Here is a 144179-nt window from a genome sequence, read left to right as displayed (position 1 = left end):
CACATTCAAAGGGACCTGATAGTTTGGCTTGCAGGGGGTGAAGGGGTGTGGATAACAAGATTGATCCTGGGACTCACAATGCCTAACGCACCCTGCATCACCCTTAATGCTATCTCATTTCAGAGTGCACACTCCAAATGGTTATTGTCTGACATGATCAGTCGGATATCACCCAGAGTGGACAGAGTCAGTGCTTTTTATTCCGGACCACAATGTGTTGGATGGTCTGGATGTCTTTAGAAGGTCAAAAGCATCAGTCACACACTCACAGAGTACAGGATAAGTCATCTGCAATAATTACATTGTGCAAATGAAGTGCACGTAGTGGGGTATTTGGGAGGCAAATGCTGGTCACAAGTAATCTTGACCATGTCAGCAATCATTGCAGATTGAACATGGTCAGCTTTGTGAAGCAGAAGTAATCACAGCTAACCTTTAAAGAGGCACCATCAGGACAGGAAGCACAAAGCCAATGCAAGATGTCACAAACTGCAGAGGGGCACTTGATCGCTATTGATCTATAAGTATGAGAAATCGCTTATCATAGGTGATGTGGGGCCAGCAGGAGAACAGTCCAGTACTCATGCAGCACTTGTGGTGTTCAACTGTCTTTTTGCCAAATGACTGTTGGTCTTTTCATTGGAATAAGGTCTCATGTCAAAGTTCCATGTTGTGTCATTACATGATCCTCCCTGTCAGAGGGCTCCACATCTCACAGTATGGAAGATGATGCAAAGCTGTCATTGTGCATAATGCGAATGCTGACTGCCCACATTACATTCTCCCGTTCTTTATATTTCCCACAGAGATTCATTGTAAGTGTGACTGATGGATCCATCTACAGCCAGGGTGATCATACAGTTACTGCATTGCTGAGAATTCATAGGTTCATAGAATCCTTACAAAATGGAAACAGGCCCTTTGGCCCAACAAGTTCACACTGACCCTCTGAAGAGTAACCCACCCAGACCCATTCCCCTACACTATTATCCTACATTTACCCATGATTAGTGCACCTAACCTACACATCCCTAAACACTATGGGCAATTTAGCATGGCCAATTCACCTAACCTGCACATCTTTGGATTGTGGGAGGAAACTGGAGCAGCTGGAGGAAACCCACACAGATACGGGGAGAATGTGCAAACTCCACACAGACAGTACCTGAGGCTGGAATCGAACCTGCTGCTGTGAGGCAGCAGTGCTAACCACTGAGCCACTGTGTCACCCTAAGTGGAACCTTTAGCTGCTGCTGAGGAACCTGCACAATGAGAGCAGCTGAATGTCCCCTCAGAATGCAAGGAGGTACAGGAGAGCCTGAGTCTATCATCCTCAATACCATTTCCTCATTTCCACTGCGAGGTGAGATATTGGGCAGGCTGAGAATATCCGGGGACACTGTCACAGAGCAATGTTAACTGCTGCATTGGGACCTGCAACCCAAAGGGGCATGTGGCCATCCTATCCTGGTGACTATCACAATGACAGCTGCATTGAACTCATATGTGTCTGCCTTCTTTCAAAGAGCCACTGGGGACCTGTGAAGCCTCTCTCAATCCTCAGTTCACAAGTGTATGCATGCTGGTACTGATGTAATTGGTGCCTGGTCACAGCACTTTATCTCATTCCCCCATGACAAGGACCCTGCTGCAGCCTGCGCTGGAACATTTGGTACAACATAGCTGGCACCCCCCAAGGATTAGGGTGTGTTAGACTGGATACATATTATGCAGAGAGGACTAAATCTGAGCTGGTCAGTGGAAAATGCTTCCTTTCCATCAACATGCAAGTGATCTATGATCATTCGGTTGAGCTTAGAAACTTGTCCACAGTACTCTGGGAGCTGCTACAATGTCTATATCCTTGAGAGTTCTTGTGCCCCTCTGCATTTGAGGGGCCAGATGCGTTACTGGGGCCACAAGGGGTATCCATTGCAATTATGCCTGGTGACTCCATTACACAACTTCAAGCCGAGCATAGATTCAATGCGGCCCATTCTACCACCAGGGGAATATTGGGCATAAGGTTCTGCTGCTTGGTTCAGTCTGGTGAGGAACTGTGTACTACATTCTAGACAGACTGTGCCGCATAATGCTCTGCACAACTGGTACTAGCAAAAAGGACAATTGATGGAGGCCAATGAGCTGAGAGCAGTCTTCCAGGAAGGAAAAGGTCAAGACAATTGAACAGAACTAATACCACCTTCTGTAGCAATGGACACTACAAGCCAGGCAGGACTTAATTGTCACACTGAGCTGGCTGCACTGATCATTCATTAACTATAAAACTGAGATTTTGACATCAGCTAGATCATTTCTGGTCCAAGACGCAAATGCAACTTCTGATTGTTTATTTTCTTGTTACTGTTGGTGCATAAAGGTGAATGCTTCCAAGTCTTCCCTGTCGGTGATGGTCTCATATTGAACATAGATAGGATATTACGCTCCAGTGAGTATTGGGAGAGTTTTGCAGAGATTTAGAGGGTTGTAAAAGAGAATGTGGCTAAGGAAAAGTAACTTGTGTGGCTTGTTGCTTACATCAGAATAGGAGTAGGAATGGGAAAGGAAGTACTGGCTGTGCCCTTAGAAGAGTTGGTTTGTGAATACTGGGTAAAAACAAGGACTGCAGATGCTGGAAACCAGAGTCGAGATTAGAGTGGTGCTAGAAAAGCAAAGCAGATCAGGCAGCATCCGAGGAGCAGGAAAATCTATGTTTCGGGCAAAAGCCCTTCATCAGGAATAGAAGCAGGGTGCCTGCAGAGTGGAGATATAAATGAGAGGGGGGTGGGGGTGGGGAGAAAGTAACATAGAGTACAATAGGTGAATGGGGGTGGGTGTGGAGGTGATAGGTCAGAGAAGAGGGTGGGGGAATACTGTTCCACATGGAGTATAAAGGTCAACTGCAGTCTGCCAGAGTTTGACTGGTTGCGTGACTGAGGGTCAAAAATGGTACCAGCAACAAGCAATCCAAAGATATGACAGCAGTGATGAGTATTACTGCCTACAATTTATTGGAGAATTAGGCTCGCATCAAATGAAAAGGGGAGGTTAGTTGTTAATAAATCGAATTTGGGATGATCACATGAGAATACTGACTAGGCCAAAAGCGCCAATATATATTAAAATTCAGTATTGTATTTCTCTTGCCACAGATTCTGCCAGGCCTGCTGATTATTTTTAGTATTTTCTTATATTTCAAGAGATTTTATATGCGTCACAGAATCATATAATGCAGTCAATTTCAAGCAAAGCTAAACAAGAAAATTGAACCATTCACTGTATTTATAATCAGTTCACTCTGCTGTGCTGAAGTCAGTGTGTGGTTTACTGTCAGAGCTGGAGGAAACCTGCACCAGTGACATCTGTGAATAATGACTGAGAGTGCTGGTGGCCCTCAGGTTAACCCACCAGCAGTCATCTCTCCCTAATGATTGTGGTGATTGCATCTTTTTTTTTGCTTAAGATCAGGTCCAACTCAATTTGTTCACAGAGCAAATCTGATCTGACTTGGGAATATTTGATGCTAACCCAGACTGCCAGAAAAAGGGAAGGTGTTCCATTCTAAAAATGATTTGCTTCAAAGAAGGCTAAAACATCAACAATTTTAAGATAAATCAGGATAGCAAATACTTAACCATTGTGGTTTAATCTTGGAGGTGTTGGAGATAGTGCAGTATCACAGGGCACTGGAACATTAGGCCACGTCAGGCGATTGATTGGTAGGTTTATGTCTGAAATTGGCCAGATGCTCAATTTCTTATCTCAATCACTCTGTTACATCGAGATATTGAATGAAGGTCATTTTTTTTATCTGCCAGGAAAGAAAGAGTGATTTAAGAGTCAGTAATTGGCCATGTATCTCAATAACCCATTTTAGAGGGCAATGCTGGAAACCATGCTACAGGCAGCCTGCCTACATCTTCAGAGAAATACTGCATGTTGAATATTTCTTAATTTCTTGCCATTTTTCTTCAAGAAGCTGACATTTGTAAATTGCTTTAGTAGTTTATTATAATTGATGAAATTCCAGATAAAATTAGAGACCTGTCACTTACCTCCATTACAGACCCTCCCAGAATTTAGCTGAAAAGTAAAGAAAATTGGCTCATAATAATTTCATGAAATAGTGAAAACAAAGCAGACCCGGTACTGTGAAGAGTTTAATTCAGCATCAGTTAAATTTTTCATCAAGAATGAGCATGCCTGATGAAGGGCTTTTGCCCGAAGTGTCAATTCTCCTTGCTCCTCACAGGCTGCCTGATCACCTGTGCTTTTCCAGCAGCACACTCTCAATTCTGATCTCCAGCATCTGCAGTCCTCACTTTCCTATCAGTTAAAGTTTGCCTATTCTAAGGTTTAATGTACTTTTACATGCCAGGTACGGAAATCAGCATATCAATGTATTAAAAGTGTGTAATGTGAGAGTCCCAGTTATATTTAAAAAATACCCATGACTTTAATAATGCAGTTAATTGGCTGTGAATACTTCCCTCTCATGGTCATTGAAGAGACAAACCGATAACTTTCAATAAGCAAACCATAAATGTGATCATTTAAAATCAATTAGAAAGTTTAATCCCAAAGGTTATGAATAATCAGTTTGAATTTGCCCAAGAACCAAATTGATGGCATACTTACATTGTGTTGTGTTACCATAGTCCTACCAGACTAGAGGGGCTGCTCTCTCATTAGAGCAAGAAGCAACTGGTGGTGATTTAACCTGAGGGCCACCAGACCTCAGGCAAGGGGAAAGAGTGAGAAGGAGAGTCCTTCATAGCAACCTCCAACTGCTGATGGGAATTGAACCTATATTATTGGTATTATACGGCTCTATAAACCAACAATCCAGCCAACTGAGCTAAACCAGCTTCTGCATATTTAACAAAGCATCTAATTACATAGATCTTACAGGATATTCAGCTCAACTTATTAATTCTGGACCTTGAACTTGACATGAGTCTCCTGCGAGTCAAAACTTTTCCTGCTGGCCTAGCCCCACATCCTTCATTCCATGCTCCCTTCAAGTGCGTATTGGGTCTTCCCTTTAATATATGACAACTATCTGTTGCGACCATTCCACATTCTCACTATTCCATCTGTTAACAAATTTCTCCAACATTCTTTATTTGATCTGTTTGTATCATCTTGTTCACCGTCAGATGAAAACAGTTTATTTTCATAATTTTAAGTACTTTCTATTGAGTGTCTTCTTGCCTAAGTATAGTATACTCACCTTTTTTTCTGACGGTTGCACTCTAGTTCATTTTTCCTGCACTTTCTCCACAGTTCTAATATCATTTTTGTAATATTCAGACCAGCACCACACATTGTGCTCCAGGTGTGATCTAACCAAGGTTCTATCTTCCTACTTTTATAATCCATTCCTGCACAAATGAATCTATTACTTTGCCCGCATCCTTTGTGGCTCTATCAACTACAGAGTGGCATTTATTCATTTACTCTGTAAATCTGTTTGTATCTTCTTTGCTTTTGTGTCTTTCGACACATTAGGTTGACCTACAATTTGCTATAATCTGCAAATTTTAACAATATATCTCCACAATCAAGACTATTGACATGTTAGCTGAATTTGAAAGTAAATAATTGTAGTATGTTCCAACGTGTGCTGACAATACCCACCTTTCATCAAATTTTTAAACTTAAGATGGAGAAAGAATCAGGGCAGTCTTTTTCTTTAACCGTTGTTCAAAGTAGGGCTTCATGCATCAGGGCTACATCTCCAAAAACTGGAGACAAATCCCAGGTTTTTCCGTCCATTGAAATAAATCAATACAAAAATATTGGGAAGCTTGATATTAGCAGGCCAATGTCAGGGGCAATAACAATGATTGGTCCCATATCTTTTGTTGAAAGTAACTGCAAAACAAATCTGCTCAGGGCTGGATGGAAGTTACAGTGTGTAAGGGAACAGCTACTCCACATGGGTACTACTGACAGAGACAGGACCGTAGACGAGGTTCAGCACAGCTCGCATAAGGAGCTGGGCACAACATTAAGAAGCAGTACCTCAAAGCTAATAACCTCTGGGTGATAATTACCTGAGCCACATACAAATTGGCACATTGCCAATGAGAACAGAAAAATGAATATATGGCTCAAAGACTGGCTGGGTGTCACGGTGCTGCTCCCTTAACAAAGTCATGTTGTCGTTGGTCTTTCTTTTCAGGGGGCCGAAAAGACAGAGCTCATGATATGTCTAAAAAATCTACTTGAAAAAGCTTTTAGATTAAAAAAAACACTTCTACAATGAAAGGGGAGCGGCCAGTTCTCCCAGCTCAGGGTTTGGTTTGGTTTTAGCAAGCTGTTTTGATTCCAGCTGCTGGTCAAGTCTTAGCTGGGAACCCAGGGAAGCTGCTGGGAACCCAGAGAAGCTGCTGGAAACCCAGAGAAGCTGATCCTCTCTCAATCTCTCTCTCTTTCTCTCTCTCTCTCTGACACCTCTCCTGGAAGAACCTGCATTTGAATTTTCCATTTTGCCAAGTGGTATTTATGGGATGTTGCAAGTATTTGGAATAGCATCATTAAGTTGAGATGGAGTCGATCAGGTGTTCAAATAGTTATGTTATTCTAAATTTGGTTTTCTTTAGTTCATGTGTAAATAAATTCTGTTTTGTTAAAACTAAGTGGTTGGGTCAGCTGCATCACTCCAGGAAAATCCACTGTACACCTACTTCAAACAATTAGAACAGTTAGGGTCTTGGCTACTTTCTTAAACTGATTTGAGGGTGTCTGACCTGATCCATTACACGGGGTAGAAGATGGTTCCTGTTCAGGGGCACTAACACTACCACTGGGGAAATTAGAGTCTATATCATTGAGATGATCTACATTTGAATCATGCTGGAGCCATTAACAAGAAAAGGAGAGTGGGATTTAAACAAAATAGTGGGTGTAAGGAATCAAATTTGGGAAGCAATAACTAATCAAACAGTAGAGGCTACAAAATAGAGAAAAGTAATCAGGCATGATAAATTATAACAGGAAGAAATAGACAGTATGAATCCAGAAAAAGGCTAGAGTTACAAAAACACTGAAAGAGTCACAGAGAAATATAGCACAGAAACAGGCCCTTCAGCCTAACGTATCCATGCTGACTAGATTTCCTAAACTAAACTAGTCCCATTTGCCTGCATTTGGCCCATATCTCTCTAAATCTTTCCTATCCATGAGCCTAGATGAAGGGCTTATGCCCAAAACGTCGACTCTCCTGCTTCTCAGATACTGCCTGACTGGCTGTGATTTCCAGGGTCACACTTTCTAACTCTGATCTCCAGCATCTGCAGTCCTCACTTTCTTCTATTCATGCACTTGTCCAAATGTTTTTGAAATGTTGTAATTGTACCTACCTGCATCTATTATTTCCTCTGACAGCCCGTTCCATCTATGCACCACACTGTGTGGAAACATTGCCCCTCAAGTCCCTTTTAAATCTTTCCCTTCTCACCATAAACCTACACCCCATAGTTTTAAGCTGTAGGATAAAGACCTTGGCTATTCACCTTAAACCTATGCCCTCACAATTTTATAAACCTCTAAGAGGTCACCCCTAAGCATCTGCGCTCCTGCAGAAAAAGTTCTCAGCCTATCCAACCTCTCCTGAAAACACAAACATTCCAGATTCAATAATCTTGTAAATCTTTTTTGCATCCTTTCCAGTTTAATAACATCCTCCTATAGCAGGATGACCAGAATTGTACTCACTGATCCAAACGTGGCTGAATCAATTTCTTGTATGGCTGCAATATGATGTCCCAACTCCGGTAACCAATGTTATGACCGATAGAGGCAAGCATGCCATCTTCACCACCCTGTCTATCTGTGACCACTTCCAAGGAACTGTATCTGAATCTGAATAAGTTGGCATGGTGGCTCAGTGGTTAGCACTGCTGCCTCTCAGCACTAATGATCTAGGTTCAATTCCAGCCTTGGATGACTGTCTTTGTGGAGCTTGTACATTCTCCCCCTGTCTGCATTTGTTTCCTCTGGGTGCTCTGGTTTCCTCCTGCAGTTCAAAGATTTGCAGGTCAGGTGAATTAGCTATGGGAAATGCTGGATTATAGGGTATGGGAGTGCGTCTGGGTTGGAGAGTCAGTGTGGACTCGATGGGCTGATTGGCTTTCTTCCACAATACAGGGATTCTATGAAACTCCTAGGTCTCTCTGTTTGAAATCATTCCCCAGAGCCGTACCATTAACTATATATGTTCTGCACTGGTGTGTCTGCATTAAACTCCATCTGTCATTCTTTGACCCATTGGCCCAGTTGTCAAGATTCTTTAAAATTTAGGTAACCTTCTTCATTGTCCACTATATCACTAATTTTGGTGTCATTTGCAAACTTACTAACCATGCCACTTATAGAACATAGAACATAGAACATAGAAGGATACAGCGCAGTACAGGCCCTTCGGCCCTCGATGTTGCGCCGACCGAATCCTACCTAACCTATACTAGCCCAATAACTTCCAAATGCCTATCCAATGCCCGCTTAAATGACCATAAAGAAGGAGAGTTCACCACTGATACGGGCAGGGCATTCCATGAACTCACAACCCGCTGTGTGAAGAATCTACCCCTAACATCTGTCCTATACCTACCACCCCTTAATTTAAAGCTATGTCCCCTAGTAACACCTGACTCCATTAGCGGTAAAAGGTTCTTAGTATCTACCCTATCTAAACCCCTAATCATCTTATACACTTCTATCAGATCTCCCCTAAACCTTCTCTTCTCCAATGAGAACAGCCCCAAGTGCCTCAGCCTTTCCTCATAAGATTTTCCTACCATTCCAGGCAACATCCCGGTAAACCTCCTCTGCACTCGTTCTAAAGCTTCCACATCCTTCCTATAGTATGGCGACCAAAACTGCACACAATACTCCAGATGAGGCCTCACCAGAGTCTTATACAACTGCAACATGACCTCAGGACTCCGGAACGCAATTCCTCTGCCAATAAAGCCCAGTACACCATATGCCTTCCTCACAGCACTATTTACCTGGGTGGCAACTTTCAGAGATCTGTGTACATAGACACCAAGATCCCTCTGCTCATCCACACTACCAAGTAGCCTACCACTAGCCCAGTAATCCATCATCTTGTTATTCCTACCAAAGTGAACGACTTCGCACTTAGCTACATTGAATTCCATTTGCCACATTTCCGCCCAGCTTTGCAACTTATCTATATCCCACTGTAACCTACCACTTCCTTCCTCACTATCCACAACTCCACCGACTTTTGTGTCATCCGCAAACTTGCTTACCCAGCTTTCAAGTCCTTCCTCTAGATCATTTATAAAGATAACAAAAAGCAATGGTCCCAAAACAGATCCTTGTGGTACACCGCTAGTAACTGCGCTCCAAGATGAACATAATCCATCAACTACTACCCTCTGTCTCCTTCCAGCCAGCCAATTCCTAATCCAAACCTCTAATGTATCCTCAATGCCATACCTCCGAAGTTTTAGCATTAGCCTACCATGGGGAACCTTATCGAACGCCTTACTAAAATCCATATACACAACATCTACTGCTTTACCCTCATCCACTTCCTTAGTCACCTTCTCAAAGAACTCAATAAGGTTTGTGAGGCACGACCTGCCCTTCACAAAACCATGCTGGCTATCCCTGATCACGTTATTCCTACCCAGATGTTCATAAATCTTATCCCTTACCATTCTCTCTAAGACTTTGCCCACCACTGAAGTCAGACTCACTGGCCTATAGTTACTAGGGCTATCCCTACTCCCTTTCTTGAACAATGGGACCACATTCGCTATCCTCCAGTCCTCTGGTACTATTCCCGTTGACAATGACGACATAAAAATCCAGGCCAATGGCTCTGCTATCTCCTCCCTAGCTTCCCATAGGATCCTGGGGTAAATGCCATCAGGCCCAGGAGAATTATCTATATTCATCCTTTCCAATATTCCCAAAACCTCTTCCCTGCATATTTCCAGGGCATCCATTCTAATTATTTGTGATTCCATATTCACATCAGCAACAGTGTCCTGTTCCTGAGTGAATACTGATGAAAAGTACTGATTTAATGTCTCTCCAATCTCCTCCGCCTCCACACACAACTTCCCACTACTATCCTTGACTGGACCGATACCTACCCTAGTCATCCTCACCCAAATCATTTATACTAACGACGAACAGCAGTGGACCCAGCACCAATCCTTGCGGCACGCCACAGGTCACAGGCCTCCAGTCTGAAAAACAACCATCTACTGCCACTCTCTGTCTCCTACTGTCAAGCCAATTTTGTATCCAGTTGGCTATCTCTGTCTGGATCCCATGTGATCCAACCTTACTGACCAGTCTACATGTGGAACCTTGTCAAAGGCTTAGTTAAAGTCTATGTGGACAACATCTACTGCTCTGCCTTCTTCGATCTTCTTGGTCACCCCTTTCAAAAACTCAAACAAATTTGTAAGACACAATTTCCCATGCATAAAGATGGCTCAATGGTTGACACTGCTGCCTCACAGCACAAGGCACCCAGGTTTGATTCCCACCTCGGGTGACTGTCTTTGCACATTCTCCCCGTGTTTGCATGGGTTCTCTCCGGGTGCTTCAGTTTCCTCCCACATTCCAAAAATGTGCAAATCAGGTGAATTGGTCATGTTAAGTTGCCTGTAGTGTTAGGTGCATTAGTGAGGGGTAAATATAGAGTAGGGGAATGAATCATGGTGGGTTACTCTTCGGAGGGTTGGTGTGGACTTGGGCCAAAGGGCCAGTTTCCATACTTCAGAGAATACTGACTGTCCCTAATCAGTCCTTGCCTTTCCAAATGCATGTAAATCCTGTCTATCAGAATCCCTCCAACAACTTACCCACCACCAATGTTAGGCTCACTGGTTTTCCTTGCCATCTTTTTAAAATAATAGCACAACATTAACCATCCTTCAGTCTTCTGGTTCCTCACCTGTGGCTAGCGATGATACAAATATCTCTGCTAGGGCCCTACAATTTCTTCCTCTGCTTCCCACAATGTCCTGGGATAGACTTGATCAGGTCCCAGCGATTCATCTAACTTTATGCAATTTAAAACCTGCCATACCTCTTCTTCCGTAATGTAGACTCTTTTCAAGACATCACTATTTATTTCCCAAGTTCCCGAGCTTCCACGTTTTTCTCCATGGTAAATGATAACAAGAAATATTCACTTAGGATCTCACTCATGTGGTTCCACACATAGGAAAAAGTGAGGACTGTAGATTCTGGAGATCAGAGTTGGAAAGTGTGGTGCTGGAAAAGCACAGCAGGTCAGGCAGCATCTGAGGAGCAGGAGAGTCAATGTTTTGAGCATAAGCTCCTGATGAAGAGCACATGCTCAAAATGTCGACTCTCCTGCTCCTCGAATGCTGCCTGACCTGCTGTGCTTTTCCAGCACCACACTTTCCGACTCTGGTTCCACACATAGGCAGCCTCATTGATCTTTAGGGGGCCCTATTCTCTCCCTAATCATTCTTTTGTCTTTAGTATATTTGTAAATCTCTTTGGTTCTCCTTAACCTTGTCTACCAAAGCTGTCTCATATCCCTTTTTTATTTCTCCTGATTTCCATCTTAAGTGCACTCCTACATCCTCTATACTCAAGAGATTCACTTGATCCCAGATGTCTATACCTGACATATGCCTCCTTTTATCTTGACAGGAGCCTCAACACCTCTATTCATCCAGCATTCCCTAGTCCAGCCAACCTTGCCCTTCACACTGACAGGTACATGCTGGCCCTGAACTCTCGTTATCTCTCTTTTGAGAACCTCCCACTTGCCAGACATTCCTTTACATGCAAACAGCTTGGCCTTGCCTCAATTTAGAACCTTAACTTGTGCATTAGGCGTATCCTTTTCCATAACTATATAAAACTAATTAAATTATGATCACTAGTATTAAAGTGTTCCCCCACTAACACTTCAGTCACTTGCCCGGACTTACTTCTCAAGAGGAGGTCATGTTTTGACCCTTCTCTAGGTTGTCCATCTATATATTGATTAAGAAAATTTTCTTGAACACTCTTGACAAATTCCTTCCCATCCAAGCCCTTAACACTATGGCAGTCCCAGACAATGTTTGGAAAGTTAAAACATGCTACTCTTAAAACCCGATTATTCTTACAGATACCTGCAATCTCCCAACATATTTGCACATCAATTCCCTACTGACTAAGGGGGGGGGTGGGGGGAAGCAGGGGGTGGGGGAGGCAGGGGTGGTGGAAACTATAGTACAATCTCACCAAAGCGAACACCCCCTTATTATTTCTCAGTTCCACTCATATAGCCTCACTGGACAATCCCTCAGGAATATTCTCTCCAAGTACTGTCACGATATTTTCCCTCATCAAAACACCACTGCCATTCCTTTCTTGCCTCCCTTCTATCCTTCCTATAGCATCTATAACCCAGAACGTTACCCCAGATGCCTTCCTATAGCATTTCTTTTGAGTATGGTTTGTTAGCATGTATTGTCATCACAAATCAGCATCCAATGTTGCACCACCTACATCCCAGAACCTCTCTCTCTTTCCTTTAGACTGTGTACAAGTGCCGCTGCCTGCTTCCCAGTCTCATCACTCAGCCTGGTATCCCAGATTGCTCCAGTCTGGGCCTGTCTCACTTCCCAGCCTTGTCCTCTCCATTAGGTGCTACTGTTCCTGCCCATTAGACTCCAGATCTGCTCTTTCTTCCCCATAACTGTGTTCCACTCCAGATCCTAGCTGCTTTCCTAAATTCAATCTGAGGCCATAGTCTCCATCTAGTGGCATAAGTCAGTCAGTGCATGATTTGGAGATGCCAGTGTTGGACTGGGGTGTACAAAGTTAAAAGTCACACAACACCAGGTTATAATCCAACAGGTTTAATTGGAAGCACTAGTTTTCAGAGCGACGCTCCTTCATCAGGTGGTAGTGGAGGGCTCAATCCTAACACACAGAATTATAGCAAAAATTTACAATGTGATGTAACTGAAATTATGCATTGAAAAATTGATTGTTAAGCCTTTCATCTGTTAGAATACAGTGATAGTTTCACTTCTTTCATGTGCAAATCACAAAACCTTTTTTTTAAAAAGTTGCATTCTCGGGTTGGCCCCCTGTGTTCTCTGTGTATGCCATGATGTTTAGATTGATTCTAATCTAAAAAGTGAGATAACAGAGTTTTACATGAATGCATGCAGTTTTTGAGCAAAGTACAATGTAAGCCTGAAAGTACAAATTCACCCCACAAAATATATGTGAGCATGTGGGTCTTTGTCTGTGTGTGTGTGTCTGTGTGTGCTGGGGGTTGTAAGTATGAGAAAGTGTATGTGTGTGTGTAATGAGTGCAGAGTGTCTTAACTCTGTGAGGGGGTGCATGTGTAAGTGTGGGGGTGTGTGTGGGTGTCTGTGTGCGTGTCCATGTGTATGTGTGTCCGTGTGTATGTATGTATAGGAGCACCTGTGTGTGTGTGTGAGAGTCATGATTTAGAGATGCCAGTATTGGACTGGAGTGTACAAAGTTAAAAGTCACACACACCAGGTTATAGTCCAACAGGTTTAATTGGAAACACACTAGTTTTTGGAACAACGCTCCTTCATCGGGTGATAGTCCAATAAATACAACTCCCTTGCATTGAACAAAAAGATAGAATTTAATTATTTGAAATTACAGCCAGGTAACATTTCTTCTTCAATGTTCCATGCCTTTTACATTGATTCTTCTGCCAGTCTCCCAATTTACAATCACTGTGCCCTACTTTGCAACAATATCTGGAAAAAAAAGCTCTTGACCATCTTCGTTTATATTACTCACTGGCTTACTCTCATATTTTAAGCACCACATCCACCACCACACTACATGCCGTCCAGCACCCAAACCCAACCGCTCTCACCCGCCCCCACCTACGCCAACCCTGTCCGGTCTCACCCCGCCTCGCGTCCCCACCTGCCCCCAACCCCGTCACTCCCATCCCCACTCTCCCAACCCCATACCCACAGTCCAACCCCTTAAAAGTGCCCCCACATGCCCCCCCCCCACCCTGGGGCAGCCAGACTGGACACCAACAGTAAGACTGCTGCTGCCTTTGTGAGATAAGACTCCAAATAGCGCACACACACGCACATACACACATACACACACGGACACACACACAAACACACACACACATACACGCACACACATACATATACACGCACACATATAAACACACACACATACACACAAACATACACACACAAACATACACACACACATACACGCACACACATACACACACACACATACACACGTACACACATACACACACACATGCACACACACATATACACACAAACACACACACACACAAACAACATACACACAAACACATACACACACACACATACATACAAACACACATACACGTACACACACATACACATACATACAAACACACACACACATACACACATATGTACATACACACACATACGCACACATAACCTAAACACACACACACGTTCCACCTCTGCCCTGTACAGGACAATGTTGTAGAGACTATCTGAGGAAGGGGGATTTAGAGTACTCCACTGTGTAGAACTCCAGGGAACGTGTGGGGGGAGAGAGAGGACAGGAGGTCAGTCACTTGGAGATGGTGCTTGGACTGTCCAAGACTGTTTTCGGCAGCATTTCAGTGAGCCGAGTTTGTTTTTAATCATTTAAACAAAAGACGCATTCAGGATTGAAACAGCTCTTTGATGTAATGTCTCTATCGGGACCCCAAGATCTCCTTCGGATAATCCGATATTCGGATAATTGATAATCGAGGTTCCTCTGCAAATCCCTTCTAACCACTAACTATACCTGAATAAAACAACATTCTAATGGCATGCTGTTCCAATAAATGCAACTCCCACTCATATAACAAAAAGATAGAATTTAGACATTTGAAATTACAGCCATTGCTGTTTCATCGTCTTATGTCCTCGGTTTCCTTTCCAATCAACTCGAGCCAGCTCCTCCCTTGTGTTTTTTAGTTATACTTATTCCGTTGTAATGCTGTTACATCTGATTCAACTTCCTCTCTCACAAACTGCAGGATGGGGTCTATCATATTATGGTCACTACCCCTGGGAATTCCTTCATCTTTCAGCTCCCTAAACAAGTCTGCTTCATTACACATCGCTAATTCTGGAAATCTCTGTTTCCTAGTGGGTTCTACCACAAGCTGCTCCAAAGAAAATACTGCAGACATTCCACAAATTCTTTTTCTTGAGATCCATTACCTACCCAATTTTCCCATTACACCTGTATATTGAAGTTTCCCATGACCTTATGAGGAGTGCCTTTCTTACATGCCTTATCTATCGCCTGATTTATTTTCTGCTCCACATCATCATTACTGTTGTTAGGAGGCCTGTACACAACTTCCATCGGGGTCTTTTTCCTTTGTAGTTCCTCAACTCTACGCAAACAGATTCTATAACTTTTGACTCTCTATCATTTTTTGTTATCAATTTAAGTTCATTTCTTAGTAATGAGGCAACCCCACCCCCTCTACCTATCTGCCTGCCCTTCCAATAGGACATGTATCCTTGGATATTTAGTTCCCAGCCCTGAGACTTGCAGCCAAGTCTCTGTGATACCCACACCATACCTGCCAAAACAATCTATGCTACAAGCTCATTTACCTTGTTTCATATACTGTGTGCACTGAAGTACAACACCCTTAGTCCTGTGTTGACTGCTCCTCTTGCCACAGTTGTCCCCTTATCTGCTGTGCTTAAATTTAGATTCCTGACCATTTCCACACTCTCTGTCCTATTATTTGTTCTGGAAACTTTAATCGCTGCTGAGTCCTTCCCCCTCCCTGTTTTAACTTCTTCCAGTAGTTTCCAACCGAAACCCCCACCACATCACCTGTTTAATTTAAAGCACTATCTACATCCATGTTTATGCAATTTGCCAGGATTCTGGTCCCAGTGTGACTCAGGTGGAGCTTGTCCCATTGGAACAGCTCCCTCTTTCCCCAGGACTGGTGTCAATGTCCCATGAATTCAAACCTGTTTCTCCCACATAAATCTTTAGCCATGTGTTCACCTCTTTAACCTTGTTGACCCTGTGCCAGTTTATTGATGGTTCAGGTAATCCAGAGCTTATTACCTTTTAGGTTCTGCTTTTCGATTTAGTCCATAACTGCTCATATTCCCTCAGCAGAACCTCTTTCTACCTCGCAGCATTGGAAACTATGTGGACCAAGACAACTGGATCTTTCCCCTCCCACTCCAAGTTCCAGCCCAGATGAGATATCCTACACCAGGCACCAGTAGGCAGCACAGCCTCAGGACTCTATCCTGGCCACAGAGAACAGTGTCTATTCCCCTGACTATACTATCCCAGATTACAATTCCATTTCTCCTTTCTCCCCTCTTGTATGGCTCCCTGTACCACAGTGCTACGGTCAGTTTGCTCATCCTCCCTACAACCCAAACTTTCAGCCACACACGGAGCAAGAATTTCAAACCAATTGGACAAGCTCAAGGGCTAAGCCTCCTTTAGCCCTATCTCCTAGATGTCTCTACCTGCGTCACTCAACCTCACGCCCTCCTGTCCCTGACCACATTTGAGGGGGTTAATCTAAGTGATGTGACTGCCTCCTGAATTGTAGCATCCAGATAACTCTACCCTCTCCTTGATATGTCTCAGCTGTTGAAGCTCAGATTCCAGCTCATCAACTCTGAGTCAGAGTTCCTCAAGCAACCAACATTTGAACGACGATGGAGTTTATCAGCTCCCACATTATGCAGGCACAGCACATCATCTGGTCCTGCAACTCCATTTTAATTATTTAGTTCATAATTTGATTTTTAAAAATTACCTAATGGTCTTTTAGTTTGTAACCTGTACAACATTTTTCCTATTTACCTTCAGTCAAAAAGTAACCTGTAATAGAGTCCAATTAGTAACCATCACCAACTAATGAATCTATGGTTTTTCTGCAGTATTGCTGTTTTGTGCTAGGTCCCTGATCCTGGGCTTCAAGTTATCCTGTTAAAAATACAAAAAAACACTTTGCAAACCATGAGCTAGAAAAAAAAGCCAGTGAATAGCACCTCTTTCCATCTGCACCAACTTCCCAAGTTGCCTCCAAATTTCCTGTTATACCCTCACTTGGATTTCTCCTTCCTGACTGTGTGAAGTTTACTGATTCAGGTGGCTTTGTTAGTCTGTACAGCATGGGTAGGATCCTAATATTCACAAAGCAATGTGCCTTCTTAGATTTTCCCACTACAGGAAGCAGTAGCCTTTTGATGACATCTATGTTGCTGCAGACCATAGCAGCAACATATTATTTGCTTCACTTTCCAACGTTACATGTTTTATCTTTAACCATCAAAGACTGGCCTGGTAAAGCATGGTAAAACAGTCCCATTTCAGGATGCGGGTGAGACTGTTTTCTAGCCAATCATCTATCTTTATTGTCAGAGCAGCCTCATCCTCACTGTTGACTGCACAGAAGACAACGCCATGGCTTAAAATCAGTCAAGCTATTCATCATCACAGATGAACTCTTAGTAGACCAGCAACTTTGCCAGGATGATTTTCCTTCTTATAGGATTGAATGGAGATCAGAAGGTGCTTAGCACAAGCTGCCCTGAACTATATGGAGCCAACTGCTCGCATTTACTTTCTTACAGGAATATCTAATTGTCAAATTGTTCCAAGTTGTTCGTCTTTTCTTTCAAAACGGCCAACAAACTTGTTGGTAGAAGAGGCATTTGGATGGGTATATGAATAGGAAGGGTTTGGAGGGATATGGGCCGGGTGCTGGCAGGTGGGACTAGATTGGGTTGGGATATCTGGTCGGCATGGACAGATTGGACCGAAAGGTCTGTTTCCATGCTGTACATCTCTGTGACTCTATGACTTTGATGTTGCTGGCTGATCAGCATTTATTGCCCATCCCTTGTTATTCTTGAGAAAGTTATGGTGAGCTGCCTTATTGAATCACTGAAGTCTTCGTGCTGTAGTTTGACCCACAATACCTCAGAGAAAGAATTCCAGGATTTTGACTCAGGCACAGTGAAGGAATGGTGAGTCGTGATGGCTTGGAGAGGAACTTGCAAGTGGTGGAGCTCACATGTATCTGCAGTCTTTGTCCTTCTAGACGGAAGGTCGTGGGTTTGGAAAGTGCATTCTAATGATCTTTGGTGAATTACTGCAGTGCACCTTATAGATAGTACACACTATCTACAAGCTTCTGACCTGCTCTTGTAACCACTGTGTTTACTTTGCAAGTCCAGTTGTTTTTGGTCTATAGTAGCTCCCAGGATATTGATAGTAGGGGACTTAGTGATGTTAACACCTTTGAAAGTCATGGGATAGAGATTGGATTGATACTTATTGGGAATGCTCATTGCCTGACATTTGTGTGAACCTAATGCTACTTGTCACTTGTTAGCCCAAACCTGGGTATTGGTGTAATTGTCCATGGACTGCTTCAGTATCTGCGGGGCCATGGATAATGGTAAACATCATTCAATCATCAGCGAACACCCTCTCTTCTGACATCATGAGGAGGTGATGGCCGAGTGGAATTATTGCTGGACTGTTAGCCCAGAGACCCAGATCATGTTCTGGGGAACTGGGTTTGAATCCTGATATGGCACGTGGTGGAATTGAATTCAATAAAATACTGGAATTAAGGGTCTAATGATGACCATAAATCCATTGTCAATTGTCAGGAAAATCCCATCTGGTTCACTAATGTCCTTTAGGTAAGGAAACTGCTACCCTTACCTGGTCTGGTCAACAGGTCACTCCAGGCCCTCAGCAATGTGGTTGACTCTTAACTGCCCTCAGGCATTTAGGGATGGGCAGTAAATGCTACCAGGCTAGTGACATCCTTATCCTGTGATTGAATAAAAAAAAGGAGGGTAAGTCATTGATGAAGAAGCTGAAGATGGTTGGGCAAAAGGATACTACCCTGAAGAACTCCTGCAGAGATAGCCTGGAGCTGAGATGACTGACCTCCAACGAACACAAACGTCTTTCTATGTGCCAGGTATGACTTCAACCAGTGAAGATTTTGCTCCCTGATACACATTTATCTTAGCCTGCTGGACACACTTTCCTCATTCCTGATGAAGGGCTTATGCCCGAAACGTCGAATTTCCTGTTCCTTGGATGCTGCCTGACCTGCTGCGCTTTTCTAGCAACACATTTTCAGCACACATTGGTCCCAGTTTTGCTAAGACTCCTTGATGCCATACAGTTGAATGCAGCCTTGATATCAAGGGCTGTCACTCTCAGCTCACCTCTGGAATTCAGCTCTTTTGTCCAATCTGAACCCAAGGCTGTAATAAGGTCAGGAGCCAAGTGGCCCTGGCAGACCCCAAACTGGGCATCACTGAGCAGGTTATTGCTGAGCAGGTGCTGCTTGATAGTACTGTTGATGATATCTTCTATCACTTACTGATGAGCAACAGAGGACTGTTGGGACGATTAATGCCTGGGTTGGATTGTCCTGCTTTTTTGTGTATAGGACTCACTAGAATAGTTTTCGGGCAGATGCCAGTGTTGTACTCTACTGGAAGAGCTTGGCTAGGGGAGCATTAAGTTCTGGAATAGTCTTCAGTACTTTTGCCAGAATGTTGTCAGGTCCCATAGCCTGTGAAGTAGCCAACCATTTCTTGATATCACAAGGAGATGAATCAAATTTGCTGAAGACTGATATCTGTAATGCTGGGAACCACTGCAGGAGGCTGAGATGGATCATCCACTCAGCATTTCTGGCTGAAGATTGCTGCAAAAGCTTTACCCTCATCTTTTGCACTGATGTGCTAGTCTTTTCCATCATTAAGTATGCGGATATTTGTGGAGCCTCCTCCTTCAATGAGTTAATTGTCCACCATTATTCATGACTGGATGTGGCAGGACTGCACAACATAGATCTGGTCAGTTATTTTGTGGGATCGCTTAGCTATTGCCAGGATCACTTGCTGCTTATATTGTTTGGCATTCAAGTTGTCCTGTTTGAGAGTCACAGGATTAATACCTCATCTTCAGATATGCCTGATCCCCTGGCTTGATGGTAATAATTGAATGATAATAATTAACTGTAAATTATAAGTTTACAGATTGTGTAGGAATATAATTCTACTGTTATCGGTGGCCCACAGTACCTTGTGAATGTCCAGGATTGAGTTGCTAGATCTGTTCGAACTCTGTCCCATTTAGCAGTGATAGTGCCGCACAACACAGCAGAGGGACTTCATCTGCAAGGTATGTGCAGTAATCATTCTTAACGGTACTGTCATGGACAGATCCATCTTCAGCTGGCAGATAGATGAGGATGAGGTCAAATATTTATTTCCCCGCTTTGACAAAGGGTCAGTTAGACTTGAAACGTCAGCTCTTTTCTCTCCTTACAGATGCTGCCAAACCTGCTGAGATTTTCCAGCATTTTCTCTTTTTTGATTTATTTCCTCCTGTTGGTTCCCTCACCACCTACAGCAGACCTAGTCTAACAGTGATGTCCTTTCGGACCTGACCAGCTTGATTAGTAATATTGCTGCAGTCACTCTTGGTGGTGGACATTGAAATCCCATACCCAGAGAGCATTTTGCACCCTTGCCACCTTCAGTGCTTCCTCCAAGTATTAATCAACTTAGAGAAGTACAGATTCATCGGCCAAGGGAGGATGTACATGGTAATCAGCTGGGGGGTTACCTTGCCTATGAGACTTCACGTTGAAAAACACCCAGGGCAAGTCCCTCCTAACAGTATACCACAGTGCTACCACCTCTGCTGGCTCTGCCCTGCCAATAGTGATAGTGGTACCTGGGACATCATTTCAAAAGTATAATTCACAAATACATATATGCCAGGCTGTTGATTGACCTTTTTGGTAGAGAGTGCTCCCAATTTTGGCATTAGTCCCCAGATGTTGGTAGAGTCGAAAGGGCCAATTCTGCTGATGTCTATTCCGATATCTAGGTCTATCCAGTTTCATTGCTTTGTTGAGACTGTGCAATAGTTGTTACAGCTGAGAAACTTTTGGCCATTTCACTTGCAAACCAGACCGGGTGATTATGTCAGATTTCCTTCCCTGAAGGACATTAGTGAACAAGGTGGGTTTTTCTGAGAATTGACAATGATTCCATGTCATCCAGATTTTATTCTTTAAAAATGAAATTCAAACTCCAGTATCTACCATGACAGGATTCAGACCCAGGTCCCCAGAACATTACCCAAGTTTCTTGATTAATACCACTTGGATATCATCTGCCCTAAGTGAATCCCCTAGATTCATTCGGAATCATTTTGCTCCTTATTATCTGCTTTCTGCTTCATTCCATGATTTTCCACTTGCTAGATCAACTTCACCTTCTCTCTCATTGATGGTACATTTAATGTTTTCTACAGGTTTAGCCATACTGTCAGTTTTTGTATAACCTTTCACAGAGAAACCTCAATATCAAATGATGGCTGACCTAGCACTCCATGATTTTACACTTTACTGTGATTGATCAGCATGGTCATCATCACGTACAAACTTTCAGTTAATGGAGAGCTTTCTGTATCGAATTTCAGTTAATCACGGCTATCATTCTAGTAGTTTTGCTATTCTTTCAGTACGACTGGTTGACAGCCTCAACACAGCTGACATTTCATATCATGCCAATTTGATTCATTGGAATACCAGTGGGTATGACTGACCCATTTCATGTTTATGCTGAACGGTGAATCTCAGGATGGTGACGGAGAAAACTCAGAAATGGAAATGCCATTGCACGTCAAGGGAAGATTATTAGAGATGGTCATTGCATGGCATTTATGCTACTTGTCACTCCAAAGTTTGCTGGATTTGAAGACAGACTGTTTCAGTTTCTAAAGAATTACGGATAATAATTGCACTTCATCACTTCTGACCTTAGAAGGAAAGAAATTGGTGAAGCATCTGATGACATTTAGGACCACGACACTCCCCCTGAGGAGCTCCTATAGATATCCTGGAGCTGAGATGATTAACCTCATACAACCTCTGGGCCAGGTACAAATCCAACAAATGGAAAGATTTTCCCCAAATCTCATTAAGTGACGTTTTGCTTGGGCCCTTCGATGCCACATTTAGTCAAATGCTGCTTTAATGTCAACAGCAGCCACTCTCACCTTACCTCTGGAATTCATTTTTGTAACAAGGCTGGAATGAGGTTGGGTGCTGAGCAACCTTGGCAAAACTAAGTTGAGCAAATCATTATCAAGTAAGTTCCACTTGAGAACACTGCAAATGACATTTACCATCAATCTTCTGAAAATTAAGAACAGACTAATTGGAAAGTAATATTATGAGGTTAGGTGGCCAAGTTGGATTTATCCTACTGTTTGCAAAGAGCAAATTTACTTAATTCTTCACATTGCTGGGTAGATACCAGTGTTATAAATGTATTGGAACAGCTTGGCTAGGGAATTTAAGATTCTGTGGGTCTCTTTAACTTTAATTCAGAGACTGAAAGCCCAAACTAAAGCTTACCAATCCCAATTAGTTATAAAACCATTAAAAAGTAGTTTGCAGTCTAGTCATGTTGGGACTGTGTTCATTAGGTACCCATTCTTTTTGAATCTGCCAATTTCTCAGCAACAAACCCAAACAAGCAAACAAAACACGTCCAGAAACCCTAGCCACTCTCCCCTACATCAAAGACAACTCGGAAATGACACAGAAATGACAACCAGACTACTCAGACCCCTTGGCATCATGGTAACCCACAAACTCACCAACACACTAAAACTGCAACTAATGAACTTGAAAGACCCGCTACAAACAATGAGTGTCATTGTACATCATTTTGTAACGTCATTTACAAAATACTGTGCAAGGACTGTGACAAACAGTACATTGGACAAACAGGCAGAAAACTAGCCACCAGAACACCAACTAGCCACAAAAAGACATGACCCTCTCTCACTCGTATCCTCACTTACGGATGAGAAAGGACACCACTTTGACTGGGACAACACATCCATTCTAGGACAAGCCAAACAAAGACGCACATGAGAATTCCTAGATGCATGGCATTCCAACCAGAACTCTACCAGCAAACACATCAAGTTAGACCCCATCTACCACCCCCTGAGAAAAGGAACTGGAAGTGACTTCACCACAGGAAATAGCACCACCACAGGAAATGACATCACCAACCCAAAGAAACCCAAACATACAAATAGAAAGCAGGAATTTTCAGCATTGCTTCGCCTGAGGCCCACTGAAGATGATACCTAGTAAGATAATGAAACATCTGGAAATGAACCTGGCAGCTCAGCGAGCAAACCTACATCCAAAACCTCAAGCTGAGCTACAAATCTTCTCAAAACTCGCTGTCTCAAATTAACTAAAAAAATGAAAACAAATGGCTCTGTGGTTAGCACTGCTGCTTCACAGCACCAGGGACCCGGGTTCGATTCCAGCCTCAGGCGACTGTCTGTGTGGACCTTGCACATTCTCCTTGATCCTGCATGCATTTCCTCCCACAGTCTAAAAATATGCAGGTCAGGTGAATTGCCCATAGTGTTAGGTGCATTAGTCAGAGGGAAACGGGTCTGGGTGAGTTACTCTTCAGAAGTTCGGTGTGGACTTGTTGGGCCGAAGGACCTGTTTCTACACTGTAGGGAATCTAATCTAATCTAAAAACTATTACACCTATATGTATATACACAGACCCATTACTTATTTTGTCACAAAACCAATTCATTTTAAAACATAGTTGTGTTTGAGTTAGAACTGTATGCACTTCAAAAAACATTAATGCATGTTGGTGTTAAGTGTACATTAGCTTAAACCATAAAACAATAACAACACATTATTTTGGGATATATGGTTTCTTCCTCACAGGAACGGTTTTACAACTAACCATTTAACAGAATACAAGTAGGAACATATAACCAGAAGGATGCCATTTAGGCCCTCAAGCCTGTTCCACCATTCAATGAGGTTATGACTGACCTGTGGCCTGAAACCATATACCTGCCTTTCGCCCATATCTCTTAAAATCTCATACTTTGCATAATAAAAACTTAACTTTGATTTAAAATTTACAACTGTTCTAGCATCCACTATACTGTGTGTGTAGAAATGTTTCTGAACATCTCTCCTGAACAGTCTAGCCTGAATTCAGACTATGCCCACTAGTTCTCAAGTCCCCAACCAATGGAAATAATTTATCTTACCTGTCTTTTCCTGTCACCCCTTAACATTCGAAATTCTAGAGAAAATGGGTCTAATTTGTGTAATCGCTTCTCATTATTTAACCTTTGAAGTCCAGGGATCATTCTTGTGAACCTACATTGCATCCCCTTCAAGTCCAATATATCATTCCTCAGGTGTGGTGCCCAGATCTGTTCATAGTACTCCAAGTGAATTCTAATGCATGATTTGTATAGTTGCAGAAAAACCTGTGTTCTTGTAAGCCAGTGCTATAGATATAATTGCCAGTATTCCATTAGCCTTCTTAATTTTTTGCACCTGTTTGTAGCATTTTAAAGATCTATTCACCTGAATTCCCAAGTCTCTTTGGAAATCCACTGTATTTAACTTTATATCATTTAGAAAATATCCTGATCTATCCTTCTTCAGTCCATAATCTCACACTTGTTTTCATTTAACTCGATCTGCCATAGTTTTGCCCATTCACTTAGTCTATAAATATCCCTCTGTAATTTTATGCGGTCATCTACAGTCTATAATGTCATCAAGTGTGGATATGTGACTTTCTATCATTTATCCAAGTCACTAGTAAATAATGTGAATAACTGAGGCCCTAATGCATCCTTGTGGGACACCACTGGCCACATCCTGCTTATTTGAGTACCTACCATTATCCCTATGTTCTGTCACCTGCCACTCCACCAATTGTTAGTACTTTGCTCTTACTTCTGTGGGCTTCAACCTTTGTTATGTAGGATTTTATATCAAACTTCATCAAATACCTTCTGAAAGTTCACAACATTATAAACATTCCCCTGTCCACTACCTGAGTTACCTGTTTAAACAATTCAATGAGATCGTTCAGAAGGGCTCATGCCCGAAATGTCAATTCTCCTGCTCCTTGGATGCTGCCTGACCTGCTGCGCTTATCCAGCAACACATTTTCAGCAATGAGATTCGTCGGCATGGCCTGTGATGAATTTATGTCAGCTATCCCTGATTAATTTAAAATTTTCAAGGTGTTTAGTTACTCCATCCTTGATTATGGACTCCAATAATTTCCCCACCACAGATGTTAGGTTAACTGTCTGTAATTCCCACGTTTTCCTCTTTCACCCTTAAAAAGCAGAGTGATGAGTAACTTTCCATTCCAGAGGGACAACTTCTATGTCGGGAGAGCTCTGAAAGCTTATGATTAAGTATATACAATGTGCTCTCTTAGTTTCTTTACCTCTCCAGTGCCTGTTCATCGTCTACAAGGCACACATTGAGAGCGTGATGGAATACTTTTCCACATGTGTGGATGGGTGCGTTTCCAGCAACACTCAAGAACTCAGCATCATTCAGAACAAAGCAATCTACTCGATTGGCATGCTGTTCATCATCACATTCAACATTCACTACTGTCAACAATGAAAAAGAGGAGTTGCATTCTTCCAGAAGAGGGTACAGCAGGTGATAGTACAATAGGTTGCATCTCAACTGCCCATTACTATCAAAATAGTTTTAGTTTGAGTAAATGGAATAAAAAAAAGCTAAATTCAATGAAACAGCAATCATATATGCTTTACTTAAAACATTGAAGAAAATATCTGATTGCAAGAGATTCATGGACAGATGCATGTATTGGGCAAAAAATATTTTAGGGGCTACAACTGACGTTCCTCAACAAGGTGCACTGCAGTAATTCACCAAAGTCCCTCTAATCAACATCTTATAAACCTACAACCCCTACGATCTAAAAGGACAAGGGCAGCAGATGCTTGGGAATAACACCACCTTCCAGTTCTCTTCCAAACCACATACCATCTTGACTTGGAATAATATCACTGTTGTTGGGTCAAACTTACTTCTAACAGCAATGTTAATCTCATTACACCGCAAGGACTGCAGCAGTTTAAAAAAGCAAGGCTCGATCACCTTCTGGAGATCAGCTGGGTTTAGGTAATAAATGGTGGCTTAACTAACAACGCCTACAAATTTAGAAAACAATATAAACTTCAGTGAACCAAATGACAAAAGCTCCTTCCACAGAAGCTCCTAAATCTAAAACTTTGACAACCTAGAAGGAGGATTACTGCAAATATATTGGAACACCACCAACTGTAAATTCTAAGTTACACCATCCTGAGTTAGAACTGTCATTGCACTTTCACCATTATGGAGTGTATAACTACACCATAGATGTTCTGTGATAGTTCAAATAGATAGCTCGCCAACACCATGAGGACATTTGTGACTACGTGACAAATGTAAGACCAATGAGCAACATTCACACCCCAGGAATTTTCTGGAAAACTTTACACACGGTAATTGCATAAAATTTCAGAGAGCAGAAGAATGGCAGCTAGCATCAGTTTTAAACATTACAAATCCTTGCTTGACCCCTCTTGAAAAGAAATATTCAAAACAGTGTACACAAGAAACAGGCCTAGCTGGGAAATACCTACAACACCTACAAATTTAAAAAACAATATAAACTTCAGTGGACCAAATGACAAAAGCTCCTTCCACAGAAGCTCTTAAATCTGCACTTCGACAACCTAGAAAGAGGATTACAGCAAATATATTGGAACACCACCAACTGTAAATTCGAAGTTGCACCATCATGTAATCATTACATGATTAAAAAAGTTAATTTGAGGAGATTCAAGATGGCGGTGACCCAGCAGGTCTGAGTCTGGAGTGCTCTGCCTAAGATTCGGGCAAAGTGGGGCACCCGCCTTCACCACACCCTTTAAATCATTTAAAATAGCTTTTGCCCAGCATAGATAGTCATTTTACATCTAACTTGAACAGTTGGTGTTGTTTTTAAAATGACTAAGGGCAAACATTCCCACCGTTCAAAACAGGCATGGACCCCTCCCCCACCCCCTCCCACAGCAGCAGGGACTCCTCCCCTACCCCCTCCAGCAGCAGCAGGGACATCCGCCGCCACCTCAGGGGACTTAGCTGCAGAGGCGAGCCTGGTCTCCAGGATCAACAAGCTGCAGGAGAGGATCGACCCCTTCATTGAGGAGTCCAGGTCCAGGTGGGAGTCGTTCTCGGTCGTACCACAGAAGCATGACTGAGAAATCGAAAAACTTGAACAGCATGTCGGGGGTTCGGAGCAACGGACCACAGCCTCAGAGACTGTTGCCGAGTTGTCTGTGGGTCGGGTATGGGCTTTTGAGCAGCGAATCTGGATCTTGGAGGAGCACATCAACGACCTTGATAATCGGGGCCATCAAAAAAAATTCGGTTGCTGGGTCTTCCCGAACGGGAAGAGGAAGGCCAGCTTGTAGACTTTCTGGAGCAATGGCTCCCACAAATATTAAAGTTGGAGTTGGGACTGGGCCATGTGCGGGTGGAGTGGGCCCACAGGGTTGCTGTGCACGGGCCCAAGTCGGACCAGCGCCCCCGCCCGGTTCTATTCCAACTCCAAGGTTATAGAGAAAAACAACTGCTCCTGGAAGCTGCCAGAGTCCTGGGGAAAGATCCCCAGGCCATGATGCACAAGGGTTCCAGGATAATGTTATTTCAGAACTTCTCTCCAGCCGTGATCTGCAAGAGGAGGGCATTCGATGAGGTGAAAAGGCGTCTAAGAGACCTAAATATCCAATACTCCATGCGCTACTTGGCAACGCTGCGCTGCAGCCACGAAGGATCTGTATATAACTTTGGATCACTGGAAAAAGCTATTGTTTACCCTTTTTTCCTTCTTCATCTCTTTTCCATGATCTTTCCCAGGGGTGGGGGAGCACGAGGGAGCTTATTCCTTACTGTATCTTTGGTTTTTTTTTTACTGGTCGTGCGGCTTATTCGATTTGTGTTGGAGGGGGGTTTGTTTTGTTCTACCACTCTTTAGAGTGGGGGTTTCTTCTTTTGCCATTTTACTTAGTTACCTAGGGGTGGCACGGTGGCACAGTGGTTAGCACTGCTGCCTCATAGCGCCAGGGACCTGGGTTCAATTCCCACCTCAGGTGACTGACTGTGTGGAGTTTGCACATTCTCCCCGTGTCTGCCTGGGTTTACTCTGGTTTCCTCCCACAGTCCAAAGATGTGCAGGTCAGGTGAATTAGCCATGCTAAATTGCCCGTAGTGTTAGGTAAGGGGTATATGTAGGGGTATCGGTGGGTTGCGGGTCAGTGTGGACTTGTTGGGCCGAAGGGCCTGTTTCCACACTGTAAGTAATCTAATACTTGCTGGGATTGTAACTTTGTAGTTTTATATATTTATATTTTGCATTACGCTTGCTAAAAGCACCTAGGTGTTGGTGTTGGGGGGTGGGGGTCACTCACTTTTAACTTCTGTTTTATAGAATACTTGAATTTGTCTACTCCATTCTGTAACGCCTGGGCGGAGGGCAAGGCACTAGTTAGGAGAGGTTATGGTAGTCACGTCCCCAGGGAGCAAGGGGGAAACTCTCCTTTCAAATATGTATTTCTTTTTACTTTGGAATAGTTTTTAATTGTGTTGGTGTAAATGTTTTAAAGAATTTTTGCTTTTGTGAATTTTCCATGGTCTTTATTCAAGGTGTTTTGGGTGGGGTTCTTCCTCCTGGGGGGTCTTGGGCTTGCCTAGATGATTATGGCCAGCCATTCGCTTAGGTGGTGCACCTGGAATGTCAAGGGGAGTAATTATAAGACCATAAGTCCATAAGACATAGGAGTGGAAGTAAGGCCATTCGGCCCATCGAGTCCACTCTGCCATTCAATCATGGCTGATGGGCATTTCAACTCCACTTACCCGCATTCTCCCCGTAGCCCTTAATTCCCCGAGACAACAAGAATCTATCGATCTCTGCCTTGAAGACATTTAGCGTCCCGGCCTCCACTGCACTCTGCGGCAATGAATTCCACAGGCCCACTACTCTCTGGCTGAAGAAATGTCTCCGCATTTCTGTTCTGAATTTACCCCCTCTAATTTTAAGGCTGTGTCCATGGGTCCTAGTCTCCTCGCCTAACGGAAACAATTTCCTAGCCTCCACCCTTTCCAAGCCATGTATTATCTTGTACGTCTCTATTAAGTCTCCCCTTAATCTTCTAAACTCCAATGAATACAATCCCAGGATCCTCAGCCGTTACTCATATATTAGACCAACCATTCCAGGGATCATCCGTGTGAATCTCCGCTGGAAACGTTCAAGTGCCAGTATGTCCTTCCTGAGGTGTGGGGACCAAAACTGGACACAGTACTCGAAATGGTGCCTAACCAGAGCTTTATAAAGTCTCAGTAGCACAATGGTGCTTTTATATTCCAACCCTCTTGAGATAAGTGACAACATTGCATTCGCTTTCTTAATCACGGAGTCAACCTGCATGTTTACCTTTACAGAATCCTCGACTAGCACTCCCAGATCCCTTTGTACTTTGGCTTTACGAATTTTCTCACCATTTAGAAAGTAGTCTGTGCTTTTATTCTTTTTGCCAAAGTGCAAGACCTCGCATTTGCTCACATTGAATTCCATCAGCCATTTCCTGGACCACTCTCCCAAACTGTCCAGATCGTTTTGTAGCCTCCCCACTTCCTCAGTACTACCTGCCTGTCCACCTAACTTCGTATCATCAGCAAACTTCGCTAGAATGCCCCCAGTCCCTTCATCCAGATCATTAACATATAATGCGAACAGCTGTGGCCCCAACAGTGAACCCTGCGGGACACCGCTCGTCACCAGCTGCCATTCCGAAAAATAATCTTTTATCCCAACTCTCTGCCTTCTGTCAGACAGCCAATCCTCAATCCATCCCAGTAGCTTACCTCGAACACCATGGGCCCTCACCTTGCTCAGCAGCCTCCCGTGTGGCACCTTATCAAAGGCCTTTTGGAAGTCTAGATAGACCACATCCACTGGGTTTCCCTGGTCTAACCTACTTGTCACCTCTTCAAAGAATTCCAACAGGTTTGTCAGGCATGACCTCCCTTTACTAAATCCATGTTGACTTGTTCTAATCAGACTCTGCTCTTCTAAGAATTTAGAAACCTCATCCTTAATGATGGATTCTAGAATTTTACCAATAACCTAGGTTAGGCTTTCCTGATGAAGGGCTTGTGCCCAAAACATCGAATTTCCTGTTCCTTGGATGCTGCCTGACCTGCTGTGCTTTAACCAGCAACACATTTTCAGCTCTGATCTCCAGCATCTGCAGACCTCACTTTTTACTCTATAATTTTCCATCTTTTGTTTTGATCCTTTCTTGAACAAGGGGGTTACAACAGCCATCTTCCAATCATCCGGGACTTTCCCTGACTCCAGTGACTCTTGAAAGATCTCAACTAATGCCTCCGCTATTTCCTCAGCCACCTCTCTCAGAACTCTAGGATGTATCCCATCGGGGCCAGGAGATTTATCAATTTTAAGACTTTTTTAGCTTTTCTAGCACTATCTCCTTTATAATGGCAACCATACGCAACTCAGCCCCTTGACTCCCTTTAATTGTTGGGATATTACTCATGTCTTCCACTGTGAAAACTGACACAAAGTACTTGTTAAGTTCTCTGCTACTTCCTTATCTCCCATCACTAGGCTTCATGCATCAGTTTGAAGTGGCCCAATGTCTACTTTTGCCTGTCGTTTGATTCTTATGTATTGAAAGAAACTTTTACCAGCATTTCTAATATTACTGGCTAGCCTACCTTCATATTTGATCCTCTCCCTTCTTATTCCTCTCTTTGTTATCCTCTGTTTGTTTTTGTAGCCTTCCCAATCTTCTGATTTCCTACTGCTCTTGGCCACTTTATAGGATCTCTCTTTTTCTTTAATACATTTCCTGACTTCCTTTGTCATCCATGGTTGTCTAATCCCTCCCCGGATAATCTTTCTTGTCTTGGGGATGAACCTCTGTACAGTGTCCTCAATTATACCCACAAACTCCTGCTACTTTTGCTCTACTGTCTTCCCCGCTAGCCTCTGCTTCCAGTCTATTTTTGTCAGTTCCTCTCTCGTGCCCTCATAATTACCTTTATTTAACTGTAACACCATTACGTCCAATTTTGCCTTCTCTCTTTCAAACTCCAGACTGAACTCTACCATATTACGATCACTGCTTCCTAAGGGTTCCCTTATTTTAAGATCTTTTATAAAGTCTCGTTCATTGCAAAGCACTAGGTCCAGAATAGCCTGCTCCCTTGTGGGCTCCATGACAAGCTGTTCCAAAAAGCCATCCTGTAAGCATTCCATGAATTCCCTTTCTTTGAATCCACTGGCAACATTATTTACCCAGTCCACCTGCATATTGAAGTCTCCCATGATCACTGTGACCTTGCCTTTCTGACACGCCTTCTCTATTTCCCGGTACATGTTGCGTCCCTGGTCCTGACCACTGTTAGGAGGTCTGTACACAACTCCAATTATATTTTTTTTGCCTTTGTGGTTCCTCAATTCCACCCATGGAATGACGCTATGTCATTCAGTGCCATAGATTTAATTTTGTTCTTAACTAACAAGGCAACCCCACCCCCTCTGCCGACCTCCCTGTCTTTTGATTCACCAATCAAAAGGAAGAAGATATTATCAAATCTCAAAAAAGAATGGGTTGACATAGCTCTCTTACAGGAGACACATCTACTTGACAAAGAGCACTTAAAGCTACAACAGGGTGGATTTGATCAGGTTTTTTTCTCATCTTTCAGTTCAAAAAGTAGGGGAGTAGTCATTCTCATTCAGAAGAATCTTCCTTTCCAAATCTTAAGCCAGATAAAAGATGAGTCTGAACAGTATATACTGATCAAAGCCCTAATATATGGAGAGGAATATGGAATTTTGGATCTTTATTGCCCCCCCCCCCCCCCCCCCCAGTGCACCTCTTTAAATTTGTACCAGAAGCGTTCTCTAAGTTGATGGCTTTTGGGATCCGCCATACAATTATAGGAGGAGTTTTTAAACTGTATTATGGAGCCAGAAACAGATAGGATACCTAAGACTACTATGGGTATGTCTCTTACACCTAGACAACTGGCAGATCTGAATAAGGAGCGAGGGCTAGATGATGTGTGGAGGTGCCATCAGCCCCAGGGTAGAGACTTTACTTTCTACTCTAACCCACACAAGTGACATAGCAGAATTGATATGTTTTTTGCTCCCTTGACCCTTTTGAATTCCATATTTTCTTGCAAAATAGGTAATATGACTTCTCTGATCATGCTGCAGTATATATAGAAGTCAAGACTAGGGACGATGGGATAGGCCCTCGATATTGGCGTATGGATCCTTTCTTGTTGAAGGATAGCAAATTTATAAAATATTTTTCTCAGGAATTCAAAACCTTTTTGGAAATTAATTCAGGTACAGTCAGTAACCTGTTGACGAGGTGGGAGATCATTAAGGCTTATGCACGAGGTTTGGTCATCTCATATTCTGCAACCCAGAAAAGACAAAAAGGAGAAGAACAGTGTCTGCTCAAGGCTCGCTTGAAGGCAGCTGAGACAGAGTATGTTGATCGGCCCTCTATTACTCAGCTACAAAGGATCACAGCCCTTACGGCAGCCTTGAATACCGCACTTACCCAAACAGCAAAGAGGGAAATATTATTCACAGAGCAGAGATTATATGAATATGGCGACAAGCCTGTCAGATACCTAGCGTATCTTGCCAGGGAAAAAAAAGGGCTCCTCAAGTTATCACGTCCATTAGGGAAAGTGCTGGTGCACTGACTTGTGATTGTAAAAAGAGCAATACAGCCTTTAGAAAGTTCTATTTTGAACTGTATAAATAGCAGGACTGTGAGGATAGAACTAAGAAGCTGGAGTCCTTCTTTAAAAACTTGGCTTTTCCCGGTTTAACCTTGGAGCAGGTGTTGATCTTGAGTGCCCCCCCAACAATTCAGGAAGTACTCAACGCAATTAGACAGCTTCAGAGTGGCAAAGCACCTGGACCAGACGGATTCCAGATTGCTTTATAAAGAATTATTGGGGAACTGGCTGGGCCACTGAAAGACATGTATAATTGCATGGTCAGGGCTGCCTCCCGCCTTCATTGCGAGAAGCAAATATCTGTCTCATTTTTAAAAAAGGAAAGGCCCCAGAAGATTGCTCAACATATCGACCAACGTCCTTGCTAAATGTGGATTTTAAACTTCTTTCTAAAATGTTAGCATTAAGATTAGAGAGGGTCTTACCATACATCATAAAAGAAGACCAGACAGGGTTTATTAAGGGCTGCAGATCAACTAATAATATCAGAAGGGTCTTAAACATGATACAAGCCTGTCAACAGGGAAGAATACTGGGGTTAGTTGTCTCCTTGGATGCAGAGAAGGCATTTGATTGTGTAAAATGGTCATATCTTTTTTATCCACTGGAAAGGTTGTGTCAGAGTGGTATTTTCTAAATAGGTCTCAGTATTATACAATGACCCCAAAGCAGCTGTGATCATCAATGGTTTAGGTTCAGATAGCTTCAGTGTTGTTAGGGACTGTCATCAGGGATGTCCTTTTTCACCATTACTAGTAATCGAACCATTAGCGGAAGCTACACAAACTGACCCTAACATAGCGGCTCCGAGGGTTGGTTTGGGTAAACATAAAATCACTCTCTATGCAGATGATGTCCTCCTTTTCTTAAGTGATCCTTTGATATCTGTGCCCCGCCTAATTCAAGTGGTTAATCTATTTAGTATGTTCTCAGGCTATAAAATCAATTTTACAAAATCGGAGGCCATGCCGTTTTCCCTTTAGGTGGTCACTGGAAGGTTTTCTATACTTAGGTATTTTTATCACCCCAGTATTTGATCAGCTGTATAAAGTCAATTTTGTGCAGCTATGAGAGAAAATAAAGCAGGACTTTCAAAGCTGGGGCGCAGTCCCAATCTTCTGGTTCAGCAGAGTAGCCAGGGTTAAAATGAATATTCCACTTAGTCTTCTATATCCTTTGAGAATGCTCCCTCTGATGTTGCTGAGATTGGCATTGCATTAGCTCCACGGCTGGCTTGGTTCCTTTATCTGGAATCATAGACGGCCCCATATCAAATTAGAAAAACTGCAGCTTCCACAGGCAAGGGGAGGACTGGACTTCCCAGACTTTGAGTTATCAATTGAGCTCTTTATTATCTTATGCAGCTGATTGTTTGTGGGTCACAAGAGACCCAATTTGGTTAGACATTGAGACCTCCAACGCAAAGTGTCCCCTCATCAATCTTTTATTTATGGAAAAGATGAGAGCTATTATGGACTATTGCAAAAAGCCTGTTGAATTAAATATAATTAAAGCCTGGAGGATAATGCAACAAGATGAGAGTAACCTGCAAAAGACCTCCCCTTATACTCCTATAGTGGGAGCATTGGGATTTCAGCTAGGGCTGACAGATGCTACATTTAAAACTTGTAAGTCCAGAGATAGCTCTTGCTTGGGGGACCTGTTCAATGGGGAAGTTATGATGTCTTTTGAGCAGTTGCACCAGAAGTTTGGACTGCCTAACAGGGACCTTTTTCTGTATTTTCAAATGAGAGATTATGTACAGAGGAAGACCACTTTGTAGGAATTGCCTATCAATTCGGATAGGGAAAGTAGAGTGCTATGGCGATTGGGGCCACCCTCAGTCAACACTCTTTATCGCTCATTATATAGAAGTATCGAAAGACACAGAACGATTATTTAAACGTGGAACCAAGAATTGGGGTTAGAAATCTCTTTAGAAATGTGGGAGGATATCTGGGGAAATGCTAGAAAGATCTCTATTTGCAATAGAACTCAAGCTATTCAATTAAAGATACTCATTGGGCTCATATAGTACCTGAACAACTCGTAAAATTTAAGGAAGGAGCATCCGCAATGTGTCCTAAATACAAAATAGAAGTTGGCACTCTCACGCATTGTGTATGGACATGCCATAAGATTCGCAGGTATTGGGATAGAATACCAAATGCCTTGACAGAGATCTTGGGTAAGGAGATTAGATTGAATTCAGCGTCTCTACTCTTGGGCTTTTCAAATTTCCCCTGCCTGGACGTGCACAGGAGGAAACTATTTTCAATTCTCTCCTTTCGTGCGAGGAAAGCTGAAGGCCCTCCAGGACTTTAAAACTGGCACAGGTTAATCATGGAAAATATTCTCCTCGACTTCCTCACAAATATGGTGCACCAAAAAACTGAACTATTCTATAAAATATGGCAGCCATTTTTGAACTATAACGACACGGATATTGCGGCCATGTTTTCCAGGGCTTTTGGCTGGCTGTGCTAATGGCTCTGGCTGGTCCGGAGACCCCCGGGAGGAGAAAACCAGTATAAATACGGGTGTCATCATGACCTGATGTAAATCCATTTTGAGCATGTATTTAGTTATTTAATTATTCTGTTGTTTATCGCTAGTAATGCATGATATCCTATTTTATGTTTTGGTTGTTTGTAGGATAGATGAGTAGTTAGTTGGGCTTTCTCTTTTTGTTTCGGTTATTATTTATTTATTTTCTTTTTATTTATATTGGTGTTTATATTGTGTAGTACTTTTGTAATTTTGTAAAAAAAATTTTAAAAGTGTCTTTTCAATAAAAATATTTATTTAAAAAAAGCTAATTTGGTGAAAATCCTGAATTGAAAAGGAAGACTATAGCAAGTTTTATTCACCATTATTTAAACAACATGTTTCAAGTGAGCAATAAACAATATGAAACTACATATAATCTATTCAATAATTACCATATAGTCTCTGAAGTTAACTGATGTTATGTTTAGTGTGTGAGCATGAATGGGTTATATTTTTACAAAAGTACTTTTCACACTATAACATTGTCGTAACTTAAACCTTAGAATTTCACTAATTGTCAGTCAACTTCAACTTTCCCTCAGCTAAAGCAAGACGACTAGATTTACATTTGAATACTGTTCTCCCCTCCTCTCAACAAAAGGTATCCATTTGAACACATTATCGAACAAACTCAAATTTTTCAAGGACCAACTCATGTTTTTCATAGTTTTTGTACAAATCTCAGATTTGAGAGGGGAGAAAATACAATCGGGTATATCTATTAGAGGAAAAAAACAAATACTACCATATCCAGATATTTGTGGTGAATTAACCACAGGCTACTATTTCGGGTGAATAGTGTATTTTCTGACAGGACATTTTTATTTGCATTTACAAATTAATTAGGCCTCACATGTTCATGACAATTACAATCGGATGATTATATCTTATTGTCTTTAACAGACAAGAGTATTTGTACACTTAACTTAGACCAAGTTTTATGTCTGCTTCAGTTCAAAATATTCTACATGATCAAGATGATGTATATGCAGGTAGCTGGATGATGCAATACATTGCCCTATCAAAAAGGCTAAGCATAAAAGTTTTCTGCAAAAGATAAGGAAACCTTGAGCTTGACACCTCAAAATTTTAATTGAATAATCAATTAAATACAAATTTAAGGCTTTAACATTCAAAAAATTAAAAAGGGGCAGAATAGGTTAAACTCTTCCTTTTGACCTTCGATACCCATGTTTGATTTCAACCTGAAAAGGGTTGGAGTAAATATCTTTGAATACAAGCTGACTACAAATTAATTTAGATGGTCTCCATTTAGCTCATAGGTCTAGATATTGTAGGGGAAGACAGCGAGAAAGATCTGACAATCTCACACACCAATAAATGATAAAGCTCAATGCAGAAAGATCAGACTGTGCAATGTTGACCGGTCTTCCAAGCTTGGCTAAATTTAGAGGCAGCTATGGTTTGCCTCTAACCTCTGAACATGACATGAAGAAAAATATTGTTATCTCAAAATGAGGAAACCTTTACTCTCTAAAAACAGTCCTAGGGCAAACCTCTTTTTGTAAATCAGTAGAACATTACTGCTATTAGTTGGATGGCAAGATGACATGATACTACACAGGATGCATGTTATAAACACAAATAAGAGCACAGACATCCACAAGACAATTTTCAAAGAATTAAATTGGTTTTCCATCTCTCCAAGTCAAAGAGACATTGTCCACTCCCGTTCCTTGGTGTCCGCGATTCTCTGCCTTGATCCACAGGTTTCAGATGAATGCATCATTGTATTTGCTATACATTGTGCTGGGATGACTTTCTAAAAGCAGACATATCGAGATCACGGCCATTGTTGCACTGCTCCCACAAAGTCTACAAAAAATTGGGAAAAGGTTAGGATGCTATAGCATTGCTATTTTGACACTTAAAACCATGAAATCTTAGTTGTATTGATGCAAAATAAACCTTACTTTTCAACAAATAAAAGAAAATAGAAATGCAGTTTGAGTAAACAGGCAGCCCAAATTGTTTGCTGCACTTTGATAAAGTGTTAATTTTAAAGTAAACAAATTACTCCATGCAGAAGCATTGATAATTCTAATGTGACTATGCCACTTAATTACTTTATTTAAAAAGTATTGATCTGAACAAAAGAAACATGATCAGCATTTAAGAAACCATTTCTACCAATCTACAAGATAATCCCATTACTGTATAGAACTTTCCTTTTGACAATGAGCACTGTAACATGAAATACACTGTAAAACCAAATCATGGACTTAATTAGGAGTTCAAAAAAAAAGATCTAGCAACCATTAGTTAAATATACTGGTTTGTGCACTGACTTGTGGAACATAATAAACATTCAAGACTATTATCATTTAATGTTTCGGTTAAAGCAAATTTAGCAGACAAGAAATTTCAGTCAATTACAGTACTCTAAAATACCACCAGCTATGGCACATTGTGTCAAAAAATATTTTTTGTACAAACAGAAACCAAATAATTTTATGATACACTAAAACATCTCTATAAACAGAAATCTGTACAACAGATAAATTTCCTTAGCTTAGCTCAGCTGTTAGTGAAAGTGAAAAGATTATGAATTGTGACTCTCAGAATTTAAGCACATAATCTACAGTGTGGTATAGTAGTAGCGTTCCCCTATCTCTGAGCCTGGAAGCCTATATCCAAATCCCACCTGCTCCAGAAGTGTATAATAACATCTCTAAGCAGATTGATTAGGAAGAACTTCCAACTTACAAACACTTGTACTTTTGAGTCAGATTCCATATGGGGTGTCATTTTAAAGATCCGAAATACAAACATTTCCTATACTTATGAATAGCCCCTTTATATTGTCCCGCATTGTGTTCTGATTCACGTACAAATTGTTTTGTGAATGAACTTGAGAATGCAACCCATTCACAATTCAGGGATGGTCTGTATCTATAATCTGCAGGCTTACGGCTTTTGTGGCATAGCGGTAATGTCTCTACCTCTTGGCCAAATGGCCCGGGTTCAAGTCCCACCTATTCTAGAGGTATGCCAAAACTGCACACAATATTCCAGGTGTGGTCTCACCAATGCCTTGTATAATTGCAGTAAGTCATCCCTGCTCCTCACACACATGGGACACCAATTTCTCACTGCCCTCGCGCCAACCTATTCCAATTCAGATAATAATCTGTTTGCCTGTTTTTGCTACCAAAATGGATGATCTCATTTATCTACATTATACTGCTTCTGCCACATATTTGCCCACTTGCTTGTTCAACTCACAGTGAAGCTTCTCTGCCGCCTCCTGATAGCAAAACCTCCCACCCAATGTGTCACCTGCTAATTTGGAGATATGATGACATGCAGTTTCCTCATCTAAATCGTTCATATATATTATGAATAGCTGGAGTTCAAACACTGATCCCTGCAGTAACCCACCAGTCACTGCCACCCACTCAGAAAAAGGCCCATTTATTCCTATTGAATTTCTTGACTGTTCTCAATCCATTTCAGAGACACAGTCTGCAAACTTATGTGCTTTAATCTCACACGTGAATCTCTTACACAGAACCTTTTGAAAGCCTCGAGTTGAGAGGCAATTTATTTACCACAAAATTCCAAGACTCTGACCTTTTATTGTAGCCACAGTATTATGTAGCAGGTCTAGTTCAGGTTGTAAGTTTCTGATCAATGGTGGCAGGAGATTCAATCATGGCAATACTGTTAAGTGTCTCAGGAAGACAAGTTAGAATCTCTACTGTTAAGGGAGCTATACACCGCTCATACAAGTGGCTCATCACTCATGGAATTTCTGATCTGTAACTAAGCCACCTTTACATCTTGATTTTCTAAACATAGGGCAGCTCTCGTTATATTGTATTAATACAACAAAACCATCCTCCCACTTTTTCATAGTTTCCTGTCCTTTCTAAATGCCCTGTACCTTTCAATATTCAGGTCCAAATTGATGTCATCTGGTAGTTATATTTCTGTAGATGCTATCAGATATCTATTTGCACTACTAGTTCATCACTATTTTCCAATACAGTGCCTTTCATTTAGTCTTTTGTGTGCTAATAGGTTTTTTTGAAGCTTTCCTTTTGGCACTCATCAGTTGATTAACAAGAATGATGAATTCACACACAAAAGGGAAAACAATTAAATAACACGTGGTATGACAGCACTGATTAGTCGGCAAGTGGCTTCTAATTAATTAAGGCATTACCAAAAGGTACTGCATCCATTAATACCGATTGACAGTTAACTGCCAGTCTTTGTTCAAGTTACAAAACTGGGTAGATTGACTAATTAGTAGGGTATTGCCTTGAGAAATGACCAGCAAATATCTGAGACAAAAACAGAAATTGCTGGAACATCTCACTACATCTGGCAGCAACCGTAGAGAGAAAATGTTAACGTTTCAGGTCCAGTGACCGTCCTTCAGAACACAGCAAACGTCAGTCATTTGTTGAGTTCAAGCAGATGCAAAAATAAGGACCTAAATATTAACATACATAGCTTCCAGCAATAGCAAATGTGCGCCATATCAAGCCCGCATAGTAACCTAAATTGGTTGAGTGTAATTCTTTGTACATGTACTTGTATTAATGTGATACCTAATCTTATCTGATGATTTATTCTTAGAATTGTACTTGCTATTCCATCATGTCAGAGTGATCTTATAGAGGTTTATAAAGTCACGAAGAGCACGGATAGGATAAATAGGCAAGGTCTTTTCCCTGGGGTGGGAGTCCAGAACTAGAGAGCATAGGTTTAGGGTGAGGGGGAAAGATATTAAAGAGAGTTAAGGGGCAACTTTTTCACACAGTGTGGTGTGTGTATAGACTGAGCTGCCAGAGGCTGGTACAATTACAACATTTAAAAGGCATCGGGATGAGTATATGAATAGGAAGGGTTTGGAGGGATATGGGCCGGTTGCTGGCAAGTTGGACTAGATTGGGTTGGGATATCTGGTCGGCATGGAAAAGTTGCACCGAAGGGTCTGTTTCCATGCTGTACATCTCTATGACTCTATGTCACCATCACTTTATAAAAACTACCATATTAATACCCTCCTCTGTTGAGTTGCCTCTACTCTATCTGACTTCATCTCCCGAGATTTGATCCCTTCCCCTGTTTAATGAAAAACTCTCACAACTTCTCTAGTTATGTGGCTCACTAAATCACTGATCCCAGCATGGTTTGTGTAGATTATCTGAATAGTACAGCCCCGTCATTATCTCCTATATTACTGCCAATACCCTACAAGTTCAAACTACATCTACTCAATCAGCCTTTGAACTACATATTCACTTCTCTCATTGAAGTAACAACTACCTCATGTTGACAATGCAGATCTTCTTTCCTCATCTTGCCTTTGTCTTTGGTGCCCATATGGGCAATGGAGACTGGATCCTCCTAGTTCACTCTAGAAATCTCCTTAGTCCTGAGCTGGTACCCCAAAAACCTTAGCAGCTGCAGGTAAAGTGCCGATTCCTTGCACCATGCTATCACACACTACCACTAAATTCCTTTTTGCTCGCCTTACTTGAATGGCTTCCTGCATTGGGAGGATGATTTCTTGGGAGGATATCACAATGAAGGAACCAGGTTTTTTTTAAAAAAAGAGGAGGTTTCGTTCTGAAAACAGAAGTGAGGAGAACTTATTTTCTCTCGGGCCATTGAATTCTTTGCCAAAACAAGCAGTATTCTATAGATTTTTAATTGACAAGCGAGCTGGGGCATTGGGGGATGGAGGAAGCATAGGAACAAGGGATAATATGTATGGACATTGCCCATTAGATATGGCTTTGAAAACTAAAGAGAGAAAAAAATTCCAGCTGAGCAGATGTTCTTGTAGATGTTTCAAGTAATATGAAACAGTCAGGATAAAGCATTTAATAAACGAACATTTCCCCATCTACATAAAAACAGCATTTTCTAATTTAGATAAATGTTATAAAACTATTGTGTACAATCCCAAAATTGAAACAAAAGTCACTGTATGACTTACTTTAGTTGCCCTTGTGATGCTGTTTGGAGAATTCAGAGCTACCAGCTGGCTTAAGATGTGATGCATTTCTTTTCTGGATGTCTTGCTGGGTTCAACTACCACGTGAAATAAAATAGTATTCATTGTTATCTCCAACACAAACATTTTCAAACAGTTCAGCAAGATAGAGGAACACCTTTTTTAAAAAGCTACCCTCAAATACAAATTGAACTCAAATCAGGAACCAATGTTTGGGAGAAGATTTGTAGTTCGGGTGCTCGTTGTTGTGGTTCTGTTCGCCAAGCTGGGAATTTGTGTTGCACACATTTCGTCCCCTGTCTAGGTGACATCCTCAGTGCTGGGAGCCTCCTGTGAAGCGCTTCTGTGATGTTTCCTCCGGCATTTATAGTGATTTGTACCTGCCGCTTCCGGATGTCAGTTCCAGCTGTCCGCTGCAGTGGCCGGTATATTGGGTCCAGGTCAATGTGCTTATTGATTGAATCTGTGGATGAGTGCCATGCCTCTAGGAATTCCTTGGTTGTTCTCTGTTGGGCTTGTCCTAAAATAGGAGAAAGTGAGGTCTGCAGATGCTGGAGATCAGAGCTGAAAATGTGTTGCTGGAAAGGCGCAGCAGGTCAGGCAGCATCCAAGGAACAGGAGATTCGACGTTTTGGGCATAAGCCCTTCTATTATTCTAGTGTAGACAAACACTACTATTTGTCCTAAAATAGTAGTGTTGTCCCAGTCGAATTCATGTTGCTTGTCATCTGCCTATGTGGCTACTAAGGATAACTGGTCATGTCGTTTCGTGGCTAGTTGGTGTTCATGGATGCGGAACGTTAGCTGTCTTCCTGTTTGTCCTATGTAGTATTTTATGCAGTCCTTGCATGGGACTTTGTACACTACATTGGTTTTGCTCATGCTGGGTATCGGGTCCTTCGTCCTGGTGAGTTGTCCGAGAGTGGCTGTTGGTTTGTGTGCTGTTATAAGTCCTAGTGGTCGCAGTAACCTGGCTGCCAGTTCAGAAATGGTTTTGATGTATGGTAGTGTGGCTAGTCCTTTGGGGTGTGGCATGTCCTCATTCCGTTGTCTTTCCCTTAGGCATCTGTTGATGAAATTGCGGGGGTATCTGTTTTTGGCGAATACATTATATAGGTGCTCTTCTTCCTCTTTGCAGTTCTGGTGTACTGCAGTGTGTTGTGGCCCTTTTGAACAGTGTCTTGATGCAACTTCCTTTGTGTGTTGGGGTGGTTTAGTTTAGGATGTGGTCTGTGTGTGTGGCTTTCCTCTATACCTTTGTGGTGAAATCTCCGGTGTTCTCTGTACCATCACATCTAGGAATGGGAGTTGGTTGTCTTTTTCTTCCTCTCTAGTGAATCGGATTCCTCCCACGAAACGACATGACCAGCTATCCTTAGTAGCCACACACTCAGATAACAAGCAACATGATTTCGACTGGGACAACACTACTATTATAGGCAAGCCAAACAGAGAACAACCAGGGAATTCCTAGAGGCATGGCACTCATCCACAGATTCAATCAATAAGCACATCGACATGGACCCAATATACCGGCCACTGCAGCGGACAGCTGGAACTGACAACCGGAAGCGGCAGGTATGCTAAATTGCCCATGGCGTTGACTGTAGGGGAATGGATCTGGGTGGGTTGCGCTTCAGCGGGTCGGTGTGGACTTGTTGGGCCGAAGGGCCTGTTTCCACACTAAGGAATCGAATCTAAAAAAATCTAGTCTAATCTATAAATGCAGGAGGAAACATCACAGAAGTGCTTCACAGGAGGCTCCCAAGCACTGAGGATGTCACATAGACAGGGGACGAAACATCTGCAACACAAATTCCCAGCTCGGCAAACAGAACCACAACAGGAACCAATGCTAGATTTTCTCCCCAGTCATCACGTGACTCAATGTGCACACTTAAGCAGAAAAAGTATTTTTACTATTTGATACCTACACTTAAGTTTGACATAGGGATAGGTTATAGTTTTATTTTGCAATCAAATCTTAACTAATGTTTTAATTACATTTTGAATGAATATTCAGAACCAACTTTGAAATTCTCCTTTTCTCTGCAGAATCTTTCCTTCTTCAGAAATAGAATATCAGAGGGAGGTAATGGTGCAGGTGTAATGCCATTTGATGAGCAATCCAGAAGATTTTCTGTAATTTTTGCTATACCATCCAACTGAAACCTTGCAATATTATGATTCTGACTACCCAGGCATTCTCCCATATGCAATTCAATAATAAAGACAACTGTCTTGAAAACACAATCTCACCTACACTTGCCAGAATCCTCTCCTAAAAATGGTCACACTTTCAACTAGATATAGAAAATCTTAGAATTATACAGAAGGCAATTTCAGCCCCATACTTATCTCATGTCCATGCTCTTCCCCAATACCCTGAAAGACTTTTCTGCTTCAAGGATATATCTAATTCCCTTTTAAAAGTTACCACTGAATCCTCTTCTCTCAATTTTTCAGGTAGTGCTTTGCAAATCGTAACAAGTTTGCTGTGCCAAAATAACTCTAACTGTTTTTTGGTAAAATACAGCGTAAGTGTTAGCTCTAGCAAGGTTCTCAATAATCTTGAGCAGGTTTTCTTGGACTAATCTTCCAAAACTCGCTTCATTATTTAAGCACTATGTTCATGTGGGCCCTCACTCATCATTTTCTCCCATTGTCCATAGGCTGAAGTTCTGGCCTGCTGGGGGCCCTGGCAGCACTGCCATCTTTAATGCCCAGCCATGCATCCAGTCAAGTACAAAGCTGATCTGTATGGTTTATTTTAATTGCTATGTCATGTCGCTCAGAGGGTAATCGGCATGCAGTTCCTGCCTGAGCAACATGCCCCGCATTTTAATGACATAATGAAGGAGAAGGCAGCTAGCTGGAGTGATTACGTTATTTCTCACTCTGTCATGTTGGGAATCGTTGATGAATAGTTGCAATTGCACATGTATGCAAATAGGCTTCTTTCCATTCACTAGCAGGAATCGCACCTCACCATTTCAATCCTTATTTGGAAAATGACACACTTGCTCTTGATGGTAGGAAGCTATTACTGGCCTTCTCTCACAATTTTCTCAACTTTCTCATAATACCCATGTCATGCAGGGACTGAAATATTGCCATCCTTTGTTTTTTTTTCCCTTTGTCAATTATCCTAAAAACCATGACAACAGCTTACTGCAAGATTAAATGACTTACCTGCCTGTTGCTGAACTTGGAGGTGGACGTAAGGATGATCAAGCAATGCAGCGATCGAAATCCTTTCCTTCGGATTCCTTATCAAGCATTTCTATTGATATAAAACAAGTTTTGATTCATATAGATATTTAATTGTATTACATAGTTTAATATTCCAATTAAAAGTTAGACATCAAATTCAAATCGACATGGTGCAGTTTAACACCTAGTGCAGTGAATTAAAGAATGACTATAATATTTCTGTTTTGGAGATGCCGATATTGGACTGGGGTGTACAAAGTTAAAAACCCCACAACACCAGGTTATAGTCCAACAGGTTTAATTGGAAGCACTAGCTTTCGGAGCGCTGCTCCTTCATCAAGTGGTTGTGGAAAACACAATTGTAAGACACAGAATTCATAACAAAAGTTTAGTGTGATGTAACTGAAACTATACATTAAAAAATATCTTGTTTGTTAATTATCTTATCTGTTAGAATGACCATGTTAGTTTCACTTCTTTCATATGTAAATCACAAAACTTTTTCAAAAAGTTACATTCTTAGTTCCGTACCTCAACCGGGACCTTGGGTTCATGTCACACTATAGATGACCACTATTGCACTATACACGCACGCACACACGCGCACACACACACACACACACACACACACACACACACACGTGTTTGTGAGGTGAATTTGTACTTTGCTCAAAAACTGCATGAATTATTGTAAGGTTCTGTGTTTTTTTAAGATTAGAATCAGTCTAAACATTATGGTACAGACAGGGGGCTAACACCTTCAACACATCATCTGGGCTGACACCAATTCTTAAAGTTAACCTGAGAATGTAACAAAAAAGTTTTGAGATTTACATATGAAAGAAGTGAAACTAACATGGCCATTCTAACAGATGAGAGACTTAGCAATCAAGGTATTTTCAATGTACAGTTTCAGTTACATCACACTGTAAACTTTTGCTATAAATGCTGTGTCTTATAATCTTATACTCCACAACCACCCGATGAAGGAGCAGTGCTCCGAAAGCTAGTGCTTCCAATTAAACCTGTTGGACTATAACTTGGTGTTGTGTGATTTTTAACTTTCTAAATATTTTTTACTTTCTTAATTGCTTAAATTACACTATTTAAGCATGGAATTCTATTACAAAATTCAAGAATGTGCACATACTGAAGTATGAAGTCAAATTTACTTTTTCCTTTTCTCTCCAGCAAACAGGTGACAAGCAAAACCAGACAGTTGCACCTTACAGCCGTAAGTCTTTACAGCTCAGAAGCAGGCAAACTTATCCATGCTTTGGTGCTGAATCTCTATTAGATTTAAAACAAACATACCACTGCTTAGAATTTCAATAGATTTGTGTTTTCACCTACTTCAAATATTTTTTTACTTATCCTGTAAAAGATGCAACCATGTCCCTTTTAACTATTGCTAGTGGTACATCATTCCAAGCTTCACAAACAAATTGCATGATGAAATGCTTCCAAATTACATCCTTGCAGTTTGAGAATTCTCTCAAAATAGAATTTTCCTGTTCACCAGGTAAATATCTTCTACTTTAAAAAGCAATTAAATTCCCACAGTTTCTTATCGATGAATGGAAACCTCACTGTCTCCTCAACTATTCATTCCTCAGGTCTTTTAAGGGAAATCTATGCTGTAAGCTCTCAATAATTTTGGAGGTTCTTCTAATAATGAGAAATAAAATATTAAAATACTCAATCACTTTTTGTAGGAGATGGGGAAAGGAATACGATAACATAGCAAGCATATTAGGATTATTGCTACATGGTGAATAAACAATATGGATTCACTGGTCTGAATAGCCTGTCGTCACTTTGTATTTTCTCAGTGTAAGGCAAACATTTATAAAAGTTCCAAGACTTAGCACTTCAGTTACTAGTCAGAAAATAAGTTGAACTTTCCACCACTTGAGTGTAGTGTGGAGTGGACTCAATTTTCTTTTGCCTGTAAATCCAACTCTGTTAGCCATGGCGCTTTTAATTTGATGGGAAAACATGTTTGATTACATTTCTAAAGTTTCTCTGCTGTCCTGCTTCTACTTCCACACCTTTCATTATGCTTACTATGATGATGATGCTACTTTAACAAGAATATGTTGTCCTTGGGACTTTTCAGGTTGTAGAAGCACAGGTCCTGAAGTGTCTGGAGTTGAACAGTTTAAGAGCCAGTTTGATTATAGCCAACAGATACTGCAGTAGGAAAAAGGCTTTCAAGTTTCAAAAAAGACACTTGTACAATGAAAGTGGAGTGGCCAGTTATCTCAGGTCAGCTTTTCTCTGATTTTTGAGATATTTTAAAGCTAAGTGTTGTTTTAAAAAGTTGGTTGGCCAAACATTGCATACCTTCAGTACATCAAGAAGATCTGTTTCTAGAATACTGGGGAACTTTATTTCATAGTTTGGATCTGTAATAGCCTGCAGTTTGGTGATATGGTTTGTAAGGTGCTGAAATGGAGTCTTCCCGTAAGTCATATAATACAAGATACAGCCAAGGGACCATACATCACTCTTTGGACTGATCTGCAGTAAAGAAAAACACAATGAAATTTTAGGTATTATATTTTTAGATTAGACTTACAGTGTGGAAACAGGCTCTTCGGCCCAACAAGTCCACACCGACCCGCCGAAGCGCAACCCACCCATACCCCTACATTTACCCCTTACCTAACACTACGGGCAATTTAGCATGGCCAATTCACCTGACCCGCACATCTTTGGACTGTGGGAGGAAACCGGAGCACCCGGAGGAAACCCACGCAGACACGGGGAGAACGTGCAAACTCCACACAGTCAGTCGCCTGAGTACAATGCAGTGACCCAATAATTTTACTATGGCATCAATTAGAGGGGAGATTTCAGAATCAAGCACGTTTTCTGTCAAGTTTTTGGGCAAAAAGAAAGTGAGCTTAAATATTCAGTACTTTTTAAATTATTTTTAATCTTCAAGTATTGTGGCTTAAAGAATAACATAACATCCAGAATAACAGTGTAGCTTATTAACTATCTAGAAAATAACCCAACAGCTATTTCTATTCTACCTTCTGATGAAAGATCTGAAATGTTAACTTTTTCACTCCACAGATACTTGATTGATTATTTTCAGCATTTAATCCTAATTACCCACACCCTTCAACAAGCATGCTGCTCTGTATAACTTTAAGCCTCATTTCACATCTTGCACAGGTATGAAATGTTCAGAGCATTCCCATTCATTATTTAAATTTTTATCTTTACTAGATTTAAAGTGACAATGTGCAGGAAGATGGTACACAAGGCACATTAGTTGGAGTCAGGTAATTACTGAGACTTTCCTCAGGACTACTTTCACTCTGATGCAGTAATTTCAACAGGGCAAGAGGAGGTACACCTAAAACACCCAATGCTGTTACTTAATAACGACCCATAATGCATTTGCTCCAGATGTCTATTTGTCATTTCTGCTTAGCATCGCTATCTTGGCCCATACTCTCTGCTGCTTTCCATCTGCTCACATCACTTTATTTGTTACTAGATATGCCTGTGTCCCAAAAGCTGTTAACTGCCACCAAATTGATTTTGTGTTGTTACCAACTCCCATGCTCTCATATCACCAGTTTTTCTAACCCTGGCACCACTTCTTCCTTCCTTGCCCACCTCCCTTCCACCCCAGCATGTGCACTCTCTAGTTCATTAAATTCCTCCCCTTTTAACAAACCCACAAAATGCCCCATTACACTAAACTAATCCTCATTGCTTTCCGTGCATAGTTCTCAATCCACTATGACAGACTAGAGTATGCGGTCTGTCAGCATAACCTTCCAAAGGTGTCTCCTGTGATATTTCTCGACACTTATCTGTTCTTTTCTCAAATGGTAAACCAGCAATTCAATTTCAAAACATTCGGAGGACAACAGATTCTATCAGTAGTGACAATAGAGCAAAATTTCAAATAACCATTTTAACATATAATCACACTGGAGAAATAGTTCTGACCTTGGACTTCGATCTGTTTTCACCATTAGAAAATGTATCTTTAATCGTTTCAGGGGCCATGAAATTCAATGTGCCGACCTGAGAGACAAATAGGTTATTATACAGAGATTGGTACGTGGATCAAGTTTAAAAATATCAGTATATTGCTAACAAAATCTAAAAGTTAATTTTTTGACTTAGAAATTCCTTCATATAGCACTAAAAGTGAACTGCATATAACTTGTCACTAACTTCCCTCAATTTAGATTAGTTTTGATTGGAGGTAGAGCTTGTGTTTGTGGCTAAAAGATAGAGCTTGCATACTAATTACAAAAACATCCTATAACCGGATAAAAATTTGTAATGAATTAAAACAGCACAAATGCTGCTTCTAGCCTCACCAGATCAGTCTAATTTGGAGAGAAGCTCGCACTTGGTTACTATGTGTTAAAAAGGTGAAGGGCTCCCTAGAAGTCATTATGATCGATCACCATTCAAAAGCACAAATATGATAGTAGGTGAAGGCCTCCATCTTCAGATTGGCTTCTGACACAGCAATGTAAAATACTTAAGTCAATAAAACTTCATGAAAAAGCACACAACTAGTGGCAGCACACTTACTGATTGCTTTAAGGTTACAGGAGAAAAAGAAAGGGAATCAGAGGGCAACTTTTTTTTTTAAATACAGACGGCGGGTATGCATATGGAATGAGCTGCCAGCAGAAGTGGTTGAGGTGGGAAACAACATTTAGAGTCATGGAGTCATTGTTAAAAGGCATTTAGACAGATATATGAATAGGAAAGGTTTAGAAGGATATGGGCCAAGTACAGGGAAATGGGATCAGCGTGGAATGAACATTTTGGTCAGCATGGACCAGTTTAGGACAAAGAGTCCTACAGCATGGAGACGGGCTCTATGACTAAGACTTAACAAATTTTAGTCAGTCCCTCTCTTTCTATATGACTCAATAAATCTTTTGCAATTTCTACATGAAATGGAAACAAAAAAGCTCAAGGGTCATTTCTAGTGGAATGACTACAAGAATCAAGGCACACATTCTAGAAAGAAAACATATTAGCTAGATATTCTAGCTAATAGCTAGATTAGCAATACATATTCTAAAAATAAGGATGGTTTGCTATGAAGGTGTAGATTTCTTTTAAACCCTCAGATTTATTGGAAGTAGCTATTTTACACAGTTTTAATTGACACTTCACACTCTCAGATTAATTGAATTACTTTTACTATTTTTGCCAGTTCCGGTCAGATATTCACGAGAAGGGACACTTGGTATTGTGGAAGGATGTGGTCCATGGATTGCTGCTGCAGCTTAGCTGCATCAGAAGTTTCAATTCCTTGGTTAAAAGAACTTGGCAGTTATGATAAAAGAATGGAATTTTAAGGCTTGCAGAAGACTTCGTTCTCACTTATAACCAAAATAAATATTGTTGTAACCACTGGATGCATTCTAGTCAAAATAAATTACTTTTAGTGGTTAATGTAAGGTCACGAATTGTATGTCCCATACAGCCTGTATTATTTACTTAGTCTGTTTTTCTCAACAAACCAAAAATCTAACTATGGATAAAGCTTCTTTTAACATCTGAAGCTTGATCAAACTATTTAGATTTTTTCTGAAGTCAAGTATAACACAACACATCTTTCACTCACCAAAGCATCTTTACTTATACTGGTTACATCCGGCTGTATCTCATTAGCAATACCAAAATCTATCAATTTCAGCATTCCATCAACCACCAAAAAATTGGCTGGTTTCAAATCACTGTGAATAATGCCTAAGAAAGAAAAAAGATGTCCATTATGCTTTCTCATGGAATAGGAAAAAATTGCAAAGACTACATATTCCTAACATTCAATACATCTGTAATATAAGATAAATAAAATATAGCCTTGACTAAATGCAAATCAAATGATGTTGGTCATTGGTTGGTAATAATCTTCAACAAATTAATATTCATTCAGTAGTGTATTTTTTTTACAATTGAGAAATCCCCAAGTGGATTTACTTATTGTTGGAGCTATGTCTTGTTTTGCACTTGAAAGGCTCAAATTTCTTCATGGTTGTAGTCAGGAAAATATTTTTAGTTGGGTTTCTCACATCTTAGTTCAGTGGTAATGAAAATGATACAAATAGGTACACCTCATCCATGCTCAATTGCACAAAAAACACTCCTTTCAGCTCATGCATGAAAAGCAGCCATTTAGGTGTGATAACATTTTAGCATTTTCAACATTTATCAAAAGTTGATTCATTTCAATTAAAAATAGTATTAAGTACTTACCATGCTGATGAATTGTGTGAACAGCTTCCAACATGTTTTCCCAGTACAATTTGCGCTCTAGTGGCTTGATAATCTTTTTCCTTCGGAGCAGTGTGTTTAAATCTACATTTCCCAATTCCATGACCATGTAGATATAATTTTCTGTGATCTCACTGAAGAAAAATTATAGAGCCATATTATCTGAAGGCATTGCATACAAAATATTAAATGGTGTTAGCTTCACATACATACTGTCTGATTGATATATTTTCAATTTTTAATTTAAGAGGACACTTCTGGCATTTGCAGTTTTTTTAATGAGAAGGAAGTGTTTATCTTTGCTGTAAAGAGATCCTGGAGTACCAGGCTTTCTTAATAGAGAAGTAAAACATTTAGAATACTGTGTCCAGTTTTGGGCTCCTACCTCAGGAAGGCCATTCTGGCACTGGAGCACATCCAGCAGAGATTCACATGGATGATCCCTGGAGTGGTAGGCCTAACATACGAAGAACGGCTGACGATCCCGAGATTGTATTCATTAGAGTTTAGAAGGTTGAGGGGAGATCTAATAGAAACTTACAAGGCAATGCATGGCTTAGAAAGGGTGGATGTTGGGAATCTGTTTCAGTCAGGCAAGGACACTAGGACCCATGGGCACAGCCTTAGAAATAGCGGGGGTCAATTAAAAACTGAAAAGAGGAGACATTTCTTCAGCCAGAGAGTGGTGGGCATGTAGAATTCATTGCCACGGAGCGAAGTGGAGGCCAGGACATTAAATATCTATTAAGGCAGAGACTGATAAATTCTTGATCTTGCAAGAAACTAAGGGATACGGGCAGAGTGCGGGTAGGTGGTGTTGAAATGCCCATCAGCCATGATAGAATGGCGGAGTGGTCTCGATGGGTCGAATGGCCTTACTTACACACCTATATCTATGGCCTTAAACACCTCTTGATAGAATTAAGTCCGGCCAAATGTAACATGTCTATATTAGTTATGTTAAGTTAAACAATTACAAAGTTAAACAGTTGGCCAAGAATGAGAGAGAGAATTTATAGATGGGCAATGAATTCCTCAACACTAGAGCCTAGAATTCTTTTGAAACTCTCCCATTCTATGAGCTTGTCAAAGAGGAAGCAACGGTAGGAAAATGGGGTTGAGAAATGTATAGACAAGATCTAATTCCCCATGGCACAACATATAACTGGTCAAACCTATCAAAACCTATAACCCAAAACGTCAGGGAGAGGACAACTCCTGTCCCATGGCAAAACAGCTACAGAAATCTCAAAGTTATAAAAAAGACAAACTTCCTTTCCAAAGCATGCTTAAATGACACTGAAGTCAGTGGAGTAGTGGACAGTTTGGAAGAATGTTACAGGTTGCAGGGGGACTTGGATAAACTACAGAATTGGTCTGAGAGATGGCAAATGGAGTTCAATGCAGCTAAATGTGAGGTGATGCACTTTGGGAAGAATAACAGGATGGCACAGTACTTGGTCAATGGAAAGATTCTTGGTAGTGTGGATGTGTAGAAGAATCTTGGAGTCCATGTCCATGGATTCCTGAAAGTTGCCACCCAGGTTGATAGTGCTGTTAAGGCGGCATACGGTGTGTTAGGTTTCATTGGTAGAGGAATTGAGTTCCAGAGCCGCAATATCATAGCTGCACTAGCGTTTTGTGTAATTGCAGCGTAGTTGGAATATTGTGTACAGTTCTGGTCGCCAAATTCCGGGAAGGATGTGGAAGCATTGGAAAAGGTGCAGAGGAGATTTACCAGGATGTTGCCTGGTCTGGAGGAAAGGTCTTATAAGGAAATGCTGAGAGACTTGAGTCTGTTCTTATTGGAAAGAAGGCTAAGAGAGGATTTTACAGAGACATACAAGATGATCAGAGGATTAGATAGAGTAGACAGTGAAAGTCTTTTTCTTAGGATGATGATGTCAGCTTGTACGAGGGGCTATAACTACAAATTGAGGGGTGATAGATTTAAGACAAATGTCAGAGGCAGGTTCTTTACTCAGAGTGCTAAGGGCGTGGAATGCCCCACCTGCCAATGTAGTTAATTCAACCACATTAGGGAGATTTAAACTATCCTTAGATAAGCACATGCATGATGATGGGATAGTGTAGAGGGACGAGCTGAGAATGGTTCACAGGTCGGAACAACATTGAGGGCCGAAGGTCCTGTTCTGCGCTACATTGTTCTATGTTCTTTGGAGACTGAAACCATTGAGTATGTTGTGTTGCATAGTACAGAAGTTGAGGGAAGGTATGCTGGTGAAACAGGATGGAGTTGGGGGAGAAGAACTTTAAGGAAAAGCATGGATTGCTTGAAAGTGCCAGAGGAAATGGGAAATTTGAACCAGTGATCATGTTACACCATTGTTTTAGGTCTCAGTTGATATGTATCATAACTTCATTTACCTGTCATTGCTCTATATCCTTTGGTATCCTTGAATTTTAAAAATAAGTGAACATAAATAATAATGCTAAAAATCTCAGAGATCAAGATTCAAGAGACACTTTAGATCAATTGGTGGAGGTATTGGAAGGGAGTTGATTAATAATATTTGTACCTATTAGCAGAATTTGCTGTCTGAAAGGATGGTAAAGGTAAAATTATCACATTTTAAAAATTACTTCAATGTGCTCTTGAACTGGAGTAACCTAAAAGATTATGACCAAGAGCTGGAAAGTGGAATTAAGTTGGATAGATTTCAGACATAATAAACATAATGGGCTAAATGGTTTCCTATATTATGTCAATTTCTATGGTTATATGATTCCCTTGAGGGATACAAGAGTGAATCCTATTATGCCAAGATAAATTAATGCAACAGAGATGAGGTTTTTCATCAAATAGCTCAGTAATATACAAGGGAAGAGGTATAAACTGACATTTCAAACTTCATTGCAGTTTAAATATTAAGAGAACCTCAGAGTACAACGGCACCTTGATGAGACGGGCTAATGGGCCGAGGAGTGGTTGATGGAGTTTAATATAGATAAATGTAAGGTATTGCATATTGGTATGGAAAACAGCATACTTGTTTGAAATGGGGATAGCCATAGAAGACCCTTGCACTAACTGCCTACCTCTCTTACCTTTCTTGGAGTTAACCCATCTATGTGACTGTATCTACAACTTTTCCCCCTTCCTATAACTGCCATCCATCACATTACCTTGCTCTTGTAAATTCCTCATTGGAGAGACAGTTAAAGGCAACCGATTCATTTGATCTGATAGGATTCGTAACCAACGACATTTATTGCAGATATAATCCTCAGTAACCCATAAACTCTCCCTAAACTCCCACATCTGACAAGCAGAGCATATCACCCTACTAAAGGTCATTTTTGCTTTTTTCAATCTATAGACCCAGAAACAAGCACGGTCTTATTCCTCTGCAAAATACTGCTCCAGGTTAAATTAATACTTATGGCTTTTTTTTTCAAGTTTAATCAAGAGACATACTCCAATGTAACATATAATCAAGAAAGAACCCAATCTAGTCACTACTACAAACTTACTGTAAGGCCACATTTAAAATGTTCACTAATCTGTTTCTGAGCTGTGACCATTCCCAAATAGTAGTGAATTTCACTGTTTGTTAATTTTCTCAGATGTACTCTATTGTCCAGTGATACATGAGTTCAAACAGCAAAGGCAGTAACTGTGCACGTTCACTATTCTGTGGGTTTCTTTCTCGCTCTCTCTCCTGCACTGACCTCACCAATGCGTTTCCTTTGTCTGTTCCTCTCCCTTTTAAAAGTGCTGTTGTTTTGACATTTTTTTCCTCCAAAGTTCCAAAACAATGCAACAGCATATAAAACAGTAATTGCTGCTCCTAGAATTCCAGGAAATCACCTCCAACACCTAAAATACCTTAAAAAAAAAGAGCAGCTGTCACAGTCAGAAAGCTTTCCTGTCCTCCAACTTGAATTTTCTGTCCTGGACTTTTTCTAAAAAATGATGATGAGAGGTTGAGACAGAGGTGTCGAGCAGATGTTTCCACCCAAAAAAGTAAACAGCTTGGGATATTTTTTAAACAAAGAAAGGTTGGAACAAAAGAAGTGGTTTGAAGGGATAGGGTCAAGCTCCCATAGAACTATGATTTTAGTTTAACTTTCAGTAGCTCTTGGGGTTTGGTAGCTGCTACACATTTCTCCCTGCTATGACAAAACATTCGAGTTCTCTTGCTCTCTCACTCAGTTTTTTCGATGTTCTTTCCTCATGCACTGGAGAATCGCATGGGAGGCAATCTATTTTACTAAAAATTTGCCTTGGCAAAGGATGTATTTATGGGATGTTACTATACTGGAACAGCTGGTGTTTAGTAGTTAAATAATCTTTTATTCTGTTAAGTTTTCCAGAGTTAAATTATTCCAATTCTTCTTTATTTTCTTTGTATTTTTAACTGTCATGTAAGAATAAAGTGAGTTTTGCTTCAAGTTCAGTACTTTGACCAATCGAATTGCATCCATAACACATGCCTTATATTTGCACTTTAAAACAAGAAAATGTTAGGGTCTGTGGTATCTTCCTAATGTATTTTGAGGGGCTTGGTCTGGTGCATAACAATGGTGAAGACAACGCTTGGTTCACTTACTTTCATTGGTCAAAACATTGAGTATAGGTTTTGGGGTGTTATGTTGTGACTGTACAGGACATTGGTTAGGCCACTTTTAGAATACTGCATACAATTCTGATTGCCCTTCTAATCAGAAGAATGTTGTTAAACTGGAGCGGGTGCAGCAAAGATTTACAAGGATGCTGCCGGAACTGGAGAGTTTAAATTATTGGGAGAGGTTGAATAGGCTGGTGCTTCTTTCCTTGGAGTGTCAGAGGCAGAAGATGATCTTACAGAGGATTTTAAAATAATGAGGGGCATGGATAGGGTGAATGACCAAGATCTTTTTCCTGGGGAGGGAGATTGTCCAAAACTAAAGGACATATATTTAAGGTGAGGGGGGTATGGAACAATCTGCCAGAGGAAGTGGTAGAGATGGGTACAATTACAACATTAAAAAGACATCTGGACGGATACCTGAATAGGAAAGGTTTAGCAGGATGGGAGGCAACATTTGGTCAAGCATGTTCTTGGCTCCAATATGAAGAATATTGAAATATAGCAACATTAATTCATGTTAATCAAGTAGTTAGTCACTAAGGGAAATCAAGTAACCTGGTTAAAAACAACTTACTAGTCAAAAAGCCTGATTATCTTGTCGCTGTGTTGCTGCAGACGTTTCAAGTATTCAATTTCACCTTTGTAGCCTGCAACTGCAAACTCATCTGCATCCTGCAGATTAACTTGCTTAACAGCATACAGTTGTTTCTTCTGGTCAAGTACTTGGAATACCTGGTGAAAAGAGAACACATTACTTTTAGATACAAATATTTCTCATTGTTCTAATTAAACTCTTCTCTATCCATGCCCAGATTCAAGGAGAAAGAGTGCAGTGATAGTATCCAAACTACTGGGGTGGTTTAAACCCCAGCTGCCTCAGATAACACATCCAAACTGGGAAGGATTTAGAGATGTTGAAAAAGTTCAGTCCACCTGCCATTCAATTTCCTTTGCCTTCTCATACACAGCATACGTATGGGTGTGTAGGATGGAGAGATAGAAAATAATGAAACATTAACTAAGTTCTGTTTTTTTAAAACAATAAGAATCTCTTGCATTACTCAAATGGTACTACCTGATCAGGAAAGATACAAGTTTGCTTCTTTTTAAAAATATGGAAAAAATATTCAATATGTATTCAGAAAGGCAAGGATTGATTAGGAATAGTCAACATGGCTTTACGTATGGGAAATCATGTCTCACAAACTTGATTGAGTCTTTTTGAAGAAGTAACAAAGAGGATTGATGAGGGCAGAGTGGTAGATGTGATCTATATGGACTTCAGAAAGGCATTTGATAAGGTTCCCCATTGGAGACTGGTGAGCAAGGTTAAATCTCATGGAATGCAGGGAAAACTCACCATTTGTATACAGAACTGACTCAAAGACAGAGGGTGTTGGTGGAGGGTTGTTTTTCAGACTGGAGGCCTGTGACCAGTGGAGTGCCACAAGGGTCGGTGCTGGATCCACTACTTTTCGTCATTTATGTAAATGATTTGGATGGGAGCATAAGAGGTATAGTTAGTAAGTTTGCAGATAACACCAAAGTTGGAGGTGTAGTGTACAGCAAAGAAGGTTACCTCAGATTACAACAGGATCTTGACCAAATGGACCAATGGGCTGAGAAGTGGCAGATGGAGTTTAATTCAGATGAATGTGAGGTGCTACACTTTGGGAAAGCAAATCTTAGCAGGACTTATACACTTAATGGGAAGGTCCTAGGGAGTGTTGCTGAACAGACACACTTCGAAGTGCAGGTTCATAGCTCCTTGAAAGTGGAAGCGCAGGTAGATTGGATAATGAAGGTGGTGTTTGCTATGCTTTCATTTATTGGTCAGAATATTGAGTACAGGAGTTGGGAGGTCATGTTGCGGCTGTACAGGACATTGGTTAGGAATATTGCATGCAATTCTGATCTCCTTCCTATCAGAAAGATGTTGTGAAACTTGAAAGGGTTCAGAAACAATTTACAAGGATGTTGCCAGGGTTGAAGGATTTGATTTATAGGGAGAGGTCGAATAGGCTAGGGCTGTTTTCCCTGGAGCATCGGAGGCTGAGGGGTGACCTTATAGGAGGTTTATAAAATCATTAGGGGCATGGATAGCATAAATTGACGAAGTCTTTTCCCTGAGATGGGGGAGTCCAGAACTAGGCAGCATAGGTTGAGGGTGAGAAGGGAAAGATATAAACGAGGCCCAAGAGGCAACTTTTTCACTCAGAGGGTGGTGCGTGTACGGAATGAGCTGCCAGAGGAAATGGTGGAGGCGGATACAATTGCACCATTTAAAAGGCATCTGGATGGGTATGTGAATAGGAAGTGTTTGGAGGGATCGGGCCAGGGGCTGGCAGCTGGGACTAGATTGGGTTGCAATATCTGGCCAGCATAGACGAGTTGGACCGAAGGGTCTGGTTCCGTGCTGTACATCTCTATGATTCTATGACTCTAATCAGAAAGGGCTGTAACTTCATTTCAAGTCGGCCTTGGCTGTTCAATGTGAGATCAGGGAATAAAGCAAGCACAGGCAGTCTAAAAATAGCTAGCTTCAGAGAGGCACAGAACTACACCATTAGTGTGATTGTTTAATCACAAACTATTCTGCTAGCCCATAATATTTTTTCAAACATTTGCTTTATTATGAGTCATTTGTTGTTACCAGATGTTTGATTGAATATTTTGAACAATAATTTGAATTCATATAGTATTTTTGACATAGATTCTTTGGTAAATCTTTCCCTAAGGTGTTGCAATCAGACAAAAAAAAATGGGTTGATAGAGATTAGGTACTTGAGACTGGGGTAGAGTGGTCAAGCTGGTGATGTAAAACAGAAATCAAAAAGACTGATTTTTAAAGGAACTCGTAAGTGGGGGTGGGGAGAGTGAGAGAGCAAAAGAGAAGTTTATCAAGCATATTCTAAAGCATGGAACAGAAGCTGCACAGCTAAGATATTGCCCAAGGTATTTGTTGAATCAACGCACAAGATCTGAAGTCTATCTTCAGGATCCAAAAACAATAAATTAGGACACATTCCATCCTTTCCAAGTAAGTTGTCTGTTTTAAGAACTACAATTATTTAAATATCTTCCTTTGTGTAATTTTAAACAATTCACTGTCGCTATTCCTACATTTGCAGGGAGTATTAAAATAGTAACTAAGGTAAACCTACTGTGAAAGTAATTATGGAGAGAATGGTCCCAAAACCCAATTCCAGCAGTAAATTAGCTGTTCAATTATTCCATAGCTTTTACTGCCCCTGCAATGAGTGTTTAATCCATGCTTTGGTCACTCTGAAGAGAAAGCTTTCATTATTAGCCCTCATCCAACTTTTAATTATTTTGAATTTGCGTTCTTAAACTCCTTGTGGAATTTAATAATTGTTATCCAGGTTTACCTTTCCCCTGCAGTTGTCTTTTGAAGAAAAACCCGTAGAATTTCACCTTCATGAATGTTGCAAGATTCAACTTAATTTGTAACAAGTTCTTCAACATGAGCTTATGGTTTTGTGCTGATTAAAAGATTGTCCATACTTTGTATTATTCCTATTAATTGGTTTCAAATAACAATTCATAATGAAGGAATTAAATGTCATAGTATTACCTTACTTGATCCTCCGGTTCCAAGCAATTTTATTACAGAATAGACTCTCTCCTTAATCACGATAGTTTCATTGGCAACAAAAGTACCTGGAATCTAAAAATGTAAAGTAAAACTTAATGTTCAAATTCATAACATGCCTAAAACGGTTATGTTGTATCAAAAATTAAATTACCCCCAATTGTGGCAGAAGCTGAGAAGATCCATATTGTTGGAGCTGATTGTAATGCTGTTGTGGTGTTGCTGGAGTAGGTGGAAAACTGGTGTGAAATTGGGAAGCTGGTATAAAATTGTGTGGAGTTGAAACCTGCACCAGTACAGATTTGTTCACAACTGGAGTCTGTGAACTTGCAAAGAAAAAGCACTCAAATAGTTTCAAGATTACATTCAAGAAAACTATAACAAAATACTTTAAAGAAGGGATAACATATTTCTTAAATGAGTCTTCAACAGAAATGATCATTACCTACACATGGAGTGATTAGACATCTTGGTACTAGGTGTCTGACAAGTAGATGCTGTTGGAACTGCACTTTTACTCACACTAGTAGTGGATGGAATTTTCTTTGGAGCAAGCATCGCACCAGCCTTATTAAGTATTGGTACATTAGCCTATATGAACAAAATAACAAATAACACTATCAAAGAATGAAAAATAGCTGATCCAGAATTCATGTAGCCTAAATGGGATTTTGACATTTACAACTACGTGCATACTCATGAAACTATTTTTAGCACCAGGAGAACTGGGAGAGAGAAGCTACTGGACAATGAAACCCAACGTTCACTGGTGGTCCAGTTTCGCTTAGATTATGACTATTAACAAACATTTGAATTTGATTGTGACTAATAGGAGTGGCTCAATCTCAACAGAAAGGATGGAGAGATTTTAATTATTAGTTTTTTTGAAATCACAGAATTGTTATATAATGCAATAGACAATTGACAATAGGTGCAGGAGTAGGCCATTCAGCCCTTCGAGCCTGCACTGCCATTTAATATGATCATGACTGATCATTCCTAATTAGTATCCTCTTCCTGCCTTATCTCCATAACCCTTGATTCCACTATCTTTGAGAGCTCGATCCAACTTTTTCTTAAATGAATCCAGAGACTGGGCCTCCACTGCCCTCTGGGGCAGAGCATTCCACACAGCCACCACTCTCTGGGTGAAGACGTTTCTCCTCATCTCTGTCCTAAATGGTCTACCCTGTATTTTTAAGCTGTGTCCTCTGGTTCGGCACTCACCCATCAGCGGAAACATGTTTCCTGACTCCAGAGTGTCCAATCCTTTCATAAGATTATATGCCTCAATCAATCCCCTCTCAGTCTTCTAAACTCAAGGGTATACAAGCCCAGTCACTTCAGTCTTTCAGCATAAGGTAATCCCGCCATTCCAGGAATTGACCTCGTGAACCTACGCTGCACTCCCTCAATAGCCAGAATGTCTTTCCTCAAATTTGGAAACCAGAACTGCACACAGTACTCCAGATGTGGTCTCACCAAGGACCTGTACAGCTGCAGAAGCACCTCTTTGCTTCTATATTCAATTCCTCTTGTTATGAAGGCCAGCATGCTATTAGCCTTCTTCACTACCTGCTGTACCTGCATGCTTACCTTCATTGACTGGTATACAAGAACACCCAGATCTTTCTGTACTGCCCCTTCACCTAAATTGATTCCATTGAGGTAGTAATCTGCCTTCCTGTTCTTGCCACCAAAGTGGATAACCATACATTTATCCACATTAAACTGCATCTGCCATGCATCTGACAACTCACCTAACTTGTCCAGGTCACCCTGTAATTTCCTAACATCCTCATCACATTTCACCCTGCCACCCAGCTTTGTATCATCAGCAAATTTGCTAATGTTATTGCTAATACCATCTTCTTTATCATTAACCATTAATCATTAATCATTGGCCATTGAGCCGATCATGTCCACAAGGCTTTGTGCATTTTAACTGAGTGGCAATTCCCAAGATTTACACAAGAATTAGGCAATTCAATCCCTTGAGTCTGTTTTGCCATTTGATATGATTATAGCTGATGTCCTCTTAGTCTCAATTCCACCTTCGCTCAATAACTCTTCAACTCATTTAACTTCTCCTTAAATTTAATCAACGTCCAGCATCCACACACGCTGGCTGGTGAATTCTAGATTTACAACCTATTTACAGAAGTAATTTCTCCTCACTTATGTTTTAGATCTGCTACCCCACAGCCTCTCATTCTAGAGGAAACATCCTTTCCACATTGTCAATTCCTTTAGCATCTTCTATACCTCAGTTAGATATTCTCTCATTCTTCTAAACACCAGAAAGCATAGACCTAAATTGCTCGATCTCTCTTCATAAGACAAACTCACTCATCTTAGGAATCAATCTCAAGGACCTCCTCTCAATTGCCTCCAACATAACCACATCCCCTGCTCAAGTATTGGCAGCATGGTGGCTCAATGGTTAGCACTGCTTTCTCACAGCACCAGGGACCCAGATTCGATTCCAGCTTCGGACAACTGTGGAGTTTGCACATTCTCCCCGCGCCTGCATGGGTTTCCTTCGGGTGCTCCTGTTTCTTCCCACAGTCCAAAATGCACAGGTAAGGTGAATTGGCCATAGCATCCACACAAGAGGAGTCTAGGTGGATTAGCAATGGGAAAGGCAAGGTTGCAGGAATAGAGGGCAGGGGGAGGGGATGACTCTGGGTGGGATGCTGTTCTGAGGATTGGAGTGGAATTGATGGGCCAAATGGGCTGTTTCCACACTGTAGGGATTCTAAGGGGAGAAACATTATTCGCACTATTCCAGGTGGGGCCTCACTAATGTGTTGCATAATTTCAGCAGCATTTCCCCACTTTTATACTCTATTCCTTTAGCACTAAATGCCAAAATTCCATTTGCCTGCCTTAACATCTGCTGAACCTGCAGAATAGTTTTCTACAATTCATGCATGAGAACACCAAAGCACTTTGAACTTTCCCTTCATTTAGATGAGTTGCCATTGTATTCCTCTGATCAAATGGATAATCTCACACTTATTGCACCTCTCATCCTATCTACACCATACCCTTGCACATTACTTCTACTGAAAAAAATCAACCAAAGTCCTCTTGAATGGCTCAATTGAACATACCTTCACCACTCTTCCAGGCAGCTCTCACCTCACATTTACTTATTTCACAAACTATTTTCAAACATTGTATTTTTATAACTCTTTTGAAATGTCAATTTGACTGGAAACTAGCAATTCAGAATTCTGGTCAGCAATGGCTGAACAGGCATACATTTGACTGAGAGTATAAACTATAAAGTTACTTCTAGGAAGTGGCTCTGTATATACAGTGTATCATTGTATTCAAAGTAAAGTTATCACACTTAAAAGGTAACCCTTCTGGGTTGAATGGAATAACTGACTTTAAAATGAAAACAATGAAAAATATGGCCATGGAGGTAAATGCTAAAGAATCAAGACGAATTTAATATCACCACCGTCAAGTTTCCCTCCAAACCATGAATCATCCTGATCTGGATATATATCACTCGTTCTTCACGGTCACTGGGTCAAAATCTTGGAATTCTCTCCCTAATGGCATTGTGGGTCAACCAACAGCAGGTGGACTGCAGCAGTTCAAGGAGGCAGCTCAGCACCACCTTCTCAAGGACAAATAGGAACAGACAATAAACGTTGACCAGCCAGCAATGCTCATGTGCACAAATGAATATAAAAACCAGGATTGTAAAGAGCTACCAGTGATTTAAAAAATTGTAACTGCATTTTAGATAGAAATAGAAAAAACCAGGATGAGAAGTAGGGCCATTCGACCCTTTCAACATACTCCACCATATGATCATAACTGACTCTCTTTCAGTAATATATCCCATTTTCTCCCAATATCACTTGATTCTATTAAAATATAAAATATCTATCATTTTCTTGAAAACATATTCAGTGACTTGTCCTTCACAACCTTCTGTCATAGAGAATTCTAAATAGTTCACTACCCTTTGAGTCAATGAAATTCAGTATTATGGGTTTACCCCATATTCCAAGAATTTGTCCCCTAGTGTTAGGTTCCCCAATCAGAGAAAACCTCTTCCTTACATCCAGGTTGTCCTGCTGTGCTAGAATTGTATACACATCAACAGATCCTTTGTCAATCTGATGAGACCAGGGTCAGTCAAATCAAATTCTCAACATACAACAGTCCGGCCACCCCAAGTATCAGTCTTAAACCTCCACTACACTTACCCAATGGGAAGTATATCCTTTCTTCGGTAGGAGACCAAAAACTGCACAATGTTTCAGATAGGAAATGAAATGTAAGCTAATTGGAAGTTTAATACACTAAGAAAAAGAAAGGCACAAGGAAGAATAGAGCCACTTAAAGCAAGATCACCTTGCAAGAGCATGACAAGAGGAGTTTTGGCTTCTATTAATGTGAGACTGATTCACTTAGTAAAAGATTAAAGAGGATATGGAAGGGAGTGTCCTTTATGAACTTTATAAATTTCTCATCTCAGGTCCTAAGGATTTACCCCTTACCTTTAAACAATGATCCCTGGTTCTGGACTCTCCCATCATCAGGAACATCCTTCCTGCATCTAACCTGGCTAGGTCCAGTTAGAATTTTATTAGGTTTCTACAAGATCCCCACACATTCTTCCAATCTCCTTCAAATGCAACGCTAACTGACTCAATCTCTCATGTGTCAGTCCTGCCATCCAGCAACTAATTTGATAAATCTTCACTGCATTCTGTGAACGGAAAGAACATCTTTCTACAGACAAGGAGACCAAAACTGTACATAATATTCCAGATGTGGCCTCAATGCCCAGTATAATTACAGCAAGGCAGCCCTGTTCCTGTACTCAAAATGAAGGCCAACATATACTGTGTCTTCTTTACTGCCTGCAGTACCTATGCACTAACTTGCAGCAACTGGTGCATCAGGACACCCAGGTGTCATTGAAAATATCCTCTCTCAACCTCAGCCATTCAAATAATAATCTCTCTTCCTTATTTTGGTAGCAAAATAAAGAACCTCATTTGTGCACATTATACTGCAAATTACTGTATTATCCACTAAGCCTATACAAATCACACTGTGGCATCTCTGCACCCTCCTCACAGCTCACTTTTCAACCCAGCTGTGTGTCATCTGCAAGTTTGAGATTACATTTATTTCACTCATCTAAATTATTAACCTATATTGTAACTAGCTGGGATCCTGGTTACTAATTTTCATTAAGGTTGTGACAAAGGAGCTTGACAGATATGAAACAATGATTGCACAGTGTCAAGACCAGGAGTCTTAGATACGATTCAACAGAAAAGAAATATGCTGTACAGAAGGTTAGAGCTGGTGCAAATACTTTATAATGAATCTCTAAAAGCTGATAATAGAATTCAGTGATGTTACAGGCATGGTCATCTTGGGATACTATTGCACAACATTCCAGTAGTTAATTTTGAAAATTCATCTGTTTAATGATCTCATAAATGGTCTTGGACTTAGTGTCACAAACACAGGTGCCTATATTTCCCAATGACAAAACTAATCAAGGTGGTTGATTTTTGCAGGGAAAACAACAAGAGGATTGGTATGTTCATGAGTATTGAGTAGAGGTGAAACTTTAGTTACAATGTAGAGGAATACTTCAAAAATACCACTTGAGAAAAGAACATTACCTCAGGCGAAATGTGAGCAAAAGCACCTCCTAATACTTCTTTTCCTTTGACAGCTTCTGCAGCAAAACAGCCTGGTTTCTTCATCATATCAACAGTACTAGTTTTGGATTCCTTTAAGCTGTTTTTCTTCAGGTTAGCAGATTTTAGTTCATAACTGTCTTGGTTAATATAATCAGGAACAGCTACAAGACAAAAAGGTCAAATTTCTTACCTTTATCTTTATTCAAAGATTGCTAGGTGATCAGGAAAGAGACTAATAAAAGCAGTTCAGTAAAAAGGGAAAATGATAAAGCTGAGAGTGTGGTGTTGAAAATGTACAGGAGGTCAGGCAGCAGCCAAGGAGCAGGAGAATAGACATTTCAGGCATAAGCCCGTCATCAGGAACTTTTCCAGAGCCACACTCTCGACTTTGATCTCCAGCATCTGCAATCCTCACTTTCTCCACCAAAATGAAAAGGCCTCCCAATTTAACCTTCAAATAGGTTTTACTTACAAGTTGATATCAATGCAGCCAGATTCTCAGTAAGAACATTTTGATATTATACCCTCAAATGTTATATGTAATGCAAAAATCGATTGCACACCAAACTCAAAGTCTCTTTAGACTTCCAAACCCATGACTACCAGCTTCTAAAAGAACAGCAGCAGCATCTGTTTGGGAACATGACCAACTGAACATTCCCCTTCAAGCCACATCTTGACTTAAAAATATATAGCCATTCCTTTAGAGTTGTTGGGTCAAAATCCTGGAACAGTATTGTGGCTATGAATGGTTGCTCAGCCAATGAAACCCACAGTCCATGAATGCATTAGAAAAAAATCTACCAAAAAGTTAGGACCAAGAGAACAACCTGGTGTGAAACACTATTAAGTTCAGATTGTATTAAAGAAAGAGGATTTAGTTAACACTTTTTCAAGATTGCTTGAAAATTTTGAAAAGCTTGATAACACTGACCCAGACAAATTAGTCACACTGATAAGGCCTCATGAAAACATTGAAGAATTTAAGGAAAATTACATCAAGGCACAATAAGACTCAGTTTATTAAACAAAATAGTACGAACTGTGTACTAGTGGAGGGAATTGTGATTAATATCATGCTGCATTGACCACAGTCAGCAAAGAGAAACTATGGAAAAACTACGGGATTTTCCACACTTTTCGTATACATCTTCAACAAGTGCCATCATCCATGTCGTTCCAGTTATTCATAGTTATTGATAGTTCATGAGAACAGCCTGTTCTTATTGATGAGCCAAAATGACTAAGCTGTACAAGAATAAAAATCAAAATGACACAAGTGAAACACCAACTTGTACCAGCAAATCTCTCCCAAGTGGAATAAAATTAGTATAGAGGTGGAACATAGAAATAGAAAAACAGATACAGGTGTTTAAAATATGCAAACTCAAACAACATGGGCAGCACTGAGGCACAGTGGTTAGCACTGCTGCCTCACAGCGCCAGAGACCTGGGTTCAATTCCCGCCTTGGGCAACTGTCTGTGTGGAGTTTGCACATTCTCCCAGTGTCTGTGTGGGTGTCCTCCGGGTGCTCCGGTTTCCTCCCAGTCCAAAAGATGTGCAGGTTAGATGAATTGGCCATGCTAAATTGCCCGTAGTGTCAGGTGAAGGGATAAAAGTAGGGGATTGGGTCTGGGTGGGTTGCTCTTTGGAGGGTCGATATGGCCTTCTTCGGCCTGTTTCCACACTAAGTAATCTAATCTAAACTGTGCAGGCCTATCATAGTACTCCTACGCTCATAACGGACTATATAAAAATGGAAGAATACAGCATCCATTAAGCAGAATTAGGACAGCTTATATTTTAAAAAAACAGATCAGCAAATAATGGGGAAGGATGGTGAAGAGGAGAAGTGCGCTAGCCAGGAAAGCTGGAAAGGCAGGAAAGGTGAATGTCTGGCCGGATATTGAACAGGAAGACCTCTGCTGGAAGCTGCAGCGTGAAGATGCAACAGAGGCAAATTGGATCATGGGTTGACCTTGAGCTCAGGTCATGGACTATGGCATATAAAGATGGTTCCAGCAGTTCACACCTACCTACAGCTTAAAAGAAACCCCACGAGCCAGCCAGTAATTATAAAAGACTATTACATTGGAACGAACAGCTTCATTAGGATCCTATTCCCCACTCCAGCTCAGTTTTATCAAACTTAAGACAGACATCACCAAGCACACATTATTGCAAATGGTGATAAAAGAGAATATGCAGCAATGAAGAGAGAGAACTGAGCAAAGAAACCAAATCTTTCACTGCAGGTTAACTGTTAATACCTGGGAAGAAAGTTAAAATTCTACTACCCAATTAAATTTCTTTTTCAGTGAAAACTAGATTTGAAAGTATGCAGAAGGTAGCATTTTCTTTACTTAGTTCTAACTCTTGATTGCTTCATGGGGAGACAGTAGCATAGAAGTAATGCACCAAGACTGGTAATCCAGAATCCCATGTTAATGTTCTGTGGACATAGGTTCAAATCACACCATAGTACATGATGTGAAAATTCAATGAAAATCTGGTTTTTGAAAAACAAAAGCAGCCAGCCCAATGGTGACCAAATAACCACTGTTGATTGTCATTAAAAAAACATCTAATTTACTAATGCTCTTTATGGAAAGAAATCTAGTGTCCTTACCTGGTTGAGTCTATACGTAACTCTAGATCTATAGTAGTTGCTCTCTGGGCAAATAGGGATGGGTAATAAATGCTGACATAGCTAGCAATGCCTTAATCCCATCAACAAACTAAAAAATCACCTTTAAAAAGTAATCGTTATATCACCAACACAAGACATGACATTTGCAATTATAACTTTCAAAGATAGCAATGTACAAGAGGAGGCATATACAGTATACAACTTAAACAATGATTGGAGCAAATTCTCACTTGTTGCTCTATTGAGTGAAATATGGCTGCACCCTCCAACAATTGTATTCCAGGCTTAAAATACAATCACAACTCTCAGAGAGGTTCATGTTGAATGTTAGTGTTTTTTGATGTATAATTTAAAGGGAGTACAGGGAATAGAGTAACGCTCAAGGATTCTGGTACAGATACTTGGATGTCTTATTGTAATTGTACAGGCTTTGCTTAGACCACATCTGGGGCTGGGAACAATTGTGATGGGAGAACTATAAATTCTAGCAGAGCTAGACAGGGTAATCACAGAAAGGATGCTTACAATAACTTGGGAGTTCAGGGGTCATAGTCTAATGATAAGAGGTTAGGTTAGTTAGGGCTGAGATTATAAGAAATTTCTTCACCCAGGCAATGGTAAGCCTGTGGAATTCTTTGTCATAGACAGCAATAGAAGTCAAACACTAAATGTTTTCAAGGAGTAAGAAATAGTTCTTAGGCCTAAATGGATTAAAAGGGTATGGAAAGAAAGCAGAAACAAGGTACTAAGTTGGATAATCAGCCACGATCGTTTTGAATGGTAGAACTGGCTCAAAGGGCTGAATGGCCTATTCTCTATAATTCTCCCAGACTGGAAAAAAGAAGTAAATCCTCAGTTAGCACTGTTTAGCTTTCATCTTGGTCATCACGCGATTCACTTTAAAGTAATTTCCTGTCAATCCAATGTGGGACCATGTCCCAATTGATGCCATTTTGGGATGGCTTCTCCCGTGACCTATTCTCTCATCAATTCTTGCTTCTGTCAAGCCTCCAGTTCCCTTTTCTTCACTTTCTATTTTCCGTCTAAATTTTGATCAGATCCTAACATACAGCTCTGGAGTTGGGAAAATGCAGTTCCCATCAGTGCAGAAATGCTGAGTAAAGACTGTTCTTATTGATGAGCAGATTGTCTAGGAGCCATGATCATTGGCTAGTGGGAGGCAGTTAGAAAACTACCAAATTTTTCATATTGTAAAATTTATTTTAATTTAAAAATTATTGCATTTAATATTATGAGACTTTAGCCAAGTATTTCAATTTACAGGGTTGAAACATTAAAACCAACATACAAGTTGTGATTATGTGAAACCTGATTCATTTAATGTCATTCAAATATCAAAATATTCAGAAATGCAGTTATAACTAAGTGGTAACTTACTGTACGGTGTTAATTTTGCAAGTTCACTAATGCACAAGAAAGTCAGCTGTTTTTAAGCAAAAGGTTAGATAATAGTTCAATGAGCTTACCTCTTCGTTTTTTTAAATCCAGCAATCCACTGCCAGTAAAGATGGGGGAAGCATTCACATTTTCACTATCCTCATTTGAGCTTTGCAAATTTGGGGAACTGGTGATAGTTGAACGGCACTGAAAGTATAAATGCAAGCCTAAGAACTCCATTTCTGGTTGAAATTTACCGGAGACGTTTCAGTATAGGATACTAGCCACAGATAGATCATACTAAATTAAAATAAACCTGGTGAATATATTATTTGATGTTAACAAATGCAAAATTTAATTTTTCAGATTACCTTTACTAAAGTCAACTCAACAACTTCAGCTGCAAATCAAGGCCATTTAAAATGACTGAATATATGATTCAAAAATTGAAAAACTTTAAATGAAATAAGTTTACCTAATGCCATTCCAATTTATATGTTTGTAATGATTAAAAAAATTCAAATCAATGAACAAAACAGCAGTTTTGCATGTTTAATCAAGCAGAGGATACACGTTTAAACATAACGCATCCCATGCAACGGCATTGTTGAAAGGAGCCACAGGCACCAGAAAAGCCCTCACGTGAACAATTAATTATACAAATATTAGCCTCTATTGATTGCCTAGCCACAGAGGTGTTTCAGAACATTAAACAAATTACCTTCAAGTCTTGGGCACACAAATCTGATTGAGGCAATGCTGAAGCTAATACATTCATTGCTTTGGATGAGCAAGTTTGCCTGAAGATTTAAAAAGAGAAATTGCCCACATTAGATACAATAGTACATTTCAAAGTCTGTAGTACCCCTGTAGCATTTTCATTATTGCAAAAAGTTAATATTCTATATTACAGTGTTTACCATCTCCAATTTGCACACTTTCCATCTCCTGAACCTCTGCCATCTAAAAGGGAGAAAGGGCAGTAAGCATTGGGATCACACCTGCCAGCAAGTTAACCTGAAAGTCACACCATCCTGACTTCGAATTATATTGCCATTCCTTCACTGTCATTGATTCAAATCCAGGAATTCAGCAAGATTGTGGGCATCCCTACATTACATGTACTGCAACAGTTCATGGCAGCAGCTCACCGCCTTAAGAACAATGAGGAACAGACAATAAATGCAAGTTATGTCCATGTTCCATGAACAAATAAGTTTTATGCAGACGACAAAATTCAACTTATCTCTGTCATTCGGAAAATCACAAGTTGGGTCCATAAAAGATTTGATAGACTTAATTAGTGTACACCCACTAATAATCCTTTACTTTAAAATGAACACAAGCTATACAATTACAAATGTGTTTAAGGCTTACATCTTCACAGAGGGAATATCCATCATCTTTAAGCCACACACTGCTTCATTCATTATTGGCTGAAAGGGAACTTTGCCTGCTTGCAAGACCTACAAAGAAAATAAAAGATTTAATTGTGCTTCAACAAGACAAAAATGACTTATTTGTGGCAGTGAAAAAGATTATCATGCTGAACAGTTTGCTTTCACTTTAAATTCAAACCTGCCTCATTTGTTCAATAATGACTTTTATTTAACTTAATAGTTATTGCATGCTTAAGTGCAGATAAAACAATTAGCATGGAATTTGCATTGATAATGATTAATCAACTAATAGTGTCATCTGCAAACTTTGAAATTGTCTCCTGCACACCAAGATCCAGATCAGAAAAAAAAAGTATCCCAGTACCAACCCCTGGTGAACTCCACTAAAAACTTTCCTCAAAACTGAAAAATATTCATTGACTATTACTCTATCACTCAGCCAATTTTGAAGGTAAACTTCTGTTATGCAAATAGAATACTGCTCTCTTTGGAGAGAGGAAGGCTGAGAGGAGACTTGACAGAGGTTTCCAAAATCATAAGCAAGCTGGGCAGAGTAAATAGGAAGAAGCTGTTCCCGTTTGTAAAAGAAAATACAGGAATGCATAGATTTAAAGTGATGTGCAAACAAATCACAGTAAAGAAAAACTTTTTTCACACAGCAAGTTGTTGGGGTATGGAATACACTACCTGGAAATATGGCACTTTATTAAATGATTTTTGGGAAAATAGAATAGACATTTGATGACTTGCGCCCATCCATTAAACATGGATTTGTTTTCTCGCCAATTATTATTTCAAGCCAGCAAGATCAATCAATTTTCTACAATCACCAAGTGTCACCCAGTTAGTCTTCAATACCACCTACAATTAGCCGCCTTTAGCTTCAAATCAAATTTGCAAGGACTTTGTAAGTACACTTCTATGAAAAGACTGGCTGCATCAAGTACCTCAGACTAAACGCCAAACTCTGTCTACATATTTAATTCCCTTTATTTCCCTGTTGTTGTGGTTCTGTTCGCCGAGGTGGGAGTTTTTGTTGCAAACGTTTCGTCCCCTTTCTAGGTGACATCCTCACTGCTTGGAAGCACTTCTGTCACGTATCCTTCGGCATTTATAGTGGCTGGTCTCTGCCACTTCCGGTTGTCAGTTGCTGTCCACTGCTGTGGTCGGAATATTGGGTCCAGTTCGATGTGTTTGTTGATAGAATCAGTGGATGAGTGCCATGCCTCTAGGAATTCCCTGGCTGTTCTCTGTTTGGCTTGCGCTAGAATAGTAGTGTTGTCCCAGTCGAATTCATGTTGTTTGTCGTCTGTGTGTGTGGCTACTAGGGATAGCTGGTCATATCGTTTCGTAGCTAGTTGGTATTCGTGGATGCGGATTGTTAGCAGTCTTCCTGTTTGTCCGATTGGAGTGTTTTGCAGTCCTTGCATGGGATTTTGTACACTACATTGGTTTTGCTCATGCTGGGTATCGGGTCCTTTGTCCTGGTGAGTTGTTGTCTGAGAGTGGCTGTTGGTTTGTGTGCTGTTATGAGTCCTAGTGGTCGCAGCAGTCTGGCTGTCAGTTCGGAAATGCTCCTGATGTATGGTAGTGTGGCTAGTCCTTTGGGTTGAGGCATGTCCTCGTTCCGTTGTCTTTCCCTTACGCATCTTTTGATGAAATTGCGTGGGTATCCGTTTTTGATTAATACCTTGTATAGGTGTTCTTCTTCCTCTTTTTGCAGTTTTGGTGTACTGCAGTGTGTTGTGGCCCTTTGTTTGTGTGTGTTGGGGTGGTTGCTTTCATAGTTCAGGACTTGGTCTGTGTGTGTGGCTTTTCTGTATACCTTCGTGCTGAATTTTCCATTCGGTGTTCTCTGTACCATCACGTCTAGGAACGGGAGCTGGTTGTCCTTTTCTTCCTCTCTCGTGAATCGGATTCCTGTGAGTGTGGCGTTGATGATCTGGTGTGTGTTCTCTATTTCTGTGTTTTTAATTATTACAAAGGTGTCGTCTACATATCTGACCCAGAGTTTGGGTTGTATTTGCGGTAAGACTGTTTGTTCTAACCTTTGCATTACTGCTTCTGCTATGAGTCCTGAGATCGGTGAGCCCTTTATTTCCCTAATTTTATACTCAGGTTTACTGCCATCTACCAAAACCTTAATTTTGAAAGGACTTCTGTTTCTGATTCGGTTCCAATGCTATTCTCTGATCGTTATCATTTCTAATTCTGGCAAGCTACGGCTTGTACTTTCACTTTTATTTGTTACCGCAAGTTCTTGTATCAGCAAAGGCTTTTTCCCTCACACAAGATTATTTTCTAATGCAAGACTAAATTCCAGACACACTATCAATGCTTGCACTGTGGTACCATACCATCCACTCTAGTCAGTCAGTCTATAGACCTCAGTTTGTGGCCATCGTAATGATTACAATCAATTGTTAATACTTACCAGGAGCTTTCCCTGCATTGGCTACAATTATCACATCATTCATTGGAGTGTGAGGAATATGCAACACCCTAGTCTGGGCAATTGGTTTTTGGATGCAATAGTTCTGTCATGTATTACAGTCAGCCAAGTTACCATAATCCAGCAATGGTGCATTTAGTTCCTCCGAACTTTCACAAAATAATGAGCAGTTAAGGTACAAAGCACTTAGTTGTCAATACTGTCATTAATTCCCATTAATTTTACGTACCATAACAACACACTTATTTTCTTAATGACCTCTACCATATTAAAAGACTGTCTCACTTCATTTTAACTATTCAAATGCGAAGTTCATCCAAAACCCTGGTGCTGATGTCATAAGCCACTGTAGGTTCTAATCCTTGAACACTGTTACGCTGGCTGACCTGTATTGGTTCTTGGTCAAGCATTTTCAATATATTTTTTAAAATGTTGTCGTTGTTATCAAATCCTTCCATTTCTTCACCCCTCCTTACTTCCACAAGTTTCTCCTGAACTATCACACAGTTCAGCTCATCTAATTCAAACTAGAATATCTCAGATTTAAATTGCTCCAACATTGATGGCCTTGCTTTTAAATTTCCTAAGCCACGTGCTGGGAGTAAACTCCCTTGTTTCCTCTTCCAAGACATTCCTGAAAAACTACTTCCATGAATAAGCTATTGGGTCATCTGCCCAAATAGATTAATAGTGATAGGGTCATACAGCACATAAACAGACTTCGTAACAGTCGAACTCATCCACGCTGACATCCCCAATCTGACCTGTTCCCATTTACCAGCATTTAATCCATATCCATCTAAACCTTTCCTACTCATATATCCATCCAGATGCCTTTGCAACATTTTAATCATACCTGCCTTCACCACTTCCTCTGGTAGCTCACTCTATATACACATCAACCTCTTAAAAAAGTTGTCCCTTCGGTCCTTTTTAAGTCTTTCTCTACTCACCTTAAATCTAGTTTTGGACTCCCCTCACCCTAGGAAAATCTCCTCGATATCATCACTTGCTACCACATTTTATTCCAGAAAACCAGGTGAACAGAACAGGAGAAAGTGAGGATTGCAGATGCTGGAGATCAGAGCTGAAAATGTGTTGATGGAAAAGCGCAGCAGGTCAAGCAGCATCCAAAGAGCAGGAGAATCGACATTTCGGGCATTCCTGAAGAAGGACTCATGCCCAAAACGTCGATTCTCCTGCTCCTTGGATGCTGCCTGACCTGCTGCGCTTTTCCAGCAACACATTTTCAGCTCTGAATAGAACAGGAGCCAATTTTTATATGCAATAATTTACAAAGTTACATATTGCAGGCATGTAGCTGTTATCCCAAAAACCATTTTGAGATGGTCTATTCTTCATGGGGCTCAAAAGAGGATTCGCAGTAAGTCATAGACTCGCCACCTTTATGGGCATTTAAATGGTCATTGGATAAACATATGGACAATAATTGAATTGTGTAGGTTAGATGGGCAGGACCCAACACTTGAATACAATTCAACAATTATTATACAATTAACAGTCAGCAATATATTAAGATTTGTATGTGGAATCTTCTACCTGGCTATTAACACTGCTTTTCAGCTTCTTGACAGTTATCTGCTCCAGGAGTGATACATCATTCTCTCTGGCCAAGCTGTTCATGTCAGCCCTAATGAGAGAAAGTAATAATTGTTGACATGAGCCTAGGTAAAATGAATGAAAACTCAAAATAGTACAGAATAGTACTAACCTTTTGTAAGAGGCAGTAAACCTTTATTTAATATTAAGGACTTAATTCAGATTTCAGCAAAAACTACTCATAATGAAGCTATTGTGAGATTAAGTTTTACCTGCACAATATTTTATCAGCTAGTTAAAAGCATAATGAAAACAAGTGAAATTAAAGACCAGTTTTCTTAACATCTGTTGTCAGGAAATTACTAAAGATATTGAGAAGGAAGCAGGAACACGGCACTCCACAAGGATCAGAGTTAGGACAATAGCTGTTCAACATTTATACTAATAATTTGGAATCAAAAACAGTTCCTATATTTGCAATGATATTATAAGGGCATGCACCAGAGGTTAGCAAGATCATAAAAAAAAGAAGCAAATACTAGGTTGTATTGATAGAGGGATAGAATATAACATAAGGAAGTTATGTTAAACCAGTTTTGAATGGAATCCAGTGTAATCATGGTTTGTGACAAGGTGAAGTGGCTCTCATCTCATCTGTGGAATTCAGCTGTTTTGTTTATATGTGGATCTAGACTGCAAAGAAGTCAGGAGTTACATAGTCCCAGCGGAATGCAAATGGAGATTGGTGAGTGAGTTACTGATGAGCAAGTGTGACTTAATTTAACCCCTCTCCCCAGCTCACCAGAACATCATCCCAGCACAGTTCAGGTAAAAATAGATTTAATGATAAATTCCCATATTCTCCACTATTGCTGATCTAAATTGAAACCTATTTCAGCTACACAATCTTGCAACCACACATTTACCTCTCTAATCTTAATCACTAAGTATCAATTTTAGATTTTCTAATCCAGTTATTATTATGTTTGAAGTTCTGTTACATAATTCAGCCTCAAGTAGCTGACATGCTCTGAATAAACCCTCTTTCCTCATCCTCTGTGTGATTGAAATGTGTTTTACCACTATATATCTATTAAAACTATCACTTGAACTGTTTCAGGGGTAGCACATTGCTCGATTCACTTCACTCTTCTATTTTGCGGCTTTCTTCCATAAAAACCTTGAACCTGTATGATAATTGCTAAAGTAAAGGTCCTTCTCACTTCGATATTATCAACCCCTATGACTCATTCAGTTACAGCTTCTTATGCTTAAGCAGCTTACATGAGCCTTGATAATTTTTTTTTTTAAAAAAAGTTGGAACAACAGAAGCAACCTGAACAGGTGGGGCCAAACTCCCATAGTTTCGGGATTTTAGTTTAGCTTTCAGTAGCTGTTGGGGTTAGGAAGTTTCAATATGTCTGTCCTTGCTGCAACAAAATGCTTGAGTTCGCACTGTCTCATGTGTAATTTTCCAGCCCAGGAGGAAATAACATCAAGAAAAAAAAAACAATCTTTTTTTCTAAATTTGCCTTTGCCAAGGGCATTTTTATCATGTTAAATTTTGGAATAGTTGCGGTTTAGTAGTTAAATCATCTATTATTCTGTTATATTTTCTCATAGAACTCAGTTATTCCAATCCGTCTTTCTTTTTTTTGTATTTTAAATGCAGTGTATGAATAAAGTATGTTTTGCTTCAAGTCTGGGAGTTTGACCAATCAAATTGCATCAGAAATACAACAGCAGGAATTGCCCTTAAAATAAAAGGTTTGAGTTTCAACTATCTCCTTTGAGGGGGTTTGATCTGGTCCACAATAGATGAAGACCTCAACAGTTACGTCAAGCCCACTGGACTTTTCATGTAAAATCCAACGTTCCAATCCGCTTCTAAAAACAAAAATGAAATTCTACTTCACCTGAAAGATGAAACAGCATCAATTTGGAATTCTTCAGAACTATCGCTGTTTTTTCTATTCTTCTTCAATGAAACAATGTCGGTTGATAAAACACTTGGTATTGCTTTACACATTGTCACTAGTGAAAGAGGGAAAAATATAAAGTTAAAAGCATATAAATATGCTTACATATTTTGGTCAGAGTGACTAAAGGAGTTATATTCCATGTTAACTAAGCTATCAGGATTTTTAACCTTCCCAAAATATATGCAATATGCAGAAGTTTAAAGAACAAATTAATCTTCTAGCCTACAACTGCATGAATTCTTACAATGGGATGTGGAATTTATTGTCAGAACTGAAGATAATTAAAAGTCAACCATGGTGCTGTCAGTCTAAACTGGACTAGGTTAGGGTGACAAATTTCTCTCTAAAGGATAGAGAATCAAATGGGTATTTATGACAATCAACATCGCATAGTAACTCTTACTGGTACAAGCTTGAAATTCCTGGTATGTTTAAGATCAAAGAATCTTAAGGCAACGAGTTCCCATTTCATCAAAAGACACACACACATATGTATACACAAAGGTCAATGCAAATACATTTTGTTTTTCCACTTTAACCTAAAGCAATGTCTTATAAGTTCTTTCTTTCTCCATGGTTTCCAAGCTCACGTACTATTAGCTTCAGATGATATTGTGAACTACATAACTATGGCATTTTGTCCTCAGGTTTGTAAAATTCTAGAATTAGAGTGTTTATAGATTTGAATTGAACAGCAATGAAATATTTTTACTAGTAAGTAATTGTGGATAATTATACAAAAAACATTGCTCAGAACACTTCCGATTTATCTCCCATAAAATGTAGTTTAACATTTAATATAAATTAGAAGCTATTTATATTACACTATATCTCAGTTCCTTTTCTTTTTTTAAAAAAAAACTTTCCCTCTCCCAAATTCCTCCTCCCTAAACAGCCATTTCTAAGTACTTACTCACCAGGTAGATTTTCTTGATCTCCAGCTTCAGGTAATAAGAGCTGCTTATTTCCCTGATTTAAATTTTGAAAAGCAACTTCCAAGAGCTCAATGGGCTTTGCTTTGATATCCAGTGCTTTCTGAAGAATGTTTCTGCATTTCCTTACAGATCCTGTTCAAAGTTAACAACATACTTATTTTCCACAAATATAGAACAGCACTGTATTAAAGGATTTCAATAATAAAATTGGAATACACGTTATACAAACCTCGATTAAGCTCAAATTGTGCACATGCTATGTGTACAAAGGCAAATCTCTTGCAGTTCACTCTAGCCAAGTTGAATTGCTCCTGTGCTTCATCTGCATCTACAAAACTGAGGATGACAAGTCATTAGAATCACATTGTAGCCTTCTTAAAGATATCAACATAAGGAGTTTGAATATTGTGGCAAGGTGATATGGTGCCAAAGGTTTTTTTAACTTGCATTCATGTGGGTCAAACACAAGAAACACAATTTCAAATGACAACAATTTAAACAATTGCAAAACTTCTACCAACTGGTTGGCAATTCAGCTGATTGGCTGAGATACTGCCATGGAGAAAGTAAAGAAAAACGCTCAGCTCCCCAAAATCCTAGTAGTTCAAATCAGAAGAGTGGAAAGTATTCCTTTGTTTCTTTTACAGAAAAGTGGCTCTGGTACATGAATGTATGGTGCTTCTGACAAGTATGACTCATTTTACAAACTTGATTATTTGATGATTTGGAGATGCCAGTGTTGGACTGGGGTGCACAAAGTCAAAAATCACACAACACCAGGTTATAGTCCAACAGGTTTAATTGGAAGCACTAGCTTTCGGAGCACTGCACCTTCATCAGGTGGTCCTTCATTGGGTCACAACCACCTGGTGAAGGAGCAGTGCTCCGAAAGCTAGTATGCTTCCAATTAAACCTGTTGGACTATAACCTGGTGTTGTGCGATTTTTAACTTTGATTATTTTAAATTTTCTTATTAATGTAGCTATCACTGCACTGTACCATTGGATACAATTGTTCAGCAGTTATAAATCACACAATTGAGCATGATATCGCTAATGTAAAAAAAGGCAGGTCAAGATAATTCAGCATCCCTTAGTCAGGAAATCATTAACTGTTCATTTTTATATTTAAAAAAAGTGACATCGAATATTCCAAGTTAACTAGCAAAAATAGCTTTTTGAAACCATCTACAAATCTAAGATACACCATAACACCACAACTTATAGGAGTAGAATTAGGTCATTTCGCCCATCTAATCTGTTCTGCAATTCGATTGTTGCTAATATGTTTCTCAACCCCATTTCTCATCCCTTTGCCCCATAACTGTTGATCCCCTTACTAATTAAGAATCTATCTATCTATCTCAATCTTAAGTATACTCAATGATTTGGCCTTAACCATCTTTTGTAACAATGAGTTCCACAAGTTACTACCCGCTGGCTGAAGAAATTCCTCAATCAGTTCTAAAGGGTCATCCCTTTACTAATCCTAGTCTGACCTACTAGTGAAACCATTTTCTCTATATCTACTCTATCTAGGCCTCACAGATCCTGTAGGTTTCAATAAGATCTCCATACAGTACAGACGCAGTTTTAACCTCATAATAAGTCCTACATCTTTGAGATAATTCTTGTAAACATTCTCTGAAGCCTTTCATGTGCCAGTATGTCCTTCCTTAAATACAGGGCCCAAAACAGCTCACAATATTCCAAATGCAGTCCAACTAGAGTCTTTACAGCCTTCGCGGTACAGCTGTTCTAGTATTCTAGTCCTCTTGAAATAATGCTAACATTGCATTTGCCTTCCTAACTGCCAATAGACAATAGGTGCAGGAGTAGGCCATTCTGCCCCTCAAGCCTGCATCACCATTCAAAATATCATGGCTGATCATCCTTAATCAATGTCCTGTTCCTGCTTTATCTCCTTGATTCCACAATCCTCGAGAGGTCTATCCAACTCTTTCTTAAATGAATTCAGAGACTGGGCCTCCATTGCCCTCTGGGGCAGAGCATTCCACACAGCCACCACTCTCCGGGTGAAGAGATTTCTCCTTGTCTCTGTCCTAAACGGTCTACCCCGTATTTTTAAGCTGTGTCCTCTGGTTAGGCACTCACCCATCAGCGGAAACATGTTTCCTGCCTCCAGATCATCCAATCCTTTAATAATCTTATATGTCTCAATCATATCCCCTCTCAGTCTTCTAAACTCAAGGGTATACAAGCCCAGTCGCTCCAATCTTTCACTAAGGTAATCCCGCCATTTCAGGAAATGACCTCGTGAACCTACACTGCACTCCCTCAATAGCCAGAATGTCTTTCCTCAAATTTGGAGACCAGAACTGCACACAGTACTCCAGGTGCGGTCTCACCAGGGCCCTGTACAGCTGCAGAAGAACCTCTTTGCTTCTATACTCAATTCCTCTTGTTATGAAGGCCAGCATGCTATTAGTCTTCTTCACTACCTGCTGTACCTGCATGCTTACCTTCATTGACTGGTGTACAAGAACACCCAGATCTCTTTGTACTGCCCCTTTACCTAAATTGATTCCATTTAGGTAGTAATCTGCCTTCCTATTCTTGCCACCAAAATGGATAACCATACATTTATCCACATTAAACTGCATCTGCCATGCATCTGACCACTTACCTAACTTGTCCAGGTTACCCTGTAATCTCCTAACATCCTCATCACATTTCACCCTACCACCCAGCTTAGTATCATCAACAAATTTGCTAATGTTTTTACTAATACCATCTTCTATTTCATTAACATATATTGTAAAAGACTGTGGTCCCAGTACTGATCCCTGCGGTACCCCACTGGTCACTGCCTGCCATTCTGAAATGGAGCCCTTTATCACTACTCTGTTTCCTATCAGCCAACCAACTTTCAATCTAGTACTTTGCCCCCAATACCATGCGCCCTAATTTTGCTCACTAACCTCCTATGTGGAACTTTATCAAAAGCTTTCTGAAAATCCAGGTACATTACATCTACTGGATCTCCCTCGTCCATCTTCAGAGTTACATCCTCAAAGAATTCCAGAAGATTAGTCAAGCATGATCTCCCCTTCATAAATCCATGCTGACTCTGACCTATTCCTGTTACTACTATCCAGATGTGTCGTAATTTCATCCTTTATAATAGACTCCAGCATCTTTCCCACCACTGAGGTCAGACTAACTGGTCTATAATTTCCTGCTTTCTCTCTCCCACCTTTCTTAAAAAGTGGTATAACATTGGCCACCCTCCAATCCGCAGGAACTGATCCCGAATCTATCAAACTCTGGAAAATAATCACCAACGCATCCACGATTTCTCAAGCCACCTCCTTCAGTACCCTGGGATGTAGACCATCAGGCCCCGGGGACTTATCAACCTTCAGACCTAAACAGTCTCTCCAACACCAATTCCTGGCAAATATAAATTCCCTTCAGTTCAGGTCCTTCAGCCACTGTTACCTCTGGGAGATTGCTTGTGTCTTCCCCAGTGAACACAGATCTGAAGTACCAATTCAATTCTTCTGCCATTTCTTTGTTCCCCATAATATATTCCCCTGTTTCTGTCTTCAAGGGCCCAATTTTAGTCTTAACCATTTTTTTGCCTTCCACATACCTAAAAAAACTTTTACTGTCCTCCTTTATATTATTGGCCAGTTTACCTTCGTACCTCATTTTTTCTCTGCGTATTTCCTTCTTAGTAATCCTCTGTTGTTCTTTAAAAGCTTCCCAGTCCTCCGTTTTCCCACTTATCTTTGCTAGGTTATACCTTTCTTCTTTTAACTTTATATGTTTCTTAACTTCCCTCGTCAGTCACAGCCACCCATGCCTCCTCCTAGGATCTTTCTTCCTTTTTGGAATGAACTGATTCTGCAACTTCTGCATTATACACTGTTCCTCCACTGTTATCCCTGCTAAGGTATTGCACCATTGAACTTTGGCCAGCTCCTCCCTCATAGCTCCATAGTTCCCTTTATTCAACTGAAAAATTGCCACTTCCGATTGTACCCTCTCCCTCTCAAATTGCAGATTGAAGCTTATTGTATTATGGTCACTACTTCCCAATGGCTCCTTCACTTTGAGGTCCCTGACCAATTCTGGCTCGTTGCACAATACCAGATCCAGAATTGCCTTCTCCCTGGTCGGCTCCAGCACCAGCTATTCTAAGAGTCCATCTCTTGAGGCACTCCACAAAGTCTCTTTCTTGACGTACAATACCATCCTGATTCTCCGAGTCTACCTGCATGTTGAAATCCCCCATAACAACTGTAGTAACATCTTTGCGACAGGCCAATTTCAGTTCCTGATTTAACATACATCCAGATTACTGTTTGGGGGCCTGTAGATGACTCCCAAGAGGGTCTTTTTACCCTTCGTATTTCTCAGCTCTATCCACACTGAGTCTACATCCCCTGATTCTAGGTCCCCCCGCGCAAGGGACTGAATATCATCCCTTACCAACATGGCCACCCCACTCCCTCTGCCCGTCAGCCTGTCCTTACGATAGCACGTGTAGCCTTGAATATTCATTTCCCAGGCACTGTCCACTTGAAGCCACGTCTCAGTTATCCCCACAATATCGTACCTGCCAATTTCCAAAAGAGCCTCAAGCTCATCCATCTTATTTCTAATGCTTCGTGCATTCATGTATCGTATTTTTAATTTGTTACTGCCCTCACCCTTCCCATCAACTCCTATTTCACTCAACCTTACAGCATGATCCCTTTCTGCCTCATTGATACAGTTGTCTTTCTTGAGTTCCCTTGTTCTAACTTTCCCTCCAATTTCCTTCAAATGAACCTCCATCAAACCTCAAGGGAATCCTGAACTGGGACTCCTAAGTCTCTTTATGCTCCAGATTTCTGAAGCCTTTCCCATTTAGAAAATAGTCTACACCTCTATTCTTTCTACCAAAGTGCATAATCTCACATTTTCCCACATAGCCCTTCTCCTAGCCTGTCCAAGCCTTTCTACAGCCTTCCTGCTAACTCAACGCTACTTGTCACTCCACTTATCTTTGTGTCATCTGCAATATTGGCAACAATGCCCTCAGTTCCTACATTCAGATCGTTAGCATAAAATATGAAAAGGTGTGATCCCAACACTGACCCCTATGGAATTCCACTGCCATCCTGAAAAAGACCCCTTTATCCCCACTTTCTGCCTTCTGCCAGTCAGTCAATATTCTACCTTGTCCCTAACATCATAGGCTCTTATGTGCAGCACCTTGTCAGAGGTCTTCTGGAAATCAAATATATCATGTCCACTGGATCTACTGGAGCACTACTCTCACTTCTGCCCCCGGAGGTTTTAGTATGCTGTTGGTGTATTCCGCTACGAAAAATGATACACAGTACCTATTTAGCTCCTCCACCATTTCTCTGTTCCTCATTGGACCACTGGAAGTTGAGGCTGGAGAAGTGGTAATGTCCACTCTTGCCCCTCCATTACCTTTGGGATATCAAAATATATACAAAGTGTATCCTTTCCTGAAGGATCACTACACAAATGTCAAAATGTTATAACTTTGGCATTTAATTCTCTGATGAAATCATGCATTCGGTTAAACTAAATGTCAATTGCCATGATTTGTCATTTATGTGCCATATACAACCAGTAGCTGGCAGACATAAAGGTTTACTGTCATTTATAGATTATTTCCGTTTCTAGATTGCGATATTGAATCCAGTGATTAACAGATTTAAATCAGAAGGTAACTTGCATCACTCAACAATGTTAGGTTATACCACAGCCCCATAAGTAGCAACTACATCCTGCATCACTGAACAGAAGGCATGTAACACCTTAGTATACAACTATAACTTAACTCTAAAACTTTAGATGAAAAACAAGTCAACATGTCATGTAAGTGCTCTCAACCTCTGAATTCAAATTAAAGAACAAACAATTTTATCATTCTGTGTATGGATTACTCTCTTTGCCAGAAATGTTTCTTCAAAAGGACAAACTTGAATTGTTCATATTAGAAATTGCATTCTGTAGCAAAGAAAACTCAAATACTTGCACCCAAATACTTTTATTGTAAAACAAGAGGAAAAAAAGATACGTACACTTTAAGTTCTGCAAAACGTGTCAAGATACGAGCATAGCATTCATTTGCATAATGCTTCTCAACCGATAGGGCAGCAACTGTGTCATTGTAGAGGTCTATAAGCCTGTTCAATAGGGTTTCATTAGTTTGAGGATCACCCAAGTTTTCCACTTTTTGAAGGTAGACAAACCAGTCTTCTGGATAGTTTCCATCAGCCATAATTTGTCTGATTGTAGCAGTGTGATCTATTGTAAAAGTAGAATAAGTGTAAGATAAGCATTCCTGGCAAACATTAAAATATGGGGAAAGAGGATATAATCACACTAGCAAAAATGTTTTGGTCAATTCGGTATTTTAAGCTACTTATACTTTTTGCACCCTAAATAAGCATCCTCTTTACTATGAAGAAAAAGTTTTTGATTCACTTCCAAAACTGCCTCTTATTTTTGGAAGTTCCTCAAACCTTACCAGGCTTAGTTTTCAGAACCTAAAACATCTATAATAAAACAGGAGTAGTAATTAATTTCAATTAGCATTTCAAGACTTTTCGGGTTAAGGATATAAACTAATTCAAAAAATTGAAAAATGTACTACGCCATACCTGTAACATCAGAGTTACATTTCAGCTCTTCAGTTTTGTTTGCTTCCTCCTGTTTTGTTCGAAGGTATGCTAAACGGTTTGTAAGGCGAGCCAATCGCATCCTTGACTCATTCATATTCTCCTCCATCACTGCAAACAAAACAGGTGAGAAACACAAAAGTACTGTACTTAGAAGTTCACCAATACTTTAAAAACATAACATCCCATTAACTTATTTTTTAGACAGACCACATCATAGAAATATATTTAATTTCTGACTGGAATAAAGCCTCAGATTGAATTTCTACAGCATTCTGGAGTAGAGAATTCTAAGATTTATGACCCTTTGAGTGAAGCCCAAAATGGTCTGCTTCTTATTCAGATTTGTCCCGTGGTTCCAGACCTCTCTACAGCCAGGGAAAACATCCTGACTGAATCCATCCCATCGAGAATTTCACGAGCATCCAACTTACGAACACTCATACCTGCAAATGTAATCCTATTTAGGGGTGTAATTTTAAAGATGCAACTTGCAAAGTTTCCAGTATTTACAAACGGGTATTTTGTATCATGCTGCATGCTGTTCCAACTTGCATACAAATCAATTTGTAAACAAACTTGAGAACAGAACTTGCTCTCAACCCTTTACTTAAGAGTAGTTCACAGCGCGGAGATGAGTTCGGTGGGGCAGGAGCAGGCTGAGACAATGGGTCGACCGGGGCAGTCAGGTTTGTGGATTTTGGGCAGGAGGTAGAAACGGGCGGTGCGGGGTTGTGGGACTATGAGGTTGGAGGCGGTGGATGGGAGATCCCCTGAGGTGATGAGGTTATGGATGGTCTGGGAGATAATGGTTTGGTGGTGGGAGGTGGGGTCATGGTCGAGGAGGAGGCATCCGCGAGCTGGCGTTTGGCCTCAGCCGTATAAAGGTCGGTGCGCCAAACTACTACCGCGCCTCCCTTGTTTGCCGGTTTGATGGTGAGGTTGGGGTTGGAGTGGAGGGAATGGAGGGCTGCACGTTCTGAGGGCGAGAGGTTGGAGTGGGTGAGAGGGGTGGACAGGTTGAGTCGGTTAATGTCGCAGCGGCGGTTGGCTATAAATAGATTGAGGGCAGGTAAGAGGTCAGCACGGGGTGTCCAGGTGGATGGGGTGTGTTGGAGGCAGGAGAAGGGGTCGTCAGGGGGTGGGCGGGAGTCTTGGTTGTAAAAAGTAGGCATGGAGGCGAAGGCGGCGGAAGAATTGTTCAATATCTCGTCGCATGTTGAACTCATTAATCCGAGGATGATTCCTGATGAAGGGCTCTGGCCCGAAACGTCGAATTTCCTGTTCCTTGGATGCTGCCTAACCTGCTGTGCTTTAACCAGCAACACATTTTCAGCTCAACCCTTTACTTCCAATTTTGATCACTAACCTGTGTGGGACCTTGTTGAAAGGCTACTGCCAATTGAAACAAACTACAGCCACTGATTCCAGCTTATCTATTCTGCCAGCTGCAGCCTCAAAAAATTCCAGCAGATTTGTCAAACATGATTTTCTTTTCATAAATTCACAGGGAAAGTAACAGTAGGATCGGGCAGAGTCAAAGTGTCCAGATGTCACATAAGTTATGACATATTTCTGCATTTTCCCTATTACTGATGGCAGGCAGATAGGTCTGTTGTTCTTCCATTTCTCTCTCACCTTGCTTAAAAGAAAGGATTATATTTGCATATATTAGTGATTAGTGAAATACGTTGTTAGACATTGATTTGAATACTCAAGCCTGAGGAGATGGCATTAGGAAATAAATACCTCAGCCGAAGGAAAAAGGATGAGGTTTCAGAAGCTCCACTGCGCAAAGTAGAAAAAAAGTGCAATTGCTGGATAAGCCGCAAGAAATGCAACACCGAAAGCAGAAACAAGACAGATATGGGAAACTTTGGGTTTATAAGATGATTTGTTACAAACATCAAAAAATCCATTGTTTGAAAGAAATAAGTCAAGAAGTGGAACATGTAAAAATGAAAGATCTGCAAAGTGAATTATATATAACTTCACAGATCAGAAACCAAAGAAGGAATATAAATTAAATAGCAATGAAACAGCAAAAAGTCAGAAAAATCCCAAGCAAATCAACCAGGGTTTAATCAACTAGAGTTAGAGAAGGACAAATATACAAATAAATACATGAATCAAGAGCAGGTGCCTCCAGCCTGCTCCACTATTAAAAAAAAGTTCACCTAATCTGATCAAGGTCAAGTCAGGATGGTGAGTAGCTTGGGAGGAATTGGTGAAATACTCAGCAAGAGATTTCATTGTCCATATTTGATATGAGGACAATTGATTTTGAGAGGTTTAGCAACAACTGAAATCTCCACAGGATTGTATACCTGTGTACCACCACTTCTGCTAGGTCTGTCTTGCCAGTGGGACAAGAATAGGGATGGTGTCATCTGTGGTGTGTCAGAAATGACTATGTTAAGCTATGATTTGACTACTCTACCAGACAGCTCCCATGCATTGGTAGGAGAAAATCTGCAAAGTCAACAGGATTGAGTGCTGCTGTCATTTCTGGTGCCTAAATCAATAGTGGTGTGCCAGTTCACTCCATTTTTGGAAACCTTGGAGCAGCTCATATAATGGAATGGCTTGCTTGGCCATTTCAGAGAGTAGTTACAAGTCAACCATATTGCTGAAGGTCTGGAGTCACATGTAGGCCAGACCAGGTAAGGATGGCACTTGTCCTTCTCTAAAAAAGATCAGTAAACATTAGCTGGACCTTTACAACTACTAAATGATCTCACAATCAATATTAGACTTTTAATTCTAGAATTACCGAGCTTTACTTTTTGCTTAGATTTCACTAACTGCCATAACGAATAAGATTATGCCCCTGCAAAGTAACAGTCATATGAACCTTCAAACTGCACCATTTCTCAAATAAATAAAAAGGAAACCAAAACGGTACCCAGTATTGTATTCCAAATGTGACCTCATCCATACTCTACACAACTATAGCAAAACACCTACTTCTTAGATTACTTTCACCTTGCAATGTACAATACTTTCCAAGTTGAGGGTCGCCCGATCTGAAGGGTTAACTTTGATTTTTCTCCACTGATATTGCTAGAAAAGGCCTGGCAGTTTCTCTTGTGAATAACTTTGCATTTGATACCCTATCACATGCTCTACCTACACACATATTTAAATGGCTCGCAAAACAAGAAAAAGAACTTTCTCTATCTCCGAAGTTCTACAATCTTCTTTGAATACACTGCTTTTCTGTTTGTCCTGCCCAAGTGAACAAATTCTTATCACATACAACTTGGTTTCCTATCACTGAAAATGTGTTGCTGGAAAAGTTCCTGATGAAGGGCTTATGCTCGAAACGTCGAATTCTCTATTCCTGAGATGCTGCCTAACCTGCTGTGCTTTGACCAGCAACACATTTGCAGCTGTGATCTCCAGCATCTGCAGACCTCATTTTTTACTGCTGGAAAAGTACAGCAGGTCAGGTAGCATCCAAGGAGCAGGAGAATCGATGTTTCGGGCATAAGCCCTTCTTCAGGAATCTGAAGAAGGATTTCCTGAAGAAGGGCTTATGCCCGAAACATCGTTTCTCCTGTGCCTTGGATGCTGCCTGACCTGCTGAACTTTTCCAGCAATACATTTTTCAGCTCTGATCTCCAGCATCTGCAGTCCTCACTTTCTCGGTATTGTCAGCAAATTTAGCAAGTGCATATTCAGTCTTTTCATCATTAATCATGAAATATTGTTAACAATTAAGACCAAACACGGATCCCTACAGGAGATCGTCACATCCTATCAACACAAAACCTATTTACATCGAACTCTGTTTCTGATTGAACAACCAATCCGTGATTCGTGCAAATATGTTACCCCACCCCCCCAAAAACACACATATATCACGAATCCTAATTTTACACAATAAACCTTGACATGGCACTTTATCAAACGTCTTCGAGCCTTTAAGCTTAAGGAACGGTTTATAGAATGAAACCCACAAATGTAGAACATAAAACTTAAGGGCATGTCTAATGGATCAGAGCACTCAGCTCAAAAAAAGGTTAAGGCTCTAAATGGGGAAGAAGGGAAGTACATGATCCGAGGACGAGGCGCGGAGGCAGGGAAGAGGAGGCGATGCAGGAGAAAACGGAGTCATCAAATGATGTGCTTGGTGTTACTTCAGGAAGTTTCATCACCTCACCTGATTCCAAACAAACCAGCAGCCTCCGCCCATTCCCCTGAGGCTGGGCATCGTCTGGATAAGGGACTGCAACATTCTCAAGTGACAAGTTATCTTTACAGAATACATTATTGTAGTAATAGGATGTTCGCGGGATATTTAACAACATTACACACAACCGGTTGACCAAAGCGATGCGTGTTTCAGGAGCATCTCAGATAGGGGGTGGGGCGAGAAGGTAGAAAGTGGAAAGAAATGCACCATTATTTTTATTTGGTCACTCGGTCCGATGTCATGCCTCCATCTCGAAAGTGGGATTCGACCGGTTAAATCTGCATCCCGAAATAATCCACAACTAGCGGCCACACTTACCGAGTTCAGAAGCCACCGCTTTAACAACAAACGCAGACACGACCAACCGACCCACATTCAAAATTCCCGTACCATCCAACAAACCGCGGCTGGATTGGCTGAACGGACGGGAGGAGATTCTGATTGGTTGCTGGCTGCCTTTCTCCCTCCCCCCACGAGCGAGGAAGGCTTGCAGTGAGGGGTTGCGGCTATTGCTTGCCGTCAATTAAACAGGCCGGCCGCCCGATTGGGCAGTTGTGAACGTGGATGGGGCGGGACTCCTGTGCCGTTGCCTGGGACGCCGTGGTTGCGAATCGAGGGACGCACGCGTCGGGACAAACAAGCGCAGAAATCACGCCAGGAGTCGGCTCTTCGTTAACGCGATGGTTCCGTTCTCGTGCGTCGCAGCTGACTCATGTTTTCAAAGTTCGCGCTTTAGAAACGGTCACCCCTGAATTGGTCGATCGCGCTGTAGTATAATGGTTTGTATGCAGGTCTGTTCAGGATTCATCATTTACTTTTTTTCCGTTTTTACTTCCAGGTCGCTAATTCTGTTGCAGCATTAGCAGCAGAAAACAAAATACGGGGGTGGGGTGGAAAGATTTAGAACATTTTGGAAATGGGTCCACCAAGTCACGCACTACATGTATTGAATAAATTTTAATGGGATGTCTGAAATGCAAAATTCTCAAATCTATCCTCTTTGTTAGCAAGTATACATATTCATTGTCTCCACTCTTTTCAAGCTCCTGTACTGCACCACCTGAACAAATGAATTGAATTCTGAAATAAAAACAAAAAGGATAGGAGATATTCAGCAAAAGTCGTGACAACTGTGGAGGGAACAATTGACTTTTTTCTTACCGGTGGGAAGTAGCTGTGTCTTAGGTAAAAACAATTCTTCTGCCACCTCTGCCTTCGAGCTTACTTTCACAATCAGGACTCCTGCCCACCTCCAACACACTACATCCACCTGGACACCCCGCGCTGGCCTATTACGCGCCCTCAACCTCTTCATTTCCAACTGCCACCGGGACATTAACCGCCTCAACCTGTCTACCTCCCTCCCCCACTCCAACCTCTCACCCTCACAACGTGCAGCCCTCCAATCCTTCTACTCCAATCCTGACCTCACCATCAAGCCAGCAGATAAAGGGGGTGCAGTGATAGTCTGGCGCACTGACCTCTACACTGCTGAAGCCAAACGCCAAGTCGAGGACACCTCTTCCTATCACCCCCTCAACCATGACCCCACCCCCCCCCATCACCAAAAAATCATCTCCCGGACCATACAGAACCTCACAAACTCAGGAGATCTCCCACCCACAGCTTCCAACCTCAGTCCAGGAACCCCACACTGCCCGGTTCTACCTCCTTCCCAAGATCCACAAGCCTGACCACCCTAGCTGACCCATTGTCTCAGTATGCTCCTGCCCAACTGAACTAATTTCTATCTACCTCGATACTGCCCTATCCCCCTAGCCCAGGAACTCCCCACATATGTTCGAGACACCACCCACGCCTTCCACCTCCTCCAAGACTTCCATTTCCCCGGCCCACGACACCTCATCTTCACCATGGATATCCAATCCCTCTACACCTCCATCCACCATGACCAGGGCCTCCAAGCCCTCCATTTCTTCCTCTCCCAATGTCCCCAACAGTACCCTTTCACTGACACACTCATTCGTTTGGCCGAACTGGTCCTCACCATTAACAATTTCTCCTTCGAATCCTCCCACTTCCTCCAGACCAAAGGGGAAGCCATGGGCACCTGTATGGGCCCCAGCTATGCCTGTCTCTTTGTTGGCTACGTAGAACAGTCGATCTTCCGTAATTACACCGGCACCACTCCCCACCTCTTCCTCTGCTACATTGATGACTGCATTGGCGCCACCTCGTGCTCGCGCGAGAAGGTTGAGCAATTCATCAACTTCACCAACACATTCCACCCTGACCTTAAATTTACCTGGACCATCTCTAACATCTCCTCCCCTTCCTGGACCTCTCCATCTCCATTAATGACAACCAACTTGATACTGACATTTTTTACAAACCCACCAACTCTCCACAGCTACCTGGATTACACCTCTTCCCACCCTACCTCCAGCAAAAATGCCATCCCCAATTCCCAATTCCTCCACCTCTGCCGTATCTGCTCCCAGGAGGACCAGTTCCACCACAGAACACACCAGATGGCCTCCTTCTTTAGAGATCGCAATTTCCCTTCCCACGTGGTTAAACATACCCTCCAAAGCATCTCGTCCACATCCCGCACCTCCGCCCTCAGACCCCACCCCTCCAACCGTAACAAGGACAGAACGCCCCTGGTGCTCACCTTCCACCCCACCAACCTTCACATAAATCAAATCATCTGCCGACATTTCCGTCACCTCCAAAAAGACCCCACCACCAGGGATATATATTCCCTCCCCACCCCTTTCTGCCTTCCTCAAAAACCGTTCCCTCTGTGACTACCTGGTCAGGTCCACACCCCCCTTCAACCCTCTATCCCATCCTGGCACTTTCCCCTGCCACCGCAGGAACTGCAAAACCTGTGCCCATACCTCCTCCCTCACCTCTATCCAAGGCTCTAAAGGAGCCTTCCACATCCATCAAAGTTTTACCTGCACATCCACCAATATCATTTATTGTAACCATTGCTCCCAATGCGGTCTCCTCTATATTGGGGAGACTGGACGCCTTCTAGCAGAGCGCTTTAGGGAACATCTCCGAGACACCTGCACCAATCAACCACACTGCCCTGTGGCCCAACATTTCAACTCTCCCTCCCACTCTGCCGAAGACATGGAGGTCCTGGGCCTCCTTCACCGCCACTCCCTTACCACCAGACACCTGGAGGAAGAACGCCTCATCTTCTGCCTCGGAACACTTCAATCCCACGGCATCAATGTGGACTTCAACAGTTTCCTCATTTCCCCTTCCCCCACTTCACCCCAGTTCCAAACTTTCAGCTCAGCACTGTCCCCAGGACTTGTCCGGACTTGTCCAACCTGCCTATCTTCTTTTCCACCTATCCTCTCCACCCCATTCCCCCCTGACCTATCACCTTCATCCCCTCCCCCACTCACCTATTGTACTCTATGCTACTTTCTCCCCGCCCCCACCTTACTCTAGCTTATCTCTCCACCCTGAGGCTCTCTGCCTGTATTCCTGATGAAGGGCTTTTGCCCGAAATGTCGATTTTACTGCTCCTCGGATGCTGCGTTAACTGCTGTGCTTTTCCAGCACCACTAATCCAGTAGCTGTGTCCTGCTAACCAGCATTTATTGCTCATCCCTAGTCCTTGAGAAGGTGGTAATGCGCTGCCTTCTTAAGTGCTGCAGGCCAGATGCTGTAAAGTGACCCAGCATGCCCTGAAGAAGGAAAATTTTGGATGCTGATGAAGCCACATGAGGGAATTGTGATATATTTCCAAGTTAGGATGGTGAGTGGTTTGGAGGGAAACTTGCAGATGATGGGGTTTTCCCATGTATCATATCTAAGGATTTGGTGAATTTCTGCAGTGCATCTTGTAGATAGTACATACTGCTGCTATGGAATATCAGTGTTGGAGGGAGTGAATACTTGTGGATTTGATGCCAATTGAGCAGGCTGCTTTGTCCTAGTTGAAATCAAGCTTCTTGAGTGTTGCTAGAGCTGCACCCATCCGGTGAAGTGAGGAGTATTCCATCACACTCCTGATTTCTGCCTTGTCAATGATTCCTGAAAAAGGGCTCATGCCCAAAATGTCAACTCTCCTCCTGGGTGCTGCCTGACCTGCTGCGCTTTTTCAGCAACACATTTTCAGCTTGTAGATGGTGGTCACGCTTTGGAGAACCAGGAGGTGAGGTTCTTGCTGTGGTATTCCTCATTTTCGACCTGTCCTTGTAACCACTGTATTTGGATGTTGTTAACCTTGAGATACTGCAGAAAAGATTTACAAGGATGTTGCCAGGACTGGGGAGTTTGAGCTATAGGGAGAGACTGAATAGGCTGGGTTTTTTTTTCTTGGAGCATCAGAGGCTGAAGGGTGACCGTATTGAGTTTTAGAAAATCATAAGCAGCATATATAGGGTGAATAGCCAATGTCTTTTTCCTAGGATGGGTGAATTGAAAACAAGGGGGCACAGGTTTAAGGTGAGAGGGGAAAGATTTAAAAAGGATCTGAGGGATAGCTTTTTCATGCAGAGGGTGGTCCGTGCTGCCAGAGGAAGTGTTGGAGGTGAATGTAATTACAACATTTAAAAGACATCTGGATGTGTATAAGAATAGGAAGGGTTGAGAGGAATGTGGGCCAAATACTGGCAAATGGGACTAGGTCAGAATGGAATGTCTGGTTGGTCTGTATGAGTTGGATCAAAGGGCCTATTTCCCTGCTGTACAATTCTATATGGGAAGTCTAGTTGAGCTTCTGGTTGATGGTAACCCCAAGGATATTGGTAGTGGGGTTACTATTTCTACAGAACTTAGATGCTTATTCACTAAATAGTACACTCAACTTCAGAGTTTTGTTTTTATTAGAATAAACTTTTTATGTTGTCTTTTTGTATTTTGAAAGCAATTTTTATGTTTTTGCTTTTCATATTTTCCATCCTTACTTTGTTTGGATCTACTGTGTATGATTCCAGTCCCATACAAACATGAATGTCTTGTAACTGCTTACTGCTATCTTCACTTCAGTGGATCTACAATTGCTAACTTTCCAGAATTATTTTGATTTTCTAGGATTTAAAATTTAATCTGGAAATTACTGCGACAAATCCCAAAGGAGAATGATATGATCATAGAAAGCTTAAATTGAATATGGTTTTCACTTTATTTTAATGTCTTATTTGAACACTTTCTAACTAATAAATTGGAGATGGGATCAAAGATTGTTTGACCAAGCAAGGCATTTGTAGGCATAGTATGATATAGAAGACCATAGAAATATGGCTAACTACAGTGGGCCATGTCAGCTGCATCAAATCATTTTCATCAAATGCCATCTTCTCAAGCAACTATGGATGGTCTTTAATTCCAGGCTTGCCAGTGATGGCAACAGAATAATGGCATCCTATTAAAACGAATAAAATGAGGGGAAAAGGAGGAATGTTATTGACGTAAATATTAAGGCCAAATGATTACAAAGATCCCAGCAGAAAGCTGGGGTGCTGTTAATTGATTTGCATAGCATTGTATTGTCGTTGGAAACAGATGATACAAATTGGGAAACTTTGCAATGTTGAGACAGACAAAGGGATGACAGGCTTTAAAATTTTGTATCAGAACTTAAGACATAATATTTTTGAAAGGGACTTTTGTATAAACTTACCTGAATATATTAAGTAACATTATAAGAGGCCTGGTTACAGAACAACAGAAATATCCAAACATTTCGTGATGCTAGTCTGAAGGTATTGGTTGAGCAGCATGATCATATTTAGAAAGCAGAACCATAATAGGTCTCACAAAACTAATGCCTGAAATTCTGAAAAGGAGGAATCAAACAATGTTAACTCTGATTTTTAAAAAAGCTGGACATTAGAGAGAAAGAATATTAGAGAACTTCCAATATTTGAAAGTCCGGAATGACTTCTTTTACAGAATGCTTAACATTAAATGTTCCAAAGTACTTCATAGAAGTATAACAAATAGTAGACATGGGGTTTTATAAAAGTAAAAGCAAAATCGTGCTGATGCTGGAATTCTTGAACAAACACAAATGCTGGAGAAACTCAGGAAGCTTGACAGCATCTGTGGATAGGAGAAAGTGAGGTCTGCAGATGCTGGAGATCAGAGCTGAAAATGTGTTGCTGGAGAAGCGCAGCAGGTAAGGCAGCATCCAAGGAACAGGAAACTCGACGTTTCGGGCATAAGCCCTTCAAAACAGAGTTAATATTTTGCGTCTGAAATGGCTTTTCTTCAGAACAGAAGTGTCTTATAGATTAGGTCATAAAATATCAGAATAAACATTCAAAGTAGTGGATGTACCATGGTTGTGTTATACTTAGCATGTCCCTTTATAGAAATGGCATTGACACCACAGAGAATGCAGATTATTATACAAGGATGATACCACTGATGAAAAGCGTAAGTTATATTGTTGAATTTTTTTTAAACTAAGAAAGAGTTTTAATGGGATGGCTCCAGAGAGTCTACAGTCTTTCTTCTAAGTAAAGAATTAGTAATGAAAAAAATCAAATTGAGGCAATAGATTAAGTTAGAGATTCAGATAAAGCTATTTGTTTAATAATTAAAGTGTGCAGTGCTTTGCAACAGACAATTGTATCTCCCAAAGGACATGTGAATAAGGATTTGAACCAATGAGATTAGTTTTGTATTGGTCTAGCAAAGAGCTAGCACAGTTAAACTTTTTTTTAAACTATCCATAGGATATGGATGTCACTCGCTCGGCCAGCATTTATTACCCATCCCTAATTGAATTGGGGAAGGTGGTGGTGAACTGTCTTCTTGCACAATAAGTTAGAGTTCGTGTAGGGACAGCCACAATGCTGTTAGGAAGGGAATTCATGATACTGACTCAATGACAATGAAGACAGAAAGCTATGTAGCTTTGAGGGAGATTTGCAGGTGATTGTGGTGTTCCCAAGCATCTGTGTCCTTGGCCTTCTGGATGGTAGTGGCCATGGGTTTGAAATGTGGTGTCACTGGAGGCTGAGTAAGTTTTTGAAGTGTATCTTATACATGATAAACACTATGCTTTGTCCTTTCATGTTAAAAATCACACAACACCAGGTTATAGTCCAACAGGTTTATTTGGAAGCACTAGCTTTTGGAGCGCTGCTCCTTTAGGTAGCTGTGGACCCGGATCATAAGACACTGATTTTTAAGAGCAGAAGATTACAGTGTTATGCAACTGAAATGATATATTGAACAAAACTAGATTGCTGTTAAGTCTTCCATCTTTCAGAGCAGGTTGCAGGTTTCAGTTCATTAATATGTAAATCCCAGAACTACTTTTAAGTCACTTTCTTGAGATAACTTAAGGTTTTATAACAAAAGGTGACATCTCAGCTCAGACAATGCATTAAAGGTGTAAGGTTAGAGTCTGTCTATATCCCAATCTTGAGTCAGACTGATTCTGTTTCCAAAGTAGGAATTTATAAAATGTTGTTTGGATTGACTGCCTGCAGGTTGTGTGCTTCTTGAGCAAAAATAAAATGTATCGGCAAATACAATTCCACAAATGCGAACTCATCCCATAGACTTGTGTGTGTGCATGCGTGCATGTGTGAGAGGGAGAGAGAATGAGTGTGAGTGCACATAAGAGTGTACGTGTATGCTTGGTGGAGTGTATGCTTGAGTGTGACGGAGTATAAGCCTTTAAGAGGGTGTGTGGGGGATGTGTGTGTGTATATGAGAGACAGCGTGTGTGAGAGAGGGTCTGCATGAGTATGTGACTATGCAAAAGTGTGTGTGTGTGAGTATATAGTGCAGTGGGGTCATCTGTAGTGTGACATAAACCCAAGGTGCCAGTTGAGGCCATCCTAATGGGTACCAATCTTGGCTATCAGCATCTGCTCGGTCACTCTACGTTGATGCATATCCCAAAGTCCACCTTGGAGGATGATCACCCGAAGCCGAATGTTCCTGACCACTGAAGTATTCCCCGGCTGGGAAGGAACATCCCTGTCTGGCAATTGTTACATGGTGTCAATTTATCTGTTGTTGTAGCATCTGTTTGATCTCACCAATGTACCGTGCCTTGGGGCATCTTTGCCTACAGCGTATGAGACAGACAACATTGGCCGAGTCACATGAGTACCTGCCACATACATCGTGAGTGGTGTCCCTACATGTAATGGTGGTATCCATATTGACACTCTGACATATCTTGAGATGAGATGTCACTTTTTTTTATATAAAACTCTAAGTTATCTCAAGAATATGACTTAAAAGAAGTTCTGGGATTTACATATTAATGAACCAAAAACCTAACAGATGGAAGCTAACAGCAATCTAGGTTAATTAAATATATCATTACAGTTAAATGTGTTATGGACTAGGCCAGACTACTCAAAACATTCTTTTCATTTTGTAAATATATTTATTAGCAAAAAAAAACATTTTTTTGACTTTACAAAAATATAAGATTATGGAAAACTAGGGCAACATGGTGGCTCAATAATGAGCACTGATGCCTCACAGTGCCAGGGACCTGGGTTCAATTCTGGTCTCTGGCGACTGTGTGTGGAGTGTGCACATTCTCCCCGTGTCTGCATGGGTTACCTCCGGGTGCTCTGGTTTCCTCCCACATTCCACAAGATGTGCAGGTCAGGTGAACACATAGTGTTAGGTGCATTAGTCAGGGGTAAACATAGGGAAATGGATCTGGATGGTTTACTCTTGGGAGGATTGGTGTGGACTTGTTGGGTCGAAAAAAATTGACAAATACCAGTTTAATAAAACGCAAATTGCATTACAACTACTGTCTACGAAATACAGAGTTCCCAAACAAAAAGCTCCCTAGTTAAGGTAGCAGACAAACCTGTGTCCAAATAACTCTAAAAGGGCTGCCATGCCTTATTTTAAAAAAGGTCTGTTGTGTGGTGCACCATATTTGTGAAAAAATCCAAGGGAATGTGCTCCATAATTAATTTTCGTCATCCCAGTAAGCCAGCTGGGTTCTCCGACACCTAATGACATCAGAATATTTCTTCCCATGCCCTTCAAAAAATGGTAAATTCAGTAGATATAGAAGGAGAGATGTCGGGTCTACTTTAACTTCGGTCCTCAATACCTTACCTATCTGTTCTGCCACAGCGCTCCAATAAACATGGAACCTGTGGCATGTCCAGAAGCAAATGGTAAGAGTACCTATACTTATTTTTACATTTGGGGCACATTGGAGATGCCCCTTTTTAAAACTTTGCCAGACAGTCCGGTGCCAAATGAATCCTGTGCAGAACTATTAACTGCATAGCGTATGCCCTCTTACAGATTGAGATCTTTTGCCTGTTCTCCCATATGTCATCCCACGTTTCAGAAGAGATCTCCACTCCTAGCTCTTACTCCCAGACTTTAATATCCTACCAGGCCGTACCACCCAAGAGGTGATAAAGGGCACCAACCGAAAGGGTGCTTGTGGGTCGTAACAACAACCTCTCTGTATCAGGCTTATAGGGTTTAGTAAGAAACGTGTTGTCTTCTGGATGAAATCCCTAACCTGAAAAAAATGGAAAGGATCACTACTGGGCAATCTGTATTTTCCGTTCATTTGCTCGAAAGACATCATAACCTCCCCCTCAAACAAGTCTCCCAAACTGGAAATTCCTCTTAATGCCCACAGCTTGAACCCTGAGTCCATCATTCCTGGTCTGAACCCTGGCATACCAACTATGGGGTGAGTGGTGAAGTCTTGGATAAGCAACCCTCACTTTGACACATTGCCCTCCATGTCTTGACTATATTAATCACAATGGGGTTCCGGTAGTGGTCCATAACTGTCGTCATCTTATTCGTGTTCAACAGGTTAATAAGAGGGCACTTTGCGAAAGAACTAAACCAACCCATAAATTTTCGCGATGTTGCCCTGGGAAACATTATAGGGAACATATGCATGGGATAAGGCAAGCCAGGAAGGCCAATCATTTTAATAAGGACCATTTGGCCTAACCATGAAATTGGACGAGCCTCCCATCTCTGAAGATCTCGCCTAATATTATCGAGCAGGTAACTTTGTCAAACAAAGTTAGTCCTAAATAACTGATCAAAGATGGGGTAACAAAAATACCTAGGTATCAGACCACTTAAAGGGGGACCTGGGCCACCTTCAACCTCTGGCACTTCCTTAAGGTCCCCCAAAGGCATAGCTTCCCACTTTGCAAAGTTGATCTTATATCCTGAAAAAGCCCCAAATTGTATCAGATGGGATACGGAGGTCATCGGGTTCGATTAAAAATAGATGGATGTCATCCGCATACAGTGAATCTTATATACCCTCAACCCCACTTCCGGAGCGGTTATGTGGATGTTCTGACGAATGGCGTCTGCCAGCGGCTCTATCACCAACGTAAACAACAACGGTGAGGAGGGCAGCCTTGACGACTACTCCTGCCAATCCTAACATTCCCAGACTTCATCCTGTTGGTGATGACCATAGCCATAGGGTGGCGATATAAAACCTCCGCCCACCCCACAAAAATCCACCCAGCCCAAACCGCACTAAGACATAAAAGAGATACAAGCTGAAAATGTGTTGCTGGAAAGGCGCAGCAGGTCAGGCAGCATCCAAAGAGCAGGAGAATCGACGTTTCGGGCATGAGCCCTTCTTCAGGAATGAGGAGAGTGTGCCAAGCAGGCTAAGATAAAAGGTAGGGAGGAGGGACTTGGGGGAGGGGCATTGGAAATACAATAGGTGGAAGGAGGTTAAGGTGAGGGTGATAGGCTGGAGTGGGGTGGGGGCGGAGAGGTCAGGAAGAAGATTGCAGGTTAGGAAGGTGGTGCTGAGTTCAAGGGTTGGGACAGAGACAAGGTGGGGGGAGGGGAAATGAGGAAACTGGAGAAATTTGAGTACATCCCTTGTGGTTGGAGGGTTCCAAGGCGGAAGATGAGGCGCTCTTCCTCCAGCTGTCGTGTTGCTATGGTCTGGCGATGGAGGAGTCCAAGGACCTGCATGTCCTTGGTGGAGTGGGAGGGGGAGTTGAAGTGTTGAGCCATGGGGTGGTTGGGTTGGTATCCCAGAGGTGTTCGCTGAAACGTTCTGCAAGTAGGCGGATAGTAGGCAAGTAGGTTCCACAGGCCGCCTACTTGCCGAACATTTCAAAGAACACCTCTGGGACACCCGGACCAACACATTTTCAGCTCTGATCTCCAGCATCTGCAGTCCTCACTTTCTCACAAAAGAGATACGGCCATCCCACCCAGTCAAATGCTTTCTCTGCATCTAAGAAATCACTAACATCTGGATCAGTCATTGCTGACATACTTGGACCATATTCAGCAACCATCTGATGAAGGAGCATCACTCCGAAAGCTAGTGTGCCTCCAATTAAACCTGTTGGACTATAACCTGTTGTTGTGTGATTTGTAACTTTGTACACCCCAGTCCAACACTGGCATTTCCAAATCACAGCAACCTTCTAGTATTATTAAAGGACCTACAGCCCCTTATAAAAGCTATCTGGTCCTCTTTGACAATAGAGGGTAACAGCCTCACCAATCTCAGTGCCAAAATATTAGACAGAACCTTAAAATCTGAATTTAATAGAGAGATGGGCCTGTATGAGGCACAAACCGCAGAAACCTTCCCTTTCTTAAGAATGAGGGAAATATTAGCTTTTATCAAAGATGGTGGTAGGCATTCATGCATTAAGGAATGATTGTACATTTCCAGCATCAGCCCTGACAGAATCCCTATAAACTTTTTATAAAACTCACCCGGGAGACCATCAGGGCCAGGCGCTTTCCCACTTTGAAGTTGCCTAACTGCCTCCTGTGTTTCCTGAACTGTCAGAGGGGCATTGAGGAGTGAGGCCTGTTCCAAGTTTATCCCTGGAAGGTTCAGTCTCTTTAAAAAGGTTTCCATCTTGGCCCACCCATCCTCGCAATCTTCAAACTAATACAATTCAGAGCAATAACTCTGAAAAACCTCATTAATCCTTTTGGCATCGTATGCAAGGACTCTGTCGTTGTCTATAACTGCAGTAATGGATTGAGAAGCACACTTCTTCCTATCAGATACATTAAATACTTCCCTGGCCAATCCCCATACTCAAACAACCTTTGTCTCACAAAAGCAAGTTCTTTCTTTGCAGTTTGTGTAAGTACTGAATTCAGGGTGATCCAGAGGGCCGTGATCCACTGTAGCTTGGTCACTGAAGGCCTCACAAAATGTGCCGCCTCAGTGATGTAATGTGCCATGTTCCAAAGGCACTCATCTTAGACAAGGCACTAATCAAAAATTTGAGGGGATATTGCCACGGGACAGTAGACATTTAAGATGCCATATTCCTCCCCATGTATCAGAGCATGAAGTATCATAAACCACCCTTGCTCATCTTTCACCTGCTCTGATTTGGAGATGCTGGTGTTAGACTGGGCTGTACAAATTTAAAAATTACACAACACCAGGTTATAGTCCAACAGGTTTATGCAGAAGCACGAGCTTTCACAGCGCTGCTCCTAGCTGATGAAGGAGTAGTGCTCCGAAAGCTAGTGCTTCCAATTAAACCTGTTGAACTATAACCTGGTGTTGTGTGATTTTTAATTTTGTTCACCTGCTCGAATAATGTGATGGAAATTTTTTCTGGATAAGTATAGCCACTCCTCTACTTTTAGTAGTAAAGGATGAAAAGAATACCTGGTCATAACCTCCCTGTTGTAACTTCAGGTCTTCCCCATCATCAAGATGGGTTTCCTGCAATAGGATGATATCAACCCTTTCCCTCTTAAGGCTGGAAAGCACCTTTTTCCTTTTAACAGGTGAATTACTTCCCTTGTTATTCCAGGTGCACCATTTAACAAGACACTTAGCCATATACCCTTTCAGAGACCCTTGAACCCCGGGGAGGGAGAACCCTGCTTCCAATGCACTGAGCACAAGTAAATGGGGACTCAGTTGTAAAATTGTGTATACAAAAACTACCATAATGTGACTACAAACAAGTATTGTTACCAAAAAACTACAAAGAAAATCAACGGAAAAACCTTGAATGGGAGACTCTTTCCCCTGTCCATAGGGGGCACTCACCCTACCTAGCCCTGCCTTCACAGCTCCTTCAAGTTCAGACTGTGCTGCAGCCTTAGGCAAAAATAAATAAGGAAACAAGTAGATGATCCTCAAACCAACAAGAGAAGACAAAGACAGAATAAGCACTTGGCCCATCCCCGGCTCTATGTCAGCCCCAAGTATGACTAAAAGAGAAAAGGAAGCAAAAGGAAAATAACAAAAGTTTCCCATGATAAAATCCAGTTATAGAAATATAATAGGAACAACATATTCCATTTTTTAAAAAAAAGAAAATTATTAGGGAGAGAGAGAAAAGAGGACAAACATTAACCATACTTTTCAGATCAGTTGGACTATTTTAAAGTGTCCACAAAGTTCTCCTCCAAGTCAAACATATAAACTGCATCCTCATAGCTGAAACGAAGCACCACCGGGTACCTCATGGAGTAGTGGATGCCCAGGTTCCTTAGCCTCTTCTTAACTTCATAGAAGGGCTTCCTCTTTCGAATTACAGCTGCAGAGAAATCTTGAAAGAACATAATTTTTGACCCCTTGTGCAGCATTGCCTGTGGATGTTTCCCCAGTGATCTGGAGACTTCTATCATTCTTTGCTTATGTGTGGAAGTGCAGGGGCACTGCACCGGCCCAGACCTGCGCATCGCTACCCGATAGGCCCTTTCAGTGTGCAGCCAGCTGGACTCGATTTGAAGGCTCAGGAGCTGCAGCTGCCAGCGTTCAAAGGAGCTGACTTGCTGCCCACCTTCTTCACCCTCCGGGATCGCAACAATCCATAGATTCGACCTCGATTTTCAAGGTCATCAAACTGATCTCACAAGACCTGCACTTGCTGTTCCAGGATCTAGATCTATCTGGATGAGGACGCGATCACCACTTCCAAGGCCGTGGTTCGACCCTCCACCTCCACCATCCCCCTCCCAAGGACCTGGAGCTCCTGTTCACATGAGGACAGTGCTGAGCTAGAAGGTTGGCACTGAGGTAAGATGGGGGGGTGAGGAAATGAGGAAACTGGTGAAGTCCACATTGATGTGCTGGGGTTGAAGTGTTCTGCCTCGGTTCCAACCCTCCAGCACTTTCCTCATGACCTGTCCTACCTGCCAATCTCTCTTTCCACCTATCTGCTCCACTCCTCTGACCTATCCCTCCATCCCCATTCCCATTCACCTATTGTACTCTTTGCTACCTTCTCCCCAGCCCCATCTCCCCACCCCCCTCCCAGCCCCCCATTTATCTCTCCACCCTGGAGGCTTCCTGCCTCTATTTCTGATGAAGGGCTTTTGCCCGGAATGTCGATTTTCCTGCTCCTCAGATGCTGCCTGACCTGCTGTGCTTTTCCAGCACCACTCTGATCTAAACAATTGTTAGGCAGAGCCATCCACTGCAGTTCTACTGAATCGCTGCCACCTTGCCGAGTTTTGTTCAAAGCATTCTTAAGCAGGCAGCCCAGACCATAACTTTGCAATTTGTTTTGGCAAGTGTACAGTGAAAAGTACCCAGAGTAAGGTAGCTAGGATGATTCCCAGGTTTTAAAACAGACAAAAATGTATTCATAAAATTACACAATTGAACACAAAGAACAGATAAAGAATGCCTACAGAACTCAGTCTATCCAAACTAGACTTAATTATGCTGTTCCAAATATACACAACAGTCTCAATAAGCAAACCTCCTGAAAACACAGTAAAAAAAAGGAACAGATGCTTTCAGGTTGAAGTTAGAAGGGTGGAAAGAGAGAGTTTAGCAAACTTTCCACACAGCTCACTGTTGAACTCCTAACTAGTTCTGGATTGAACTGCTCAGCTAGAGAGCTGACCACTCCCCTTTCATTATCCAGGTCACTTCTAAAACATGACCACTTTGGCCTGAAGTCTCATCCGTTTACAGATAAACAAAAAGGCCTCTCAATACCCTTTAATCTCTGTACCAAACCTGTCTAATTGGCACCAAGAGCGGTTTACGATCCCTCTGAATAAACACAGTACCTTGAGAAAAGACAAACCTTTAGAAAAACAGAACCAGCTTTGTGGCACATGACACTGTAATCTTTTGCTCTAAAAATGTGTGTCTTATGATCCTGCTCCAAAGCTACCTGATGAAGGAACAGCGCTCCAAAAGCTAGTGCTTCCGAATAAACCTGTTGGACTATAACCTAGTGTTCCGTGATTTTGAATTTTGTCCACCCCAGTTCAACATCAGCACCTCCACATCCTTTGATGTTGAGCCTCTTGAATGTTCGCCATGACTTGGAGGTGCTGGTGTTGGACTGGCGTGGACAAAGTTCAAAATCACACAATACTAGGTTATAGTCTAACAGGTTTATTTGGAAGCATTAGCGTTTGGAGCGCCGCTGCTTCATGAAACCACCTGATGTTAGAGTTCTTGAATGTTGTTAGAGTTGCATGCATCCATGTCAGTAGAGTATTCCATTACACTTCTGTGTTGTGCCTTTTAGATGGTGATAAGCATCTGGAACTATAATCTAAAGGTAGTGATTCTGCATGTTGAGAGGTGCAGATAAAAGCAGCAATTGGACATAAAATGTGCCTTTTGAAAATGTTGAAATTCCTGTTTCAGGTAGAATACCAAATGGAAGGGTGATATTCAGAAGCCAGTTTTGGAAGAAATCTAGTGGAGACTTAAGCTATGACAGTTGTGAGAAAATAATTCTGAATTCATTAAAATTGGAGAGGAAACCAGATGCTGAATACAGAGGGAATCAAATCAGTTTAACGTAGTACAATATATGGGCAAGTATTGGACAAGTTCAAGATGGGCAAAGGGGGGAATTTAAGGCACTACTGAAGTGCGGGATCTAATGTGTTTGGACAACATTAAAAACACGGATAAGATTTTCAATGGTTGTAGCTATATCATACGTGAAGAATTGCTTTAAATGTCAATTAAAATGGAGTCTGTATCCGGCGGAATTCAAAGAAGACACTTTTCGTAATTCAACAGAATCCTTATTAGGGTACAGAAATATTCATGAACTAATTTCCTACTGCTCATCGAGGAGGTCTTAATGAATCACTATATTTATTAAGGACTTAGAATGGTCCGCATCTAAACTTGTTTACGGCAGAAAGATATACAGCACGGCCTTTGATGCAGAGTTAAATAACATTTTTGAAAAGAGTTGCTGATAGATCGAGTGAATGCGCAAGCTGTCGCAATTAGATGTCAACGTTAGCAAACCAAAAAAAAAATCGTCTGCTTTCTCCTTGGCGAGCTTATTGCTGAGATGACAGTGCTGAAGTTGGCACCTTTACGCCTCTTTGCAATGAATGGCAGGTCCCGGTATGCTGCACGCGCAGGTGGTCTCAGGGTGGTTGAGTGACAGGTGCAGCCGCATGCGCAGTGGAGGCGATGTGCGGTCCGGATAGTGATGGAGAGAGGAGAGTGAGTGACAGGCGCTGGCCGGACCTGACTGGATCAAGCCGGGTCAGCAAGCACCCAAGGTGTCAAAGGAAAGCATCTCCCATTCCCCAAAACCCTTTACCCCGCCGCAACCTCAACAACAAAAAAAAATCTAATACGCCGAAAGCTCGCCAGGTACCCGTCGGTAATCACGCTTATCGTAACCGCTTTTCGAGCCGGCGTTCCTGCTTTGGGAACAGGTTTGTGCGAGACTCCCGGCCCCGCGGAGCTCGAGCGCGCGCAGCTGTGGGGCAAGGGCGCGCGAGTGAGCGCAACCGTGGTGTAGGAGGAGCCGATCGAGGCCGCGGCGAAGCGGGCACGGGGGAGCGCGCGGGGTGACGCTGACCTTGGAGTGAATGTGCGACAAGAGGAGCTCGAGCTCACCCTCGATCAAGGTAAGAACGACAACAGCGTTAAATATCGCCCACAAGAGTTAGGGAGGGAGTCACACGTTTCCCTGGGCTGTAGTGGACAGAAACGTCCGTGCATTATCAGTTGTTTCCCCCCCCCGCAATGATGGTAATAAATGGGTGATGGGTTTGGATACCATGCGATTATTGAGCTTGATCAGACGGAGGAGGATTTGAAGTAAGCGATGGGCTTGGTTTGCCTGCCCGTGGATTTGCTGAACTGTTTGCAGGATTAAGTGTCCATTCCCCCCCCCCCCCCACGTTTGTATTTCCAATCCACCTTCGTGCACAAGAGATCGTGTTTCGAAAATGGTTTTCCCTGTCACGGTGTTTCGATCTTGTGCTTCAACAATTTGATTTGTCCGTCTAACGGTCTTATCAGCCGAAAGGATGTTTTCAGAAATTTAACGCCGAGAGTCTGATGACATGGGGCTCACGTTAAATTATCTTAGAAAAGATCGTAGAGTCGCAGCTTTTTTTTTCAAAATGAAATACTAGTTTGGTTTGGGCTGTTTTTTGACTTTTTTTCTCATGTGGAGAAAATACACGGTGACCTCAGTCGTTTTATGCCACACATTAATTATTTCAATGATGATTCTGAAGTTTTCGGTTATTATTTCAAATAAACTGACAGGGTATTGTAAGCCATTTAGGCTATTTTGTTTTTTACTAAGCTAATTCGATTGTTTGCTTAGAGACCAGTCTTCAGTTTAATCCAGGTATGATCGATATTTGAGGAAAGAAATCGATATTTTTCGGTCTCAGCCTGGTAAATGACAAAAAGGAATTGTATTGCCGATTGTTTTTAATGTGCCACTTTCTGAGAGTTCACTGATGAAAAAGAAATCGGGTCTGCCTGTAATATCCTTGTCAGTAAATGTTGTTAAATATGCAGAGGTCGTTACTTTATACTTCAACCTAAATGTGGTATATTTGACTTACCCAGGGAAAAGAACCAATAATACTTCAGATAAATATTGGAAATATTTATGAGCAATTAATTCATGTTTTAGTATAACTTATTTTGAAAATGGAAAAGTGTGTAATTCAGAAGTAACTCTTTCTAAGTATATATTTAACAGCTGATGTGTTTGATATTTCTAGTTAAAATAGAAATTATTACACTAGACGTCTTTTCAATATATAAGTAGAAATAAAAACAAACCAGTCAATGCAGTATTAAAAATATGTCATTAATTTTAATAAATAAACTACAGAAGTGGTGCAAATTATGCAGAAAGTGTTTTGAGGTCATTTAGTATACGAGTGAGCATTTTTGTCCCAAATTATTATTCAGCCCATAGGCTACTGAATATAGTGACTCATACTGCTGCACAATTTCACATGAACTGACAGTCATCCTGGACTTTACTGTTCTTCAGCTATGAAGTTGAAAACCAGCAACCATAGTTTACTTTTATATATTTGCATTCATTTTGTAAAGCATCTCCAAGTGCTTTCCTATGTTAATCAGATAAATGGGTGCTGGCCAAAGAAGGAAATATTGGGAGAAATGATGCAGCCTGGATAAAGAACATTGACTTGAGCTGACCATCCACCAAATGAGACATTGCAGCAAGTCTGGATTAGTGCAGTATTTATGCTTTGCTTCAGATGGATCTTGGTTAACAGTCAGATTTGAGAATCCTTACAATGAATCCAGAATGTTTGAGGTCTATTTTAGTGCACCACTGCCACCCTATTGTGAGGTCTGCTAAGTCAACATGGATAAGGAACCTCATTATATTATTGTGATTTATGGGCCATCCCTAATTGCCTTGGAGAAGGTGGTATTGAACTGTCTTCTTGAGCAATAAGTTACGATTCATGGGATGGAGGGACATCCACAGTGTTATTAGGAAGGGAATTCATGATTTTGACTCAGTGGTAGTGAAGACAGAAACGTATGTAGCTTTGAGGGGAATTTGGAGGTGGTGGTGTTCCCAACATCTGCTATCCTCGTCCTTCTGGGTGGTACTGATCATTGTTTGGAATGTGAAGTTGATGGAGGCTGATTAAGTTTCTACAGTATATCTTAGATTATATACACTGTCTCATTATTGATATATGTTACATCACTTCACTTGATGAAGCAACAGTGCTCTGAAAGCTTGTGATTTTAAATAAACCTGTTGGACTATAACCTGGTGTCATGTGGTTTCTGATTTTGTTCACCCCAGTCCAACACCAGCATCTCCACATTATATTATAGCTTTGACAGGCAAGGTAAGATATTGTGGCATGTTTATAGAAACACAGCAACAGGAATGAGCTGTTAAGCCCCTTGAGCCTGTTCTACCATTCAATGACGTCATGGCTGACCTGTTGCCTAGCTTGTTATACCTGTCTTTGGCCCATATCCCTTATTACCTTTGTTTAACGAAAACTTACCTCCGACTTAAAATTAACCACTGATCTAACATCTGCAGTTTGTGTGTAGAAATGCTTCTTAACACCTCGATGGTCTAGCTCTAATTCTCAAACTATGCCCCATAGTTCTAGAATCCTAAACCAGTTAAAATAATTTATCTACTGTCTTTCCCTCTTAATATTTTTAAAGACTTTGTTCAGATCAGTTAGTGCCAGAAACATGAATGTAATGTAACCAAATTTCATTTTAAATACTGGAAGACTAAACAATTACTTTCTCACAGAGTAAAAACTTCAAATGCACTCCGCTTCTGCTCTAAAATTATATGACATTTGTTTTAAAATTCAAATTTAATAATGAAGACAAGAAGATTCAGTCATAGTTGTTTTCCTTGATCCAAGAAATTGAATAAAATTCGATCTTTAATCTCTCTCAGCTATATAAAGATCAAAATTTAAATTATTCTGCATACTTCATAATGGATATGACACCATACTAACTACTTAACCTTCTAAATTCTAGAAAAAAACAGGCCTAATTTCTATAATCGCTCCTCATAACTTAACTTCTGAAATAATACTTTACATAAACCTCCTTCCAGCACCTACCAAGCATAGTCAGAAATCCTATATCCCTTGGCAGAAGAAGTTAGTATGGAGTTATATCCGTTAGGAAGTGGGCAAAATAATTTGAATTTCAATCTTTATATAGCTGAGAGAGATTAGAAGCTCAATTTTAATCCCTTAAATACTTTTGCTTTACAAAAACGTAACTCAGATTTAAAATTAACAATTGATCCAACATCTGCTGTTAAGGAAGAGAATTCCAAACGTCTACTGCCTTTTGTATGTAAAAGTGCTTTCAAACATCTCTCCTGAATGGTTTTGCCCTAATTCTAGAATCCCCAATCAGTCAAAATATTTATCTTTACTCTGTCTTTTCCAATTAATATCTTGAAGACTTCGATTGGATTAGCCCTTAACCTTCTAAATTCTAGAGATAACAAGCCTAATTTCTGTAATCTCTCCTTGTAATTTAACTCGTGAAGTAATTCAAGGAGACATAGGAAGTTCAAAGTTATTTGAATCTTATAAATGAGAGAAAATTGCAATTTGAAAAAAAAACGCAAACTTTTGTTAAGGAAAATGGGACATTTTTTATTTGAAGGTGAGACTCCATTTTAAGATTCCACTTCCTTACACGGGCTTCCTTCTGGCACCTACCAAACATAGTTAGGAGTCCAGTATCACTTGGCAGAAGTAGTCAGTGTGGAGTCATATCTGTTAGGAAGTGTGCAGAATAATTTGAATTTCAATCTTTATATAGCTGAGAGAGATTGGAGACTGAATTTTAATCCATGTTACAGAATCAGAAAGACAGTCCAGAACTAGGGGGCATAAGTTTAGGGTGAGAGGGAAAAGATTTAAAAGGGACCTAAAGAGCAGCTTTTTCACACAGTGGGTGGTGCATGTATGGAATGATCTGCCAGAGGAAGTGGTGGAGGCTGGTACAATTACAACATGTAAAAGATATCTGGATGGGTACATGAATAGGAAGGGTTTAGAGGGATATGGGCCAAATGCTGGCAAATGGGACTGGATGAGGTGAGGATATCTGGTTATTTTTGTGCTGTATATCTGACTATGAACTATGACTGCATCTTCTAGTCTTTATTATTAAATTTGAATTTTAAAACAACTGGCATATGATTTTAGAGAAGATGCAGAGTACAGTTGAAGTTTTTACTCTGGGAAAGTAATTAGTCTTCCAATATTTGAACTGAAATTTGATTACACTATGTTCATGTACTAAATGATCCATCAATTATTGTAATATTACATGATCCTTAAAATTGTAGCTTTTTAATTGACTATCAAGAAGTTGTTGGCTTGTTGATACAGCTCAAAGGTCAATTTTGAGATCATCAGTTTGTTTTTAGTTATTCTTCTAGCATTCTTATTATGACACTTAATATTTAATCAAGAAAAATTGCTCAGGCGCAAGATACCAGAAGACACTCGGGTTGCATTAATAAAATACAATGACAGTCAGAGGTACCTCAGTTCTTTCATTTGTAGATGTGGGAGTTGCTCTCAAAGTGATTCACAGTCAGTGTTCATCTCTAGCTATCCTTATTGTTAATGAAGAGTTATGTTTTTGGGTAGCTGTAATCTGCCTTATAAGTATACCACAGTGCTGTGAGATAACTTGTTCCAGGATCTTTATCTAAGAAATTATGATGAGTGACTTGGATAGAAACTTGCAAATGTTTGCATGCAATGTCTGCTGTTGTTTTTATGGACAGCAGAAATTGTGGGCTTAGAAGGTGTTGTCAAAGGATACTTAGTGAGTTGCACGTAGTGGACCTCACACTTGGCACATATTGCTGTCACTATGCACTAGTGGTGAAGGGAGTGAATGTGAAGGTGCTGGATAGGTTGCCATTCAAACAGGCTACTTTTCTTGGACGCATTAGTCAAACCTCCTGAAAACTTTTGAGACTGAATACATACAGGCAAGAGGGTCACAGTCCTAACATGTGCCTCATTAGCTTTGGAAATCAGCAAAGCTTTGGTTATTCGCTGCAGAATGTCCTGGCTTTGCCTGGATTTTGTGATCACAGTATTTAAGATTATGGCTTTGTTCAAGAATGTTGTAAGGATTGTCCGAGCAATTACAGACCAGTCACTTTAGCTTTAATGGGAAAGTTTCTAGAAACAGTTATTTGGGATGGAATGAGTAGTCACATGGGAAAAGATGGGTCGGTTCAGAAGAATCAACATGAATTTCTAAAGGGAAAATCATGTTTAGCTAACTTGCTGGAATGTTTTGGGGAAGTGGTAAGCTCAATGAGGATATCACTGTTTATGTGATATGCATGAATTTCCAGAAGGTGTTTGATGCAGTGCCAAGCTTGAGAAAAACTACAGGTTGTAATATAAAAGGGAAAGTATAAACACACATGAAATGTGCTGAGTGATAGCAAACCAATGGTCAATGGATATTTTTCAGGCTGGCAAAAGATCTGAAGTGGAATTTCCCAGGGGTCAGGATTTAAACCCAATTATAAGTTCCTGATGTGTATTAACGGTCTGGATCTTGCCTTGAGAGGCAATTTCCAGGTTTGCAGATAACACTTAGAAGAACTGTGAACTGAGAGATGGACAGTGTTACAGATTGATGGGCGATTTTATTGAAATGCGCCAAATAATAAAACCTGTCAACTTTGTACATCTGTAGTGTAACTAGGAATTTTCAGTTTAAATGTGAATTAAAGAATATTATGAATTAATTGGTGTTCGAAACACAGTGCAGAGAAAATTTGCGGAAAATAGTTGGCTTGAAAATATCAAAAACTGAGTGAAGTGAAGTAGGCACAATTTAATATGATGACATTAGAATTAGAAGAGCCAAACTGCAATACAGTTTTGTACAGAAAGATATCCATACAAGCTGTTGGTGGAACTGAAACTGCCTAGAGTGTCTCTCTGAAAGCCTCTCATTTGGTTATTTGACCAGTGTACCACCCTGGAGCAGCATTGTTGCTCTCTGGGTACATTCCGTAATTAAGTTGGACAGAAAATATATAAACATAGTAAAGACCATTTGGTCAATGGAAATACATTCCATTAATGTATATAGAATCCAAATATATATTTGGGCATTATTTTTGGTTGACTATTCTGCCTGGCAGATCATTTCAAATAAGATCCTGTGGCTGATTTAAATTTACATTCTGCTATTTTTCATTTATATCCTAGGGCTCTATATTCCTAGTTCTCTTATTTACACCATTTTATACATTCTTAATTCTGAAGTTCCTCTTAGTTGTCTTTCCAGACTAAAACTGAGCTTCTCTAATCTTTCTTCCTAGCTAATCCCACTATACTTGAGGTTAGTCATGTCCTCTAATGAATCCATTCACAGGTTTTTATCATTATTGAGGTTTGTTAACTAAAACTCAACACTACTCTGAGCAGAGTATTATAAAATCTAAATAATATGTATTCTGAAATTCTTAAATTTACTTGTATATAGTTTGAACTTTGAAAGTGAAAACTTGCTCTACTAATTCAATTCCATTTGTACAATTACAATTCATGATTTCTGACAGATAGAACTTATAATATTTTCACCCTGATAAATGGAAAAATCATTCAGAATAGGCCTTTCAGTTCACCAAGTCTGCACTGACAAAAAAAACCAACTAAATCTTAGCCCAAAGTCTTCAAAGATATGACATTTCAAGTGCTCGTCAAAGTAATCTTTAAATATTGTGAGGTTTTTCACCTCAACTACCCTCCCAGGCAGCATATTCCAGATTTTCAACAACCTCTGGGTGACAACATTTTCCTCAAATCCTTTCTAAACCTTGAAGCCTTTTGCCTTAAAATTATGTCTCCTTGTTGTGGTTCTGTTCGCCGAGCTGGGAATTTGTGTTGCACACGTATCGTCCCCTGTCTAGGTGATATTCTCAGTGCTTGGGAGCCTCCTGTAAAGCGCTTCTATGATGTTTCCTCTGGCATTTATAGTGGTTTGTCTCTGCCGCTTCCGGTTGTCAGTTCCAGTTGTCCGCTGCAGTGGCCGGTATATTGGGTCCAGGTCGATGTGTTTGTTGATAGAACCTGTGGATGAGTGCCAGGCCTCTAGGAATTCCCTGGCTGTTCTCTGTTTGGCTTGTCCTATAATAGTAGTGTTGTCCCAGTCGAACTCATGTTGCTTGTCATCTGCGTGTGTGGCTACTAAGGATAGCTGGTCGTGTCATTTCGTGGCTAGTTGCTGTTCGTGGATACGGATCGTTAGTTGTCTTTCTGTTTGTCCTATGTAGTGTTTTGTGTAGTCTTTGCATAGTATTTTGTACACTATGTTGGTTTTGCTCATGCTGGGTATTGGGTCCTTTGTCTTGGTGAGTTGTTGTCTGAGAGTGGCTGTTGGTTTGTGTGCTGTTATGAGTCCTAGTGGTCATAGTCATCTGGCTGTCATTTCAAAAATGTTCTTGATGTGTGGTAAAGTGGCTAGTCCTTTGGGTTGTGGCATGTCCTCATTCTGTTGTCGACTGGGACGACACTACTATTACAGAGAACAGCCAGCCAGGGAACAGAACAGCCAGGGAATTCCTAGAGGCATGGCACTCATCCACAGATTCTAATAACAAACACATCGACCTGGACCCAATATACCGGCCACTGCAGCGGACACCTGGAACTGACGACCAGAAGCGGCAGAGACAAACCACTATAAATACCGGAGGAAATATCACAGAAGCACTTTACAGGAGGCTCCCAAGCACTGAGAATGTCACCTAGACAGGGAATGAAACGTGTGCAACACAAATTCCCAGCTCGGCCAACAGAACCACAACAACGAGCAACCGAGCTACAAATCTTCTCACAAATTATGTCCCCTTGTTATTTGACCCTTCAGTTAAGGAAAGCAGCTGCTTCCTATCCACCCTGTCCATGCTTCTCATAATCTTAGACCCTTCAATACAGTCCCTTGTCAGCTTTCTCTTCTTTAAAGAAAACATCTAAAGAAAACATCCTGAGCTTATTCGGTCTCCTTTCATAAAGTAAACTGCTGCATCCCAGGCAACATCCTGGTGAAGGCCTGCTGCACCTCCTCCAGTGCAGTCACATCCTACATTGACCAGAATTGCCAATATGGTTAAACCGAAGTCCTGTACAGTTCCAACTTAACCTCCCTACTCTTAGTATTTAATTCACAGCTGATAAAGGCAAGTGTCCTGTATGCCTCCTTAATTACTACCCATATTAATGTGTCCTGTTACTTTCAAACATTTTTGGACAAGCAAGCCAAGATTCCATTGTTCCTCGGGTTTCCTAGTATCCTGCCATTCATTGAGTACCCACTTGTCTTGTTACCTCTTCCAAAGTGCATCACCACACACTTGTCAGGATTAAATTCCATCTCATCTGACCAATCCATCTATAGCCTCCTATAACTTCAGACCTTCTTCCTCACTGTCAACTACCTGGCCAATCTTTGTATCAGCCCTCCAGATTTTCTACTATATATTAGTACATAACACAAACAGTATGGGACCCAACACTGACCTCTATGGTGTGCCACTGGACACCGGCCTCCAGTCACACAAACAGCCTCCTACCACCATCTTCTGTCTCCTACCATTAAGCAAATCTTCGATTCAACTTGTGAAATTACCGCGGGTTCCATGTGCTTGTACCTTCTCTTATCAATCTCCCATGTGGTTACTTGGCAAACGCTTTTTTGAAATCCATGTGAACTACGTCATAAATCTACACACCTGGTCAACTCTTCCCAAAACTTCAGTCAAATTTCCCTCTGACAAAGCCATACTGAGCATCCCTGATCAAACTAGCCTCTTGAAGTAGAGATTAATTGTTCCCTTCAAAATTTTCTCCCATAGTTTCCTTATCACTAATCCACGACTCCCTTGATTATCTCTACCACCTTTCACGAAAAATGGAACCACATTCTGGTCAATGTACTGTAGGAAGGATTTGACTGCACTGGAGGAGGTGCAGCAGGCCTTCACCAGGATGTTGCCTGGGATGCAGCAGTTTACTTTATGAAAGGAGACTGAATAAGCTCAGGATGTTTTCTTTAGATGTTTTCTTTAAAGAAGAGAAAGCTGACAAGGGACTGTATTGAAGGGTCTAAGATTATGAGAAGCATGGACAGGGTGGATAGGAAGCAGCTGCTTTCCTTAACTGAAGGGTCAAGAATTGGTGTTCTTGCATCTCCCCTGTAGCCAGAGAGGAATTAAGAACTTGGGTCAGAGCTTTTGTAATTTCCTCTCATCTGCTGCAGCCTGGAATGAAACTGATCCAAACCTGGTGAGGTTTCCACTTTTAAGCTTGACAGAAATTCCATTGCTGCCTCATTCCCTGCGTCAAGAACTTCATAATCCTCCTTTCTGACTTCTGTATCAATGTCCTTCTCCAAAGTAATGCGGATGTGAAAAACTCATTTAACACCCTACCAGTGTCTACTGGCTCCATGTACAGATTGCTTCCTTCGTTCTGATTGGGCCCTTCTCTTTCCCTGGTTATCTCTTGTCCTTGATCTGCAAGTAGAATGTTTTGGGATTCTCCCCAATCTTATCCTCCAGCATTTTTCATGAGCCCTCTTTTTCCCTCCTCGTTGCTTTCTTAAGTTCATTCCTGCACTTTATATATTCCATTCATTCATTTTCTCCTGATGTTGAAAGCCTCCCTATTCCTTCTTATCCAGTCTGAATATTCCTGGAGATCCACGATTCTCTGGGATTGTTGCTTCTACATTTCATCCTAAACAGAACATGTACTCTCTTTCCTTTTTCACCCCTGCTATAAATCTGCTGTAGATTTACCCAGAAGTAGCTGTTTTCAGTCTATTTTGGCTACATCTTGCCTTATTTTAATTAAATATACCTTCCCCAATCCAAAACCTTTTTTATGACAACCCATATTTTTCTTTTTCTAGCAATTTAAAATGTACAGTGTTGGAGTTGCTATCACGAAAATAGTCTCCCGACTGCCACCTCGAACATCAAAATGGCTTGGTACCTCAGAATTAGGTCCAGCAATGCAGCATCCCTTGTTAGACCTTCTGAATGTTGTTATAAAAACCTCTGACTACATTTTAAAAAAAAACTGCCCTCTCTAACCCTTTACACTATGACTATTCCAATTAAAATTGGAAAAGTTGAAATCGCCCAACATAATTATCCTGTTATTGTTTCCTCACCTCAACAAATAGTCGACATATCTGTTCTATTGTCTGCTGATTATTTCAGAGTCAGTGGTATAGTCCCCAGGAGTGTGTCTGCCCCCTTTTTATTCAGCTACCCTCATTTGAAGACACTCAAGAATATCATCCATTCCTGTGGCAGTAACTTACTCCTTAATTAATAAAGTGACACCATGTCTTCTACACCTTTCTATGTCCTATTTGAAGGTCCTATATCATGGAATGTTGAGTTGCCTGTCTTTTCCCTCCCTCCCCAATGTCTCTAATGGCAACATCGCAATTCCACAACTCAGTTCACACCCTTAACTTTTCTATCTTACCTAGAATGCTCCAAGCATTAAAGTAGAGGCTATCCAACCTCTCCTTACTCCCTCAAGTATCATGGCTGAACTGCCTCTTCCTTTACTAAAGTATGTTGTTTCTCTATTGTATCAAACAATCTTTATCTCCTTCCTTGCTGAGTAAGTTTCATATCTTCCAACAGCACTAGCAAACTCTACCTACTGGGTTGTTGGACATATTCTAATTCAGGTGCAGACCGTCTTGCTTGTACAAGTCCCACTTTTCCCAGAAATGGTCCCAATGATCCAGGACTGGATTTTCTCATTTGTAAACCTAATTGATTAAACAATTAAATCCATTTGCACAACACTTGCATTTGTGTCTGTACTGCTGTCATTGCATTAGTTGGCTTTATTATTAGGTGATTAATTTGCATCAGAATTAACACTTTTTTTAAAGTCTTACATCCATTCATCAATCCTTCTCACCTTAACCACAAAGTTGAACCTTAAACGCCATTTCAATTATTATTGAATTAGTTTTGAGTCCAAATTTTCGCTTCACTTGACTTTTTTTAATCACTATTAGCTGAATCAAAGATTTTTTAAAAAATTCACACACAGAACTGCACTTGTAGCCCCACCATTTATATAATGACTCCAGTTCAGTTTCTGGTCATTGGTAAATCCCCAGGATGTCGTTAGTGGGGATTCAGTTATAGTAATACCATTAAATGTAAGGGGCAATGGTTACATTCTCTCTTGTCAGAAATGCTCATGGCCTAGCATTTGTATGGTGCAAATGTTAACTTGCAATTTGTCAGCTCCAGCCTGAATATCTTTTGTTAACATTATTTTCTAGCAGAGGTGATAAATTGAGTGAGGCATCTGTTCCTGAGATGAGAAAATCTACAAATTAACTTGTAAGATATCTCCAAATGTTCAAATAGAAGGTGACATTTACAGAAGCAAATTGCTTGTTTATCCTATCAATGAAAATAACAATGATTTTGAAATAACAAAAGACAATGAAAAACAGTGATGCCATTAGCTAAATTGCAATAGTTTTGGATGGCGGTGGGCTTGAGTTATTCATTTTAATGAAAGAAAAGTGTTTGATTTTTTTGCAGTGTGTTTAACACATTCCCAAAGATGTAGATGGAGAATTTCAAAAGAATCCCCAAATGGCAATGAAATAAATAAATGACCAAATTATTCTGCTTTCCGTGTTAGTTGAACAAATGTTGGCACTTAGAACACTTGGATTTTCTACAGATAGTGTCATAAGATCTTTACCTGCCAGGAAGATGGCAGCCTTGGTTTTACTTCTCTTCCAGAATACAGCATTTTCCCTTTGATTGAAGTGTCATTCTAGAGTATGTACTGAAATATTTACTCTGGAGCATCAATGCACAACATTCTGACTCAAGTGAGCTAAACTGTTCACCTAAGTTCATAGTTCTAATCTTGAAGTTGATACTTCAAAATACCTGAAGTAGATAACATGAATTTTATTGGATTTTGCTAGGCCTTATTATATGTTATGAGTATCTTATTGTCGACAAAGTGAAGTAAGGTATAAAAGTACCATGTGATTGGAATAATTTATGAAACATGCCAAGATTTATTTTGATATTTTTCATAGGTTTGTAGAGATAATTGCTTTTGGGTGAAATCATGGATGCAGTTGTCCACCTCATTAATGATTCTCTGGAATTCTATCGTTGGAGCCTTATCATTGCAGGTACTTATTAATATTATGTTTAGAATACTGTATTAATGTACTTTCTGTATTCTGTACACCAATTCATCTACAGTGTGTTCTCATTACTCAGTACAGTTAATTCTCCTATAATGCTGAAGTCGGGTTCCAGTGAAACCTCGTTTAATAGAAAATCGCTTAATAGAAATAATGGAGCTTATGGGAAAAGTGGGGTTGGGGCAGACCAGCAAAAAAGTAACACTCATGATTGCTCAAAAATCACCCAAAAATCTAACGCAAAGTATAGCACAACCTGAATGAAGGTTGAAAAAATATTTATTAACAAAAGTAAATTTAACACAAGACGTTTTCAAAAATATCAGAAAGCTGCTTTCTATACAGTACCTCTCACAGAAGGCTGCTCTGTTGGCAGCTGACATCGGCACATGCACAGAACAGTATGAAAACCAGAGTTCACATGGCACAGAACAACACAGACTTCGGTGCTGACATTGCACATCTGCAGAACAGTACATTGAATGATACATGCACGGACACCAGCACATGCGCAAAACTGCAAGAGCGCCAATGCATGTGGAGAATAACAGAGATTTCAGTGTGCAAGTCGGCGCATGCGCAGAACACAGCATGTGTACCAATTCCTGCTGGAGTTGCAGTATTACTAATGGAGGTAAGCATTCTCCAAAATATTATTTCCTAATTCTTCACCGACATTATAGCCAAATCATACTGCCGAAACACACGTTATCCCAGAACTACTTGTATGTACTTTTCTATGTTAAGCCTCAGCTTGGGTAGAAAAGAGCCTTTCTTGTAAATTGGTCTTCTTCCAAACAATTATTTCAAGCCAACATCTGATTCTGGATATAGATCATAATCCTAATGAAGTGTAATATTTATGTGAGATGATACAAATGAAAAGACCAGCAATTTTAATCTATCAAAGCATTATGAGGTCTAAACAAGAAATGGCAGTGATGTGAGAATGTTAAGAATGGTGACTGAAAGTAGGTCAAAGATTTAAGTTGTGTAGACCTAGAAAGGCAAAGTGGAAATAGTTGGAGCAAGGATTCAAAACGTGGTTGGAGTTGACTGAAAACCAATTGTGTAGATTCACAGAAGGTCTAAATTATAAGTTCTGAGTTGTTAAGAGATGGATAATGGCTGATGATGGCACTGATGATTTATAATTAGACTGAATATGATAGATTGCATAAGTTTTGGAGGATTTGCAGTTTCTGAAAGGAAACTGCAAGAGGCTGGTAAAAAGAACATTCGAGTAACTAAGTCTTGAAATAACAAAGAACATAAATTGTAGGAGCAGACGTAAGCCATTTGGCCCATCAGGTCTGCTGCACCATTCAATGAGATCATGGCTGATCTGATAATCTTTAACTTCACTTTTTTTGCCTTTTCCCCATAAGCCCTGATTCCCTTACTGAGTAAAAGACTCCATACCCACAAAATGCAGGATTGATGTGATACCATGAAGCAACTGTGAGAAACATTACATGGGCAGGAATCTTGTCTCCAGAATACGCAAGCATCAGCTTGCAACAAAATGACAGGACCAATCCTCTCTTCTCTCAATCCACACCGACAGTGAAGGACACCAATTCAACTGGGACAGCCTTACAATACTGTGACAGGCTAAACAAAGATGAGCTTGGAAACTCCTGGAGGTTTGGTATTCATCCACTGTTTCCAAAAACAAACACGTTGAAATAGACCCAATCTACAGATCGCTACAGTACAATACTGGAAGTAGAACAACCCGCCACAACAGACAGATCCATATAGATTCGAAGCAGATCACAACAACAGTGCTTCATTAGGAGGCTACATAGTACTGAAGGTGTCATCCAGGAGGGAGGCAAAACTTTTGCAAGAAAATCTACCAGCTCGGCGAGCCAACCATCAACTTCGTGCACAACCTGAGCTCCAGATCTTCACAAAAGATCAAAAATCGGTCTTTCTCAGCCTTGAATATACTTGATGACCTACCTTCTACAGTCCTGTATTGTAAAGCATTCCACACATTCAGTACCTTCTGGAAGAAGCAATTCATCCTTATTTCTGTCTGAAATGGGCAATCTCTTACTCTTAGATTATACTTTCCAGTTCTGGACTCTTCTACACTGGGAAACAACCTCTCATCTACCCTGCCAAGGCCCCAATTTTATGTTTCGATGGAGGTCACCTGCAATTCCTCTAAACTCCAGTGAGTATAGGCCCATCTTCCTCGTAAGGAAATCCCTTCTGTGGTCAACCAAATGAACCTTCTCTGAACTGTCTCCAATATCGGTACATCTCTTCTTAGATAAAGGGATCAAAACTGTTCAGCGACCTATTTCTGTGGTCTGACTTCCCTATTTTAATGCTCAATTCCATTTGAGATAAAGACCAACATTCCATTTTCTTTTACATGTATGCTCGCTTTTTGTAATTCACAAAATCCAAATGTTGCAGCTTTCTTTAAATTGATTTATCTTCTCTATTCTTCTTGCCAAGATGCATCACCTCACATTTTCCCAAATTATATTCCATCAGCCAAGTTTTTTGCCCATCCATTTAATCTGCCTATTATCCCAAAGCCAGTGTATAGAAAACCATTAAAGAGTTGGACTGGTCCTAGACTTAATTTTGGGTTATGAAGCTGGGTAAGTGGTTGAAGTATCAGTGGCGGAGCATTTTGCAGACAGAAGTCATAATTCAGTTTGATTCAAAATTCTTTTACTTAATAACAAGATGAGTTTCCCCCAGAATTGGGGGAAGGCCAATTTTAATAAGGTCAGCTATGATTTGATCAGAGTTGATTTTGTTTTGGATAAGTCTATGGCCGAGCAGTGTGACGCACTCCAGAAGAGAATAGAAAGAGTACAGGGCCAACATGTTGTAGTAGGGGGAAGGATGGGATCAACAATTTCAAATGAACCCTGGACATTGAAGAATATGCACCATTGGTTATAGAGAAAAAATGGAGTCTTTGTTCAAATACAGAGGACTTAAAACAGTTAAAGCCCTAGAGGAGTACAGAATATGCAACTGGAACTTAAAAAGGAAGCTAGAAGATTAAAAAGGCGATATGAAAGGATCATAGCATGTAAAATAAAGGAAAATCGTAAATTACTTTACAAATACATTAAGGATAAAAGAATAACTCTGGAAAGACCTCAAGAAATGGAACAGGAGTAGCAATATGTTGAATACTGCAGGGTGATCAAGGAATGTTGCTTGGAATAGCACACAGGGATCATAGCCATATTGAATGCCTTTAGAAATTTTGAGTAGCCTTAATGCTGTCAGTGGGATCAAAACTAAATTGGACAAATTCACATCATAAGTAATTGGTACCCTCCAACTTTAACTTCTCAAGTTATTGAAATTTTTGGGGTTTCAAAATGATAAAAGATTTGTAAAAATGGAAATGGTTACTGCCTATAGTTAATGGAGAAACCCAGTAGGGCCTTTGAAGAGGGGTAATGATAGCATCCATAAAAAGATACAAAAGTAGAGCCTGAAGAGAAATAGTTGACTGAAAATGACTGGTGGAGGTCACAGATGATGGCTGAACAGAAAATTTTCAAAATGATATGAGATCAGTTCAGAAAGATAGGTATGGAGGTGTTTTAGGCAAATGAAGGTATGAATTTGATCTTGAAGACATGGAAATTATATCCTTACATCTGGTGTTAGAAGTAAGCCATTATAGGAGGCTTAGTGATAGGAAGTTTTAAATTAAGGACTCTGGATTGTTTGTGACATTCTTCGAACAGTGGGAGGATTTGTGGTAAGGAGAGCGAAATTCAGTATTGTTTAGGGAATCAGGTAGAGCTGACAGTGAACATGACAATCATGGACCAAATTATAAGCAAAATACTGTGAATGCTGGAAATCTGAAACAAACACAGACAATGCTATAGAAACTCAGCAGGTATGACTGTATTTGGAGAGAGAGAGAGAGAAACAGAGTTAAGATTTTGAATCTGGGTATGACTTCTTCCTAATTTATAGAGACGGTGGAGTAGTGGTAATGTCGTAGGATTTGCAAACCAGATCCGCAGATCAATGTTCCGACCATTGCAGATTTAAATTCAATTAAAAATCTGGGATCTGAAGAAGCTGCTCTAATGGCAATCATCTAATTCATGTTGGTCATTGTAAAAACATATCTGGTTCACTTATATCCTTTAGGGAAGGAAATCTCTATCCTTACCTGGTCTGGCCTACATGTGACTCCAGTGTGATTGACTTAACTGTTCTCTGGGCAATTAGGCATGGGAAATGATACCCATATCCTCTGAATGAATTCTTAATAAATATCTCGAAGAACTCCTGTCTGCTTTTCTGCCTAACTGAAAAACTGACTTCTAGAGTGATTTACTTCATCTCGTCACAAGAATTCAGTGTGTTTCTCTTTCTGTCTCTGTCTGTGTCTCCTTTATCTTTGTCTGCATTTGAATCTTCACCCTCCATCCAGCTCTTCTGTTTGTATCTCTCCTTTGTGTCTGTAGCTCTCTTTTATCTGCCAGTCACACAACTTCTTCCTCAGTGTCCTTTTGTTGATACTGTTTCCAGACCACATAGACCTATGTTTCTTATTGTCCAAATAAAAAATTCCCTTTCACACTGATGCAAACTCAAAACAATCCTTGCAGATATGTTTTAAAAAAGGCACAGGTTCCACAAACCTTTGAAAGAAATTACCCATTTTTCTTGATGTACTGCTCCTGGGTCAAACTTCATCATGATACATAATCATATCATCAAGAAGGAAGTCAAATTCAGCCTATTCCTAATTATCAGCATAGCTATAGAAGGATGAAGGAATGTTCTCTGATGACTTGAGTCATAGCAGAAAATGAAAATTGTTATTGCCACTGAAAACCAGTTACCTCTGCCTGAAGGCATTGCAGTAGGAGCTGATGAACTTGATGCTGTTTGTCAAGAATTATTTTGATTAAAATGTATTTGTCATGAGTAGCTGATAAACAAGATATCTCCTGAAAAGTTTAGAAGACATTTCAAATGAATTGATTGGCTGATGTTTGATCGCTTTTAATTGTTTATTTGCCTAATCAATTGACAGTGGGTTTTTTGCACTTTTCTCAATTTCTCTTGAGGCCTTCCCTTTTGTACAGGTTAATGATCCTGTCTTCTGCACATTTCCATACTTTCTCCTTTACACCATTTTCATCCTTTTTTTTCCTTCGATGCAGTCCTACTTCCTTCATCTTGACTTGAACATGGACTTTGACACAAATGTTGGTTTTGCACTTTTTGGATCTACAGCTCATCAGTATAAAATTCTTGTGAACCAGCAACACTGACTGAAGCAAACTAAGCTAATATTTGAAAGCCTGCATTTTATTAGGAAGAGTTCAGTTCCAGGGAAGGTTAAATCATTTGCGGTCCTTTTTATGTGGCTTGGTGCAACAAAATGCAGTGTTTTTATTCTTTTGGTGGATGGGGTTGTTGCTGGCTGGGCCTGAATTATTTATTGCCCATCCCTAATTGCCCATGAGAAGGTGATGGTGGTGATGAGCTGCTTTCTTGAACTGCTACAGACTGTTTGGTATGGATAAGTCCACAGTGTTGTTAGGGAGGAAATCCCTGGACTTTAACCTAGGGACAGATCTAATTCTAAATCAGGATGGCCAGTGACTTGTAGGGCAACTTGCAGATGCTGGTCTTTTACGATCCTTGAGCTTCTAAATGATAATGGTCGTGCATTTGGAAGTTGCTAATGACCCTTCGTAAATTTCTGCACTGCACTCATCTTGTTGATGGTGCACACAACTACTACTGTGTCGATCGTGGAGGGAGTGAATATTTATAGATGTGACGCCAATCAAGCAGGTTATTTTGACCTAGATGGTGTCAAGCTTCTTGAGTGTTGTTGGAGCTGCAACAGGAAGCTGGGGAGCATTCCATCAAGTTCCTGACCTGTGCCTTGTAAATGAAGGACATGCTTTGGAGAATCGGAAGGTTACTCACTGCAGGTTTTCCATCCTCTGACGTGCTTTCGTAAACATTGTATTTATACTAGCTTTTCCATCCAGTTCAGTTCCTGGTCACTGGTGACTCTCAAGTAGGGAGTTGATACTGAGGGATTCAGCAGTGATAATATCATTGAATATCAAGAGGCATTTGTTAGGTTCTCTCTTGTTAGAGATGGTTGTTGTCTGGCACTTGTGTGGCACGAAGCTTATTTGTCTCTTTTTAGACCAAGCCTGGATATTGTTCAGGATTTGTTGCATTTGAGGATAGACTCATTTTGATGATAGGACTTGTGGTCTAGACCATTATAAAATAGTGTTGGGCTCAAAATCTAACACTATCAGAATTAAATCCTATCTATATGCCATTAGGCTTCGGCATGCTTCACCTTTCAAGTTACCATCAAGATTTCACATACTATTCATTATATGTTTTTTAGCCCATCATCCCTACTATCAAAATGCTTACAGTTCCAGCTGTAAATTTTATGACAGTACCTTTTTTTTTGTTGCTATTGGTCACTCCTGAGAGCTAATTTTCACTCTCAAATTTGCATGAATTACAAACCATTCAACTTCTGTTCCCCTTCTATCCCATTTGCTGACTTTACCCCCCAAATTCCCACCTGACCTCAATCATAGCATTCAATTTCTCTGTCAGTTACATGTATGTGTCTCATCAGTTCATGCAATACCTATTCATTAGTGTTGCATCACATTATTCTGATAACCTTGAATCTTAGAATTCATTGTTAGAGGCCCTGGGAGAAAATGATTGGTCAAAATGAAATTCAGTAAAACATGTGCCTTTTTGTCTTGTCTTGAGCTTGTCATATGAGGAGCAGTTGAGGACTCTGGATCTGTACTTGATGGAATTAAGAAGGATGAGGAAGGATCTCATTGAAACTTACAGAACACTGAGAGATCTGGATGCGGTGGACATGGAGAATATGTCTCTAGTAGGAGAAACTAGGATCTGAGGGCACAGTCTCAGAGTGAAGGGGCGACCCTTTGGAACTGAGATGTAGAGGAATTTCTCCACCTAGAGGATGGATAATCTGTGGAACTTATTACCAAGGCCAAGCATCAAGTGTATTTGAGACAGATAAATAGGTTCTGATTGGTAAGGGGATCAAGGGTTATAGGGAAAAAGCAGGAGACTGGAGTTGAGAAACATATCAGCCATGATTGAATGGCAGAACAGACTCAATGGGCCGAATTGCCAAATTATGCTCCTATATCTTATGGTCTGTAATTCATTCCTCACACTTTAATGTCATCTGATGTAGAAATCTTAATGTTTATCATATTTTTAAAATGTATCTGCAGGATGTGCTGATGTGCTTTACAATCAGTTAAGGAGAACATGCTTATTATGTAGGTAAGTGTTTGCGCGCACATCCCACAAAAGAAAAACAAGGGGAAATAGGATGGGATGATTTTAAAAGTGAAAGGTGCTTCACCAAAAGTTGTCACTGGCATTATCTGAGGGGATGCTGAACATATTCTGATGGTGCCCTATTTTACCTTTTCAGCTCCTTCATAAACTTTCTGAATTGTTCTTCTACCTCATTAACATCCAGTACTGATGAGCAGGAATTTCCTCAAGCTAAATTTTAACAAGACTGAAGTCATTGACTTTGGCTCATGCCTCAAACTTAGTTCCCTTTCCACCATCTTTGTCTGAGGATGAATCATATGTTCTCAGTTTTGTATTTCAGTCCGAAATAAGCTTCCAACCATATATTGATGCTATCACCAAAATTGTCTAATTCCAGCTCCATAACATCTCTTGACTGCAATTGTCCATAACCTTGAAGTCATCTAGAATTCAACCTGTATCCTAACTCCTACCAAGCCCAGTTTGCACACATCTCTGTGATGACTGACCAACATTAGCTCCCAGTGTGGAAACCCATCCATTTTAAAATTCCCATTTTTGTTTTCAAATCATTCCTTGGCTTTTTTGCTCCCTTTTTCTATAGCCTGTTCCAACCTAAAAGTGCCTTGCAAAGCTCTAATATTTCTTCACTTTTAACTTGTTGTGTATTTACTATCTAATTGCATCATCATTTATGGTAATACTTTCAGCTGCCTATCCCCAAACTCTGAACTACCTGTCTTAACCCCCTTGCCACTGTACCCCTCATTCTTTGAAAAGAATTGTTTAAAAAAAACTTTAGCCAGTATTTGGTCTTTTTTTCCTGATATCTCATTTTGTGGCTTAGTGTTGAGTTGTTTGATTCTGCTCCTATTAGAGCAGAATTATGCCATTCGGACATTTGAGTCTGCTCTGCCATTTGATCATCGCTGATGTGTTTTTCAAGCCCATTCTCCTGCCTTCCCCCTATTTCCTTGATCCCCTTATTAATCAAGTACATTTCTATCTCTGTTTCCTGTAAATTGCATAGCATATCTTACGACATTCAACTGTTTCAGCATTTAACCTGTGAAGTTCCTTAAGAATCCTATGTATTTCAATTAGATCACCTCTCGTTCTTCTAAACTCCAATGAGTAGAGTCCCAACTTGTTTAACCTTTGCTGATACTGGGATCAGCCTATTGAACATTCTATGAACTGGGTCCAATGAAATAATATCTTTTCCTTAAGATATACCAGTGCAAATTACTGTTTAATTGTGGAAAGCAAAATTCAAAGTTACATGCAACCAATTGACATGGCTGCAAATTTCCATACGTTGCTTATAATTGTCGTTGCTGCAGGAGGAAAAATAAATCTGTACTCTGTAGCTCTTGGCTTGGATTAAACCTATGAAGTCTAACTGATATTATCCCAAATGAATTAGTTTTATAATTTCATTCAGCACTAAGTCTGGCAACTGAATTACACTAATCATGTAGTCATTTGTTGTCGTGTCATCCAAAATGACACATTAGCAAGATCTGAGTACATTAATTTAAATACCACATCAATTTGTTGACTGTGAAACAACTTAATCTTAACCTCCAACAAGTCTACTTCTGATTGTCAATTCACAATGCTAATTAAAATCCACTGCAGATTTTTAAAAAATTCTTTTGTGGAATGTGGCATCTCTGGATGGTCAGCATTTATTGTTTGTTCCTAATTGCCCTTCAGACAGTGGTGCTAAGCTGCCACCTTGAACGACTACTGCCCATGAGCTATAGGTTGACCCTTAGGGAGGGAATTCCAGGATTTTGACCCAGCAACAGTGAAGGAAAGGTGATATATTTCCAAGTCAGGATGTTGAGTGGCTTAGAGAGATATTGCAGGCAGTAGTGTTCCCATGTATCTGCTGCTCATGTCCTTCTAGATGCCACTTATTGTGGGTTCAGAAGATGCCGTCTAAGGACCTTTTGGTGAAATTCTGCAATTCATCTTGTAGAGAGTACATGCTCCTGCTCCTGAGTGTCAGTGATGCAGGAAGTGGGTGCTTGTGGATGTGATGCCAATCAAGTGGACTGCTTTGTTTTAGATGGTATTAAGCTTCTTGAGTGTTTTTGGAGCCGCATGCATCCAGGCAAGTGGGGAATGTTCCATCACACTCTTTCCATGTATATGATGGGCACCATTTCTAGCCTTGAACTTTTCTAGTAGCTACTGTGTTTATATGGTGAGTCCAATTGAGTTTCAGGTCAATGGTAACCCCAAGGATGTTGATAGGTTACTGGTGTTACCACTGAGGAACTCCTGGAGCTGAGGTGACTGACCTCAAACAACCACAACCATCTTCCTTTGCGCCAGGTATGATTCTAACCAGTGGAGCATTTGCCCCCAATACCATTGATTCCAGGTTTGACAGGGTTCTTTGATGCCACACTCTGTCAAATATGGCCTTGATGTAAAGGGCTGTCACTCTCACCTCACTTCTGAAATTCAGCTGTTTTATCCATGTTTGAACCAAGGCTGTAATGAAGTCAGCTGCTGAGTGGCCCTTGCAGAAACTATAACCCAAACCAAAGGTTATATATATTAGAAAGTGAGGACTGCAGATGCTGGAGATCAGAGTCAAGAGTGTGGTACTGGAAAAGTGTGGTTCCTGATTAAAGGCTTGTACACAAAATGTCTTTCTCCTGCTCCTTGGATGCTGCCTGATCTGCATTACTTTTCAAGTAACACACTCTCTGCAAAGGTTATATATGAATGATTTGCCTAATGGATGTGTTTTTGTTTAATAGTTCAAGTTTCTGAAGTGAGACAATTTGAAAAATGCATCAATTGCTAAATATTTAGAAAAATTGGGCTCTGGCTTTTGTTTCCATTATGTCCACATTTGTCTAAATATTTAACCTTGCTGGTGGGAAGTGCTGAAGAGCGTGAACAAAACGTTCCTGTCACCCTTTGGAAAACATTTCTGTCCTGCTGAACACTTCCACACTCTAGTAGCAGGAGTGAATGTTTAAAATTAGTTGTGAGTCTGCTGACTTATTTTCTAGAATGATCTCTTGCATTTGAGTGCAATTCTGACTCATTAAGGTTGTTGGAAGGTGTTAAGATTTTGGTAGGAATCAGTACTTTTTTTGATAAATGGATGAAATTGAAAAGACCAAAGCCATGCAATTCCAAGGTTTGAAACCAGCAGTAATTAAGACCATAAGATTTAGAGGTTGAAGTAGGCCATTCAGCCTATAGATTCTGCTCTGCCATTCAATTAGATCAAGGCTGATCTTATAATCCTCCACTCCACTTTCTTGCCTTTTCCCCATATCCCTTGATTCCCTTCCTGATTAAATATCTGTCGGCTTTGATAATGCTGAACAATCCAGCCTCTAGAGCCCTCTGTGGTAAAGCATGCCATAGATTGACTTCCTCTGAGAAGATCATCTGTGCCCTAAAAGAGCGACCCCTTATTGTGAGATTATGTCCTCTGGTCCTCGAGTCACCTATGCGGGGAAACAACCTTTTCATATCTACCTTGTCAAGTCTTCTTAGAACTTTCTATTTCAATCTTCATGAGTGGGACTCAGAAGCATGCATAGTAGGGAGTTTGGAGGAAGTGGCTAAAAGTGGAGCTGAAAAACATACTTTGAGAAAGCTTTTCAAAGTGAATGCCCTAATTGTAAGGTGAAACAAATTGAGTAAAATGTGAATCTGAGAGCAAGAGTCTGAGGGCGGTACGGTGGCACAGTGGTTAGCACTGCTGCCTCACAGCGCCAGAGACGCGGGTTCAATTCCCACCTCAGGCGACTGACTGTGTGGAGTTTGCATGTTCTCCCCTTGTCTGCGTGGGTTTCCTCCACGTGCTCCGGTTTCCTCCCACAGTCCAAAGATGTGCAGTTCAGGTGAATTGGCCATGCTGAATTGCCCGTAGTGTTAGGTAAGGGGTATGGGTGGGCTGCGCTTTGGCGCGTCGGTGTGGATTTGTTGGGCCGAAGGGCCTGTTTCCACACTGTAAGTAATCTAATCTAATCTAATGCCCAAAATGACCAGAGAAGGCGCAGATGAAGAAAATACATAGTTATCCACTTTTTAAATCAGTGTTTCCCAAACTATTGTTCTGTTGTTACCCCTTTTTGTGGCTTGAAATTGTTGTGATGTTTTGTTGCATGAAGAAGGTAGAGAAGACCTACAAGAGGAGGTGAAGGAAGATTGACCATTGTTACCTCTGGAGTTGTGACTCCACTTTGGGAAAACCCTGTTCTAAATCCTATGTCTACCATCACAAGTCACTGGTGTGCTGTGTACAATTGTAGACAATGCCTAAAAATGACTTGTAAAAGATTTCTTTTCTTACTTTTGCACATCAAGCCGCTATATGGAAAGCTAGCAAATACTGACTTGTGTTTTTCAAAATATATGTTGCTTTTCTTTGAAAAATAAATATCACAGATTGACAATTATACCACTCTGACTGTCCGGATCAGACTAGATTTTGCTGTCCTTAACTATCCAGTTTTAAATGGTAACACTATGGGCAGAAGAACGATATAATTGAGGAACAGAATTGTCAATTGGTTGTTGTGACTTATATCTTCCCGAGATGGAAGTGGGGAACTGTTGTCATATTTTCCTTCATTGATATTTTCGCAATGGTGAATGTTAGGGTTACTTTGACTGTCCTGCATCCAGGTAAGAAGGTGGAATGGGCTTCATTCTAAGGATAAGATTATATGGTGTTAACTGGATAAAAGGTTTTTTTTCAATTGGACTTTCTCTGGCTCTTTGCGTTGACAGTTTATTATAATATATGAAGGTAAACCTTTTTCAAACGGAACGTAGAATGGTTTTAATTTAAATGAATTGTCCGTATTATTATGTGGTTCACCAGTTTTGCAGTTAGAGGATGTTAGATGAGAGGGCATGGGGGACTATGAGCATTAGTTAGGGAGTGAGAGCTGGAGGACTGACTATGAAAAGAACTGGACCAGAGTTGGCTGAGCTAGTTTTTGAGAGAGTGGTGCATACTTGTGTAAGTGTAAAAATGAAATGGACAAAAACATGACAACTTTGTTCGTTTAATTTGATATCTTGACATTTGTTCATGGATAGCTTTGCATTTACTGTTTATGTAGATACTAGTTTGTGATTGATATAAAATATTAGAAACCTTCAGTTTCCTCTTTGGCATTCCTACTTCCTGTTGATAAGATTCAGTCATGCTTTCATAATGCTACTTCTTCAGAATCGGTAAGAATATGTAACAGAAAATTCTGTGCTGCAGCCAAATCAGTATTCTCCTCAGACAAATGAAAAGCTATTTCAAGACCAAGTGAGATCTCTTGCCCCATTTATCACCTAAAATGCACAGTCCTGTCACAATGGGTATTTGGAGATTGAATATTATGTTAGACTTTTTGAAAACACTTGTTTATGATCAAGCGCCAAGTGTGGATATGTGGGGAATGACAGTCATTTCAACAGTTTGGGAACAATAATTTAGCAATATAGCAGTTCTGAGATGGCATAAATGTCAGTTGAACTAAATATTATTCTGACTACATGCAGCCCAGAAGATGCTTTGGTCATGCTGAATTCTTCTTCAGGAGTTTGCTTTGGAGGCCCTTTTACCAAAGAAGACTCAGTACTTCCATTTCAGCCTGTTTGCTGGGATATACAATCTATTTAACATTGACATGCATGCACCTGTTCAAGGAATTAAATATAATAGCAATATAATGTAGTAGTATTATAGCAGCTTGAATTAAAAATTGTTTATTCATGCTGCTATCTTTTTAAATCATAAAAGCACATTTATAACTTGTCCATTATTTTAACAGACAAGCGAGTGGAAAACTGGACTTTGATGCATTCACCCCTGCCGACATTGGCAGTGAGCAGTCTTTACCTTCTCTTTGTCTGGCTGGGTCCAAAATGGATGAAGAACAGGGAGCCTTTTCAGCTACGCTCGCTGCTTATTTTCTACAACTTTGGAATGGTGATACTAAATTTCTACATCTTTAAAGAGGTTAGTCTTATCATACCTAAATATTCTGCTTCATTCGGCTCTTTCTACTGGGTCCTGGGAGGTATACTATTTTTATTTGTGTGTGTTGAGATTTTAAAGAAAACATTATGTAACATTTACCAAACCATAACAAAACATTCTGACCGATGTTAGTTGTTGGTGTTTATGCATCACACTACCTTCTCCAATCTTCTTCCCATCCTGTAAACATATCCTTCTTGTATTTCCTCTGCCATGTTTTTCTAGATTCCCCTTAATTGCTTCTACACTATTAGCCTAAATTACTCCTAGCTAACCATTCTCTGGGTAAAGGATTTTCTCCTAAATTCTTCAGTTGGTGATTCTGATAATTATGGCCCAAAATTTTGCACTTTGCCACCATGGTAACATTTGTTACATTTACTTTTACATTGAACCTCTTCATAATTTTAAACACCTTTACTAGGTCACCTTTTAGTTTTCTATTGTAAAAGACAAGCAGCTGGTTCAATTTGTTGAATTTAGAGAATGTTCCATTTAGATCTAAAAGTAGAAATCAACAGTCTTGGCCACACTATCATGCAGAGATGCTAAGTGAAAGTTGAAGAGATTGGAAGGATAAATTCATTGTAAGCTCCTGAAAAGTAGGTGAGCACTACAGCATAAATTGACAAGTAGGTGACTTAGCTACCCTGTCTCCTTTACTTGGTTCATAAATGAAAAAGAGAAAAGAAAATAAATAATCACACAATTTTCTTGTTTTAAGTCGCACCATTCTTCCTGACACCTGAGGCTGAATTTAGCAGCAGTTGTGTAGTATGGTCAATAATTTACCTCATTGCCATTTCATTCAAGTGCGGTTGTGAATAAGTGCAAATTCTTCTCTTCTCATTCATTCCCTTCTTTCATTTCTCCAACTGTGTAATTATGGGCATTATAAAGCAGACTCCATATACTGATCAGACTGTTGTCAAACCACTTAGCCAAAAGGTACTACGTTGGCCTCAAATTCAAAACCTGGGATGACAATATGGGCAAACAAATGATCACTGACATGAAATAGGCTTCAGACTACAGAAATCGCCAAATAATGACTTCTGTACGTTTGGGAATGAATGAGAAAATGTATAAATTTGTCTGTAAATTATAATAAGGAAATTTCATTAATTTATTTTTGTAATCCTGGGACCTTCTAAAATGCTTAATCAGGCAGTGAATACTTTTGAACTATAATCAATGCTGCAGTGTAGAAAATTTAAAATGATTGCTGATAGCAAAATTTGGTGATCTTAAGTTACCTCTATTATTGCTGATTAATTATATGTGAAAAGCTGATAATCAGCCTTGTAACAGAAACACTAACCAATACCTTAAATGCATTTTTAATCAAGACTTTTTTTCTCTTCCTTTAAAATGGGCATTTTTGTACATTTTCAGGCACAGATATAAAATATTTAGCAGTCTCTCCTTGTTATTCATCACTATTGACACTTGGATTTATTGTTCCTTACAGCTCTTCTTTGCTGCAAGAGCAGCAGGATACAGTTATATTTGCCAGACTGTCAACTACACAGATGATGTCAATGAAGTACGGGTAGGTACTTTCATTATTTATGCAATTCATGAGAACTAACACGTAATAGGTAAGTGATGGACATGAACCTTCTTGTTTTCTAGCTGGCATTGAAGATAAATGCTCATATACTTTTGCATCCTGGCATATCCCGCAAGGAGTAAGGTGTGTTCATAAGGGCAAAACACAGTCTTTTCAGATACTTTTGATATCCATGATGTCATGCACTTGACCTATGTAATTTTGCTTTCCTGCACTGTTATGCATCAAATGATGTATCGCTTCTTTTATCTCCATGCACAGTGTTCAAATTATATTGATGAAAATGTGTCAAGATAGGTCAGCTTACAGTGCTTAATTGGAAATAATTTTTGCTTATAGGAAAGATGTATTACATAGCATAGCTTAAATTTGGCCTGAATTTTCACTCCCATGATGGGCTGTACAAGCCTGACTTAGGGAAAAAATAGCCCAAAGTTTGAATTTCGTTCCTTGAATGCTGCTCCCGCAGATGTTTGGGCTATAGGGTACAGAGTTGGTCTGGAAAAAAGGTTAGCCTTGTTGAAGTTTTGGGGGATAAAATAAAATACAGCCCTCTACTCTCATCTTCTCATACCTTTCCATCCCCACCCCCTAAAACCCTTCCCATGCCACTTCATTCCCCCAATTCATTTCTTGGTGCAGGAGCTATAAAAGACCCCAACTTGGTAACAGCACATACCCCCCCCCCCCATTCACCATTCTTTGCCCATACAACCTACATGGTAACTGTCAGTTTCCCCATGGGCAGAACTCAGAACCCGTGCTGAGTAAATAAAATTCTTGAGTGTTCGATGCTTGATTTTCATTTTGTTTAAACCTTATTGATGAAGACCCATTTATTTTCTTATAATCTCTAATGAGAATGGCATAGTCCCACTTCAGAGACTTTACAGACACTTGGAGCTGTCAATCAACTGAACTGAAAGGCATCTTACTGATGATTGATTATGATGTCATAATGCAGCAGATAACCTTCAGGCTTATTTTAGAATTAAAATCCCTACAGTGTGGAAACAGGCTCTTCGGCCCAACAAGTCCACACTAACCTTCCAAAGAGCAACTCACTCGGACCTGTTTCCCTCAACTAATGCACCTAACACTATGGGCAATTTAACATGCCCCATTCACCTAACCTGCACATTTTTGGACTGTGGGAGGAAACCGGAGCACCCGGAGAAAACCCATGAAGACACTGGGAGAATGTGCAAACTCCACACAGACAGTTGCTCGATTCCCCTGGAATCGAATCTGGGACCCTGGTACTGTGAGACAGCAGTGCTAACCATTGAGCCACCATGCCACTACAAAGGTAAACACCAAACACTGAATTTCTGTAAATTACTTTCAGTTCATTTTCAAGTATTTAAAAAGACAGGAAACTTTAATAACTGTACAGCTCTTCCTAGTAATTCCAATTGGCTTGGCCATTTTAATGTGTATATCCACTTTTTGAATACTTCTGTATCTACTGCTACCAATCACAGAGGGATCTTGATTTTTCACAAATGGCACTTGACGTCTCTGAATAGTTACCGAAATGGTGCTGTGTCTCTCCAAGACACTCTGGTAAGTTTAACCCTTCTACTAGTCATATTTTGTATCGCCCCAGTAGCAAGCCATCTCTGTTCTCCCCTCACCAAACTGTGAAGATAATGGGGACTAGATTTGGGAGAAGAACTTTCAAATTTGTGACTCTGACACCAAAAGTTAATGCCATTTTCTCCCTTGTTTATGTTGTCTTTCCATCTTTCTGTTCTTTCCTCCTTTTCATTATTTTCATTTTAAAAATGTTTATATGCAACAATTTGTAGTAATGCAACAATTTGTAGTAATGGAACAATGCATCATTCTTAAATATATAATTATTGGTATATGGGTGCTGCTGGAAAAAAAACAGCATTTATTCCCCGTCATTAGTTCCCTTCGAATGTGTTTATTGGATTTCTTGCTGGAACATCTTAAAGGATGTCAACCACTTTGTGTGAAACTAGAGTTACAGACCAGGTTAGAACAGTGAAGAATGTTAGTGAACTGGTATTTCCAATAATAGAATAGTTTCATATCATTTCAAATGGTAACAGCTTTTATGGAGCCTCACTCATTGATCTGAAGGAGACAGGTACTTCAACTAGTTTTGAGTATTGCTAGTATTTTCTTCAGATTCTCAGCATTTGCAATTTTTGTTTTACTGAGGAACCTCAATTATCTGAATGAGATGGGCGGACACTATTTTGTTCAGATAATTGATTATTCGGATAATTTTACCTTAAACAAGGGAAGCCATATTGATCTAATGCTGTGCTCTACCAGAGAATTTGTCTAATCTATAATTTTAATGAGTTTGCTATTAAAACAAACTACTCTTTGCATTCTGCAAATTACCGGTTAAACTAAACCTTTTCATAGACAGTATTTATGTGATAGTAATCTCAGCATTAATCAAAGCCCTGAACAGCTTCTATGATCGCAAGAATATTTGTCAGTTTCCAGGAACTCAGTGTCACGATAGAAAGACAGAAGCACCGCCTTGTGCATGTGTTAACTTTCTAAGCCATTTTTTTCGTGAATGGCCCAGTAAAGTGATGGGAATAATGTAAAACATTTAGCTTTGCAAAGATCTGTGTAACTAACCCTTAGCGAAACAATATCCAGTTGCTGATGCTTGAAGTGCTTGTGTTTCTTTGTTTTTGCCAGCGTTTTCACGTGTTCTTCAGTACAGGAAAATCGAATACATGTACCTGTTTGATGTAATGTTTTGGCGAGATCTTGAGATCTTCTTTGCGTTACCCGAAATTCGAATAATCGAGGTTCCTCTGTACATTGCAAAAATATCAGTCATGAAATGTGCATGTTTTGAAAGTTAATCTTTTATATAACCGATGAAGTAATTCTTGTCTTACACGTATTTTTTGTTATCGCAGATAGCGTCAGCCTTGTGGTGGTATTATGTTTCAAAAGGGATTGAATACTTGGACACTGTATTTTTTATATTGAGGAAGAAATTTAACCAGGTCAGCTTTCTGCACGTATATCATCACTTCACAATGTTTACCCTCTGGTGGATCGGAATCAAATGGGTAGCAGGAGGGCAATGTGAGTACAAAAAGAGAATTGCCTACAAAATGTTAGACACCTGATTAAAGGGGATCTAAATATGTATTGTTATAAAATGCGAAGTTTTGTTGAGGAAGAATGTGGTCTGTGGTGGTATGAATCATGTCTATTCTAGTCCTGCTGAAGTAAATTAGAAATATGATAAAATAGTAATGAGAGGAAACCATAAGGTACAGTCAGTTCTGCTGTAACATGGTTGGTGCATTCTTGTGCAATCCTGTGCTATCAGAAAGTAATTTAATCGCAGCACCATTTAAACTAATAGGGCCAGAATCACATTATAATAACGAATACTGCTTTAAAACTTTACGCTTTAGAAACAGGATCCTCAATTCGTCAGTTAAAGCGAATTGGTGTTTACGAAACACGTGTTATAGCAGGCTGACTGTACTGCATCAAAAACAAAAAGAGATGATGCTGTGAAAACTCAACAGATCTGGCAGCATGTCTGGAAAGAAAATAGAGTTAATGTTTTGGGTCCAGTGACCATTGTTCAGAATAGAAGAGCATTAACTCTGCTTTCTCAGGCAATCCCAGACCCGCTAAGTTTTCCCAGCAATTTTTTTTTTGCTTCTGATTTCAAGCATCTGCAGTTCTTTGGGTTTTTATCCAGAAACTACTGCTTTTGTAAAATAAATTTTTCATTTATAGTTGTCTATGGAATTTGGTCTCATGAGAGTAAGCACCAAAATGTTAAGGTATTCTTAATTGGTTGATGTTCTCAGCTCTTATGATAAGTTGTTACTTAGAACATGAGAAAATCTTTACATAGATTTCTGGATATGTGGTTACTTTGCCCAAAATTCTGTACTTAGTTTACTTGATTCTAAAGTGTCGATGGAAGAAAAGAAAGTCAATTTTCACAGTTGCTAGTAAAACAATGGTGCTCGCTGATGACCGCGAAGAAAGCTGCATGCAGAGATCCAGGAATTGTTATTGCATGGATTTACTTTTTCCGAATTTTAGTTTGAATTAGGCACTAATTCAAAGGACCTTCAAATGTTAAGCAACCATGATGTCATCAAAGAGGGTAAGCAGCCAGTCGCACCAAAGAACTTCCATAGACAGCACATCAAGTAGAGAAAGGGGAAATAAAGATTGGCACCTAGTTCGATATATAATCAAATATAATGAATTCTTTCAAAACGTTTATTCAAAATTATAGAGGTTTAGCACATTATTTGGCATATACAAAGATAAAGTTTAATATTCCAGGTCCAGAGAAGTTGTTTAGAGTGGTTATGTTTTTCTATTTAAAAATTCATTTATATTTCAGCACAATTGCAGATACTTCCAATATTGATACTACAACATAAAATGGAAAGTTCTAGACAGTTCAGTAATTTCGAAAGATTGCTACCTGTGAGGAACTCAACGAAACCAGCATGTGGAAGAATAGGAAGTCACTGATTTAGAAGTAGCGACTTCTTCATTTCAACGTTGAACTATGCATATAACTATTCTTACAGTTGGGGAGCAATTGTTAATCCTATGAGGATATCATTCATTTGGAGCCTTTAAATAGAATTCACAATCTGTCATTATTCATGCTTGCCAATTGGTCTTGTTAGTCTTGAGGGGAAATCCCCAGGAGAATTAAGGTAATTTAAAGTTTATCATCCTTGTAATGTAATATTTTGATAGAATTAATATGCATGAATTAATGTGGCTTGGATTGCAAGCTGCTGTATAAACAACATTTGTCATCTATCAAAACAAGGTTTTGATGCATGAAAAAGCACACAATAGACTTCTAGATAGATGGGACTTGTTGTATTGTGTTATGGACCAGGCCAGACCTCAAAACGTTTCAGGAAGGTCACCCAGACGTTAACTTTTCTAGTTGCTTTAAGCAGGTGTAAGTGGATATTCCAGGAGTGATGCAGCTCGCCCAACTACTCAGTTTTAAACAAAACAATTTATTTATAGACTATTGAATGAACATTGAACAAAAGAGACCCACGATTAGAATAATTTAACCTATCTGAAAACTCAATCAACTCTATCTCAACTTAAGATGCTGTTCCAAGTACATCCCCTTGGCAAAATAAAAGGTGAAATCAAACACAGGTTTTTACAGGAGAGAGGGTGGGGGTCAGCGAAAACTTGATCAGCAACTTCAAACAGATCGCTTGCTAAAACCAAACCAAATCGAACGGGAAAAAAAAACCTGAACTGGGAGAACTGGCCATTTCATTGTACAAGCTTTTTAAAAAAAACACTTAAAAGCTTTTTCAAGTATATATTCCAGACATATTGGAACCTCTGCCTTAACAACATCTCTGGAAAAAAAGAACAAGGAGAACATTACCTTGCCAAAGGAGCAGCTTTGTCATAATTGCAAGGAAGTATATAGTGTTAGTTTTCAGTGTAACTATAAGGAAGGGAACTGAAATTACAGTCGAATTAGATTCACCTTGAGATACTAGAGGTACGCTCCCCACTTTTGCATTTTGAGACTCTCAACATTTCTCACTATGACTTGACCGAGTACCGGCAGCTGTTCTGTAGTCTTCCCCTAACAACTTCTGGGTTCCTTGTATTCCCTTTTCTACCAACCAGCCAGTTGCTATTTCCATAGAGGTGAGAGGATTTTATTGCTTTTCTCAGCCTGTACATGCTCATAATTCTGGGTGAAAATCAAGCCTTTGTGTTGGAAGCAAATAGCGAATCTTTTAAGAGTTCAGAATATTGTGTGTAGGATTGCTATGTCTACTGTGAGGTTGTAAAAACTAATCTCAGTTTTAAATTGTCCAAGCAAATAGGCATTCTCTCTAAGCAGAATTTTCAATAGTTGTTTCTTTCCCTTATTCATTTGTAAAGAAAAACAGAACTAATTCAAAAATGGCAAAGATCATACAAAAGATAGATGACACTGACATCTGTCTTGTAATGAAGTTTAGCATTTAAGATGGGGTCATTTAGCTTTGGTAGTTCTGAAAATATATTTTTTTAAATTGTGCCTTTCAAAATCTAATTTTATTGAAGTCCCAAGTTTTTATTTGTTTCCTTGAGACAATTCAGCATTCTGTCCACTGTTCACCTTCATAGTTATAGATAATGTATTAAACAAGTGTGGACACTGGGAGGGATGTATTGTAGAGAATCATTATTACAAAGTGTCAAAGAAGAAAATATCCCTAACTGAAGAAGTTATGAGCTATGAACCAGCGTGAGTCAACCTTTGGCAAGTGGGATTGTTTTGTAGTAATATCTATTGTAAAAAGCCAAATATGTGATCTAGATTTTTCACAAATTATTAACATTGTCAGTTACTAAATTTGAAAATGTATTTCAGTGAGGTCAATAACACTTTTTTTTTGCAATTCCAGCTTTTTTTGGAGCACATATGAATGCCGTTATCCATATTGTTATGTATCTATACTATGGATTAGCAGCTTGTGGCCCACAGTTTCAAAAATATCTCTGGTGGAAACGATATTTGACCATCCTGCAACTGGTAAATTGAAGTTTTGAAATTATTTGAGTTCAATTTCAACAGAAAAATTAAGAGTGCATTAGAGAGTTCTCGATGTTGTGATTAGAGAGTATTTGCACATTCTTCTCTACAACTTGATTCACATGCAACCCAGGCATATTAATTTAGTCGCCTTCTACTGTTTGACTGATTGACATAAGATCTTTACAATGATAAATTGAACTGACCTCAATCTTGCAGTTACATAGATTCAAAAATATATCTCAACCATTCAGTCATACCACTCTTTCCTCAGTGGAAAAAAGTCACTAACAATATTGTGTCAACCTGTAATTGAAAAAAAGATAGAGAAGAAAGACTTGGATTTATAGAGCCCTTTTCAGGACAACAATGTCTCAAAGTGCTTTCTAGCCAATAAAGTACATATGACGTCACCGTTGTAATGTAGGAAACACAGCAGCTAATTTGCACTTGGCAAACTCCCACAAACAGCAATATATTAATGACGAGGTCTGCTGTTTCTTAAGTTAGGCAGAAGTGAGGACTGCAGATGCTGGAAATCAAAGTCTAGATTACAGTGGTGCTGGAAAAGCACAGCTGGTCAAGCAGCATCTGAGGAGCAGGAAAATTGATGTTTAGGACAAAAGCCCTTTATCACTTCTGTTTCTTAGGTTGTTGATTGCAGAATGAATGTTTATCAGGACAGGAGAGATGAATACTCTTTTTCAGAATAGTAGCTTGGAATATTGTACACACACAAACAGGTAGATGGAGACTTGGTTTAATATCTATTCTGAAAGACAATACCTCCAACAATGCAAAGGTTCCTCATTACTACAGTAGAGTGGCAACCTTTTTTATTTCACTTGTGTTCAGGCTCTGCAGTGGGTCTTGAACTCAGAAGCTTACAATTTAGAGGTGAGAGGCAAATTGGATAAATATTAGCAGTAAGACATAAACCCCATTTTAAACAGTGCAATGTAGAAGTGTCAAATGCCAAAACAGAATGCATTTCTAAGCTAAAATGGATGGTTGGCTGAACTGATTCATGGTATAGTTGAATAGGTTTTTCAATAAAGGGCATTTTTGCTTCCAAATGGGGAATCTTGAGATGTAGAGGCTAGCAAAGAGCATTTAACTTTAGACTTGCACAACAAAATGCAAGATTCCTTCAAAGGAGAGCATTTACTTCCCACTTACCTATAAACTCTACTTTTACTGTTACCTAATTTGACAAAGAGAAAGGAAGTTACTGCACAGAAAAATCAGAAAATATTTTCAAAATTATTGTGCAGTAAAATTTAAAATCATTGTTTAATTTATCTTCTGTGATTTAGGCTAATAGATATTTTAGTTATATAATATGTTACATTCTTCACATATTGACTCGCTACTAGTGAGTTTTGAGAAGATTTGTAGCTCAGGTTGAGGTTCTGGATGTAGGTTTGCTCGTTGAGCTGGAAGGTTCAATTTAGATGTTACGTCACATGCTCGGTAACATCTTCAGTGAGCCTCTGGATGAAGCATTGGTGGTGTAGCCCGCTTTCTATTTATGTGTTTGGGTTTCCTTGGGTTGGTGACGTCATTTTCTATGGTGATGTCATTCTCTTTTCTTTTTCTCAGGTGCTGGTAAATGAGATCCAAGTCAATGTGTTTATTTATAGAGTTCCGATTGGAATGCCATGCTTCAAGGAATTCTCATGCATGTCTCTCTTTGGCTTGTCCTAGGATGGATTTGTTGTCCCAGTCAAAGTGGTGTCTTTTCACATCTGTATGTAAGGATACTAGTGAGAGTGGGTCGTGTCTTTTTGTAGCTAGTTAATGTTCACATATCGTGGTGGTTGGTTTTCTGCCTGTTTGTCCAATGTAGTGTTTGTTACAGTTCTTGCAAGATAGTTTGTAAATAACATTAGTTTTACTTGTTGTCTGCATAGGGTCTTTTAAGTTCATCAGTTACTGTTTTAGTGTGTTGGTGGGTTTGTGGGCTACCATGCTGCCAAGGAGACTGAATAGTCTGGCAGTTTTTTCCGAGATGTCTTTGATGTAGGAGAGGGTGGTTAGGGTTTCTGGTCGTGTTTTGTCTACTTGTTTAGTTTGTTGCTGAGACATGTGTTCATTGGGTACTGATTCTTTTTGAATACACTGTATAAGTGATTTTCCTTTGCTCTTCATAGTTCCTCTATGCTGCAGTGTGTGGTGGCTCGTTGAAATAATGTTCTAATGCAACTTTGTTTGTGGATCTTGGGATGATTGCTTCTGTAGTTCAATATTTGGTCTGTATGTGTTGTTTTCCTGTAGACGCTGGTTTGAAGTTCGCTCTGCTGCAACATCCAGGAATGGCAATTTGTTGTTGTTTTACTCATCTTTGGTGAATTTTATGCCAGTAAGGGTATTATTGATGGTCTTGATGATTTCCTCTAATTTATTTCATTTAATGATGACAAAGGTGTCATCCATGTAGCGGACCCAAAGTTTGGGTTGGATGGCTAGCAGAGCTGTTTGTTCGAGTCTCTGCATTACTGCCTCTGCTAAGAACCCTGATATCTGAGATCCCCTAGGTGTTCCGTTGGTTTGTCTGTAGGTTTTGTTGTTGAAAGTGAAGTGGGTGGTAAGGCATAGGTCCACTAGCTTGACGATATTGTCCTTGCTAATAAAGTTAGTGGTGTTTGGTGTAGTTCCTTGGTCAATCTGTGCATTGGTATTCCAGGTAGAGAGACTATGGTCTGAGGGGGGGCTCCAGGTTTGTGAATTTTGGGTAATCCTTGGAAGCAGGATGTATTGGATCTGTCTGGTGCCATTTTTTGGAAGTCAGTCTTATTTATTTCTCCAGATTTCTGAAGTTTTTTTTAGTTAGGATTGTGATTCAGTTTTCTAGTTATGGGGTTGGGTCTATCACCACTTGTTGGTAAGTGTTGGTATCTGCCAGTACTGCGTTCGCTTTTTCAATTAGTCTCTTTGACGTAAAATAACTGTCAAGTGTCATTTGTCTGCAGGTAGGATAACAATAGTTAGAGGAAAATCACCTCTACAGTGTATTCAAAAAGAATGGGTACCAAATGAACACAATCCACTGATTTCTTAGCAACAAACCCAAACAAGCAGATAAAACATGTCCAGAAGCCTTAGCCACCCTCTCCTACATCAAAGACATCTCGGAAAAGACTGCCAGACTACTCAGACCCCTTGGCAGCATGGTAGCCCACAAAATGAACCTGAAAGACCCTATACAGACAACAACAAAACTAATGTCATTTACAAAATACCTTGCAAGAACTGTAACAAACACTACCTTGGACAAACAGGCAGAAAACTAGCCAACAGGATACATGAACATCAACTAGCCACAAAAAGACATGACCCACTGTCACTAGTATCCTTACATATGGATGAGGAAGGCCACCACTTCGACTGGGACAACGCATCCATCCCAGGACAGCCAAACAGAGATGCACAAGAATTCCTAGAAGCACGGCATTCCAACTGGACCGCTATCAATAAACAGATTGACTTGGATCTCATTTACCACCGCCTGAGAAAAAGAACAAGAAACGACATCACCCTAGGAAATGATGTCACCAACCTAAGGAAACCCAAACACACAAATAGAAAGTGGGCTACACCATTAGTGCTTCATCTGGAGGCAAAACATCTGAAATTGAACCTTCCAGCTCAGCGAGCAAACCTACATCCAGACTCACTAATGTTAATAACTTTTAACTTTGTAGAACACAATTTCAAGATTTGAATCTTTATTCCATACAATGTATGGATAGGCGTTTCATTTCACATTACTAGACAGGATACCGATAATTGATCGTAGTTTCTTTGTTTACTCTTAACAGCCAAATGTCTCTCTTCCATTACAGTGTTTTGTTTAATAAATGTACTGGTTGGTCAGTACTTTCTAAACTGTACCTTTTTCTTTTGCTAAAATCATTTCTCTACTTTTTTGTGCTTTCTTTCAAAATATTTTTCTGTCTTCAGAAACATTTATAAACTTCACACCCTGTTTGAGTTATTTTCAATATAGAGTTGAAGTTCAGAAAGTAAAATGTTCCCACAACAAAAGAGGAGAAAGTAAAAGTATGAAAAGACATGGGCTGAATAAAGAGAAAGAAAGTGCCAACATTTTTAATTAACATCTGGACAACATTTTTAAGCAATGTTTTCTCTTTTAAAAAATGTTATTCTTTTAACACAGGTGCAGTTTCATGTTACGATAGGCCACACAGCTTATTCCTTGTACATTGATTGCCCTTTCCCAAGATGGATGCACTGGGCACTGATAGCTTACGCCATTTCCTTCATCATCCTCTTCGTCAACTTTTATTACCAAACTTACAGGGAGCCAAAGAAAGAGCTCATAAAGAATGGAAAAATAGTTGTGAATGGCAATGGAATAGTTAATGGAATAATCAAATCAGAAAACAAGCTGATAGTAGAAAATGGGAAAAAGAAGAAGAAAGGAAAAGCTAAGCGTGAATAAGATACATGGGCAAGGTGAAAAACAAAAGGTTGTGTTTTAAAGCCAAATATCGAGTCAGCAAAAGATGACTGCATGTGTTTCAGCTGGCTTTCAACCGATCTGTTGTATTTTTTGCTGTCTTTGTAACTTATTGTATTTACTTTGTAAATGATATTTGTGATCAATACAATAGTATTGACGTGATGATAGACAAGAAAATTCACCATTAAATAAATTGCACTGAATAGGTTTTATGAAAGAGGAATCTGGTCATTTACCCTTTTTCAAATCTATACCTTAGTTTTTTTATATTTAGTTATGTTTTCTGTTTTGTGTTTCTGTGAATTCTTGCTAAATAACTTTTACTTTACCACTACCTCAGTTTTAATGCTGCTTTTTGTGGTTCCATTTTCTACCACATGCAAACATTGGTGAATCCCATGTTGCCGGCCCAGGGGTCTACAAATCCAATGCTAGTTTTGATTGCAGGTTATCAATTATCAGTTACAGGAATGTGGTTGAAACAGTTTGTGTTTGTTACATCTGATGTTTCTCTCTGTATGGAAGGCCCTAAGATAAAAAGTAGAATGACAATTCTAATCATTATCTGGACCCATGTAAACCAATGAATATTGTTTGGGATACATTAAAATTTTACCTTGAGCCCAGAACAGGTCTCACATCTCAGATTTATGATTTGCAGCAAAGGTCATAATTCTATTTTGTTGATTTTATGTAATCAGGTTTATATGAATAATGCATGTATTTCAACATCCTTTCTGCCCATCCAAACTCAATTTTCTTCCAAGCTTTTAAGTGACCAGTAATGTGCAGTCTTCTGAGTGATAGTTGTATCCTACCCACTGCAATATTATTTTTGCATGAGCCTAGGCAATAAGTATTAGTGGTCTATTTGACCTATTGAGGGGAATTTGGAATCAACATTAAGGACATTCTTGCTTTGCTTTGATCCATATATATGCATTCTCCATCATCCCTTGTTCAAATAGCTCTTTAAAGGAACCCTAATTGATCTTCCCTCTGTAACATGACTAAAGCCAAGTGAAGTCTTCTGGTTGCAAATGTTGTGGCTGACCTTAGTCAATTCGGCATAAACCAGCACCTTTTGATATTGTGGCTTAATATCAACTCAAATTAAGTCACTGAACCACTGGAACAGCCTGTGAATGTAACTTTTAAGATGGGAATCATAA

General features: G+C 40.3%; 2 protein-coding genes across 3 annotated transcripts; one reads left to right on the top strand and one right to left on the bottom strand.

The window, feature by feature from the left end:
• Positions 1–35765: 35765 nt before the first annotated feature.
• On the bottom strand, positions 35766–88419 carry ttk (ttk protein kinase). The gene is made up of 22 exons (XM_060856805.1): positions 88358–88419; positions 83824–83952; positions 83242–83467; positions 77401–77507; positions 77154–77303; positions 76171–76288; positions 74255–74345; positions 70220–70308; positions 69564–69642; positions 68932–69049; positions 64773–64954; positions 59546–59691; positions 59255–59426; positions 59083–59175; positions 56062–56219; positions 50875–51026; positions 50243–50367; positions 48592–48669; positions 46963–47139; positions 44596–44686; positions 41386–41480; positions 35766–37244 (listed from the first exon to the last, which is right to left on the bottom strand). The coding sequence occupies exons 2-22, from the start codon at positions 83948–83950 to the stop codon at positions 37167–37169; spliced, it is 2652 nt and encodes an 883-aa protein (XP_060712788.1). The 5' UTR covers positions 83951–83952; positions 88358–88419; the 3' UTR covers positions 35766–37166.
• A 16011-nt stretch (positions 88420–104430) lies between these two features.
• On the top strand, positions 104431–143230 carry elovl4a (ELOVL fatty acid elongase 4a). 2 transcript variants are annotated; one of them, XM_060849710.1, is made up of 7 exons: positions 104431–104582; positions 116889–116987; positions 130166–130353; positions 131846–131926; positions 134869–135040; positions 138394–138521; positions 142702–143230. In XM_060849710.1, the coding sequence occupies exons 2-7, from the start codon at positions 116921–116923 to the stop codon at positions 142984–142986; spliced, it is 921 nt and encodes a 306-aa protein (XP_060705693.1). In that variant the 5' UTR covers positions 104431–104582; positions 116889–116920; the 3' UTR covers positions 142987–143230. The 2 variants fall into 2 exon arrangements, with proteins under 2 accessions (XP_060705693.1, XP_060705685.1); XM_060849702.1 differs by lacking the exon at positions 104431–104582 and adding an exon at positions 104616–104842.
• The last annotated feature ends 949 nt before the right edge of the window (positions 143231–144179 follow it).

Source organism: Hemiscyllium ocellatum, chromosome 3 (genome assembly GCF_020745735.1).
Source record: "Hemiscyllium ocellatum isolate sHemOce1 chromosome 3, sHemOce1.pat.X.cur, whole genome shotgun sequence".
Taxonomy (NCBI): domain Eukaryota; kingdom Metazoa; phylum Chordata; class Chondrichthyes; order Orectolobiformes; family Hemiscylliidae; genus Hemiscyllium; species Hemiscyllium ocellatum.
This window is presented reverse-complemented; position numbering and strand designations above follow the sequence as displayed.

Bases quoted from the DNA above. Each gene is read 5' to 3' on its own strand.
- ttk (XM_060856805.1), bottom strand. From the start codon at position 83,950: ATGGAGGAGAATATGAATGAGTCAAGGATGCGATTGGCTCGCCTTACA. The intron at 77,508-83,241 runs GTACGTATCTTT...TGTCATCCTCAG, and splicing joins CGTTTTGCAGAACTTAAAGT to TTTTGTAGATGCAGATGAAG. The intron at 59,176-59,254 runs GTAATTTAATTT...TTACATTTTTAG, and splicing joins AGCTTCTGCCACAATTGGGG to ATTCCAGGTACTTTTGTTGC.
- elovl4a (XM_060849710.1), top strand. From the start codon at position 116,921: ATGGATGCAGTTGTCCACCTCATTAATGATTCTCTGGAATTCTATCGT. The intron at 135,041-138,393 runs GTGAGTACAAAA...TTGCAATTCCAG, and splicing joins ATGGGTAGCAGGAGGGCAAT to CTTTTTTTGGAGCACATATG. The intron at 138,522-142,701 runs GTAAATTGAAGT...CTTTTAACACAG, and splicing joins ATTTGACCATCCTGCAACTG to GTGCAGTTTCATGTTACGAT.